The sequence below is a fragment of the Diabrotica virgifera genome, chromosome 2 (assembly GCF_917563875.1).
Source record: "Diabrotica virgifera virgifera chromosome 2, PGI_DIABVI_V3a".
Taxonomy (NCBI): Eukaryota; Metazoa; Arthropoda; class Insecta; order Coleoptera; family Chrysomelidae; genus Diabrotica; species Diabrotica virgifera.
In genome coordinates, this window is record NC_065444.1 from 241,913,055 (window position 1) to 242,057,233 (window position 144,179).

Below are 144,179 nucleotides of genomic sequence, written 5' to 3' on the forward strand. Positions count from 1 at the left end.
CCTGAAGAAATGTTTGTCATTATTTTATTTGTCATAATTTTTTTTGTCATTATTTGTCAATAGCTGTTATTTTTAAGTAATAATAATGCGCACCATACGTCCATACACCATGCACGTATTAGGCCTCCGTCAATGGGAGTGCGAGTGAGATGCCATTCCAGTAGTCCAATGATGCATCTTACTCGCAGTCACGTTTACAGCCGTGTCAATACGATCTTACCGCTCATTGTTAATATTAAAAAATAACAGTTTAGTAATAAATTAATGACACAAATTTCTTCATGATCATGTAGGGGGCTTTAAACTTTGATTTAGTCTCTTTCTGACTCTCATAATAATAATTTTTAACCGAATTTTTAAATTTTAAAAATGGCCATTTTCGCGTTTTTTATTTGTTTTTTAATTGTTTATAACTCGAAAACCATCAGTTCTAGAGAAAAATTACAAGAGACTGTTTTTCTCCAGAATGGTCCAAAAAACCTAAAACAAATTTGTCCGGACCAAAAATCTTGATTTTTGCAATTTGATTAAAGAAAATTAAAAAAAAATTTGGACCACTTTTCGCGTGGGCGATTTCTTGAACCTTATTCTGGGATATCTCACGAATGTGATTATGCAACAACATCTCATGGTAATATTTTTTCAAACGAAGCCGCTGTTTTCGCCTTCTCCAAATAGATTTACATATTTTATGTTATTTCGAATTAATACTTAAGACAAGAGAAAAATTATTGTATGTATTGTACACGTGGCGCCTGCCCAAAAACTTGTAAACAAAAACCAAATAATAATAAAGTCTGGGGTGCCGACTGTAATTGATTAACCTTCCAGAGCTAGTGCACGGAATCTCGCTCCGCACTTTTAAAGATTTGATCATAGCTCCCTAATACGCAGTAAAAAGACTAAGCACCTGCTAATAGTCTTCCAAGTTGCGTTGATTTGTATTATTACAAAGTTTGCCATCGAAACGTTTGCTTCTTCGGTCAGTATTCGTCTATGCGGACTGACAGTCCGCGTGCAAGCATTTGTGTACCAATCTTGTTGGGGCGAAGATTACTTTTATATTCGTGTTTTAGCGGACTTTCAGTCCACACGCGAGCAATTATGTCTTAAAGCTGGACGCGATCACCGGAAGATTAATAACTAATCTTTACAAGTCACCTATTAGCAGTGAATTAGATTACGGTTGCATATGTTTTATGTTAGCATACAATCTATTATAGCTTCGCGAATAGCACTGGATATCTTCAGCAACTAGTCCTCTTAGTAGCTTACAAGCAGTGTGTATAGGACGCCAACCACTATCCTTAAACTACAAATATGGTGAAAATAGCAGCACAGAATCAAAATTCAGAATTCTTCCAAAGTACCCCGCACAAACCTTACGGAAATTAGGTCCCAGTGGATTTAGTTCATACTTTGGGAAAATACTCTTTGAAGCATTATGATTAAAAGTTCTCATGGGCACAACTCAATCGTATGAAGGATTTTCAAGATAGAGGCACAAACTCGGAAAATTATAAGATTTACTGGGTATCCCAATTCCCTGAGTTACTGGTTATCTGGCAACTTGTAGAAGTTTGGATCAAGGAAAAGTGCTAGCAGTCTAGAATTTTTTCCTGGCTATTCAATGGCAACCTTTACTTTGACCTTGACCTTCATCGGACGTCATCTTCTAGAGTTTCGAGGGTTTTCGGCATTAAATTGATATAAACAGATTACTCATGGGTTTTTGGGATCGCTAAACACGAATATGCCATCAGAAGTGACCTCCTGAGGACGTGGTGGCCAGGGCCACTGCAAGGGACGTCATCTTCTAGATTCTAGAGTTTCGATGGTTTTCGGCATTTAGTTGATGTAAGTGAATTACTGGAGGGTTTTTTGAGGTCGCTAAACACAAATATGCCACCAGAATCAACTCACGAAGCACCTGGTTTCCAAGATCAATGAAAGGGGCTCCTGGAGTTTCGAGGGTCTTTGGTTCTACATTAATTCAAACGGATTAGTTATAGGTTTTTTGGGGTTGCTGATCACGGATACGTTATCAACACAGACACAGGAGCACCTGGTGCCTAAAACAGGTCATCTTCTGGAGTTTCGGAGAAATCAAATAGATTATTCTTAGGTTTTTAACTCCAGAAGATAACCTGTCTTAGGCACCAGGTGCTCCTGTGTCTGTGCTGATCACGCATTCGTATTCAACAACCCCAAAAACCTATAACTAATCCGTTTGCATTAATGTAGTACCAAACACCCTCGAAGCTCCAGGAGCGCCTTTCATTGGCCTTAGAAACCAGGTGCTCCGGGAGTAAATTCTGATGGCATATTCGTGTTTAGCGATCCCAAAAACCCAAGAGTAATCTGTTTATTTCAATGTAATGCCGAAAACCCTCGAAACTCTAGAAGATGACGTCTGTTGAAGGTCAAAGTCAAAGTAAAGGTCGCCATTGGATAGCCAGGAAAAAATCCTAGACTACTAGTACTTTTCCTTGATCCAAACTTCTACATGTTGCCAGATAACCAGTAACTCAGGGAATTGGAGTACCCAGTAAATCTTATAATTTTCCGAGTTTGTGCCTCTATGTCTTGAAAATCCTTCATACGATTGAGTTGTACCCCTGATATCTTTTTATCAGGATGCTTCAAACAGTATTTTTCCAAAGTATGAACGAAATCCACTGTGACCTAATTTCCATAAGGTTTGTGCGGGGTACTTTGCAGTCCAAGTATAGGTTCTATGAAACTAAAACTAGCACTCCTCTTGTAGTACGAATAAAATCTCCTTACTTTGATATGGATCAGAAAGTCAATCTCTACAAGCAAGTCAAAATATTCGTTCATGACAATCGAACCATTTCCCATTGACCTAACTCTCACAAAATATGATAAATTAACTACAAATCCGATTATCATCAAACACTCATACTCTGAACTTATATCACATTAAGTAGGTACTCTAATTATTTTCAAATCTTCAGTGAGGCGTAGACATTGGAAAAGCCTTTATTTTCTTCAAAACGCATAGTGAGGGTAAATGTGTCATTTATTAGGTGTAAAACAAATATACCCTATACATGCAATTTTTCGGGAAATAAAAAAAGAGTTAAATTATAAAACATACAGAAGTAAAAAACTTCATTTGTACAATGGTATAAAAAGTTTATTAAAAACTATTAAAAGTCATCCAAAAGGATCTGGAAAACGTTTTCGATCTAGATCAGATCATCTTCAGTGCGTTCTGCCTAGTACATGGAACTAGCAACCTTATGAAAATGGTAACATCGAGAAATATGGTTTACATGATAATTCTATAATATTTATAGCGACTCCAAGTCGATGTTAAAGGATTAATTTATGTGTTAGGAGTGCTCAAAGGGCAACATGGTTCCCTGCTCGATAAAAAAAATCGTGGTTCTTGCCAGTTCAATGGACACAGACCAACTGACCAACTCTACTCCATTGAACTGGCAAGAGCCACGATTTTTTTTTATCGAGCAGGGAACCATGTTGCCCTTTGAGCACTCCTAACACAAAAATTAATCCTTTAACATCGACTTAGAGTCGCTATAAATATTATAGAATTATCATGTAAACCATATTTCTCGATGTTACCATTTTCATAAGATTGCTAGCTCCTTGTACTAGGCAGAACGCACTGAAGATGATCTGATCTAGATTGAAAACGTTTTGCAGATCCATTTGGATGACTTTTAATGGTTTTTAATAAACTTTCTTATACCATTGTACAAACGAAGCTTTTTACTTCTGTATGATTTTTTAATTATGGTATACAGCGAGCTACTGGGTATTTTCCCATTGATTTAGTTAAATATAACTCAATATGCGTCTCGAAAAGAAGAAGCATTTATCTGAGTATGTACGGATAGATGGAAATGAGAAACTTAACAACCTAGCAAACAAAAGTCAAGTAAACTCACAGTGCAAAATAAAATTTAGAAATTATCGATCTTATTCTTCTTTACGTGGCATCTCCGCAACGAAGGTTGGTAATCATCATTGCTATTTTCACTTTGGCGATACAGCCCGAAAGAGTTCAGTTGAGCTACATCCAAACCATTCTCTGAGATTTCTCAGCCAGGACATTTTTCTCCTACCTATGCTGCGCCTTCCTTGAATCTTTCCCTGCATAATCAATTTTAGGAGTTCATATCTGTTACCACCTGTTATTTGACCCAAGTATTGAAGTTTTCTTATTTTCATGGAATCCAGTATCCCTCTGCTGTTCTGTATTCTCCTTATTACTTCCTCATTGGTTATTCTGTCTGGAGATTCTCAGCATTCTTCGATATGTCCACATTTCAAATGCTTCCAATCTATTGCGGTATTGTTTATTAAGAGTCCATGTCTCCACACCATACAAAAGAACAGAAAATACATAACATTTTAGTACTCGCTTTCTAAGATTTAGGCTGAGGTCTCTACTACCTAATATTTGTTTCATATTAGTGAATCTAGCCTTTCCTATTCTAATTCGTATTTCTTTGGTATAATAGTTTGTTTCACTAATGTTTGTCGATAAATAATTATAATTCTGAACTCGTTCTATCGTCTTATTATTTACGTGTAGATTGATGTTTCTAATGTTTTTCTTTGATATAATTATGAATTTTATTTTCTTTATGTTTAGTGGCAGACCAAATTCTTCACTCGTTGCAACAACCTTATCTAAAATTATTTTTATATCTGTAAAAAATTATTAATACAGCGAACTAAATGTAACTATAACCTTAAAGGGGTTTTATTATTTTTTATGTTCAAAATTCATAGTATTCGAGATATGATTTTTCACCATAAACCTGACAAACGTTTAACTAGAGTTGCACAAGTTTGACTTGAATGTTTGAACTTGACTTGAGTTTGACTTAATTTCAAGTCAAACTCAAGTCAATCCTTCTGACAAATAATTCAAGTCAAGTCAAACTGGTCAATCCTACAGGTTTGAAAATTCAAACTGTTTGTCAAACTAGTTTGAAAGAGTTTGAAAAATAATTTATTTAGTAGATATACTTTTTTGTCGAGATAGGATATGTTAGTTGCCAATTAAGATAAGAAAATTAATAATACAATGAGTGCCATATAAAAGTAACGTGATACAAGAAGCAATTATAGTTTATCGAATTATCGAAAACTAGTTCTGTGATGTAGCCCTTGATAGGGATTTTAAAAAATATACCTTTTATAAAGGATTTTAGTCGTTTTTTGTAATATATGGTATTGGGACCGTGCAAGTTCGGCAAAGCGACCTCTATTTCTACGCTCTGTACTTTTATTCGCACTTTTAATTATATTGGCCAATTATATTAGTCCTGGTTGCTGGATAATTGTCAAGGCCATAGTCCAAAAAAATAATAAAAAGAAAAAATAAGATGCAGGTTATGTTATGCAAACGTAAACAATTGTATTTAGTAAATAAAATTAGTTATTAAAATGCAGTACATACTGCAAGCAAAATACAATTAATTAAATTTGCCTTTATATAATAATTGCATATCATATCAATGTTGTGGAGCAATATATAATTTTTCTGCTTCAATGACAGAAGGTATGAAATATACGTCAATTTGACAATTTCAATTGACAATATGAATTATTTAAGATAGTTGCAATATTTCTCCGCGACTCGCGCACGGTCGTTTCTCGTTTCCCTTCCAAGTACTTGCACACCGCGAATACAGCCAACTAAAGGAAAACTTTTTCATCGTGGATATGGTATATAGTTGACTTAACAAGTTTATTTGAGCATTTATATAATTATATAGTAGCATTATGGTTATGGTTAAAATGTCTGGTTACTCGTGTGTGTTTCGCGGATGTTCATCTGCGACAGGAAGAGGAATAAGTTTATTTAGATTTCCTAAGAATAATAACAGGTAATTGTTATTGCTTTGTAATTGTTGCATATTAGCTATTAGGTATATAATAGTCTTAATTTGACTTAATTATTGACTTGATTAATATTATTGATAATAAATTATGACGAAAGTGATTCATTTCTTTGTATACATTACCCCTACATAATGCATAAAAAACTAAACATCGCTTTGCCAAGCAAGGGATATTTCAAAAATATTAAATTTGGTGTCACCCAACATAAATACATACGTATTTCATTAACAGACGCAAGTCTTGGAAGGGCCAGCCAGGTCAAAAAATCAACAGATGTTGTCCGGGTGTCATCGCACTCAAAGACATCCTATTTTTACGAAATTAAAATATGTAGGTGAAGAGTTCTATTTATACACGAGAATTTCTGATTTAAACGACACAAACAAAATAATATTCAAACTAAAAATTGTTGGAGGTTACTAGATTAACAAAGAATTCGTTGGATGGTTTTTTTATCACACAAAATGTAATTATTTAATCTACTTTAACGAAAATTTATGAAGGAACAACAAAATATTATACCTATTTTTGATAGAGTAGGTTTAATGAATTTTTTGCGACTTTGCAATGTCGTTTTAAAGAATTAGTTCACACTAGTTCAAATAAATCAGTATATTTATATTTCTTAATTAATTCTGCTTCGACTACAGATTTTTTTCTCTTACAGAGTACAGATTAGCAGAGTACAGATTCAGACCTATCCAAATCAGTCAAAACAAAAGTTGGTAATTGGAAATAAACACGTTTCGCAATATGATATTCAAACTTCAAACTGTTTGAAGAAGTGTGATCAAGTCAAACCTAAAGATATCGAAACCAAGTCAAGTCAAACTTTTTTACAAAAAAAGTTTGGTTTTCAAGTCAAGTCAAGTTTGTTGAATAAAATCAAACTAGTTTGACTTGATGCATCTCTACGTTTAACAGAAAGAAAAATCAATTTCCGATACAGAATGGTTAAGTGCTATGCATGATCCATATTGTTATACGACATGGAGACCCGGACGTTGAAAATATCTTCCATTAATGAGTTGGAGGCTCTCGAAATATGGACCTTTCGAAGAATGTTCCGCATACAATGGACAGATAAGGTGAGAAGCGATGATGCCGTAAGAAGAGCAAATAGGTACTGAGAAAGAATTGTTCAACTTGATCAAGGCACGAAAATTGGATACCTGGGCCATATCCTGAGTGGGGAAAAATATGCAATCCCTCAACTAATCATCCAATAAAAGACTGAGGGCAAGAGAGGAGGAGGTCGCAAACAAATGTCGTGGCTGCGAAATATGAAGGATTCCACAGGCAGAAATAACACTGGCGAACTTTTGAATACCGCAAAAGACAGACGTCTGGCCTTAAGATAATTCGTCAACGTACTATATATAGGAAAAATACATTGCTAAATAAAATGAAAAATATTGCTAAATAAAATAAAAGTTTAAAAAATAGTTGAAAGTTAGTAAAAATCGTTGCAAGTATCACTTTGACGAACCATAATATACCTTGGATGCTATTAGTTCTAATCTTGTTTCACGTTAAAAATAGAACGTTACGCTTACGGAGATTAGTGTTGCCAAACCTCTCCCGCACGAGTGGATACTCGACTGCCGATATACGATTCATTCTAGTCAGTACGGTGTGGCATCGGCGCGCTTCTATCGTTCGTAAGAAATACATAGGGCTATCTCCGCAATGTTCTATTCTTAAAGTGAAACGCTCTATAGCATATTTTACTATAGCTTTAAAGTGCAAAAAATAAGTTTCTTTTATTAATAATATACGTTAGTAATTAATAGTAATAATATAATAATTAGTAAGTAATAATGAGCAATTTAAAAAATAGCAGTAAAAGTTAGCAAAAATCGTTAAAAGTAGTTAAAACTTATTAAACTTTTGAAGAACCATACCTTTTAGACATAGAATGATTTTTTATTTTCTGTTAGATTAAAATTCCAAATTTCCATTGTAATTAAACAATTCTATCCCCTTTTCCACTCACCACCGTCACTGGCAGATAACTTTATCCAATTTTAGAAATACCTTTTGTCGATGTACGTTTCAAAAACTTCGTTAGATTGAGCTTTTTTGACGTTACTTGTCCACAGCAGGAGAGAGGATGTCAAATATGATTTGCAACGAATAGGAGCGAATATTAGAAATAAAAGTTAGACGAGAATGGTTCCAAAAATAAACATCGTAGACGATCAAACAAAAAATATTGACGTAAAACCTACAAACGTACTGTTTGTTGAAAACATGAATATTTTTTAATATTGGATGAAAGTTTAAGATAATTTTGACGCAGAGATTGTAAATATATCGCTTGTACAAGAAAGAGATCTCTCTGGATAGTATGAAAATAATTGAAAATGCTAATCAAAACAACAAGATGGAAGTCTGAATAGATAGAAAACTTACGAAACCTATAAATAACTATGAAGATATTGCCTACATACAGGCAATGGAATAAGACAGGGGGATTCAATAAACCCTGTACTATTCAGTCTAATTATGGATAAAGTCATAAAGAGCTTCAATAAAAGAATACGGAATTAAGAATAATGAAATTAAGATTTACTGTCACAGACGATGCAATATGGACAGTAGGGTGGGCCGAAAAAAATTTTTATTTTTTTTTCTTAATGCTATACCGAAAAAAACTTGTCTCTATTATGGGTTATCAAAATGCAAAAAAGAAAAAAAAAATACATACCTAACCCCCAGCTAGCGCAACGCATCTGAACTTTCGAAATTTCACTAAAATCTCAGGATTTTACCATTTTTTTTAAATATCCAAACAGCTAGATATTGAACTGCTATAGTGAAAATCATTTATATTATAGTTATAAAAACACAATGAGTTATTGAAATATTACTTTTTTTTTAATTTTAGGTAGCGCAAGGCCTTCAATATAGTTAATTGATACCTTTTCGAGTGCTAACCACTTTTATAGTGTAGTGCAGCAACTAATTTTTTTAAACCCACTACTCATGTGTTATTTTTAGAAATATAATGTTGGTAAATAGGCAATTTACATTTATCCAAATGAATATAGTAATGAAACACAGACTTACTCACAATCATTTAATTATACTTTGACGACCGGTTTCGATCTCTACAATATACAGATCATCTTCAGGTCGGCGTTACAAGTAGTTAAATGATGCCGTTACAAGGATTGCGTTGCAACTTAGTTGTTGTCATATTAGTACGTCCAAATTATGCTAATTGGTTTGTTGGGATAGTGATAGGGTAAACAGACATGTTACGTAGGTTAAAACACAGTAAGATTTCGAATTTGGAATGGATCCTGAAGGAAGATGCGTATGTGAAACGGGTGATGTTTTGTTAGAATGGAGAAAGACAATGCTCCAGGAGTTGCGTATTAATTGTAGCAAAGTATGAAATGTTATTCTAGGCTCTTGTACAAATGTGATGGTCTTAGCTCGTAGATGTTATACGATGCGGGCAGAGGTCAAAGCATAGGAAATGACAAATAGGAAAATGTTGTCATAAATTAATCTAATTTAAGATATGTTGTTCTCAGTAAGTTAACTGAGGGATGTCATAAGTATAATAATATCATAATATTATGAAGTAGTAAGTGCCATACACTGTGAAACTATGAAGTGTATAGAAATTAAAGGAAAGCTAGTTAGTTAAATGAAAAAATATTAATATCAAAACATCGGTTAAGAAACTTTAAATTGAAAAATTGAAAAAGGTAAGAAATTGATAAAATTAAAGATTATTTTGTTTGAGCTATTGTATAATGGGATATGTACAAAGAAAAAGAAAGAAACGAAATATTAATGGAAGGGTGTAGGCACTTACTTGAGAATAGTTTTTAACTAAATAAATAAATTAACACATAACACATAGGGTTTAAAAGCACAAAGACATAACAATTATTGGTAAAAGGTTTTTTTAAGGGAGGTAGCACTACATTTCCCCAATTACTATTTAACTTAGTTTTTACTTCCTAAATTGAAGTCAATGACTTCAATTTAGGAAGTAAAAACTAAGTTAAATAGTAATTGGGGAAATGTAGTGCTACCTCCCTTAAAAAAACCTTTTACCAATAATTGTTATGTCTTTGTGCTTTTAAACCCTATGTGTTATGTGTTAATTTATTTATTTAGTTAAAAACTATTCTCAAGTAAGTGCCTACACCCTTCCATTAATATTTCGTTTCTTTCTTTTTCTTTGTACATATCCCATTATACAATAGCTCAAACAAAATAATCTTTAATTTTATCAATTTCTTACCTTTTTCAATTTTTCAATTTAAAGTTTCTTAACCGATGTTTTGATATTAATATTTTTTCATTTAACTAACTAGCTTTCCTTTAATTTCTATACACTTCATAGTTTCACAGTGTATGGCACTTACTACTTCATAATATTATGATATTATTATACTTATGACATCCCTCAGTTAACTTACTGAGAACAACATATCTTAAATTAGATTAATTTATGACAACATTTTCCTATTTGTCATTTCCTATGCTTTGACCTCTGCCCGCATCGTATAACATCTACGAGCTAAGACCATCACATTTGTACAAGAGCCTAGAATAACATTTCATACTTTGCTACAATTAATACGCAACTCCTGGAGCATTGTCTTTCTCCATTCTAACAAAACATCACCCGTTTCACATACGCATCTTCCTTCAGGATCCATTCCAAATTCGAAATCTTACTGTGTTTTAACCTACGTAACATGTCTGTTTACCCTATCACTATCCCAACAAACCAATTAGCATAATTTGGACGTACTAATATGACAACAACTAAGTTGCAACGCAATCCTTGTAACGGCATCATTTAACTACTTGTAACGCCGACCTGAAGATGATCTGTATATTGTAGAGATCGAAACCGGTCGTCAAAGTATAATTAAATGATTGTGAGTAAGTCTGTGTTTCATTACTATATTTAATATGGACTCACATATGCAACCCATTCAATATTTATCCAAATGAGTTTATTAATTACAAAATTACAAAATTTACGAATTCTCAATTCCCAGACTCACAGAATAGTCCGTTAAATGTTTGGAACTTTAAAATCTTGCTTGCTTGAAAAAGCAGCGTTGTTCTTATGAATCCATCTCTGTTCTTGGCACCAACGAGTTTTGAGGAGGCTTCAGTTACCAATTTCACACAGCGCTCCACCGCTTGCGTGTGACACGGAAATTTATGGAAATTCCATTCTTCTGGTGTGTTGGCAGTTGAAATTTTGGCCCACATTTCTTCGTCAGATACTCTTCGCAACAACGGTGGTGGAGAAATAGCAGTAGTAGTCCAATCAATAATTTCATAATATTCGTTTGCCTGGAAGTTGAGTTTTGGGGGTTTAAAAGTTCGGACTAGCTTTTTATTGGAAGCTACGGTCCTTGATTTTATGATTCTTCTAAGCCCCAACTCTCTGATATGGGCCCTTTCATCAACAATCATACTGAGGAGCAAGTTTTCTGGATGCGCGAAAAACGCATTCCTTTCAATTACTGGATCAACCACCTTTATCAAGTTTTCTGGAAGGAATCGTGAAGATTTTATTAAATTAAAAACATGTTTTGGTCCATCTGTAAGGTACTTACTTTTTTTTATCTTAAACCATACAGGCATGTAAGATTTAAGTATAAATTGTACCAAAATAAGATGTTCTTCAGAGGGACTTTCAACGCTCATATAAAGACGAAGAATTCTGTTCGCTGTTGTCAGCCATCGGGAATGGGAGATAGGACCTGGTTCACGAATTTCGAAGTCTATTGTGCAGGTGCCTGACTTGATAGCCAAACTTACATCCAGGAGATATTGTTGGTCTTTACTTAAGATTTTGCTATCGATGTCTGGAACTCGCAATCAATGATTTGAAATTTTACTACTGGAAGTTTTTCACAATTTCTGAGTTGTGAGCCAATAGGACCACTAAAAGATTTTGGGCCAGTCGTTTCACCGTCCAAAGTTTGAAACAAGTGCCTGAACGGCAATTCGTTCAAATGCAAAAGGCAAACTCCCCACTGCAGCGGTCTTTTTATTTTTTCCTCGATTGTGCAAATTACACCGGTTTTCCAGCCTGTATTTGTGACGGTACCATCGCATCCAATTACATCAAGCTCATCGAGCGAAAAATTTGACTCATTCAAGTAGTCCAATATAGCACTAGCAATGTCCTTCGAAGTTCCAGTAGATGGCGTCACATGGCCAACATAAATCGAGCCAGGTTCTTTAATAATTGAAAAGTGTTCCTCTTTTGCACTTCTTCTGAAACACTTGATATTAACTTCATCAATTTTTAAAGTTTTATCCTTTCGACCATCAAAGTATAGCCCTTGTATCAAGTTTGGTTCTTTTTTTATCGTATCTTGGAGATTTGATCTGCATAAATTTTTTTCCCTCCTAACCTTATTCTTATCAATTATGAGGGAATCATCCTCTTTCGTTGCAAGACCAACGTCATGCATTACACTGGAGGCAATAGCAGCTGTTGCCCTGTCCGAAACACCAAATCGGTCACTGGCCAACGCGGTATTTTTTAATTGTATCCGCATTTGCCACGGTTGTTTGCTCGGAATAGGAATATAGTTGTCACCGGAACTATCAGACTCTTCCTCTTCCATTGAGCTTCCATCTGAAACTATTCTTGGTTTTGTTGCATCCTTAGAGCATGAAGGCTGCGAATTTGAAACTAGTGGGATGTTAGACGACATAACCTGATTTTTTTTTCTTTACGTTGCAGTCTTTTGGTAATTTTTTTCGACTCCTTCTTGTCTAAATTTCCAATTTTTCCTTGTCCAAGATTTCTTTGGAAATACATCAACTTAAGTTCAAGCACCGGAATTTTTTTATCTTTTTCACATTTACATGAAATTGATATAGGGCACTCACAGATCTCCGGGACCTTTTTGCAGTTGCAGGAGTATGCTATTTTACATTTACATGCAGATACATCAAAGAGTGATAAAGCCTTTTGTTTGAATTCCTCAATTTTCTCTTTGTACTTGTCTTTTTCCTTGTCACGCTTAAAGGACTTCATTAGATTACGGTAGCTAACGTGATATGAATTTATTAATTGAACAATTCTGTAGGGCGTCACTGTTGGTATTGATGCTTTGTCAAAGACGGCTTTTACTTTTGCAGCGACAATATTAGATATCTGAGAGAAACTTACAGGCTTGTTACTTTCTAATGCTAGAAGGTACTGTTCGTGGAAACAGCTCCGAAGGACATCTTGGAAAGTTGGAAGCTTACTCACAGGCAATTCCCTCGGGTAGCCAAACAATGGGCAATCAAAATCACTGCGAGTTATTTTCTTGGCAGCCATCACGCACGTGAATTTAAACTCAAATTTCACTCAAAAAATTATAAAAACAGTTTGCACGATCAACTCACAGCTAATACACGTAAGTTTAAACGAATCTGCTGACGTAAACTGCCGAGTAACAGAGAACATGAAAAAACACGATCGTTGAGGCTGCTTCCAGTGCATTGTGGGTGTAGAGAGTATAAGTGGGGGAAGCTCGGCTCAGTGCCAACCCATTCCCCGAACGCACAACTCATCTGCACTACATTTTCGTCATTTTCGTGTCCGTTGCGCTACCTCAGATTAATAAAATTATACTTATCCAATTATTTATTGTATTTTTAAAACTCTAATGTAAAGCTGGGGGTTAGGTATATATTTTTTTCTTTTTTGCATTTTGATAACCCATAATAGAGACAAGAGTTTTTTTCGGTATAGCATTAAGAAAAAAAAAATAAAAATTTTTTTCGGCCCACCCTAATGGACAGCCTAAAGCTGGTCAGTCACGGTACTGCCGTGTTGTTTCACAAAATCGTCGATGATGTCAATTCTGCACTGCTGCAGCAGACCATCTAGTCTCGCTGTATCAAAATAGGTGCGTTCGCGGGTACAGTTGACAAATTGTCGCCGAAAATTTCTAACCTCACTTAATATAAATATTACCGTTAATAGATAAATATACAAGGTATATTTACTTTTAATTAATATTAATAACCCATTATTAAATTATACTAGGCAAATATACCTTGTATATTTATCTATTCACGATATTATTTATATTATTTTAAAGTGCGCATGCGTTTTGCTGCTAATTTGTCGCCGACTAGTCGCCGACAGGCTCCCGCGAACGCACTTATTGTAACGATTTTGTTGGATGCGCGTCACGCGCGATCAGAATAAATATACCTAGAAATAAAATACCTAGAGACTGCACTCTCCAGCTATAGGGACGTTGAAAAGGAAGTAAGGGATCAATCAGGGCACAAAATATCCATGATATTTATATAAATATCAAAATATCGGATATATATGATATACATCCGATAATATATCCAAAATCTGATATTTATGATATTTTGGAAAACATTTCAATAGAGAAACTAAATTGGCCAAAATTAGACTCTAAATGTAGAATGTAACAATATAAAAGATATTAAGATTATTTTTACTTAAATAAAAAATACAAAAATATAAACGTATGGTAGTATGTTACATAAACAGAAAACAAAATGATACGAGTATCCAAGTAACAACTAAATTAACTAAAAATATTGAAAATATTAACAACCTATAGGTATTTCTATTTTTCCAAAATAACTTAAAATTCTGAACATTTAAAAAACAAAATCAAAATTTAAAAAATTAATTAAGATGACGGTTCAACATCGGAAGTGTCTGAATCAAAACCAGTAAAGCCCCAAGACTTAATTCTGCCTCTTCATTTTTCCTTCTTTCAGTTTCTTGTTCAGGCCAAAACCATTCCAAATTGTCATGTTTTTGGTACGAAAAAATGTTTAAATGTTTAAACAAGTTTAGCAGCCTTTTCGGTTTCTAAATTATTTCGTAATTTGGAATGCACCAAGTCCAAAGCTTGAAGAGCACCTTTCAATGCTTGCCGTTGACGCTACTGCTGTAAGTAATTGGTTAATTCATTCGAAAAATATGTTTTTTTCAGGTCAAGCAGATTCAGTGATTGGAACAGATTTCCACCATAATAATGGAGATTTTTTTTTGAAATTTGGACCATACATGAAAGACGGAAATTGTTTAGACTTCGAAGTTAGGGCCATTAGAAACGGAACAAAATCTGTGCTGATTGAATTTAAATATTCATAAGCCTGTTCTTTTTGTTCGGCAGTAAGTATTTCTCTCAAAAAGCGATGGTCAGCAAGTTTGCTAAAAATGAGGCGAACCTAGAGCCATATTCCTCCTTTTGTAATAAAAGTTCTTAATTTGAATTGGTTGATCTTGATTGATTTGAATTCCTGTTAGAAGGCAAGTCAACGCAGTTGCGACCTTGCCGCTTTTTAACCTTTCTATGTAAAAATTAGTACGAAATAAAATACTGATATATATCACGATATATATCGTGATATATATCAGTGGATATATATCCTCGCGCCCTGGGATCAAGTATACACAAAGAGCAAACAGATAAGCACGATGACTTAAAAACACTATATAGCGTAACTGACACATTAACAGAGAGTGCTGGAAATAGCAGAAATAATAATATTCAGAACAATCACAGGAAACAGGAATGAAGAGATTAAAACAGAATGAAGTTTTTATTCACATGATCTTCGGTAACTGATTTGTCCGTTCTATCCAAACCATTTTTCTGTTTACTGTTATGGTTCACAAAATTTCCATTTAAATGTAGTTATTGTTTGTATTGTTTGTTGAAAACAAAAAACAAAAACTAAATAAAAAACACAATACCCTCTGTTGAAATACTACTTATTCACAGTTCTGCTCTACGGAATGGAAGCGTGGACACTAACTGTTGCATCTATGAATCGGCCCGAAGCTTTCGAAATGTGGTGTTATAGGCGCATCTTACGTATATCCTGGGTTGACAGAATTACTAATGTGGAAGTCCTGCTTAGAATGGGGAAAGAGTGTGAAATTCTCATAACCATCAAAACAAAAAAATAGAATATCTACGACATGTAATCAGAAATCAAGAACGTTACGGCCTTCTCCAACTGATTCTCCAAGGGAAGGTAAATGATAAAAGAGGACCGGGAAGAAGACGCATTTCCTGGCTTCAAAATTTACGAAAGTGGTATAACACGACTACCACTGAACTGTTCTGCGCTGCGGTAAACAAAGTAAAGATAGCCATGATGATCGCCAACATCCGTAACGGATAGGCACTTTAAAAAGAAGAGATTGTTTGTATAGCAAGCATATTTTACTTTACTTCTTCTCCTTATGTAAGCGTTAATCTTCTCTTCTTTTAGTTTTATATTGAGTATCTACATTTCCATGGTTTTTTAATTTTAACTACTTTTTCCATGTTTTATTTTAGTCCAGAAAGTCACTGCGCATCCGCTAGGAAAAATATTCTAATTCGGATTTTTTGCACAATATTACTCAAAAAGGACTCCTTTTAACAAATTTGCATGTTGCCAGGACCAAAAGGTGGTCAAAAATTTTTTAAACGTTTTTTTTTTGTTTTTTTCCTAGAATTATTTTTTTTGCATGGAACAAAGTTTTTTTAGGTTTTTTGGATCATTCCAAACAGAAAAGGTCTTTAGTGATTTTTCTCTAAAGATGATAGTTTTTGACATATAAGCGATTAAAAATTGAAAAATTGCGAAATCGGCCATTTTTAACGCTCAAAAACTATGTGAAAAACTGAAAATTTTAATGTTGCCAAGGTAGGTAGATATTCTTTAAACATCGATTGATGAAATCCCGAAGACTTTGTTGCAATATAATATTCAAAACTCCTTTGTTTTTAATTTCTAATCACGCGTGCGCGACACTATTTTCCACCGTTGCATGTGTATACAGTTTGGTGCAAATGAAAGGAATAAATTCGTTATTTCGTAAACCGGCTACTTTAAGAAAAAAAAAACCGAAACAGGTCGATTTTTATTTTTAAGTTATGATATTGTGGCATGTATGGTATACTAGTGACGTCATCCGTCTGGGCGTGATGACGTAATCGATTATTTTTTTAAATCAGAATAGGGGTCGTGTGGCAGCTCATTTGAAAGATTCTTTAATTCTCTATTCAGTAATGTAAACATTTACATAATTATTTATACAGGGTGTCCAAAAAATGTTTATTAAATTAAATTATTTAACAAAAAAGAATTAGAAGGACACCCTGTATAAATAATTATATAAATGTTTATATTACTAAATAGAGAATTGAAGAACCTTTCAAATGAGCTAGCACACGACCCCTATTCTCATTTAAAAAAATCATCGATTACGTCATCACGGCCAGATGGATGACGTCACTAGTATATCATATATGCCATAATATCGTAACTTAAAAATACAAATCGACCTGTTTCGGGATTTTTCCTTAAAGTCGCCGGTTTACGAAATAACGAATTTATTCCTTTTATTTGCACCATACTGTCGGTGGAAAATAGTGTCGCGCACGCTTGATTATCAATTAAAGAACAAAGGAGTTTTGAATATTGTATTGCAAAAAACTCTTCGGGATTTCATGAAACGATGTTTAAAGAATATCTACTTACTTTGGCAACATTCAAATTTGAACTTTTTCACATAGTTTTTGAGGGTTAAAAATGGCCAATTTCGCAATTTTTCAATTTTTAATCGCTTATATGTCAAAAACTATCATTTTTAGAGAAAAGTCACCAAAGACCTTTTCTGTTTGGAATGATCCAAAAAATCTAAAAAAACTTTGTTCCATGCAAAAAAAATAATTTTAGGAAAAAAACAAAAAAAAAACGTTTGAAAAATGTTTGACCACCTTTTGGTCCTGGCAACATGCAAATTTGTTAAAAGGGGTCCTTTTTGAGTAAGATTGTGCAAAAAATCCGAATTAGAATATTTTTCCTAGCGGATGCGCAATGGCTTTCTGGACTATTTCGTAAGCATCCATGTTTTTGGTCTGTATGTTAGCACTGGTAGAATAGACGACTGATCAAATATTTTATTTAGGGATATTTTGGAATACGGCATTTGTTAGTCTTATTCGTCGTTTTATTTCGTAAGACAGTACTGTATATTTTCCTCTATGCTGTTTAACATTTAACATTTATGTAGAAAAGATCTGTCAATGTGCAGAATAGAATGAAAGAGGTATCAAAATATATTGAATTCCAAAAAATAATTTACAGACAACATAGAAGAATAACAAGAGATATAGTATTTTTACTACAAAAGCGATATTACGTAGGTCAAAATTTTTGACGTAAGAGAACTGTCAAAACATTAGAATGTGACTTTTCATTATTGCCATGTTTATTATAATTATTATAAACATGGCAAAGTCACATTCTAATGTTTTGACAGTTCTCTTACGTCAAAAATTTTGACCTACGTAATAACGCTTTTGTAGTAAAAATACTATACTAAATAATACTAATACAGTGGGAGAGCAAAATTGTTCCCAACATTAACATCACAAAAATGAAATTAATGATAATCAACAGATCATCCCACATGAAAGAACAGTTGAAAATAATAAACCAAATTATAGAGTTAAAAAATTTAAAAATCTTGGGGCTACCTTAAATACTAAGTGGTAATGCGATGAAGAAGTGAAGATACGAATAGAAGATACGCTAGAAATACTTTTTCCACCTACCTCTACCGAAAGTATACTTTTCCGGACCTGATTGTAGGGAGCAAAGTCGTACTTTTCCTCCCTAGGGAGGAAAAGTAAAAGTGACGTCATGGTACTTCATTCATGAAATATAACTTATTGACGCCCTGTACAATATCTATTTTCTATTGCGTAAGTATCTATACATTTTAACGTTTATTTAAAAACCCTGTATTTTGCAGAATGGTAAAAACAGTAAATGGTTATTCTGATTTAACAATGTTTACATTAATAATTTGACTTATATTTGACAGTTGACAGTTATATTGTACCTACTTGTTAGTTTTAGTTCTAATAAATTTTGTTGGTTACATAAATAAATTAAGTAAAAATGAAAAAATTACTTGTTATTTGAGTAAGGTGGAAAAACCATATGTATAACATGGGAGTAAAGTGCCTTTTCCTCCCTTGAATGATTACTGCTCTCCGCTACGCGTCGGGCAGTAAACTTCATTCTCGGGAGGAAAAGTAGCATTTTCCTCCCTTGTTATACAAATAGCTATTACCAGGTTCAATGTACGGTAGCGAGAGCTGGTCACCTAAAATAAGATAGCAAAACCGTAGTGATGAGCTCAAAATGTGATGTCTTAGGAAATTGCTTAAGATTCCATTAATCGACCACATTTCAAATGAAGAGGTCTTAAGAAGAGCGAATACCCAAGGAGAGCTTCTAAGCATTGTTAAACAGCGAAAGAACACATATCTTCTTTTTTCGAAACAGGAAGTAATACATTAAGTATTTATCTTCTTCTTCTTCGTCTAGCCATTCACGTCCACATCTGAACATAAGCCTCTTCAAGTCTTCGTTTCCATTTTTTTTGTTGTACGCTACTTGTAGCCAATTTTTCCAGCAGTTCGTTTCAGATCATCTGTCCATCTCATAGGAGGTCTGCCTCTGGGTCTTTTGTGTTCGTATGGTCTCCAGGTTAGAATTGTTCTCTGCCATTTGTTAAGATTGCTCCTAGCTACATGTCCAGCGTATTCCCATTTCAATTTTAGTGATTTTTGTACCACATCGGTGACTTTGGTTTTCTGTCTTATCCACGTGTTTCTTTTCCTGTCCTTAAGTGATATAAATGCCAAGTATTGCTGTTCCATCGCGTGTTGAGTGACTCTGAGTATGTTCATATTCTTTTTTGTGATTGTCCATGCTTGTGCCCCATATGTTAATATCGGAATAATGCATGCATCAAAAACTTTAGATCTAAGATGTAGATGAATTTGCTGATTTCTGAGTATATAGTTCAGTTTTCCGAATGCTGCCCATGCTAACTTTTTTCTTCTTTTTATTTCTTCAGTTTGAATTTCCCTATTTATTATTATTTTTTGTCCTAAGTATATATATTCTTCAACTTTTTCTATAACTTTGTTGTTTGATATTGTCATCGTTTCTTCGGAGTGCATGATTTTTGTTTTGTTTAAATTCATTTTCAGTCCTATTTTAGAAGATTCTGTGTGTAGTTCTGAAAGCATGGTTTGCAGTTCTTCTAGGTCAGTAGCTATCAGGATTATGTCATCCGCAAATCGTAGATTACTGAGGTAGCGGCCATTGATGTTTATTCCCTTATATTTCCAATTTAGATTTTTAAAAACGTCCTCCAAAACTAAGGTGAACAGTTGGGTGACAGAGTGTCTCCCTGTTTGACTCCCCTGTTTAATTGTACAGGGTTCGTGTATTCATTTTCATTTAGGTAGTATGTAGCTGTAGCTTGGTTCATAGTTTCTTTTATATATCAAAATTAATATATCTGCTGTCTATTCTACAATTTTGCATTGCGTTTATTACGGCCGTGTGTTCTATAATGTTGAAAGCTTTTTTGTAGTCTACAAATGCTATAAAAACTGGAAACTTGTATTCGTTACATTTTTCTATTCATATTGTTTGGTTAACAGGTGATCGGAAGTTGAATAGCCTTTTCTAAAACCTGCCTGTCTATATGGTTGGTATTCATCTAATTTTCTTGTTAGTCGGGTAGTTATGACTTTGGTGAGTATTTTAAATAGGTGTGACAATAGACTGATGGGCCTGTAGTTTTCCAACTTTCAATTATCACCTTTTTTGTGTAATAAGATTACTTTAGAGTTGCTCCAGCTCTTGGGGACTTTGACCTGCTGTAAACAACTGTCTATAAGCTTAGTTACAATTGCAGTGAGTTCCTTACCTCCTTCTAATATCATATCTCTGGTAATCCTATCTTCTCCTGCAGCTTTATTTCTCTTCATGTTTCCCAATGCTGTAGTTACCTCTGAAATTGTTATTTTTGGCATTATTTCCGATCCAACATTTTTTATTAATTTCCGTGCTGGTCTCATTTCATCGTCTTGTTGATGTGTTCTGTAGAGTTCAGTGTAAAATTCTTCTATCCGTTTCAGTATGTTTTCTCTAGTTGTGATTTCATTTTCGTCTTTTCCCATTAATGATATTATCTGACGTCGTCCTAGTGTCGGTCTGAGGCATTCCATACTCTTATTTTTTTTTAATAGTTGTTGTTATTAAATTTTCTTCTTCTTTTCTTTTTTGTTTTCTGATTCCTTTTCTAATCTGCCTATTAGGTTCTCTATATTCTGCGGTTCCCTTTTTGTTAGATTTATTTAAAATCTTCCTTTTTTCTATTTGTCGTAATATTTCTTTGTTTGTGTTGTTTTTTGGTTTTTTCAGTTGCAGAATGCTTTTGTTCACTGTTTCGGTTATAAGGTTATTCAAATCATCAATATCATTTGAGTTGATCTGCTTCATGTTAACTTGATTTAATGCATGCTTTATCTTTTTATTAAATTTACTATTTTTTATTTCTTCAGATGTCCATTTGTATCTTTTTTCATGTATTCTTTTTCTTTCTAGTTTTTTGTTTATTACTAGTTTTGTTCTTATTACTCTATGGTCGCTTCCTAGGTCAAACTGATTTAATACCGATACGTCTTTTACTAAGAATCTAACAACATCACGAGAAAAACCAAATGCAAAATATACAAAACCCTGATAAAACCGGTCATTATACATATATGGATCAGAGACATGGACACTGTCGAAAAGCGATAAAAACTTATTAGGTACGTTTGAACGAAAAATCCTCAGACAGATATATAAGGGGGTGAAAGAGAATGACGTATGGCGCAGAAGATATAATTTTGAACTATACGCAGCATACAACGAACCTGACGTCATAACATCCATAAAAATCGTTGGTTGGGCCATGTTGAACGGATGTTGGAGACCGAAACACCAAAACATATAATGAGGCAAGCACCAGTAGGGAGAAGTTCAAAGGAAAGACCCAAACTTAGATACATGGAACAAGTGGAAGAAGATCTGAAAGCACTTGAGATTACCCACTGGAAGAACAAAGCAAGGAACAGAATAGAATGGAGGAAAATCCTAGAACAAGCCAGAACCCAAAATCGGTTGTCGAGCTACCGATGATGATGATAATCTTTTTCATTCTTTGTCTTTTTATCGGGGCTCATCCATGTCCATTTTCTGCTTGGCTTTTTATTGAAATAAGTATCCTAGTAAATTATCCTAGTAATTATAGTGTCTCATTTATTACTATTTTTGTTATTTGGAGAATTTACTTTCAAACCTATATTTGAGTCTTAAGCATTCTTATAAAATCTAGAAAGTAAATTAATTAAGACATGAAACCCTCTTATTTTGGCAACACCTCCCGCTGCAAACTAAAAAGGCGTTCGTTATTATCAAAGACTCTCTCCTTATATACTCATTCTGTCCTTATCCCATACCCATATCAAAAGCGGCCAAGTTACACAAACTTGCTACCCGTTAGCAGTTTCAAGTGGCCGGTCTTCAAAACGAACGGATCCCTTTTAGCAGCCCGATACAGTTCCTGACCGTTTGGTCTAGATGTCGATGAAGGATAAGAGAGGGAACACTCAATCGTTGCGGTATAAACTTTTCCTGCCGTTAGTGCAGTCATTATAGGCGAACAATTAACTATTGGGAAATGGACATAATGGATTTATCGGTTTTAACAGGAAAACTGATAGAGAATTATGCGCTGAATAGCTATACATTAAAGGAAAGGGACTAAGCAAACTCCATGCGATTGATTACTGATAAAGTATAAGCAAAAAATTTGTTTGCTTCAAATAAAAATATGACTGCAAAATAAAACTATATACAGATAATTAGATACAAAATGTATCTGTTGTTTTTGCTTTTCACCGATATTTTGTTTTTACACGATTTGTGTTGAATTGTTTAACTAATTTTGTTCTCTTCTATTTTGTTATCAAAAGAGTCAAAAGATGAAGGGAAGTTCCGAAGTTGCTAGGGATCGATGGGAGTGGTGACTTCTCAAAACTTCTCAAGACTTTTTCTTGCAAAGTCATTATTATTATTTATTATAGTTCCAAGGTATTTATATTAAGGGGGGAAATAGGTTTAGGAACCCGATTTTTCATGTATTTTTGAAATTTTTTTTGGGTAGAAAATTTTTTTTATTTTTTTTTGCAACTTTGGGATCATTTTATACATGTTCTAAAGTATATGCCCAATTTTTTTTAAGTTATTATATTTAAAAATAGAGCAGTTGTAGACCGCAACCCGTGGACGTTCACCGCACGAACATGTCCCTTGCGTGACATGTAGAGGTCGTAATTTCCGCCTAAAATCAAAAATCCAAAAATTTTTACGTTTATTACAAGTTTCTCTTCGATATGAACCTCAAATCGGCTAAAAAAATCAAAAATTTGAAAAATAACGCAAGTTTGAAAAAAAACATCAATTTTACCGTTTTTTTTTTAGTTTTTTGCCCTTAAAACTGCACTTAAAACCCATTTTTTATTCCGATTGGAGGTTCATATCGAAGACAATTTAATAAAGAACAATAATCACTTTGGTTTTTTAAAATTGGTTCATTATTTTTGTGCTAGACGTCACGCAAGCCGAAAAAAAGTCGTTTCGGAAAAACGCGTTTGAAAAAAATTTCATAGATTGCGCTCTACGCGAGTGCGCTCCGTATAATTCTCATAACTTGGAAGGACTTCGAATTTTGCTTTGAAATTTTCAGAACACATTCTTGAATAGTAATACTATCGATTCATGCTAGTTCCAAAAATTCGAAATTTTGAAACCTCTAAACCTATTTCCCCCCTTAATATACACGTCTGACATTTTTCCATTAACAATAAGTTGGTCATTATTATTTATATCTCTTTTTTACGTATTATTTTTATAGTTATAATTACCTATTTCGTCTTCGGATAAAGTTATCAAAGATCGAAATATTTATTTCATTATTAAAAGTATTTTAGTGTTTATGTTAATGTAAAGTGAGACAAGAATGTATTTTGTGTCCTCTAATCTTGAATGTCAACTCCTAAGGAATATTTGTTCCAGCTTTGCACGAAACTGAAAAAGATATTCTACTAAACGGTTACCAGATAAATCCCATCAGTTATGCAGATGACGCCCTAGTATATGCGGACAACCTAGAAGACTTACAAGTCCCAACACACGATTAACTCTACATCAACTAGACCCCTGTAGAAATAGTGACGCACTACAACTTCCTCAGCAATATAATAAATGAAGAATGGAACAACAACCAAGAGATACGAGAGCACATCGGAAAAGCTAGATCCACTTTCAATCGGATGGGAGCCTTTTTTAAGAGCCACAACCTCTCTCTTAGCATAAAAATATGAGTACATACATGAGTACATGAAGGGCATATCCAGATATGTCCTTCTATAAGTCATCCTGCAAGATAGAAAAATATTTGGATAGCGAAGAAGTCTATGAAGAAGAAGAACATCTTGATTGAAAAACCTCAGAACCTAGTTCAACACAACATCTATGCAAAATAGAGTTTTGTTGTTTTAATGCTATTTCCTTCCTTGATTTGCTTTGAAAATATATTTTCACTAATTGATGGCTAATTAGTGGTGTTGATTCCCCGTAGAGATTATTTCTTTACTTATAGGGAACTACCATGTTCTTGGGAAATTAAAACGGTGGCTACAATGACATTTTTTATTTATACTCAGATTAGGAGACTTGTATCTTCATTCTGTTTCTGTAATAGATTTTATGTTCTTTAGATTTTATATAGACTTTAATGTTCAGTGCACTAACAGGTCAGGGATTCTGGGTTGTGTCTTCTTAGTCCCCAAAGCACTTTACTTGTACACTGTTTACTATATTCACAGCACTAAGTTCGCAGTGAAAAGTGAACAGTGAAAAAGTAAAATGATCTGATTTAATTATCCTTAGTTTGTAAATTCTTTTTTACAATTTGTAAAATAGTTATGTATTTTTAGAAAAAAGGTTTTTTTTCTTCAAGTTTTAGTGCAACTTTGGCATTAAAAACAGTCTTAGGAGACTTGACTTATCGATCAAAGACGATGTTGGTCTTCTCCTATAATTGTTTGGTAATATTTTTTAACTATTTTCAATAATTTTAAAGCAGTAATATAATTTGTGCCGTTAGCCATGCTTCATATATTTTGAAATTCAAGAAACATTGAATTATCAATTATTGTAGCATTCTAAATTTTGCATAGATCCTCAAAACCATATCAGCATATATTATAAATATAGAAAATGCAACAAAATCTCGATTATGTATCTATATAAAGTTTAAATTATCAGGTTAGTATAAAATAATATATACAGCATTTCTTGTACTATATAGGGTGAGGCAGATAACTGGCCTATTAGAAATATCTCGAGAACTAAAGGCTACAGAATCATGAAAATTGGAATAAAGGGGTTTTGAAAGATGATCTATTAAATGAAAATATTTTCATCTCTTTGCAACTTCCGGTTATACCGGAAGTTGCTTATAACTTCGTTTTTTTAAACAGGACACCCTATATATTTTTACATTTTTAGATTCTATTCGATGTCTTCTTTCTTAAAATATAAGGTTTTGTAATATTATACAGGGTATTTTAAAAGATAATTACGTTTTTTTATTAATTTCGTAGCAATATTCACACCCTGTAGAATTGTAGTAGTTGGACATCTAAAACTCTACTTACGTTCAAATGATTTTTAATATACTCTACTATTGTTAAGAATCATTAGTATAGCTAAATTTTTAATTTTAGTATACAGGGTTGGTCGAAACTCGGAATGAGTATTTTCTGAGTTTTCTTAAATGAAACACCCTGTATTTTTGTATTGTAGTGAAATAATATTTTATAGTACTTTTTTATTTCTTAAGCATTCCCTATAGGACTTACCTGCTTTAATTTGTGAGTTATTGGTGATTCAAGCTAAACATTAATTGCAAAAAAAATACGTACAAATTTTTAGGTTGGCCGTGAAAATACTCAATCCCAAATAATTTTTCAGAAATAAATACATATTAATCCAGACTGGTCCTTAAAATTACCAATAATGGTTTAGGTATCGAAATACCTACTTAGTTAAGATTGTTGGTGCGATTAACAATTAAGCACAAATTAAAGCAGTTAGGTATAGGGAATGCTTAAGAAATAAAAAAGTACCATAAAATATCATTTCATTACAATACCAAAATACAGGGTGTACCATTTAATAAAACTCAGAAAATACTCATTCCGAGTTTCGACCAACCCTGTATACTAAAATTAAAAATTTAGCTATACTAATGATTCTTCACAATAGTAGAGTATATTAAAAATCATTTGAACGTAAGTAGAGTTTTTGATGTCAAACTACTACAATTCTACAGGGTGTTAATTTTGCTACGAAATTAATAAAAAAACGTAATTATCTTTTAAAATACCCTGTATAATATTACAAAACCTCATATTTTAAGAAAGAAGACATCGAAGAGAATCCAAAAATGTAAAAGTATACAGGGTGTCCCATTAAAAAAAACGAAGTTATAAGCAACTTCCGGTATAACCGGAAGTTGCAAAGAGATGAAAATATTTTCATTTAATAGATCATCCTTCAAAACCCCTTCATTCCAATTTTCATGATTCTGTTGCCTTTAGTTCTCGATATATTTCTAATAGGCCCTTTATTTGCCTCACCCTGTATACATACAAACTAGTAAAGAAAAGGACCGAATTCTAGCAGTAAACTCTTGTTCTTACTCCTCAGACCTCTTACTTGAACTAAGACCTCCAAGTCTTCAGATTTGCAGTGTACGTGAGCAGTGCGTGGCGGTGTTAGGTATTCTCAAATTCCAGTTGTATTTATCTTTGACAAAGTAAAGGCCAAAGTCAAACAGTCGTTGAGGAGATCCATAATAAAAGGCGCTGAACGTCAGGTTGTAACAAGTTAAGGTTGGAGAGCAAGAGGCAAAATTAAAAATAAAAATATCAATATTTCTCATTTTTCTCCATTTATTGAGAATTAGTAACAACTAAAATATTTTGCTTTTTTGCTTCTAATTTAGGATTTTATGTAAAAATGTGTATTTTACAAATGTTTGGCCTGTCTTACTTAATCTAGGGTTTGTTAATGACTTCTTACTTCTTTGGGAAGCCTTTTGTAAGAAGGTATTTAGGTTATTTTGGTACGTCATGCTGTATAAAACTTAAAATACATTCATACATCTTTACTACCCTACAAAAAACGAGCTTTTAAAAAATATTCAATCCATTTATGGATGTATATACTAACGAAATGGGTAATATCGCGCGAATGGGTTTTTAATAAAACAACATGTGTTTACTATGCCATCAACCCTATTCACCAGAAAATGACTCAATATCGTAGCTCTAAAACTGACCAAATTTAGCGTAAAACGTGTGTAACAAAAACTAATTAATGTTTGTATTTCAAAATGCATCGGACGGAAATTACTGCGTCAGATGTAATAAAATAAAAATCGAAAAAAAAACTGGCTGTATCTGTAAGCATCCATTTATCTAGCAGTTTGCCAAAGGGTGTGTTTGTAACAACTAGTGGATATTTCACTCGTGGATAGATCAACTCAATATTTATATTGTTGCGTAATTAAGTTGTGATCTAAACAGAACAAAAAAATAAGCTGAGCATCCAGTTAATTTTTGCACCCCAGTGTATTACACTTCAACTGTAAAAGATTGTTAGGAACAGAATGTATAAAAAAAATAATTTCGAATAAAAAGTCGTACCAAACATCCGTCACAGCCATCATAAAAATATTATGAATAAGCCAAAAAGAAAAAAAAATGTTCAATATTAAATTTCTTTTTGAACGGCATAAAAATTTTCAAACTCTATTTTGATTCCTCGCTCGTCTGTCTGTACTGTAAAAGAAAATGCGGTATTCTCTATTATTTACGAATACGAACAACGAACATTAACCACCGGAAAAAAGTGACAGCTTTCCTCGTTTCTACCCCGTGCTTCATATATTATTTCGTCCATTGTATATGTATACACTTTGTTTTATTTACCACGGAAGATATTGATACTTTTATAAAAATATGCGGCCAATTTATCAAGGTGTCAATATAGTGTGTTTTTATGGAGTCTTAAAATATTGAATACCTTGTAGGAATGGTATACGCAGACGGGTGTTTTGCATATTTTATTATATACTTACAAGAAAAGTATCTATATATCATTTGTGCTTTCAGTGGGCCTTAAAAAAGCATCGAAAAGCTTTTAGGTTTTGTATAACCGAACAATTTCACGATGTGATGGTAGACGTGCGAAATGTTGGTATCTAAAGACAACTAAAGGGTGTCCCAGAAATTACGCATGAGTTGAATTGAATAGAAAATGTTTTGAACAATATAGTACGTATTAAGAATCAAAAGAGATTATATCATACATACATTTAAGTATAAATCACTTATATATCTACAAATTTAAATATGATGTGACGCATTATACAAAAAGAAGTATTTATTTATAGTGAAATATGTTTACAGGACATTATTGTACAAACGACGACAATACGAAGGTTAAAATCCAAGACATGGAACAATAGCTCGACTTTCGCAGGTCACAAGGGGTTATATCTACCTGTGTAGGAGATGTGTAAAACACATTAATAATAATATTTTTATAAAAATATGCGGCAAATTGATCAAGATGTTAATATGGTTTGTTTTTATGGAGTATTAAAGTATTGAATAACTAATAACTTGTAGAAATGGTATAAATACGTAGACGGGTGTTTTGCATATTTTATTATATACAGTGGAACTCCGATAAGTCGGCCTGCGATAACTCGGAAAACCGGCTAACCCGGACCGATTTTCATCAGACAAAACAAACATTTTTTCACTTTGACTGAGTTTTTTTCCAAAAAATAAACAGCAGGTACTGTATAAAACTGTACGAACATAGATATTATACTGTGCATGTGTATTTCATGTTTTTGCAATAACAATGAAGTTTATCTGTAACGGGAACGTATTTTATAACTTTTTTATCATATTTTCCGACTAACCCGGATTTTCGATAACCCGGATCGGCCGCGGTCCCGATTAATCCGACTTATCGAGGTTCCGCTGTACTTAAAAGAAAAGTATCTATATATCATTTGTGCTTTCAGTGGGCCTTAAAAAAGCATCGAAAAGCTTTTAAGTTTTGTATAACCGAACAGTTTCACGATGTGATGGTAGACGTGTGAAATGTTCATATCTAAAGACAACTAAAGGGTGTTCCAGAATTTACGGATGAGTTGAATTGAATAGAAAATGTTTTAAACAATATAAGTTACGTACGTATTAAGAATCAAAAGAGAATATATCATACATACATTTAAGTCTAAATCACTTAAATCTACAAATTTAAATATGATGTGACGTATAATACGAAAAGAAATCAACTAAAGAGTGTTCCAGAATTTACGCATGAGTTGAATTGAATAGAAAATGTTTTAAACAATATAAGTTAATAGTACGTATTAAGAATCAAAAGAGAATATATCATACATACATTTAAGTCTAAATCAGTAATATCTACAAATTTAAATATACGTATAATACAAAAAGAAATATTTATTTATAGTGGAATATGTTTACAGAAGATTATTGTCCAAACGACGACAATACGAACGTTAAAATCCAAGACATGGAACAATGGGTTCCCGGAACAATAGCTCGACTTTCGCAGGTCACAAGGGATTATATAATATCTACCTGTCTAGGAGATAGATGTGTAAAACACATTAATAATAATATTTTTATAAAAATATGCGGCAAATTGATCAAGGTGTCAATATAGTTGGTTTTATGGGGTCTTAAATATTGAATACCTACCTTGTAGGAATGGTATATGTAGACGGGTGTTTTGCATATTTTATTAATATACTTACAAAAAAAGTATCTATATATCATTTGTATTTTCAGAAGACCATATCGAAGATGAGACTCGAACAAGGAAAAATATGTTAGTTTAGAAGATGCTAAATTGAGTTCTTTCGAAACAGATCTTATAGCATAGCAGGCTGAGGCGAGTTTCTTAAGTACAATTTTTCTCGAAAATGAATACTTTTAAAGTTACAATTAAAAAACGAAGAAAAAATCGAAGGGACCATTTGAGGTTGCTGTCTAAAAAAATACCAAGAAATTTTACAGAATCAACGGTAGAGATTTGGCTGTTATTAACAAGCAGGGGTTGAAGGGCACTTTTATAGGATAATGCTACTGTCTTATCCACGTTAAAAGAGAGTAAATTAGAGTCAGACCAGGTTTTTATCTTAAGCAAATCAGAAGTTATAGTTGCATGAAGAAATGCAATAGTTGAGTTGCTCCAAGTGATACTGGTATCATCAGCAAAAAGAAAAATTTTTCCATCGATTTTTAAGTTAGTGATGTCATTTATAAAGATAAGGAACAGTAGAGGACCCAATACTGAACCTTGTGGTACTCCACATACAATGTTTTTTAGACTAGAGTCAGTATCATTTGCTCTAACTAGTTGTTTCCTATTATTCAAGTAAGATTGGAACCAATTCAAAGAAATACCTCGAATCCCATAGAAATTTAGTTTTTTAATCAAAATGTCGTGATTTACACAATCAAAAGCTTTGGCATAGTCACAGAAAACAGTGGCAGTATAAAGATTAGTGTTTAGTGCTTGGTAAACCTCATGAAGCACAGAAAACAAGGCATCAGTGGTACATTTATTAGTTAAAAAGCCGAACTGATTTTGGGATAAGATGTTGTTATCAATGAGAAAGGACATAAGACGGGTTTTTATGAGTCTCTCAATAATTTTTGAAAGTACCGGTAGTAAGGCAATAGGTCTATATTTGCAAGCATTAGATTTTTCACCACCCTTATGAAGGGGAATAATAATGGCTATCTTTAGGCACTCTGGGAATTTGCCTCTTTCAAAGGAATCATTAATTAGTGAGACGAGGATTTCCAACACATTTTCTGTGAGATTTGAGAAGATTTTTATGGATAGTCTATCAGTACTACAGGATGATTTGCTTTTGATACTATTGATAGTTTGGATCAGTTCAGATGTATCGATTGGTCTTAAAAAGAATGAATTCGAGAACACCCCTGAATTGGGGAGATAGGAAATGTGATCTTTTTGTGGCAAAATAGTAGAAGTTATATTTTTACTCACATTAACGAAATCTTCGTTTAGATTTTCCGGGTCTGGAAGGGCAAATGTTTGAACTGCGTGAGTTCTATTTCGAAGATCGTTTATTATGGACCAAGTTTCTTTTGCAACACTTTTAGAGCTTTCCATACGATTTTGATAGTAGGCTTTTTTAGCTGATTTGATGTAGACAAGGCGAAAACGGCGGGTTCGAAGGGAAAAATATTCCCATGAGATTTTTTTGCATAATCACATTCGTGAGACATCCCAGAATAAGGTTCAAGAAGTTGCCCACGTGAAAAGTGGGCCAATTTTTTTTGGCAATTTTTTTTTTTAATGAAATTGCAAGAATCAATATTTTTGGCCCGAATTTTTCTTTAATTTTTTGCACTATTCTGGACAAAAAAGGTCTCTTATAATTTTTCTCTAAAGTTAATCGTTTTCGACTTATAAGCAATTTAAAATTGAAAAAAAAACGAAAAATGGCGATTTTCAAGACTTAATAATTCGCTTAAAGTTATTATTATGAAAGTCAATATATGACTAAATCAAATTTTAAAGCCCCCCCTACAAGATCCTGAAGAAATTTTTGTCATTATTTTATTACTAAGCTGTTATTTTTAAGTGATATTAATAAGCGCCATGCACGTAAATGCTGAGTGCGAGAGAGAAGCCATTCCAGTAGTCCAATTGTGCATTTTACTCGCACTCACATTTACAGCAGCGTCAATACGATGTAACCACTCATTGTTATTAATTAAAAATAACAGCTTAGTAGTAAATTAATGACACAGATGTCTTGTAAGGGCGACTTTAAACTTTGATTTAGTCACTTTCTGACTTTGAAAATAATAATTTTTGACCGAGTTATTAAGTCTTAAAAATGGCCATTTTCGCGTTTTTCAAATTTTAACTTGCTTATAACTCGAGAAAGATCAACTTTAGAGAAAAATTATAAGAGACCTTTTTTGTCAGAATGTTCCAAAAAATCTTAAAAAAAATTGACCGGGCCAAAAATATTGATTTTTGCAATTTGATTAAAATAAATTAAAAAAAAAAAAAAAATTGGCCCACTTTTCTCGTGGGCGACTTCTTGAATCTTATTCTGGGATGTCTCACGAATGTGATTATGCAAAAATATCTCATGGGAATATTTTTCCCAACGAACCCGCCGTTTCCGCCTTGTCTAATGAGTTTTAGATAGGTTACCCTGTACTTGGTGATATATTGAGTGACAGAGATGGTAGCAAATTTCTTGATATACAATAGTGAGCGCATATTTTTGGCTAATATGCGGATACCTTTGGTAGCCCAGGGTTTGTGATGTTTTGACTTAATTGAAATTAAAGGAAATGCCTTATTGAAGATAGAGACAAGCTTTTCTATAAAATCGTTGAAATTATAGTCCACGTCCGCAGAAGGAAAATGCCACTCAGAAGTTAAGCATAAATTTTGAAATTTATGAAAATTCCGAGCGGAAAAAATGCTACCTAAACGTCGGGTTTTCGAGGAGGGTTTGCTGAAGATGTTAAACTTCGTAAATACTGCTTCATGATCTGATAATCCCGCATTAATAATTGTAGAGCAGACATCAAGGGGTGAGAAATCTGAGACAATATAGTCAATTATGGTAGATGAAGTTTTTGTAATCCTTGTAGGAGAATTAACGTGCATTGAGAGACCATATGATTCAAATATGTTGACCAAGGACATTTGGGTAGCACAAGCAGCATCATAATTAATGTTGAAGTCCCCGCATAGAATTTTTCTGCTTCTATGAGGCAAGTCATCTAACAAATTTAGCAGGTTCTGAAGAAATAGTTCCACAGGAGAGTCAGGTGATCTATAGATGCAAATAATGTAAAGATTAAGATTTTTATTATAAACTAGGGAAAACTCAAAGAAGGCTTCATTTAACAGAAAGTCATATTTTGTAATAAGAGAAAAATCATTATTTCTAGAAAGAATTAGGATGCCTCCATGAGCTGAACTTGGACGATCATACCTAGCAATTGTGGTATATTTTTCTACAAAAAAATGATGGGCTCAATTATCATTAGTTAATCTTATGATTGTATTTTATAAAAGGTCCTGGGTCCTAACGGCCTATTGTGGGTGTCAATAAAAAAATAATATATTTCGTGATACTTTTTTGATTATAATTATTATAATTTAGAATTCGTGACCTCTCTAATGAATTGTGTAGCCGGTAGCCGATGTTATAATCTTTTTGACCCCCCCCCCTCCTGCCATTCAGTGCCACTCTTGGTAGTGCTACTAGCGTTTATTTCGTTTACATTTTTTTTTAATTTCTGCAAAAACATAGAAAATGAAAAATTAATTATCCGTGTACGTGTGTACATGATTCCTTTGTATTAAAAAACAATACAGCCAAACATAACTTCAAAAAATAAATATACATGCCATAAAATAAATTAAATAAATCATTGACATAATGTAACAATATACTAAAAATACTAAAAGCGAAGCATCCTCAATAATTTATTACAGTACAACGAACAACATTTAAATCATTAGTTAATTATTTTGAAAATAATAGACACAAATTTATTCGTATTTCACAATAATTTATAATTAAATAATTAAACAAGCTATAATACGATGCTTCATATGTATATTATTAATATTACTGGATATATATGCAGATAATACTTATTTTAATTAAACAAAAAGCTTAAACTCGTTTGTCAAAAATTAATATTTACTAAAATATCAGTGACAGCAACTCCCGACTCCCGACTATTAAGTTTATTTTATGAACTGCCAAAAGGCATTTAATAAAATTACACATAAGAAGCCTAAAAATCGCGAATATACAGGGCCGGCGATAACGGGACTGCAAGGGATGCACTGCAGGCGGGCGCCGTTGTTTAGGGGGCGCCATAATATGCTTTTTTTTCTGCTAGTGTTACACAAAATACTAATTTTAAAAAACAGAAAGGCGCCTATGCTAGTTTTACAGGCGGGCACCTTATACCATAACACCGGTTCTGCGAATATGCAGTCCGTCTATTATACTTACCGTTGCACGTCATTATCTACGTTAGAGATCTGAGTTGACATAGTGGCCAAAGTATAAAAAAATCCTGAATTCATTTTATATCAAATAGATCACATAATTATTGCGAACGTGGATTATACAACAAAACAAATTAATATTCAATGTAAATAAATAAAAATATTAGAAATAGAAAACAAGAATTAAGTTATATTCTTACCTTAAAGTAAATAATAAAAACAATAAATATAATAAAACAAATACTTAGAGTAAATAATAAAAACAAATCTAAAGTGTCAATACCGCAACTGTCAAATAAATGTTACCAATTTATGCCATAATGTCACCTTCGTTCGATTACAGTTACAGTGGGTTCCGAAGAAATGTGCTTCATAAAAACGCTTTATAATCCATTTATACAAATTAAATAAAACATATTATTGTGTATTTCTTTAAGTTAACATTAAGATGATACAGTAGCGATCAACAGGTAGCAAAAACGCGTTCCAAGATTGCGTCTGTAATTTTGAATATTTTTTCAAGATTTTTGGCACACGTATTCGTAATATAATAAAGAATGGCGGTACAGAGCCCAATTTGAAAAATATATTAATATGTGGAAATTACTCTGTAATTAAATACAATATTAAGAAAACGAGCCTGTGCCGCCATTAAGAAGAACAAAAAAATACACTTTCTTCAAATAAACTTTTTTATCCGATGCCTAGATTTTTTTGTCATTTTGGAACTACTAAAATTTTTTATTTCATTAGTAGTTCCAAAATGACAAAAAATCTAGGCATCGGATAAAAAAGTTTATTTGAGAAAAGTGTATTTTTTTGTTCTTCTTAATGGCTGTACAAGCTCGTTTTTTTAATATTGTATTTAATTACAGAGTAATTTCCACATATTAATATATTTTTTAAATTGGGCTCTGTACCGCCACTTTTTACCGCCATTATATTACGAATACGTGTGCCAAATATCTCGAAAAAATATTCAAAATTACAGCCGCAATCTTGGAACGCGTTTTCGCTACCTGTTGATCGCTACTGTTTTCTCTTAATAGAAATCTAAAATATTATTTCTACACGTATATAATAAAATATGTCTAGTGGCTGTAATTCTAGTGTACTCGGCAAAATGATTCTAAAAGAACACACCTACCGCCTAAACATTTCGTGTTGGTATCATGTGACGTCACGGACTATGACGTGCAACAGTAAGTATGTTAGACGGAGTATAGGTGATAAATACTTTTAAAAACATTTAGAAATATTTATTATAATGCCACTTTTGTTTTTGTCTTTTGAGACAATGAAATGATGAAATGTTTATAATTATTAATAATTCGCATAAATTTAGAAGAACCTAAGATTTAGACATGATTTAGACAAGATATCTCCTATGCCGCTACAGCCCAAGTTGGGCCCTGGCCTCCCTAAGCAACCGCCTCCAAGTACATCTGTCCCTGGCTGCTGTCCTTCAGTTATATATCCACCATCAATATGTCTTGGGCATCGGTTGTCACTTCGTTTATCCACCTCTTCATTGGTCGTCCTAATGACCAAAGTCCCACCATAGTTCCGCTAAGCGCTCTACTGGGTGTTGTATTGTTGTCCATTCTTATCAGGTGACCTTCCCATCTTTTTATTTTTACATAATTTGCTGTAGAGTGTTTTTTATAATAATGGTATAATCCGTGGATGAACCTTATTCTCCATATACCATTGTCGCAAATGAGTACCACTAACTTCCTTAATATCTTTCTTTTAAAAGTATTAATAAGGTTCAGATAAGATACGGAAAGAGCTAAAAATTATATTTCAGACATCTCAAGAAAACCTTAAAAGAACGCAACAAAAAACCCTAAAAGACCACCATGAACAGGGTTAAACAAAAAACTAAAGGTAAAATAGAGTAGTTACATATTCTCCAATAACAAAAACCTATGCACCGACTAGTCCGTTCTTTAACGGTAAAATATTGCAAAACCTCTAAATTTTAAAGAACCGCTTGGATTGACATGAAAATTGACATACACATAGCTAACAAGTCAAAGAAAAAAAGTGATATTGTGCCGATATATGCTTTTGCCCTGGGGGTGGTTTTCATCCCCAGTGCAAAAGCACATAACGGGGTTACACCCCAGTAAAAAAATATTCGTCCAAAGAAAGTCAGGAAATGGATAAACTGGATAATTTTAAGTAACTTTTGTTCTATAGAGTTTTTCACTAACTCAATACTTTTCGAGTTATTTGGCAGTGAATATGTTCATTTTTTCAACAAAATAACCACGCTTTTAGACGGGTTTTCGCAAATAACTCAAATAGTAAGTATTTTGTCGAAAAAAACATTCTAAGAAAAAATATAGCCTGTAAAAATTTAAAAAAAATGGTATATACACCACGTCTCTACAACAAGTAGAAGCAGAGTTATAGCTAATGAAAAATAGGTTCATATTCGTCAAATTCTAAATGGAATATTTTAATGTGAAATAACCAAAAATGAAGCACATTTCGAGGAAAACTCATTACAACTTATTTAAAGTGTTTAAAAATATCTTCATTTTTGTTTTATAAAAAAAATTTCTAGCATCAAAATTAAACAAGTCACGCTCAAAATAAAGTTAGTCCCTTTTTGGTTTTGGTAAAAAAATCGAGAAAATCACCCCCTAATTAGTATCTTAAATGAACTTAATCGTTACGACCTCACAAGTTTCTTGACTCGTGTATATATTATTTATATGATCTGTAAGTTTCATCGGTTCAAAGTACTTATTATTGAAAGGGCTGTAGTTAAAAGGGGTTGAACGAGTCATTGATCACGAATGTATGCAAATTTAGAAACACCAAATCTTAATCAATTTTTGTCTAACAGAAAAACAAAAAATACATGATATTCAAAAAAGCAAATCTGACTTTTTTTGTTCTTCTAGATTTTTGGTATCTCTAACAATTTTTAAGTTATTTTGAAAAAAAGCATATTTTTCAAAATTTAAATTTTTAAAAATTTTACTTTGAAACCAAATTTTTTTAAAAATATACACTTTGAATCGATGAAACTTACAGATCATATAAACACAACATAAGTAAAATAATTTGTGGAGCGGTAACGATTAATTTCATTTAAGTTGCTAATTAGGGGTTGGTCTTCCCGATTTTTTTTTTGCAAAAACAAAAGGGACCAACTTTATTTTGAGCGTAACTTGCTTAAATTTAAGGCTAGAAACTTTTTCTAAAAACAGAAATAAAGATTTTTTAAAACACTTTAAAAAAGTTATAATGAGTTGTCCCCAAAAAGTGCTTAATTTTTTGGATATTCCACGTCGAAATATTCTATTTGAAATTTGGTGAATATGAATCTATTTTTCATTGGCTATAACTCTGGTTCTACAAGATCCAGAGACCTAACGCGTACACCATTTTTTTTACTTTTTTATAAGCTATATTTTGGCTAAGAACGTTTTTTTCGACAAAATACTTACCTTTTGAGTTATTTGCGAAAAACCGTCAAAAAATGTAGTTATTTTGTTGAAAAATGAACATATTCACTCGCAAATAACTCGAAAAGTGTTGACTTGGCGAAAAAGCTCTATAGAACATAAGTTAGTCAGTTTATCCATTTGCGGACTTATTTTGGACATATATTTTTTCACCCCCAAGAGGGGGTGAAAGTCACCCCCAGGGCAAAAGCACACATCGGCACAATATCACTTTTTTTCTTTGACATGTAAGCTATACGCATGCCAAATTTCGTGTCAATCCAAGCGGTTCTTTAAAAATTAGAGCAAAAACCGTGAAATAATGGACTAGACGGGACAGTTGATCATCCAGCCTCAAAAGTCCACTGCTGACTATAGGACTATTCCTCCTGTTTCTAACCCCGTCTCTCTTGCGCCGCTCCCAACCCGTTTTTATTTAATCGCCTTCTTAAATCGTCGGTCCATCTTGTAGGTGGTCAACCTACAAGATGGACCCAATGCTTCTCTTGTCTTCCCTTGGTCTCCATTCCAATATCCTCTTTGTCCATCGCCCATCTGCCATTCTGGCTGTATGTCCTACCCATCTCATTTAGGCTGGTTATCCTTTCAATGACGTCAGTCAGCTTGGTTCTTCTTCTAACCTATTCGTTTTTTATTGTCTCGCAGAGTTACTCCACATGGAATAACATGGTTTAACATGGACCGCTCCATTCTTCTCTGTATGATTCTCAGTTCGATAGCCGAGGATTTTGTTAAGGTAAGTGTTTCTGCTCCGTGTGTCAAGACTGGGAGGACGCACTGATCAAATACCTTTCTCTTTAGGCATACGGACGCGACAGTGCTTAACAACTTTTATACCAGGGGTGACCATAGCTTGGTTAGAGCGAATATCAAAATACAGACGAGAATTGAACGAAACGACCTTATCAAGCATGTTATAATATACAAAAAAAAAGCGAACACCAGCCTGGACTAGCCAGCCAAATGGAAGTAAACCTAACTGTTCAGTTTTTCACATGCGAAAAATAATATTACATTGTTTACTGTATCAGATCCTAAATTATTACCTAATCCAACCCTTATGAATAAATCCTACTATTGGCTCTACCCGATTCCTATGAACTATATACATTTTCTTAGACTTTCCAAATGAAAACTCTCTATGATTTTGACTCTGATTTTGACTGTCTGTTCTATCCTCTATTCTATCCTCTGTTAACCCTCGCAGGATCAACCTTTCATTAGACACAGCGAGGACTAAGGGCCAAGGAAGGTCAATAAATGTCCACAAATAAATTAATCAAAAACGTGCTTCTTTATTTAAACTAATTTAAAAATAACACTTTTATATTATTTCTAGACTTTAATGGAACAGTTAAAAGATAAGAATTTATAATTTACCCGGAGTCTTCAGCTTCAGTGGAATTGGCATCATTGTAGGATACAGAAACATTTGACTTCTTGCTGTGCTTACCACATACATATACTCCATCTAATTTACTTACCGTTGCACGTCATCCGCGTCATAGCCCGTGACGTCACATGATACCAACACGAAATATTTAGGTGGTAGGTGTGTTATTTTTTAGAATCACTTTGCCGAGTACACTGGCATTACAGCCACTAGACATATTTTATTATATACGCGTAGAAATAATATTTAAAGATTTCTATTAATGTCAACTTACTCACAGAAATACACAATAATATGTTTCATTTAATTTATATAAATGGATTATAAAGCGTTTTTATGAAGCACATTTGTTCGGAATACACTGTAAGTATAATCGAACGCAGGTGATATTTTGGCATAAATTGGTAACATTTATTTGACAGTTGCGGTGATGACACTTCATATTTGTTTATATTATTTACTATAAGTATTTGTTTCATTATATTTACTGTTTTTATTATGTACTTTAATGTAACATTATAACCTAATTATTGTTTTCTATTTCTAAAGTTTTTACTTATTTTTTTTTTTTTTTATTTAATGGCATGGACATTAGTCATTCAGCCAGTTGCAATAAACAAAATACAATCCTAATCCTAATACAAAATAAACAGAAACAATATAGTAACACAATAAATAATACAATACAATAATAATACAATAAAAACAATAATGGAACTCTGATAAAGTGATAAAACATTTATGACAAAAAAAAGATGCAAATCTGAACTTAAATCATAAAAAATCTTATAGGACTGTGCGTGTATCTGACAAGAAATCTATAATGATATTGTATATTTGTTGTGAGCCTGTAGCCAGCAAAGACTGTATATTGAATGGTGCATGCATATCAAGTTGAATTAAATTTTTATAGAGAGAGTTTGAATGCTGTTGAAACTTAGTACATTCAAAAAAGATATGATCAAGATCACCCTGCTTTCCGCAATGTTTGCAATTATTGTCTTCAATCACATTTATTTTCTTTAAATGACTTGGATAGCAAGCATGCCCAAAACGTAATCGATTTATAGTTGTTATATATTTACGTGGAGCTTTAAAACTCTTAAACCATGTATTTTGTGGAATCACTGGTTGTAAAGTGGTGTATCTTGTGGGGTTTGTTAAGCAGTAAAGATTCCATTGATCTTTCCATATCGATAGTTGGTTTCTTTTAAAAATAGTAATAACATCTGATACACATAAAGAATATGACAATAAAGTGCCTGATGTTATACTGGATTTGGCTAAGTAGTCTACATACTCATTATCTTTGAGTCCAATATGTGCCTTAACCCAAATAAATTTTATATTGAAGCCAGAGTCTTCTAACTGCTTTAACATATCCTTTATTAAAAATATGTAAGGATTACTAAATGTTTTGGGCAAAAAAGTATTTTTGATATTCTGTAAAACTGATAGGCAGTCTGAAAGAATTAACGTTTTTTTAGTATAAGAGTTTTTAATATATTTCAACGCTTCGAGTATGGCCAATGATTCCGCAGAGAAAATTGAAAACTCATTGGGAAGTTTGTACTTGAATTCGGAACCTCCTGAGGGTAAAAAATACGCACAGCCAGACCCTTCTCCTGATTTAGATGCATCTGTGTATATAACTGTTGCATCACTGTAGCAGTTCAAAATAGATTTCAGGATATTGTTGCTGATTATGTTGTTTTCGTTGTATGTGGGTATTATTACATCAGTTTTATGGAAGAGAGCAAAGTAGTCTAAGTTTTTGTCTACTGTGTTTAATTCCTTTGAAAAAATAGGATTGTTCTGTAATGCAGTACATAAAGGCGGAGATGGTTTTTTAATCCAATACTTGTGAGTAAGATCTGATTCGTTAAGATGACTTTTACTTATTTAAATTGAATATTAATTTGTTTTGCTGTATAATCCACTTCCGCAAAAATTGTGTGATGTATTTGATTTAAAATGAATTGAAGAATTTTTTGTAATTCGGCAACAATGTCAACTTAGATCTCTAACGTAGATAATGACGTGCAACGGTAAGTAAATTAGATGGACTGTACTTGCATCTTGAACAAACTATGGTTGTTTTTGCCCACTTATTGGCCTGTTTTTTTTTTAGATTTTGCTAATTTGACACATGAATGACATCGTCCCTTTCCATTTTGGGATGGTGTTGAAGGGATTCAAGGGAATTATTTATAGTAAACTGTCTAGTTTTTATAAAAGTATGAGGAAATACATTAAATTATAGAAATGCTAATTATGCCATCTAGTAGGGCAGTAGTACGCCGACAACTACTAATTATTTGAGATTTTTAGGAACAAAGTTATTTAGAAAATCGTATATATTGCAATTTTGTGGATACTTTTTAACCCTCCTTGGTTCTTCTAGGGTTAATGGTAACCACTATTAACCACGTGGTAAATAGTATCGCGAATCTGTCTGACTTCTGGTCTTAAAGTGAAAAGACGCCTTTTTCGCTCTTGTATATTCTCTTCGTATTTGCTAAAATACGGCGAATCTATCTGACATCCTCTCTCTTATAGAATAGATGTGCTTTTTCAGTCTCTTCAATGAAATATTATTCAAACAGAAATAATATAATGAAAAATTTCCGCCAATGCTTTATAGAAAACCTCGTACGAGAAACAACCGCGTGTGGTCCCTGCATATGTGACGATTATCGATGCGCGAGTGAAATAGCAGTTATAAAGATAATCTATTTTATGAACTTAATTAATTACATCCCCTCCCATGATTTTTAGCCACCCCTTATACAGTCCACAAACTCTAAATCTAAATTTTATACTTTTAATTATATTTTTCCTATCCTCAGAAAATAAAGAATATTTGTATGTTTGATTTCAACAGTAACTGTATCAAAAAACAGATTATCATGAATATAAAGAGATATTTAGGACTTTATCATAATTAGAGTTCGCATTTAAAAGCACAAAGAAACGCAAAAAAGCGCTTAAAAAGCATTACAATTTTACGAAAAAAAGCATTTTATTATACAAAAAAAGCATGAAAATAAGCATATAAATTTTGACAAACCATTTTTTTTTTAAAGAAAATATAAATATATACCTAATTATCTCCAAGCTTAACTTAGCAACTAGTCAAGACCTATTATAAATTTAATAATAAAATAGAATAAACAAAAAAAAAAATAGATAACTGAATCAAAATTGCTTAAACTTAATTTTTATCGACACGCTTTAGATGAAGGAAAATATATCATTTTTGTTTAAAGAATGAAATAACTAATTACTTATTTAAATGTTCCATCGTAAAGTTTCGGCACCTATTACTCAAAACATTTTTGTATATCTAAAAGCTTTTTTCAACGTCCACACTGGTTATCGGTGCTTACTACTTATACTTTGCCACAACTGCCGGATCCATATTTATATCTTCAGCGTGTTCTCAATTTAATATTGAAAATATTTTCTTCACCTTTTGAAATCCTTCGTTTTTTGTTAATACATCTTTGAATTTTGTTAATACTATGTGACCAATTTTTCCAGGGATACCTTCCATCTTTTTTTCAAAACTGTTTATTTTTTGGATCGACTCAACTAATGATATTTGCTGTTTCTTCAAATATTTTATTGTTTCACTCACAGAACAAAAGGAACAAAAGTTGCTTGTGATAAATGCAAGATTGTTTTGTAATTCTGTTTCACCTAAAACATCCTGACAATATTTTAGGTATCGATTTGCTAGCCGTCTCTTTAAGTTCCAATACGAAGCTTTTAAAATTTTCGAAATATTTGGCGTAGTATAAAGCTGCATCTAACCGTCTACCCCACCAAGTTAACACTGGTTCCGGTGGTAATGGAGTGTTAGGGAATCGGTCTCTAAAAATTTGCACCCTTAAAGGAGCTTTAATGAAGTTTTTTTTTATTATTTTTTATCAACTCATCAACAAGTGGAAATTCGTATAGTCTCAGCAACGCGATTCAGGCCGTGTGCTAGACACGTACAGTGAATTAGAATTGGGATGAAACACTTTAAGATTTGATGCTGTTTTGATCATAATATATGGTGCAGCGTCGAAAAGCATTAGTACTATTTTGTTGATGGGCACACCCTCGGGAAGATTCAAATTTGTTAAAGCGTCATTTACGAATCTTGGAACTGTATTGTTATTTATTGCTTCTAGTTCTTTTGAGCACACTAAATAACCCTTCGTCAAGATTTCTTCATGAAGTACGCCTATGATTAAATTAACGACGTATCTTCCATAAATATACGCAGTCTCGTCCACAGCAAACCAGATGTAATTATTTCCCACTAGTGTTTTTACTTTTTTTCTGGTTTTATTGTAAATGCAATTAACATATTTTTTCGCAAAGTACTTTCATCCGGCACATGTCTTCAATAGTAGGTACTTTTTTAAAAATGATTTAAAGCTTTCATTTTGCAACTTATTTAAAAAAGGCATAATAATTTTAACAAAAGCAAAAAAGCATAAAAAGGGGCTGTTAAAATGACTTATTTTTGCATGTTTGGTTCATATTTAAAAAGAAAATGTATTATTTCCACCTACCTCTACCGAAAGTATACTTTTCCGGACCTGATTGTAGGGAGCAAAGTTGTACTTTTCCTCCCTAGGGAGGAAAATATTTTTCCTCCCTAGGGAGGAAAAGTAAAAGTGACGTCATGGTATTTCATTCATGAAATATAACTTATTGACGCCCTGTACAATATCTATTTTCTATTACGTAAGTATCTATACATTTTAACGTTTATTTAAAAACACTCTGTATTTTGCAGAACGGTAAAAAACAGTAAATTGTTATTCTGATTTGACAATGTTTACATTAATAATTTGACTTATATTTGACAGTTGACAGTTATATTGTACCTACTTGTTAGTTTTAGTTCTAATAAATTTTGTTGGTTAGTTACATAAATAAATTACGTAAAAATGAAAAAATGACTTGTTATTTGAGGAAGGTGGAAAAACCATATGTATAACATGGGAGTAAAGTGCCTTTTCCTCCCTTGAATGATTACTGCCCTCCGCTACGCGTCGGGCAGTAAACTTCATTCTCGGGAGGAAAAATAGCACTTTCCTCCCTCGTTATACAAATAGCTATTTACCATAAGAATTAAGCTTAGAAATCCGGACTCTAATCATAATAATTGATACATAATAAAACAGTTTAAGGAAATTCCTTAGAGATCAGTTTAACTTATTACTTTTTTCAGAAAACACCGCATAATTTATATTCTTAGACAACAAAGTCAACCTTTTCGCCAAATTCAAATTCTAACATGTCGTGTAAACACTATCTGACATCAGCTATTTTGTTGCAGATCGGTTCTCTGGAAGGCTTCTACGTGTTTGAGCACGAACACGTCCGCAAGAGGTCCCTGCAGGCATCCGATCATCACCACCGCAAGTTGAACGACGAGCCCCAGGTCAGTTGAATACACAATACCACACTTATTTCTTTATCTTACCTGCTTAAGCGGACCATTCTGAATACTAATCGGCTCATTCGGCACGGTCTTTTATCCTGCTGAATGGGCTGGTTTTAAGGTGTTTCAGATGGAGCCCCTATGCTTGGACCGCTATTTTATTATGTGTACTATTTTCATTACAATGTGGTTAATATAAAGAAAAAAAATTGTAACGGTTTGAACCATTTCAAGATAAATTTTTCCAACTATATTATTATCAATAGGGTTATTCATAAAGATGTTATTTTTATTTTTTATGTTTAACGATGTTAAATGTCATACCGACACCAAATAGATTATCAAACAATAACAGTACGTGTTAAGCTGGGATCCAACGATACCTGGCGTTGCAAACATAGAGAAGTAGAAGATATTATGTAATAGAAAACGCGCCCACTCAATTGAATTATTGCATCCCTTACATCTTGGTAGGTAGGTTGGTCATGGACAGTGTCTTTTTTCTAGATATAATAGGTAACCGCGATGCATCTTGGAGTTTCAATGCTTTGCCAGGAGCTGGTAGTTGGCATTGAAGTTCTGCAACTCGACCAAACTTCCTTCGAAAGGCAGATGACAACCCTCTTGCGTCTTTGATACTGGCCGGGATGGTATGGGCCAGTGAATAGTCATCGGGAAGTGCGAGTAGATCTCGCTTTTCTTTAGTGGTAACACCATGTCTCGCTTTACCGGTACCTCCATAGGCCCCCATGAACTCCTCAAACGTGAGGTTAAGTATTTCTCGAACTTGGTTTACTTCCACTTCTTCATCTATGTTGTGCGGACCATTCTGAATACTAATCGGCTTATTCGGCACGGTCTTTTATCCTGCTGAATGGGCTGATTTTAAGGTGTTTCTAATGGAGCACCTATGCTTGGATCGCTATTTTAATATGTGTACTATTTTCATTACAATGTGGTTAATATAAAGAAAAAATGTTTGTGACGCTTTTGAACCATTTCAAGATAAATTTTTCCAACTATATTATTATCAATAGGGTTATTCATAAATATGTTACTTTTATTTTTTATGTTTAACAATGTTAAATGTCATACCGACGCCAAATAGGTTGTCAAACCATAACAGTACGTATTAAGATGGGATCCAACGATACGTGGCGTTGCAAACATAGAGAAGTAGAAGATATTATGTAATATAAAACGCGCCCACTCAATTGAATTAATGCATCCCATACATCTTGGTAGGTAGGTTGGTCATGGACAGTGTCTTTTTTCTAGATATAATAGGTAACCGCGATGCATCTTGGAGTTTCAATGCTTTGCCAGGAGCTGGTAGTTGGCATTGAAGTTCTGCAACTCGACCAAACTTCCTTCGAAAGGCAGATAACAACCCTCGTGCGTCTTTGATACTAGCCGGGATGGTATGGGCCAGTGAATAGTCATCGGGAAATGCGAGTAGATCTCGCTTTTCTTTAGTGATAACACCATGTCTCGCTTTGCCGGTACCTCCATAGGTCCCCATGAACTCCTCAAACGTGAGGTTAGGTATTTCTCGAACTTGGTTTACGTCCACTTCTTCATCTATATCGTGGTCTCCCTCGTACGGAGCCAACCGGTTATGGTGGACTATCATCGGCTTTCCCCTAGGAATCTTGCTTATTCGGTAGATAACGTCATTAATTTTCTTGACAGTGAGGTACGGACCTTCCCAGAACTGCTGCAACTTGGGAGAACAACCGGTCCGCCTTTTGGATTATAAAGCCAGACTTTGTCGTTCTCCTCGAAACATCCCTTCTCGGCTTGAGTATCCTATCGTTTCTTTATTCGGTCGCTAGCGATCTGAAGATGGGAACGGATCAACTTATGTATATCGTCCATTCTTCTTCGCACTTCATTCACATAATCCTCACTAGCCACATCTTCTCCAGGTCGACATCCAAACTCTAGATCACAGGGTAGACGCATCTTACGTCCAAATAGGACATTTGCTGGTGTTTTGCCCGTTGATTCATTAACAGCAGATCTATAGGCCATTGCGAAGAACGGAAGGTACTGGTCCCAGTCTCGCTGATGATTGGACACCATCTTTGTCAAATACTTGCCGACTGTCTTATTCATACGCTCCACCATTCCATCCGATTGCAGGTGATAGGCCGTGGTTCTTGTCTTCTTCATGCCTAGTCTATCACAAATTCCCTGAAATAGATCGCTATCAAAGTTCCTTCCTTGGTCACTATGGATCTCCAGAGGCACTCCAATTCGGCTGATGCAGTCTTTGATTAACACATCTGCAATAGTGGCGGCATTCTGGTCTGGAATTGCATAGACGTTAACCCATTTCGTGAAGTAATCCATTACCACCAACATGTATTTGCATCCATTTTCACTTTCTGGAAATGGCCCGGCAATATCCAAAGCTATTCTTTCAAACGGACTTTCAACGTTGTACTGTCTCATAGGAGCCTTTCTTTTCCGGTAGGGTCCGTTACTTGTAGCACAGGTGGTACATTTCTTACACCAGTCCTTCACATCGTCGGAACTTTTCATACAATAAAATCGTTCCCGAATTCTCTGAAGCATTTTCTTTACACCAAAGTGCCCTCCTGATGGACTGTCGTGTAACTGACGAAGTACTTCGGCTACTCTGCTCTTTGGAATCACCAACAGTGTTCTCCTCGCTGAACCATCATCATTTTCCATTACTCGTTTAAGCAAGCTGTCCTCCAAGATAAATGAGTCCCACTGGGCCCAATACGTCTTAACTACTGAGCCTAGGCTTGATATTTCTTGCCAAGATGGTCGACGATATTCTTCTTTTCGAAGATTCTTGGCGTTACCAGAGAATACAATTCCTTTCCACGCATTCAGAACGAGCGCTACCGAAGTATACAAGGATGGGAGATTCATCAGCAGGCCAGTCAGTTATCGACGCATAATAATTATTGTATCCGAATCGAGTTGTTCACCGTGTATTTTGAAATGTATTAGTTATCAGAATTATTATGTTTTAGTTAGTAAAATCATAAATTTGAATTTGTCAATAAATTAGATGTGTTAGTTTGAGTTATTTGTAACTATTAAATAAATTAAATAAGTGACGTAAATAAAATAATATATAAGTAAGTCTTCCTTTATTTAAATTAAACTTAGTACCTAAAAATATAAATAATACAATAGTAAAGACAGTTTCATAACAGTATTATGCTAGGCTTGCGTCAATCACCCTACACATTTAACTGATGTTTAAAAATCGAACATTGCTATATAAAAATTGACGGATCTCATCGTATTTTATAATTTTTTGAAGCAAGAATAGAAATAATTTTATCTCGTACCAAAGTGATTTCCAACTTATACAGTGAGCACGTAAAGCTTTGAATTAATTCATTTTCTCGAGAAAGGACGATTTTGGAAAAAAAATCCCGAAGTAGGTCAATTTTTATTTTTAAATTACGTCTCTTTGAAATATATATCATAATAGTGACGTCATCTATCTGGGCGCGATGACGTCATCGATGATTTTCTTAAATGAGAATAGGGATTGTGTGATAGTTCATTTGAATGGTTATTAAACATTATGAAACATTAACATAATTATTTATACAAGGTGTCCAAAAAAATTTTTTTTATTAAATTTATTGATATAAAAAGGAGAACGTATGTAATTTATTTAATTCAAAATACGTTTTAGTGCTCTCAGAAAACAAAAAAAAATGTCTATTTGAAAAATAATCATCGCTTTTCGCTTAAATTAAATATATTCAAACTGTCCAGAGGCAGGTGTGGCTGCTATAATATTGAATTTAAGCATAAACAATATTTATTTGTTAAATAAACATTTTTTTCTGTTTTCTGAGAGCAGTAAAATGTATTTTGTATTAAATAATTTACATGCATTCTTCTTTTTATGTCAATAAGTTTAATTAAAATTTTTTTTGGACACTCTGTATAAATAATTATGTTAATGAAAAATAAAACGGGATAATACCCGAAGGTTGGCTGTATACCATCTAGTACATGAAGTAAAACTCCCTAGTGTAGTTGGTATATTTCGTTTACGTTCATAACGTTTTCGGACTTATCAGTCCATCATCACTGAACTCTCTGTGCTTGCTAAATAGCCACAATGCCAAACACTGGTTAAGATGTATGTTCTAACTACATAGTGAAATTTGTAAGTTAATTTGGCTTACATTGGATGCCAACGGATTAATACTAGCAACATGATGCTCTACTCCATTAATTAAGAGATTTTTTTTATATATGATATTTTATATATGATTTTTAATATATAAAAAATCTCTTAATTAATGGAGTAGAGCATCATGTTGCTAGTATCAATCCATTGGCATCCAATGTAAGCCAAATTATTTTACAAATTTCACTATGTAGTTAGATCATACATCTTAACCAGTGTTTGGCATTGTGGCTATTTAGCAAGGACAGAGAGTTCACTGATGATGGACTGATAAGTCCAAAAACATTATGAACGTAATCCGTTTGAATTTTTAAAAAAATTTATAATTTTTATTAAATATACCAACTACACTAGGGAGTTTTACTTCATGTTAATTTTAATTATGTCAATGTTTATAGTACTGAATTGTTGTATTTTCATTTAAATTTGAATTAACTTATTTACACGAGGAAGGCAAATAGTCCCAACTCTAGTTATTTTGCCTTTTATCGCGATAGAAAAGAGGTTTGCTTTAATGAGTGCAAAAACTGGAGCCTAGTAGTGTTCGTCAAAAAGTAAGAGAAGCTAGTGCCTCTACAATCAATGGCTCGCAAGTTGTTCTACAATCAACAGCTCGCAAGTTGCCACTCAACCAACGGCTCGCTCGTTTGCCGGTGTAAAAGCCTAGCTGGTAAGGCTTTTTTCGTGTATGGACTTGGTGCAGTGTTAAATGCAGCTGAGGGCCCTCTTGAAGACCAAATGCAGGGATTGAATTGGTAAGTGGACCTCTTTGCGCCTCATTTAATTATTCTATTCCTTTTTTGCTCATGTTTAAGTTTTTTATTGAATCGGTGTCAGAGCTCCTTTAGAAAACAAAGAATCAGCCCCTATTTGAGATCCTAACATCAAAGATCGCACATTTTGGTCACTTCGAACGTGGATATTGTTTTTTGAGGTGTTTTGATAGTCGGTTTTTTAAAGAATTTAAACTTTATTGCTTTTATAATTAATTGTTCAATTATTGTTGGGGTGGCTTGTTTTTCCTCGCTTGTATACAAAATTGCTTGTTAACAATTAATTTTGAATAAGATAATAAAATTTGCATTTTGAAATAACGCCCGAAAAACATTGCGTACAGTTTTTGCTTCTTTTCTTGTCTAGCAGGTAATGTCAATTGGTTGACCTTGAATGGTTTTCAGGTATTCAATACACAGAATTTTGTGAGTTTTCAAATTTTAAAGTCCTCGCCTTTACGGCAGCTTGATAAGGATTCTTGTTTTTTGATAAATTTATTAAGTTTAATTGTTTAGGTCATTAAACTTGAAAATATTAGCTATTTGAATTTATTTATAGTTAAAATTGCGTTCTCTTTATGCCAGTGGCAGCTTGACCAGGGGATCGTTGATTATTTGTATTTTTAATTTTATCGTTGATTACGTTAAACAAATTTTTATTCTTTTTTCTCCATAATGGCTGATTAATTGAAAAAATATACGTTTCAAAGGAGAATGGATGAACGATTTAGAAACGTTATTGCGTTTATCCAATTCTTCTCTTACAGAGGTTCATAAGCAGTCGCTTTTTCGTGTTCGGTACTCAGAGTTAGACGATGTTTTGGAGAGTTTTAACAAAAATCATCAAAACATCGTTACAAATCTTTTGAACTCTGAACCTACGGATGCTCAATTAGATTCTGAGGACATTATTCGTTCCCAATTTTTAAATGATTATTATCAGATCAAGGCTAATTTCGCGGATCTCTTTGAAAATGATGATAATAGTCAAAAAAATGAGCAAAATATCGCCGCTTCGAATGCAGTACAACCTCCTAGTAATGTTCGCTTGCCGCAGTTAGAATTAGTTAAATTTTCCGGTGAGTTTACGTCAGCAATTACTTTTTTTGACTTGTTCGATGCGCTTGTGCACCGTAGACCTAACGTTGATGATACGGAAAAATTAACGTATTTGATTCAAAGTTTAGAAGGGCCTCCTTTAAGGTTAGCTAAATCCTTGCCTTTAGCTAGAGAAAATTATGTTAGGATTTATGATAAATTAAAAAATAGGTATTTAAATAAACGTTTGCGTGCAATGGCACATTGGTGCAAAATTGAAGAAGCTCCCGCAACTATGTTTAAGAATTCTGATAGTTATAGTAATTTAATTGATACCTTTTCGGAAAATTTATCAGCTTTAGAAAATTTGGGTTATAAAATTTCGGATTTTGTGTTAGCTTACAAAATTCTCACCAAGCTTGACGAGGAGACTCACCAACGGTTTGAATTATTACATGGGTCTAGTGAAATGCCTACTTTTATTCAATTATCTGATTTCTTAGAAAGTCAATGCATTTCGTTTGACTCATCCTTGTTGTCGCCTTGTTCTCCCAAGGATTCTAATAGAAAAAATAAATCGCCTTCTAAACACAATGCAAATAAAAATGGTTCTAAAGTCAATAATCGCTATAGTTTTTTTTCGAAGCCTAATACGACGACTTGTTTGTTATGTTCTGCCGATCACCATTTAAAAGATTGTTCTTTATTTTTAAATAAATCTTCTTATGAACGGTACAACGCTTGTAAAAGAATGCGTCTTTGTTTTAAATGTTTAGAAAAACACGATTCTCGTAGTTGTAGTGTCACCTCTCATTGTGGTCATTGTAATTCATCCCACCATAGTCTTTTACATTTTAAAAAGTCTGAAAGTGCCACTCACGGCGCTACTTCTGTTGCTGCCGCTCCGACTACTGCTTCTTCTGATGCTCAGGTTAATACTGGAACATTGAGCTCACATGCTGCATCATTAGGTAGTGTTACCTCAAAAAACTCGAGCGTTTTGTTAGCTACTGCTGTGGTAGAAATTATGGATGGTTGTGGATTGTATCAACCTGTTCGAGCTTTAATTGATGGGGGCAGCATGACCTCTTTTGTATCTCAGTCTTGTATTCGTCAGTTAGGTATTAGACATTCTTCTGCTACCTTATCGGTACAAGGTATTGGTGCTATAAAAAGTACAGTGGTTGGTCGAGTTGATCTTCAGATAAAACCTGTGGATAGAGTGGATCCTATTTTTAATTGTGAGGCGTTTGTGTTGCCAAAAATTTGTGAGGACCTACCCGTTGTTAGTTTGGATGTTGGGCATTGGTCTTATATTGCTAATTTAAAGTTGGCAGATCCTCGGTTTCATCTATCTGGTAAGGTGGACTTATTGCTTGGAGCTGATATCTTTTCTCAGTTATTATTAGAAGGTAAAGTTCAAACTCCTAGAGGTATGCCTGATGCTCTTAATACCGTTTTTGGCTATGTCCTTATGGGTCCCTGTAGTTCGGTTCCTATGACATCTGCCACCTCGTTGTTTTGTCACGTGGATCAAATGTTTTCGTTGGAGGAGTCTGTAAAGCAGTTTTGGAGTTTAGAAACTGTTCCTGAAGTAGAATGTTCAGCTCCTGAAGATATTCTTTGTGAGAAAAATTTTGTTGAGAATGTTTGTCGAGACGGCTCTGGTCGTTATACCGTTGCTCTACCTTTCAGGGAATTATCTCCTGTTTTTCCAGGAATGTTTGAGTTAGCTGTAAATCGTTTTCTTTCCTTAGAAAAAAGGCTTTTGAAAAATCCTAGTGTTTATCAGGAATATTGTACCTTTATGAAAGATTATTTGGATTTGCATCATATGGAGCTTGTGTCAGAAACTTCTCGTCCATTATCTTGTTACTATATTCCTCACCATGCTGTATTAAAACCTGATAGTTTGACTACCAAGTTGCGAGTTGTATTTAATGCTTCTGCTCGAATTGGAAATCAGAATTCTCTTAATCAGTGCTTGTTTACTGGAAAGAAACTACAACAAGATATTTTAACTATTTTATTGGGTTTTCGACTTCATAAATATGTCTTATCCACGGATATTAAGCAGATGTATAGGCAGATACGAGTTGAGAAAAGTCATTGTGATTATCAGAGGATTGTTTTTAGATTCTCTCCTGATGAAGAGTTACAGGAATTTCGGTTATTAACAGTTACTTATGGTGTATCATCAGCTCCTTTTCTTGCTTTAAGGACTTTGTTGCAGCTGAGTGAAGATGAAGGTAGAGAGTTTCCCCTTGCCGCTGAAGTTTTGCGTACGAGTACTTATGTTGACGATATAGTTTGTGGTGGTGATACCTTAGAAATTGCGCTAGATCTTCGGAATGAGTTGATATCCTTGTTATCTCGAGGTCAGTTTGAATTGCGTAAGTGGTCGAGCAATGATATGCGATTATTAGAAGGTTTACCGGAGTCGCATATTGGTAAGAAACCTATTTCTTTTGATGATACTAGTTGTTCGTCACCTCTAAAAATCCTTGGACTTGTATGGAATGCACAGTTGGATTGTTTTTCTTTTGAAGTGACAGCTCTGGACAAATCTTGTACTAAGAGAAGTATGTTGTCTGAATTGGCCCGAGTGTTTGATCCTGTAGGGTTTCTAGCTCCCATGACTTTGTTCACGAAGCACCTTATCCAACGTTTATGGTTGTCCGGAATCGACTGGGATGACTCTCCTCCAGACTCAATTTGTAAAGTTTGGAACCAGTATAAGGAACAACTGTTATCCCTTGCACAGCTTGAAATACCTAGGTGCATGTTCGTGTCCAGGTATATTTGTTGTGAGGTACATGGGTTTTGTGACAGTAGTGAAAAGGGTTATGCCGCTGTTATTTATTTGCGTTTTGTTCTACCAGATGGTCAGGTTTGTGTCTTTTTTGTTTGCGCGAAGTCAAAAGTGGCTCCCATAAGAACTGTAAGCATTCCACGTTTGGAGCTGTCCGCTGCAGTTCTACTATCTAAACTCATGCAGTTTGTAGTTAGAGTATTAGATCCTAAACTTAAAATCGCAAAATTTGTAGCTTGGTCCGATTCTCAGGTAGCTCTAAGTTGGATAAAATCCTCTCCTCATCGTTGGAAAACTTTTGTTTCTAACCGGGTTTCATATATACAGGAACGCCTTTCTCCTAATAGTTGGTTTTATGTTCCTTCTGCTCAGAATCCCGCTGATTTGGCTTCCAGAGGTGTTTTACCTGCTCTAATGTTGGAGCAATCTCATTGGTTTGCAGGTCCTGAGTTTTTGTATAACACCGATCCCATTCCAGACGCTTCCTGTTGCTTTTCTGAGTGTGCTGAAATGTTTGATGAGGAGCGTACGGTAACTTTGGCTTGTGTTAATGATGATAATTTTCTTGAGAATCTATTGAATGACATTTCCGATTTCTCGTTTATACGACGACTTATAGCTTGGATCTTGAGGTTTGCTTGGAATTCAAAATTCCCCAATGATAAGAGAGAAGGTCCCTTAAGTTCAAAGGAACTTTATGAGTCATTGATTATGCTAGTTAAATATACTCAACATCGATATTTTGAAAGGGAGTTCGATGGAAATGTTTTTTCCAAACCTTTGCGAAAGTTGTCCTGCTTTATCGATGATCAAGGAATATTACGGGTTGGAAGTCGTCTTAGATATTTGTCTGTTTCGATTGATAAGAAATTTCCTTGCATCCTACCTCGCGAAAGTCGATTAACTTATTTGCTGATTGATTATTACCATAAACGATACTGTCATGCTGGGCTGCGTACAGTTAGTTTTTTGCTTGCCCAGTCATTTTGAATTTTGTCTCCTAAGCGTGCTATACGCTCGGTTTTGTCAAAATGTATACAGTGTTGGAGGCCCAATCCTAGAAATTACCAACCTCCAATGGGTAACTTACCCCTAGTTAGAATTTCCCAGGTTAAACCCTTCCTGAATTCAGGTATGGATTTTGGTGGACCGTTTTATGTTGTGATGAATCGCTATCGAGGAGCTAAATCTTGTAAGGTGTATCTTTGCCTCTTTGTTTGCATGGCCACCAAAGCTCTTCATTTAGAGTTAGCTAGTGATTTATAGAGTGAGACTTTTCTCTCTGCTTTGCAGCGTTTCATAGCTCGTCGTGGTAGGGTTGATAATTTATATTCTGATCGTGGCAGTAATTTTGTTGGCGCTGCTAAATACCTTAACCTCATGAAAAATGCTGCTTCAAATGAAAATATTTCCTTCCATTTTAATGCTGCATCTGCTGCCCACTTTGGCGGTTTATGGGAGGCGGGAATAAAGTCAGTAAAGACGCACCTAGCTCGCGTTATAGGCGATCAGATCTTGTCATATGAGGAACTAAACACGGTCGTAATTCAGATTGAATCGTATCTTAATTCTAGGCCCTTGACCCCTATAAGTTCTGATCCTAATGATTTGTCAGTTCTAACGCCGGGTCATTTTTTAAATCTAGAACCTCTTTCGGCTGTGTTTGAACCTCTTGATGGAGCGTATATTCCTGCATCTCATTTGATGAGATGGAAGTTAATAAATCAAATGCATAAAACTTTTTTGGAACGCTGGAGCAAAGAATATTTGCATACTTTGCATCAGCGCAGTAAATGGACTTCATCCGATAATTTAAAACCTATCGAACTAGGAACGATGGTCCTTATAAAGGATGATAATATCCCTCCGTCGCAATGGCGTTTGGGACGAATATCCCAAGTATTTCCGGGACAGGATGGAATTATAAGTGTTGCGGATGTTAAGACCACAAAGGGAATTCTTCGACGCCCCCTGGTCAAGCTGTGTCCTCTGCCTATCTAAATAATTCCTTAGTTTTTTTGGTGATCTTGTTATTAGTATGATATTGTTTAATTTTTTTTGGGATTTATTCCAAAGTGCCATGATTTAAGTTATTTTTTTTTTGTTTATTAGCTTGTAATAGTTTTAAAATGCACCATTCAAAGCTGCATTTTGGTGGGGGAGAATGTTGTATTTTCATTTAAATTTGAATTAACTTATTTACACGAGGAAGGCAAATAGTCCCAACTCTAGTTATTTTGCCTTTTATCGCGATAGAAAAGAGGTTTGCTTTAATGAGTGCAAAAACTGGAGCCTAGTAGTGTTCGTCAAAAAGTAAGAGAAGCTAGTGCCTCTACAATCAATGGCTCGCAAGTTGTTCTACAATCAACAGCTCGCAAGTTGCCACTCAACCAACGGCTCGCTCGTTTGCCGGTGTAAAAGCCTAGCTGGTAAGGCTTTTTTCGTGTATGGACTTGGTGCAGTGTTAAATGCAGCTGAGGGCCCTCTTGAAGACCAAATGCAGGGATTGAATTGGTAAGTGGACCTCTTTGCGCCTCATTTAATTATTCTATTCCTTTTTTGCTCATGTTTAAGTTTTTTATTGAATCGGTGTCAGAGCTCCTTTAGAAAACAAAGAATCAGCCCCTATTTGAGATCCTAACATCAAAGATCGCACATTTTGATAATTTAGATAATTTAGATAATTGAATTACCTTTCAAGTGAGCTATCACATAACCTCTATTCTTATTTTCAAAAAAATCATCGATGGCGTCATCACGCCCAGATGGGTGACGTCACTAGTATGATATATATGCCAAAAAGTCGTAATTTAAAAATAAAAATTGACCTGTTTCGGGATTTTTTTCCAGAATTGTCCATTCTCGAGAAAATGAATTAATTCCAACCTTTACGTGCTCACTGTATATTAACTTACAGTGTTTCGAATTTGTTATATTTACCTTATTCCTTAAGTTTTGCGACAATGTTCTGGGAACGTGAGTTGTTGACGTGTTGACGTGACACTACACTACTACTCCAACACAGGTGACACATTGGAAAATAACAACAAATAACAACATCATTTTGTTTTACGCTTATATACCTGCCTGCAACTTTTCTGTTTAAAAACATGCCATGAACTTTTCCACTCACGTTGTCCTCGCAATTATGTCTAAAAGGATTTGTCTTCCACACCGTTATCTCTTAGACACCGGCTTAGAATAAAACATCCAATAGCCATCACTCACCCATCGCCCTCCATACATTTTTCCGGCATAACGGTTATCGTTACCGCCTCAGCTTTAGCTCCGGCATCGCTAACCCTTAAATTTTATCGAAACAACGTCTAAGGCGATGTGATAATTTTCGGTTCGAAGGTGCGAAGCAAGGAGCGATACGGGGCGCGCCTACCGGTCGTTCGGGGGCGGTCAGGGTTAATAGATCCGCTGAATCGTTTTGTCGAGGGCTCCTTGTCGATTTATCAGCAGGTGAAATTTATCTGCCGTTATGTGATACTGGCGAGAAACAGAGGGTCGGGTAATAGGTTTCGGTTTTGGCTTTCGATTTTAAGGGAAAAAGTATTAGGTTCAGGGTAGCGAGATACCATTTTAAACATTCTAAAAAAATCTCGTTAATATAGCAAGTATAAATATTGATTCTTTCTTGTCTAAGTTTTGTACGAATTTCGTTAGAATTTTTAAAAATCTCATCATCATTTCGACAAACTTCTAAAATAATACAACATAAATTATAAATAAGCTAGCCGTGAGCTTTTACCAGTTTTAAATTTTAACGAATTAGAAAAAGTTTTAGCAAAGCGTCTGGAACAGCGTCAAAAATCAGACTGCTATTTATCACCAAATGGGAGTTTTAATGAGTGGAACATGTAGAATATGTGAAATGACAGGAATTATGACAGGTGATAAATAGCAGTATGATTTTGGCATGAGAGTTTAATCTCTGTTCGGAGAGTTTAAGTCTATTCTGTCGGACAAGATAAATGTGCCGTTTTCGTGGTCTGACCGTTCCAAATTTTAACCTGTTCCACAATTAAAACTGCCCATGTTCCAGTGTTCCCATATATCAAAGTTTATCCGACTAGATACCCTTAAGCTATTAACAAATTTTCAGTTTGCTATTAATCAACTTTTTTTTCATACGCGGGATCCAGACCTAATATATCTGACCACGGAAAGCAAAAAAAATAAGGGCTGCAAGACAAGAGAAATAAAAGTATTAAGATCAATAGCGAGGCATACAAAACAACAGAAGTAAACGCGAACAATGCAAAAGTCAAAATATTAACAGGTTGATAAAAGCAAGAAAAAAAAAACTGGAACGAACGTTTCTTCTTAACGTGCCCCATCAAGTTCCCTTGACGTTGGCGATTAACTTGGCAAAACTGTCTCTGTCTCCAGCTATTCTAAATAGTTGTTCTGCTTTCTTGATTCCTGTCCACTCCCTGATATTCTTCAACCAAGAGGCCTGCTTTCTACCAATTCCTCTGCGTCCTTCGATTTTACCCATCACAGTAAGTTGAGGAATATTATACCGACATCCCTTACTACGTGTCCAAAATAGGCCATCTTTCTATATTTGATGTTATCAAGCAGCTCGCGGGCAGCATTTGCTCTGTTAAGGACGGCCACATTTGTCAGCATAGCCGTCCATGGTATTTTCAGTGTACGTCTGTGCAGCCATATTTCAAAGGCCTCCAAACGAATAATCGTGGATATTTTTATTGTCCATGCTTCGACACCATACAAGAGGACTGACCAAATGTGACATTTAATCATGCGCTTTCGAAGTTGAAGTTGCAAGTTATCATTACAGAAGAATGACCTCATTTTTAAAAATGTCGTGCGGGCTATCTCGATTCTATATTTTATGTCTTTATCTGGATCTATTTGTTCAGTAATATGGCAACCAAGATATTTAAAACAGGGTACTCGCATGCGACCAGATAGATAAACTAGCAAACATCAGTAAAAACAATAAGCTGTATTGGGACCGTGCAAGTTCGAAAGAGCGACACCTTGTTTCATAGCTCAGCAACATTTTTAGCACTTTTAATTATATTGGCCAATTATATTAGTCCTCGTTGCTGGATAATTGTTAAGGCCGTAGCCCAAAAAAATTATAAGAACAAAAAGTAAGACTGAGTAAGACTGTTTATGGTAGGGGAGCAAAGTATGCTAAATGTGCAGTCACTCGAGCGCTTTGGGGACCTATTGGGTTGTGAAGAGTAGGTCCTAAAACCAAAAAAAGTTAAGTAAAGTTTTCCATTTTAGGGGGCGCTTGCCATTTTTTATTTTAATTTTTCATTTCCAACAATCGTTTTTTCCGACTATAACGCCATCTATCCATAATTCGAAAAAATGTTTTGAATAAAAGTTACTTATTTTTACGTAAGGAATCCAAATCTGCAAGAAAAAATGGGGGCTCCTATTTAAGATTTTAAAGTAACCGCCCACCCCACTCCCGTGGGGGGTTGTGTTTGATGCCATCCGATAGATTTTTCAAAAATATTAAATAAGTGTACTTTACAGTTTTTCGATCTGATGTTCATTTCGCGAAATATCGCGGGATTCGTATTTAAAATATTAAATTTGCCCCCCACCCCTCTCCGTGGGAAGTCGTGTTTGGTATCATTCGATAGATTTTTAAAAAATATTGAGCACATATTTTTTAGTTTTTCGATCTGTCATTCATTTCGCGAAATATTCGCTTTTTTCTTGTGAAACTTTGGGGCTCACCCATTTCCTTACGCCCTGTCCAAATCGTCAGATTTTTTAAATATACACTCTCTTGCATGTACTTAACTTACCTTATCTTAATCTGACAATTTCGAGTTTTTTTAAGGATAGATTTTTTTTTTCGGGCCCCCCTTAACGAACTCCCCTGTGTTAAGACCCAATATATGGTAGAGGTACATCTGCAGTGTACCAGGTTTCTCCCCATATGATAATCTGACGCGCTCGAGTAACTGCAAAAATCCCCGCTTGGGCTCCCCTACCATTATGTTATTAAAAGGTAAACAATTGTTTGTAGTAAATAAAATTAATTAATAAAATGCCGTACTACAAGCAAAATTCAATTAAATAAATTTACTTTTATATAATAATTGCATATAATATCAATATTGTGAAGCAACATATATAATTTTTCTAACAATAAAACACTGAAAACGTTTGTCTTCTATACTTCCACAAAATGTGTTATAACTATGTGACTACAGCTGTTTCGGCAGAGTGCCTTTCTCAAGTGATTTAGTTTACTATAGGTTTGCCTTTTTAAAGTCTTTAACTGAAGAGGTTGAGGAGTGGGAGCTATTTGTTGGGTTGAGGTATTCATCATCCCATCCTACACAACACAAATTAGCAGCCTACCATTGCATGATACACAGACTGACAGAAATTCCCATGTCAAAAAATAACTTTGAAATAGAACTGAACATCATTAACAAATAGCAGTAAACAATGGCTATAACAAACAAACAATTAATAAAATTTTAAAGCAAAACTCCATAAGAAAGCCCTGAAATTAGTCTATCCACCAGCACAGAAAAAACCCAGTACCTTCTGCTCTATCACATATACTGGCAAGATGACAACAAAAATAGCCAGATACATAAAAAAGAAAGGAATAACACTAGCTTTCAGAACTAACAACAACTTAAGTAAATATATTAAGAACAATAAGAACCGAAAGTGAAAACAACTACAGGTAGTGTCTACAAACTAACTTGTGGTGACTGTCCGAAAACTTACATTAGTCAAACGGGCAGAACCTCTGACAAACGAATGGCAGAACACAAAAGGGCTTTCAATAATAGAAAAACAGGCACTTCTACGTACGCACTTCACCTTCTAGATCATAATCATTCTTTTAATGAAAAGTTTGAGTTTCAAATTCTGTATATTCAAAAGAAAGGTCTTAAGCTATCTTTATTAGAATCTATGGAAATTAATAAATAAAAAAACAAACAGATAGAATTCTGAATAACCAACTCGAGACAAAGAGCTCCCCACTTTTCAGTTAAAAACTTTAAAAAGGCAAACCCATAGTAAACTAAATCACTTGAGAAAGGCACTCTGCCGAAACAGCTGTAGTCACATATTTATAATAAATTTTGTGGAAGTATATAAAACAAACGTTTTCAGTGTTTTATTGTTAGATAAAATGAACTTCCATCATGTAACGGTCAAATCCATCAATTATATATTTTTCTTCTTCAATGACAGTAGATATGAAATATACGTCAATTTGACAATATCAATTGATAACATGGATTATTTAAGAGAGTTGCAATATTTCTACGCTATTCGCGTACGATCGTTTCTCGTTATCCACTCCTAGTACTTGCACACGGCGAATAGCAGAAGACCCGTTGGAAGGACGCCGAAAAGGTGGAAAGAAAATGTACAGTCATCAACAACTGAAACAGAATAAGAGGCAAACAGGAGTAATCCTAGTCGCGCGAAGAAGAAGAAGAAAAAGTATTATATTGCTTACTTTTTCTTACGTAAAATTTCATTAGGTGGCCCCGAAAATATCCAATCAAAAAAATTTTGCAAAGAATATTATTATTATGACGTATGTATTTGTATTGAAAATGGTGGATGTTTTAGTATAAAAAATGGCGAATGCATTATACTTATTTACAATTGGGTGGGCCGAAAAAAACTTTTTATTCTATTTCGTGTTGCTATACCGCGGAAAAGTTGCTACTAGGATAGAGTTTTAAATTACAAAAATAATTTTTCAAATTGGATGATATCTTCCAGTCGCGCATTGGTCGTAAAATTTAAAAAAAAATTGGTTGTTTTTGAAATTTTTATTGCATTTTTATTCCAATTCAGTTGTTTTTTTTTATTTAAGTCTTATGCCTGGCATATGAAAAGTACGGCCGTTAAATTGGTTTTATATTATTAAAAGCGTTGTGTTTTCAAAGATAAAAATAGCAAAAAACAATATTTTTTAATATTTCATGGACGATGCGCGACCGGAATATGTCAATATATCTTTTTCTCTTTGCTTTATTTTAATCCTGACCCCTTAAGGAAAAATGTACGCGGTATAGCAAAACGGGATAAAATATTTTTGTGTTTTTAAAAAAATTTCAAAAACAACCAGTTTTTCAAATTTTACGACCAATGCGCGACCGGAAGATATCAATCAATTTAAAAAATTCTATTTGTAATTTAAACTTTATCCTAGTAGCAACTTTTCCACGGTATAGTACCACGAAATAAAAAAAAAAAGTTTTTTTCGGCCCACCCTAGTGTACAATATTTCGAAATGAGACAAAAATATAATTGATATGAAATGATGTTAATCTAAACTGACAAAATCCTATTAGAAAGACTTGTGGTCAATCAACGATACAAACCAAACCGTATTATTTAGTACTTAATATAAAAGCTTTTACTATACATTAGTTGTCTTTTATCCGAAACCATTATTTGCACATCCGGTCAACCTCACCATTCCATCCTGTTTTTAGCTAATGGACGCTGCATTACCTGTTAAAAATAATAAACCAACTCTGACTATCAAACATTATCATTTATGTAACAAGAGATAATTTATGTACATTTATGCAACATTTTAGTTTGGTAAATTGCGATAATCGTCGCTAGTATCGAGATTTATTTCAAAAGTGCATTTTGATGAACGTTTTAATGGAAAATCTCTATGAAAATCTCTATTTACTATTGATGGGTGTGCGTTTAGCTATGTCTATCCTCTGCATGATATTTCAGTAAATTGCTTTTGTTGTTTGCGTTGTTTTAAATAACAGATGAGGGAGTACTACGGTGAAAAATAGAAGTGCATAAATATTTTTGTTAAAATGCAATTAAACAAACATGTAAAAGATACATTGCAATGAAACTAAAGCGTGTATAACGCATTCACTGTTCTTCCGTTCTTTGTATACATGGTGGGGCATTAGTGTGACAAAGTCCAGTTACTCGTTTGTCGTAAGAGATATGAAAAAAAGTTATTTAGGTAAAAGTTGGGGCACATACAGTACCATAACTCAAAAATATTTTCAAATACACAGGGGCGTCCGTATTGACAGGGTGACACAAACTTATGTTTTTTTAATGGATCACCATGTATATTTTTACATTTTTGGATTCTCCTCAATATTTACTTTCTTAAAATATAGGGTTTTGTAATATTATATGAGGTAGTTTAAAGGTATTTACGTTTTTTTATCAATTTCGTAGCAACATTTACACCCTGTAGAATTGTAGTGATTTGACATCAAATTTTCTGTATATGTTCAAACCATTTTTAATATAGTCTACTATTGTTAAACATTAACAGTATAGCGAAATGTTTAATTTTAGTATACAGGGTGGGTCGAAGCGTGGAATGAGTATTTTCAGAGTTTTCTTAAATGGAACACCCTGTATTTAAGTATTGTAATGAAACGGTATTCTATGGTACTTTATTATTTTTTAAGCATTTCTTATATTAAGTGCTTTAGTTTGTAAGTTATTCGTGACTGTTTAAGCCAAACATTAATTGCATTAAAGATTACCTAAAATTTCATTAGGTGGCCCCGAAAATATCCAATCAAAAAAATTTTGCAAAAAAATACATAATAATCGAACCTGATCCTTAATTTATTAAAATTGGATGAGATATCCAAATACATTCGTAGTTAAGGTTGTTAGTGCCTAAAATATTAATCAAACATACAAAATTTACAAAATTCTCCCTAGTGGGCTATGACATAAATTTTGCTTAAACATTTGACATTATTCTATTTATATAGTTCCAGTTGATTTGTTATTATTAATAATATTAATTTTTCTAATGTGAAACTGATTAGAATGGCTTTGTGTTGGGAGAGTATAACAAAAATAAGCTACGTGCAATAAAAATGTATCATCAACAATTCCCTGATAGACGACAACCAAGAAGAGAAACTTTTGAAAATATACTAAAATGGTCTTAACAGACCAGATACTTAGATTGTAAGAACGGTTGTACTAATATGCAGATCCTCAGTGACACTGACGATTACATTTAATTCCTGTTTTCTTCATTTACAATAGTTTTTTTTCTATCAGATTTATCATAATCTAAGTGTCCAGTCCGTTGAAACCGTTCTAGTATATTTTAAAACGTTTCTCTTCTTGGTTGTTGTCTGTCAGAGAATTTCTGATGCAAAATTCCTATTGCTAGAGCACATTTTTGTTATACTCCACTAGCACAAAAATCTTATTAATCAGTTCCTCATTAGAAAAATTCATATTAGTAATGGTAACAAAGCAACTGGAACTATAAAAATAGTATAATATCAAACGTTTAAGCAAATTTAGTGTCACAGCCGACCAGGTTGAATATTGTATGTTTTTATTAATATTTTGTGTACCAACAAACTTAACAACGAATTTACTTGGATATTTTACTAATTGGAATTTACTTCCAATACTAATAAATTAAGGATCAGGCTAGATTATAACTAATGTTTGGCTTAAAGAATCACGAATAACTTACAAATTGAGGCACTTAGGTATAGGGAATGCGTAAGAAATATAAAAGTACCATAGAATATAATTTCAGTACAATACTAAAATACAGGGTGTTCTATTTAAAAAAACTTAGAAAATACTCATTCCGAGTTTCGACCAACCCTATATACTAAAATTAAATATTTCGCTATACTGTTAATGTTTAACAATAGTAGACTATATTAAAAATCGTTTGAACATAAAATAAAAAATTGGTGTCAAATCACTACAATTCTACAGGGTGTAAATATTGTTAAGAAATTAAACAAAAAAACGTAATTATCTTTTAAAGCACCTCGTATAGTATTACAAGACCCTATATTTTAAGACAGTAAACATTGAGGAGAATCCAAAAATGTAAAAATATACAGGGTTTTCAATATGTGAGGTTCATTCCTTACATATCACATCCACGTGGGTTAGAGTCCTGTGTTGCCCTGGGTTATATCCAAGAATATTTGCAACATCCTTCTGTTTTATTAAAAATATGTAGTATCATTTAAGATCTTGAAACTTTTAAAGGGTTCTTACACATAAATTTTTGGTGGCTCACGCATGCATGCTATTGTAAGTATGGCCTCTGTGAATTCTTAAACTTAGTCAACTTTTATAACATTATCTATTATTAATTAGGTTATACTTACTATTTTAGGGCTTAACACTGATGATGGATTACCTATTAATCCGAAAACGTTTTGCTTTGTGACGTAATCCTTATTAGGGTCTTTTAAATATTCCTTTTACAAAGAATCTTGTATTTTTTTTTAATTTATTTGAGTTTTTCTTTAGAACCGAGTAATTAAACCACAATTTAGTTAATTGAAAAATTAAGGGGCAGAACAAATACCGGTTCTGTTTTTCTGGTAAACCCTCGACAGCGTACCGTCGCTTAATTATTATTTCACCCAAGTAGATGTGTAATCTATTAGTATTCGATTAAAATGGATTGTTTATACATAGAGGCGCATTTGAAATGGGAATCGTTTGTTTGTCTATGACAGAGCTATAATTAGATTGTAGAGTTGTGCATTAATTGCATTAATATTCACTATTTGCTCATCATTTCGTCGGGTAACATGCGACATGCGATTTTATTATTTATTAGTATTGTATGAATTTTATTTAGTACTATGATTAACAAACTGAGAGGAAGAACTCCTGACGAAATCAGGAATGAATACGAAGCGACGAGAAGAAAGGCGAAAAAAGTATGTAGGATGAAGAAAAGGGGGCGCACATGGATAAAAAGCTTCAAGGGATTGAACAGCATTACATTAATAAAAATGTAAGAAACTTCTACCACAGGGAAAAAGAAGCAGTGACCAATGAGCAAGAAAACCGAATTACTGCAAGAGTAAGGAAGGGCACCTAATAGGAGCTAAGCAGGGGACGCTAGGCAGATAGCAGGAAGATTTTAGAGAGCTTCTTCATGATGAACCGGATGGAAGTGATGAGGGGTAAGTGGAAATGGCAGAGGAAATTAATGACCTGGTGGAAACAATGGAGACTCCAACCGTGGAAGAAATAAGAGAAATCATACATAGCATGAAAAGCAATAAAAGTGTAAGCATAATCAATGGAATTACTGCAGTATTAATCAAGCATGGAGGAGAAGCCATTATAAAGCGGATAATTAGTCTGCTGACGAAAATCTGGGAGCAAGAGGAAATGCCGGAAGTATGAAAAGAGGCAATAGTATGTCTTATTTTTAATAAGGGAGATGGAACAGTGTTCGAAAACTAAAGTGGTATAACTCTCCTAGACAGATGGATCATAATATAAGATATTCGCCAGTGTCATAAAAAGCAAAATCAAAAGGCACTTAAACGAGCAGTTTGGTGAATACCAGGGAGAATCCAAAAAGGGCAATTCTACCATAGATCAAATATTAGTGTTGAAAATATTTCACGGCAGTACGTACGAGCAAATAACTTACTTATTCCTCTTCACTCCATGCGGAGCATAGGGCGTCAACTGTCGGCCTCCATTCTGTCCTATCCTTTGCACTAATCTATATTTCTGTCCAGGTTTTCCCAATAGCATTAATTTCTTTGTTCACACTTCTTGTCCACGTTTCTATGGGTCTACCTGGTCTTCTCTTGCCATATGGTGTGTATTCTAGGGCTTGCCTCGCTATGTCTGTAGCAGGTCTTCTTAATGTGTGCCCCATCCAACTCCATGTCCTTTTGAATATTGTTTTAGATATATGTACCTGGTTAGTTCTTGTCCATAATTCTTGGTTTGATATGCGGTTTGGCCAGTAAATGTTAAGAATCTTCCTTAGGCATTTATTTATAAACACTTGCATCTGTCCGATACATTTTCTTGACACTTTCCAAGTTTCTGCTCCGTATAATAACACAGTCTTCACGTTGCTGTTGAATAATCTTATCTTGGTTTTACTTGTCATCTGACGTGAACACAACATTTTCCTTAGCATATTGAATGCGTTTTGAGCTATTTCTATTCTCCGTTTTATGTCATCCTCCGTCCCTAATTTATATTGGGGACGAAGGTCGTTGTTCAAAATACTGCCCAAGTAGTTGAATTTCTCTACCGTTTTTAATTCCGTGCCTTTCAGTGATATTCCCATTTCTCTTGGTGTATTTATTTTTATTATTTTAGTTTTTCTGACGTTTATGTTAAGTCCCACCTTCTTCCCTGCCTCTGCTGCTTCTTCAGTTTTGCGTTGCATGTGTTGTCTTTTTCTGTTAAAAGGCATATGTCATCTGCAAATTTCAAGTCCTCAAGTTGGTTAAAAACAATACATCTTATTCCAGTCTTATTACTAGTAGCCTTAGACATGATCCAGTCGATTACTATCAGGAATAAGGTTGGAGACAGCACACAGCCTTGCCTTACTCCTGTACCAATATCTATTTGTTCTGTTAACTTGCCTTCGTGGACTATGCGTGCTGTGGACCCTTCGTAGAACAGCTTTATAATTCTGATATACTTGGGAGGCATTCCGTACGAGCAACAGTTAAAGCTAAACCTCCTCTTTATGGATTTAAAACAAGCTTACGATTCTGTGATAAGAAGGCGTTTTTACTAGGCCCTAAGAGTACATGGAATTCCAGAAAAACAATCAGACTAAAAATGACCTTAACGAAGACCCACCATAGAGTAAGGATAGAACGAAGCATAACAGGAAAATTTGAAGTTAAAAAGGAATTAAAGCAGGAAGATCTGCTGTCCACAGTACTCTTCAATTTCTGTTAGAGGCAATATTGAGAGAGCCTTTGTTCTGGCCTATGCGGATGGTGTAGTGCTAATGGCAAGAACTGGAAGGGAACTGCTGAGGATTTTCAAACTCTTTGAAGTAAGGGCTAAGCAGTATGGACAGGGCATTAATGAGCAAAGAAACAGAGCATTAATGAGCAAACATTAAAGTACATGGAGATGGGACAGACCACTTATGAAGACACACAACTGAAGATTACCACAAAAAACGAGAGCAAAGAGTATTGTTTCAAAAAGGTGATGGAGTTTGGGTATCTACGAGTGACTCTAACAAGTAAAGGAGAGGACAGCCAATAAGTTGAAAGGCAAAATTTTGACTATACCGAAAAGTGAATCCACCCCACAGTCCTTAACGGGAACGAAACGTGGGCCATGAACAAAAATCAAGAAAATATGCTGAACATCTGAGAGCGGCGTGTCCTAAGGCAGATATTCAGCGGAGCAAAAGAAGATGAAGACGTTTGGAGGAGACAAACCAATGCAGAGATCTGAGAGCTGTACCGGAAACTGGAAATTAGCCAAATTTTTGTTTGGTAACGTTAGGCGTAGAAATGGAAACCATGTGGGACGAAGGGTAGAGCTGTTTGAAGTTGATCAATGGAGAGGTAGAGGTAAACCGAGAAGAACATGGAAGGTCTGTATGGCAAGGGACTTGATAGAGGCAGTTTTAGGTGAAAAGGACATGATGGACAGAACTGACTGACAAAGAAAATTAAGGAAGAGTAACCCCTGAAAAAGGAAATGCTGAGAAAGAAGAAGAATATTACAACATATGTCCATTGACTTTTCTTTGGCAAGCCTACATCATTTAAAGGATATTTTTGAAAAAATTCTGTTCGAATAAAAAATTGTCATTAAATATATAACTATTTATCAAAAATCTCCCTTTTCCAATTTGAATTGAAATATTTATTGCATCAATATTTCTGTTTCGCAATCCGATCCAGATTACTGCCGCGTTATTTTGTCAAACAAAAAAAAACCATCAAAATTTTTTCAGTGAACCGCAGTTTAAAATGTAGTTTAATTTAAAAATTGCCAAAAATTTTGGTATGGCTTTTTTACAAAAATAATTGGGTTATAAATGGTTGAATGTTACCAGTTTCTGTTTGTGACAGAGTATTGAAATTTTCAATCGGGCGTGAATGGTTTAGCCGTTGCGGTCAGTTTTTAATTACAAGCTGTGAATCGGTTAAAAATGTTTAATTATTAGTTTCTGTATGTATAACGAGTATTTTATATATTTTATTATTGTATATAAAGGAGACTTTATATTTTTTGTATATTGCTTGTTAGTTTTTTTTAAAAAAAGTTATAGATTAAAAATCTTTGAAAAACCCAAACAATTTTCTTTTTAGGTACGCTTGGGACTTGGGATTAGGGTTTGGGTTAATATTTTGGACTGAAATTTAAAATTTAGGTTTTATAGGCTACCCATCACCAAAAAACATGTCGAAGATAAAAAAGGGAAGAGAAACATAATTAAAAATCTTTTAAATCCTAGAAAAAAATAATTGGGGGATTGTTGCAAGGATTAGGGTTAACATTTTGAGATGAAGCTTGAAATTGAGGGTTTATACGCTACCCATCACCAGAAGACAGCTACGGAGATCAACATTATCAGATACACTAGTCGTTACTCCCTCCTACCTATCTCTCACAATCTTTACATATTGCCCATGGACTCCTTTTTATTGAGTGCAAACCACAGAATCTCTGGAGGAACTCTATCATATCGAGATGGTTATATTTATTTTAAATATATTTCTCTCTTTGTTATAAAATGCCCAAAATTTTAACAACTTTACAAATTTTATTTATTTATCGTTTAATTACTGCACCAAAACCCTCATTTATTACCAAATCCGGATATAAATCTCGATATACTTGTCCTGTACGATATTTACGCCAATTTTAAATTTTGTTACTCCCATAAACATATCCTAACGGCTCAATAAACACGCCAATAGAATCATAACTTTTATTAGAATTTTACGGCGGCTCTATCGTAAGATATTACTTTGTTACCAATTTTTACTACCTATAAATCATTCTTCCTGAAACTATATGTAAAAATGAAACTTTAAAATCTTTGTAAGGATTGCGGTATGCACAAACTAAACATCGAGCTTTTTGAATTTGCCACAATAAGATCGGAGTTCGGTACTCTGTGTATATGATCATGAATGTGTGCTTGTGTGTATTCGAAAGACGATAGAGCATAAAAAACCTATTTTCCATATATTTATATTAAACTACAACTTATTTGTAATAATAGTTCCATTATCTAATCTTAGTTTCTTATAATAATACATAGTATTTTTAAGGTTGCTGCCTATTATCATGCACGTAGAGTTTCCAGCAAGTAGTGTTTAGTCTTCGAAAAATATAATTTTACTGAAAGGTGTCTGATACAATACCTTCCAGACTGTGTGCATTGTTCATAGTTAAAACCATTAAATCATATTTTTCGGAAATTAAGCGCTACGTGCTGGAAACGGTACGTCCATGATAATGAACTATGTTCAGAGAATGGTCCCATGGTTCAGACTATAGGTCCATAAAAGATTGGTTCAGACAATGCAACCATATTTTTCTTTGCAGCTTTATTTTTCTCTCCCAACGGAATATCATCTCTTGGGGTTTTTTTTATTGTGAAACATGTTTTAAAGGCATAGTACATAATTCGCCTGATAAGGCCTTGTAGTTAGTTTTGTTCTTCAAGATATATTTTTGCTTATTAATAACCTATTCAACCTACTGAGATCATTAGATCAATTTAGCACAATTCAGATATGCTAAAGAACGTAGTAGGAAGTTTCATAGAAAAGGAAATGGTCGTTAAAGTAAAAGTGAATCTGAGAAATGAAACATATGTCTAGTAGAACTGGATAACAAACACAAAAAAACAAAACTCAAACAAAGCTTAACCAACTAAAAGAAAAAATACATGTAAAAGTTGATCTAACAAAGGACGAAAGGAAAATTAGACTAACGGGTAGAGGGCAGGAAATCAAAGGAATAACTAAAAAATAAGGTATGAAAGATTAACAGTAAATAATAAAATATGGAAATAGGTCAAAGAAAAATGGCAATTTAAAGATATAATGGAAGACGTCACAAAAAACTGGAATCATAGTGCAGTCAAAGGTTAATTAACAAAGACGTCATGAGAACGGACACGAAAAAGGGACAGCAAAAACAAATATACAATAAAAATAAAATAACAAAGATAAAAGAACTAATGAAACCGCCAACTTGGAATATAAGAAGATCCTTTTGTGCCATTCTATGCATTGTGTCATTAGTATCATCACAAAAAAATTATAATCTAATAAGTACTTGACAAGACAAGGGAATCAGACAAGTTATTTTATTTATTTATTAGCTATAAACATTGTTTATAATTTTAAAAAATTTCATAAGCTCTTCTAGTTGATGGATTATAGTTTTTCAAAATGCATGCAAATTTTCAATTTCTAGCTAGTAAAATATTTTGTAAAATTGAAAAACGAAACTTTTATCTTCTATAATTTTTTTCTAGGAGAAACAGATTTGCAAATAGTTTTTGCAAAAAGCAAAAATTTTCGATTAATTCACATTTTGTTAAATAAAAAATTAAACTCAAGGTTTGTGACTAGCGTATATCGTTATTATAGTCTAAGAGCTAGAGGAAAAATCATCATCATAAGTAATATGGAGTTTGGCATGTGAAATGTGTCTATTGTATATTGATAATTATGACCCCTTTCAGGCTGACACCTCAGTGGATACAGGAAGTAGCAATAAGGGATGAAAGGGGAAAGTTAGTGTAGTCTTTAAAGGTTTTCACCTCCTATTTTTTTAAACCTCCATTGATTTGCATAAAAATTGGTGACTAGTTAGAACATACCTCAGGAAATAAAACTGATTTGGTGCCAACTTGCACTTTTACCATGAGGGTTGATACCACCCCTTCTTGGGGGTGAAAACGATTTTATTAAAAATAACCCCACAAATCGATAGAGGGACAAATTATAAGTAAAATTTGTAATGTCGTGTTATTAAAATAAATCAATACTTTTTGAGTTATTAAAGATCAAAGATTTGTCTGTTTAAGAGCACATGCGTGAAGTTACGGATGATAAAAAGAACATATTAATTAATTGTATGTTACTAAAATATTATTTTTATATTATTTCGATAATATAAATTTAGCAAAAGTTTATTCGAGTAATATGTCAAATGTACCCATTATTGGACACTCCTAGTTTCTGGACATATTCAGTTTATAATGAAAAAAAAATCAATTAAATATCAAAATAATATAAAAAAAATATTTTACTAACATACAATTAATTAACATGTTCTTTTTATCATCCGTAACTTCATTGATATGTTCTTAAATAGACAAATCTTTGATCTTTAATAACTCAAAAAGTATTGGTTTATTTTAATAACTTGATATAACAAATTTTACTTAAAATATGTCCCTCTATCGATTTATGGGGTTATTGTTAATAAAATAGTTTTCACCTGCGGGAAGGGGTGGTATTCACCACCAGGGTAAAAGTGCAAGTGGCACCAAATCAGTTTTGTTTCTTGAGTTATGCTCTAACTAGTCACCAATTTTCATACAAATCGATGAATGTTTAACAAAATAGAAGGTGAAAACCTTTAATGACTGCACTAACTTTCCCCTTTCATCCCTTATTGCTACTTCCTGTATTCACTGAAGTGTCAGCCTGAAAGGGGTCATAGTTGTCAATATACAATGGACATATTTCACAGGAAAATCTCCATATTACTTATGACGATGATTCTTCGGCTCTAGCTCTTCGTCTATTATTGTTACAAGTTACATCCTGCACTGAATTCAACAAAAAAGAAGATTTCTATGGAAATGTCCATTTTGCCTGTACTAATTCTAAAATAGAAAGACATGTTACAAAGTGTACTTTATCTTTCCCCTTCAAAACATTATACATTCATCTCCTATCTTTGGTAGTGTGTACCAGTGTTTTCCTTTACGTCTTAAGACATAAACCTTAAAATTTGTGCACTTACTTTTTGATTGAAAATTTTCCCCACTCGTTAGCATCGTACAAAGTTTCTCGTAAACTCCTATTTTAGAATCGTTTGGCAAAACATAGTAAAGTTTTAGAGAGGAACTTTGGGATGCGTTTTGGCTTTATATCTAGGACGTATAGATACAAACGAACCAAAAACTATTGCTAGGTATTAGGCTCTAAAAAGGAAAAATACCTAAGAATCGTCGTAATAAGAAACTTGAAGTGAAAGTCACAATCATTCGTAAAACGTTTAACTTTTTAAGTCCAAAAACCGAAAAATAAAAATGAGACGTGACTCTAATTTGTAATTTTAAAAACACTCGTAAGAAATTAAACCCGTGATTTACCTGTAATCTACAAAGAGCATATACTACGCGAATATTTTTCGAAATATACAGGGTGTTTCATTAACAATTGTCCATACCGTAACTGGAGAAACCTTAGCACAAAATACGAAGATTTAACCCAAAACAATTAAATAAAATATTCTTCCCTACCGAGATAGAGTGTTATATTACACATGTTCTAAAAAGATTTTAGCCCATTGTTAAAGCACCTTTTAACATATTTTGTTCAAACTTGACACACAGTTTACACATGTTAGTACTTTAACTAGTGTTAAGAGATAGTTTTCCGCTGTTACCAGATGCGTGCTGTAGGGATATACAGGGTGTCCCAGACTAATTTAGCCACGCTAAATCTCTTAAACGAATAAAGATTTTCGAATGGGACAAAAAGTGGTCTATTCTACTTGTAATACACTTTAATATGGCGTAGAAAAAAATCATCCCCTAAATATTCATCCCTTAGTTACAACCCCTATCTTTAATTTTTTTAATAGCACCCTGTATATTTTTTTATAGTTTTGGATGTGGTCTTCTATCGTCTATTCAACACATTTTTTGAAAATTAAATCGGTTCGTAAATAACCAAGAAAATATCAGTTTATGATTAATTATTTATATGGGAAATAAGCCACAATTAAAATGAAAAAAATAATTTTATTAACGTTTCGACGCCCAAATCGGGTGCCGTTGTCAAAATACAAAATATTACTATAATAAACAAAAGAGTTGTTGTTAAGCAAAAAAAAAATTCTTCTAATAATTTATTTAATCTCACTCATTTATATTGGCAATTCAGACATATATTATACATTTTAAAGTAGAAGACTTTAAAATGATATTGCCAATATTTATGAGTTGCGTTCCTGGGACGACTTACTGAAAGATAGTTCATTCGATTACATGAAATCAACCCCAACTCAAGAATATCCATATATATAAATATAATAAATATCAAAAAATGCCACAAGGAAATAGCTTCAGAACAAAATATCAGTTTAGTTTTGTTAATTATGTGTCCCAGACTAATTTATCCAGGCTATATTTCTTAAACGAATAGATTTTCGAATGGGACAAAAACTGATCTATTACATTTGTAATACACTTTAATATGGCGTAGAAAAAAAATTATCCCCTAAATATTCATCCCTTAGTTACAACATCTAACTTTATTTTTTTTTAATAGCACCCTGTAAGTTAGGGATGAATATTTAGGGGATGAATTTTTCTACGCCTTATGAAAGTGTATTACATACAAATGAAATAGATCAGTTTTTGTCCCATTCGAAAATCTCTATTCGTTTAAGAAATATAGCCTGGAAAAAATTAGTCTGGGACACATAATTAACAAAAATTAACTGATAGTTTCTTGGTTATTTACGAACCGATTTTATTTTCAAAAAATGTGTTGAATAGACGATAAAAGACCACATCAAAAACTATAAAAAATATAGAGGTGCCATTAAAAAAATTAAAGTTAGGGGTTGTAACTAATGAATGCATATTTAGGGGATGATTTTTTTGTACGCCATATTAAAGTGTATTACAAGTAGAATATACCACTTTTTGTCCCATTCGAAAATCTCTATTCGTTTAAGAGATATAGCGTGGCTAAATTAGTCTGGGACACCCTGTATACTTCCTTTTCGCTCCTTTCCCCCCTTACAATCTACGCCACTGTCGTAATAGTCATTTCAGTATGTTTTTTTGATTCGTCGTTACTTTCTACGTAAATATCATCCTTTTATCCCAATGCGATAGAGTAAGTAGTTTTCAAGTTATTTGCATTTTAATGTCATGGATTCAATAAAATTATGTATTTTAGACACATAATCTTATTGAATGTAGTTTAAAAAATATTGTCTTCTGGAAACCATTATCTTTAAACGCAAATAACTTGAAAACTACTTACTTTATCCCAATGAGACAAAAGGATGATATTTATGTAGAAAGTAACAAGGAATCAAAAAAACATGCTGAAATGATTATTACGACTGTGGCGTAGACTGTGAGGGAAAAAAAGGGGCGAAAATAAAGTATATATCCCTACGGCACGTCTCTGGTAACAGCGGAAAAGTATCTTTTAACACTAGTTAAAGTATCCTAACATGTGTAAACTGTGTGTCAAGTTTGAACAAAAAATATTAAAAGGTGCTTTAACAATGGGCTAAAATCATTTTAGAACATTTGTAATAAAATACTATGTATCTCGGTAAAGAAGAATAATTTTTTTAAGTGTTTTGGCAATTTTCAGGGGCAACTCCGAATTGCAGAAAAATTTGGATTTAGGTTCTACTTACCCTCCACTTCAAAGTTGAAATTGTACCGTTGGTTGCTTTTACTTGGGGGGTGACAGTCACCCCTTCTCGGGGATGAAAAAACATACGTTCAAGGTAAGACCGGAGATCGATAAATCGATTGATTTTAAGCAACTTTTGATCTATAGAGTTTTTTACGTAAGTCAATACTTTTCGAGTTATTTGCCTTTGAAAATGTTGATTTTTCGACAAAAAAACTACTTTTTCAGACGGTTTTTCGCAAATAACTTAAAAAGTAAATATTTTATCGAAAAAAATATCCTTAGCAAAATTATAGCTTATAAAAAACCAAAAAAAATGGTGTATTAGTAAAGTCTACCAATCAAATAAAAACAAAGTTGTAGCTCATGAAAAATACGTTCTTATTCGTATAATTCCAAATCGAATATTTCAAGGTGAAATCACCGAAAAATTAAGCACTTTTCGGGAAAAACTCGTTGAAACTTTTTTTAAAGTGTTTATAAAAAGCTTTGATTTAATTGATAACAAAAGTTTTAGCACTAAAAATAAGCGAGTTATGCTCAAAATAAAGTTGGCCCCTTTTTTTTGTAGAAAATCATGAAAATCTCGCTGTGTTTAGCTCCCCAAATGAAATTAATCGCTGCCGCTTTACAAACAATTTACTTACCTATCTATTTTTATATGATCTGTCAGTCTCACCGGTCTAAAGTGTTTATTTTTAAAAGGGTTATAATCGGGAAAGTTTGAATGGGTCACTAATCACGAGTGTATGCAAATTTTGAACAGCCATATCTTAACCAATTTTTGTCTTACGGAGAAACAAGATAAACTATCATATTTATAATAGCAAATCCTACATTTTTTTTACTCTTTAAGATTTTTCTTATCACTAATACTTTTTAAGTTATTTTGAAAAAATTAAATTTTTAAAAAATTTTTAGAAAATTTTTTTTACTATAAAACCAAATGTTTTCAAAAATAAGCACCTCAAACCAATCAAACTTACATATCATATAAACAATACACGTACAGTTAAAATAGATGGTATAGCCAAGCGGTTTATTTCATTTAGGTTGCAAAATAGAGGGAGGTTTTCACGATTGTTTTTACCAAAAAAAAGGGGTCAACGTTTTTTTCAGAGTAACTCGTTTATTTTTGATACTGTAAACTTTTGTAAAAAACAAATAATAAGCTTTTTTCGATACTTTAGAAATGTTAATAAGGTTTTCGCGAAAAACGCTTCTTTCTTCGGTGATGTCGCGTTGAATTATTCGATTTGGAATTAGACGAATAAGAACGTATTTTTCATGAGCTACAACTTTGTTCTACTCAATTTGTAGACTTAACTGGTACACCATTTTTTTCGTTTTTTTATAGGCTACACTTTTGCTAAAAATATTGTTTTCGATAAAATATTTACTTTTTGAGTTATTTAGGAAAAACGGTCTGAAAACGTAGTTTTTTGGTCGAAAAATCAACATTTTAAATCGCGAATAACTCGAAAAATATTGACTTACGTAAAAAACTTTATCGAACAAAAGGTGCTTCAAATAAGTCAATTTATCCATTTCCGACCTTATTTTAAACACGCGTTTTTCACCCCCCGAGAAGGGGTAAATGTCACCCCCCAAGTAAAAGCAACCAACGGCACAAATTCAACTTTGAAGTGGAGGGTAAGTAGAACCTAAATTAAAATTTTCATGCAATTCGGAGTTGCCCCTGGAAATTACACTCCAAAACGGTCATTTATTGGGCTACTAACAATAATTATCAATTTAGTTCGTTTAAAATAATTTTTTATTTTGTTTTAAATTTATAAAATGTTATCATAGAAAATTTTTCTTTTACCATCGCATCGTTAGTAGAGTTTGTTTTATTAAACCATAACACAATTTGATATTGTTATACAGTATGTCCCTCTAAGTTGTATCCATATGGAAAACTTTTTTATTATTAATTTTACGAAAAAAAGTTATTCTTCATAAAAAGCTCTGCATGGTCCAAAACCCAAGATTCAACCATCAGATATCAAATTTTATGAATATTATACGAGGTATGTCAAAAAGATTGAATTTCACTCAAGAGTAAAGTAGCTTTATTTTTCACAATATTGAAAATTGCTATTATGAAAAGTTGTTTGGAATTAAAAACTATATTCTAATATGCAATTACACTATTCTAATTGAAAAAAATTTTTTTTTGAAAAATTATGGATAAATAACATTATTTTCAGTAATTTTAATTCTAATAACTCTTTTATTATTAATTTTACGAAAAAAGTGATTCGTAATAAAAAGTTCTGCATGGTTTTAAATACTATAAAACCTAAAATACAACCATCTGATGTCAATTTTATACGAGGTGTGTCAAAAAAGATAAATTTAGAACAAAAGTAAAGTACCTTTATAGTTCAAAATATTTCAATAAGAAGGATGTAATTACATACTGAAACATGGTTTTTAATTCTTAATAACTTTTCATAATAACAATTTTCGATATTGTAAAAAATAAAGGTATTTTACTCTTGAGCCAAATTCATATTTTTTGACATACCTTGTATAAAATTGATAAAATTTGACATAAGATGGTTGTATTTTAGGTTTCAGACCATGCAGAACTTTTTATTAAGAATCACTTTTTTTCGTAAAATTAATAATAAAAGAGTTATCAGAATTAAAATAACTGAAAATAATGTTAGTTATCCATAATTTTTCAAAAAAAAAATTTCAATTAGAAGGATGTAATTGCATATTAGAATATAGTTTTTAATTCCAAACAACTTTTCATAATAGAAATTTTCAATATTGTGAAAAATAAAGCTACTGTACTCTTCAGTGAAATTCAAACTTTTTGACGTACTTCGTATAATATTCATAAAATTTTATATCTGATGGTTGAATCTTAGGTTTTGGACCATACAGAGCTTTTTATAAAGAATGACTTTTTTTCGTAAAATTAATAATAAAAAAGTTTTCCATATGGATACAACTTACAGGGACATACTGTATAAATAATGTATATCCAGCATGTTCAAAAAACGTGTTGTTTAAAAAAACCAATATGTTATACACAAAGAACAAAGATCAAACCACATGACAATACAATTTTTGCCTCTGTAGTGTCATTAGCAATTAAAAACGTATCCGCGCTAATATCCCGCAAACCGTATAACAGTTTCATATTTCCACATAAGCAAAGTTCAGCCCTAAGCTTTGTTCCGCACATTCCCTGACATTTGATGTGTGACTAGGCTTACGCTGAAAACGTTTACATGCCTAGCTTAATCGCCCGCCAGGCATATAAACAAAATTGCCCTGTTGGAGGGATTGCCGTTAGTGGGATTTTAACAGTTTAAAATTTAGGAGGGAACAAAGAAGAACGGTGAAGTTGACTGAGATCCACGTTTGAGGCTGTCAACTATTTTGAAAGTGCTCTCTAATTCGCTGCTGAGAACAGTTGACCCATTATTATATCAGCGAAACATTTATGATGTTTTATAAAAGTTCATTTGACTGATTATTTGTCAGTATTTTAAAGTTCCTCCGAAAAATTATTGAATTTTGACGATTTTAAATCAGTAATAATCGATAAAAATATAATTATAGTATAAAGAACGAAGTGAAAGTGACAGCATTAAACAGACAAATTCGAATGTACATACATTTGTCATTTGTCAACCCCCTCCCATTCACTTTCCCCACCCCATATTTTTAAATAGGGAATAGGGGTCTTGTGTTAGCTCATTTAAAAGGATATTCAATTCTTTATTCAGTAATATAAACATTAACATAATTATTTATACAGGCTGTCCAAGAAGAAAATATTTTAATTAAATTAATTGACACAAAAAGAAGAATTTTTGTAATTTATTTAATTTAAAATACATTCTACTGTTGTCACAAAAGAAATGTTTTTCTGAAGCTATTTCCTTGTGGCATTTTTATAATAAACTATTTTAAATGGGAAATAAGCCACAATTTTACCAAAAAAATTAATTTATTAACGTTTCGACGCCCAAGTCGGGTGTCGTTGTCAAAATACAAAATAATACTATATAAACAAAAATGTTGTTGCTTAGTAAAAAAATCTTCTAATAATTTATTTAATCTGACTCATTTATATTGGCAATTCAGGCATATATTATACATTTTAAAGTAGAAGACTTTAAAATGATATTGCCAATATTGATGAGTTGTGTTCCTGGGACGACTTTACTAAAAGATAGTTCATTCGATTACGTGAAATCAACCTCAACTCAAGAATATCCGCCACAAAAAATCATAGCATGTGATCTGTCTTTAAAAATACAACAAATGCAACGATGGTAGTAAAATCCTCGCGCTAGAGAATCCATAGTAAATCACGAGGGAAAACCAGGAAAAAACCTCGTGATACTATTCCGACATCGTAAGTATTTGGGCTTACATTTAGATTACTCTCAAAACTAATACCAAATTCTGACTTTAATGTATGTATGCTGCTTATTTCCCATTTAAAATAGTTCATTACAAAAAAGAAAAAATGGTTTTTGATAAATAAACATTGCTTTTCGCTTAATATCAATGTTCAAGCTACCAACCATCTGTCTCTTGGTAGGTTGAATATTGAATTTAAGCAAAAAGCAATATTTATTTGTCAAATAAACATTTTTTTCTGTTTTCTGTCAGTAGTAGAATGTATTTTGAGTTCAATGAATTGCATACATTCTTCTTTTTGTGTCAATTAATTTAATCCAAAATAATCTTTCTTGGACACCCTGTATAAATAATTATGTCAATTAAAATTAACATGAAGTGAAACTCCGTAGTGTAGTTGGTATATTTAATAAAATTTTAAAAATTTTAAAGATCCAAACGTATTACGTTCATAATGTTTTTGGACTTATCAGTCCATCATCAGTGAAGTCTCTGTCCTTGCTAAATAGCCACAATGCCTAACACTGGTTAAGATGTATGTTCTAACTACATAGTGAAATGGTACCCCCCGTTAGGCAAAATGCCCTCACTCTCAGAATTCAATTTTTTTTTAATTTTTTTACGTTCTGTGCAATTAAAAAATGAGATAACGCGGATTTTTAGCTCGCCACCCCCCTTACCCCTCCCCCCACAGCCAAAAACGTAGATTTTTAGATTTAATTTTTTTTAGTTGGGTTGCAATTGATTTAAAAATTTCAAAAAATTGACACGTGTAGCTTAGGCTTTTACAAAGCATGTCTATTTTTTATGGATCCTTAGGTCGAGTGTACATAACCTCAATTTTTTTTTAACTATTTTAAAACCTATAACTTTATTTTGGAGGGGGCTGCAGGTCCAATTTTTTTTGGAATTTGGTGTATTTTATCAAAAGCTATCTCTCTGATTTTTTTTCAGATTTTTCCGTCAGGTGCGCCATCTTGAAAAATCCGGAAAACTTCTTTTTTTAGGGGATTTATAGGGATTTTCTCCATTTTATTGACTGCAACATAGATCAACTCAAGGTTTTGTTAATAGATTATGTATAATTTGAGATAATTGAGTATTTTACGATTATCAAAATTTGGCAAAACACCTTGTAACCCCCCCAAAAACCATGTTTTTTAAGTTATATAAGGGTTTTTGCGGGCTTAATGATATTTTTTGAGATCGATACAGCCTGAATATTTTTTTTTTCATTTTTTTACGTTATATGTGATTAAAAAATAAGACTAAACGCAAAAACGTCAATTTTTCTATTTTTTTTTTTTTTTTGTTTGAGGTTGCAATTAATTTAAAATTTTTATGAGGCTTCTACAAAACATATCTATTTTTTATAGACCCGTGTAGGTCGAGTGTACAATACATATAACCTCAAAATTCCTTTTTTATTTTTTTAAAACGTACCTACTTTTGACTTCCAATCGATATTTTTTTAAACGTCCAACGAATATTGTACATATCTCTCTCGCGGACGGCCGCTTCAATACATGCTTAGCGCTCATTTTTAATTATTAAAAATAATAGTAATAAAATAATGACAAAAATTTCTTTAGGCTATTGCAGGGGGCTTTAAACTTTGAGTTGGTCACTTTATGACTTTCATAATAATAATTTTTAATCGAGTTATTAAGCCTAGAAAGTGGCCATTTTCGCGTTTTTTAAATTTGAAATTGCATGTAAGTCGACAACAGTCAATTTTGTAGAAAAATCACAAGATACCTTTTTTGCTCAGCTTGATCCACAGAATCTAAAACAAATTTTTCCGAAGTGAAAAAATTGATTTTTTGAATTCGTTTAAAAAAAATGTTTAAACAATTTTCCGACCGCGGTACTGCCTGATGATACCTTGTGGATTTGTTATAAGGACCAGTTTTTGAGTAAGTTTGTACAAAAAATTAATCGGAATAATTTACCTAACGGGACAAGCATACAGCGTGGACTATTTGCATTATGAGCCAAACGTAGATGGTTTGTAAAATACACAAAACACAAAAAAAATTAGCAGCCATCGCCAAAAAAAGTTATACGTACCTATTAAAAAACAAAAAAAAAATGAGGTTATAATATGTACACTCGACCTTCGGGTCCATAAAAATAGATGTTCTGTAAAAGCCTCAGCTCTGCGTGTGAATTTTTTGTAATTTATAATTTAATAATTACTAACTATTCTAAATGCGAAATAAGCCCCAATTTAACTAAAAAATGATTTTATTAACGTTTCGACGTCCACCACGGACGTCGTTGTCAAAATAAAAAGTATTAATTAATTAAACAAAAATGTTGCTTGGTAAAAAAATCTTCTAATAATTTAATTTAATCTGACTTATTTATATAGATCGTCCCAAACCATTTTTTCAGTGCGTCACAGATTATCGAATTCTTTCTATCGCATTACAGATGGAAAATTTTTATTTTTCAAATGGAAAATTATTTTCCATTTAGAATAGTTAATTACAAAAATTCCACAAAGAAATATCTTCAGAACAACATTTATAATTTAATTGCAAACCAACTTAAAAAGAAAATCGAAAAATTGACAATTTTGGCTGTGGGGGAGGGGGAATAGGGGAAGTGGGCTAAAATTTGCGGTGAGTTATAATTTTTTTAAATCATTTAGAACGTAAAAAAATAAAAAAAAATTTCAGGCTGTATCGACCTCAAAACATATAATTAGACCCGCAAAAATCCTTACAAAACTTTAAACAAACATGGTTTGGGGGGTTTAAAAATGTTTCGCCCAATTTTTGAATAACCTAATATACTCAGTTATTTCAAATTATACATAATCTATTAAAAAAACCTTGAGTTGATCTATGTAGCAGTCTATAAAATGGAGAAAATCCCCAAAACCCCCTAAAAAACAGTTTTCCGGATTTTTCAAGATGGCGCACCTGATGGAAAAATCTGAAAAAAATCAGAGAGATAGCTTTTGATAAAATACACAAAATGCAAAAAAAATTGGACCTGCAGCCCCCTCGAAAAAAAAGTTATAGGTTTTAAAATGTTAAAAAAAAATTTGAGGCTATGTACACTCGACCTAAGGGTCCATAAAAAATGGACATATTTTGTAAAAGCCTCAGCTACATGTGTGAATTTTTTGAAATTTTTAAATCAATTGCAACCCAACTAAAAAAAATCAAATCTAAAAATCTACGTTTTTGGCTGTGGGGGGAGAGGTAAGTGGGATGGCGAGCTAAAAGTTCGAGTTATCTCATTTTTGAATTCCACAGCACGTAAAAAAATTTAAAAAATTGAATTCTGAGAGTGAGGGCATTTTGCCTATCTTAACGGGGAGTACCCTTTGTAAAATAATTTGGCTTACATTGGATGCCAACGGATTACTACTAGGAACATGATGTTCTACTCCATTAATTAAGAGATTTTTATATGAATAGGTCTACATTGAATTACGTTTAGTCTGTCAATGAACATGAAATATTTAGTCTGTCATTGACAGATTTAACGTAGTTCAATGTAGACCTATTCATATAAAAAAAATATCTTAATTAATGGAGTAGAGCATCATGATCCTAGTAGTAATCCGTTGGCATCCAATGTAAGCCAAATTATTTTACAAATTTCACTATGTATTTAGAACATACATCTTAACCATTGTTTGGCTCTACATGCGTAGAGCTTGTTTAGAACACTAATGATGCTCTCTTTAGAGCGAAAACGTTCTGTATTTTAATGTAGCCCTTTACTGGGGTTTTCAAACTAATATACCTTTTACACAGAAGATCTTTTTCTTCAATTTTTTGTAATTAATGGTATACAGCCAGCTACAGGAAAATTTTTCCTTATGGATTTTTACAATAACTCCGTTCATTTTAAAGATATCGTATCCCATCAAAAACCATTTGAAAGAAAATTTGAAGGACTATAAACCCACATTGATCACATCAAATCTTTAGTTTTTAAAAGGTAAAGGACTAAAGGACGTTAGTGCATTTTATACCAGTCCAACTTTTTAAGCATAAAAATAACATAAAAATAAAAGGTAAGGTAGAAAGGAAAACGATGTTCTTAAATTCTGGTGGATGCGGGTTTAATGAACATACTGCTTATTTTTTCTTGAAACATATGAGTGATAGATCTTTCTTGTACCGTACCTGGCTTAGTTTGAATGCAATCGACATTTAACAGTGCTATTTTAGAGGACTTTTCAAGCACTACAAAATTGTTGCATTATACCCGTAAAATTGATCACTTTCCTGTTGTTTCAAATTGAATGTACCGATTCGAGAATTCACAAAAAAAGCCTTGTACCTTCCATATCTCGCTTTGTATTGTAAGTAGAAAATTTTTCTGAAAAAACGAGTTCATCTGTTTTTTTATAGGCTACAATAACGTTTCTTGCACTTTTTTTGGTTAGATGCACAGTTTTTAAGTTATTCACGAAAAACCGTCCCAAAAGGTGTAATTTTTTAGTGAAATTGGATATTTTCAATCACGAATATTGAGTTTTCAAAAAAGTTATAGAATATATATTGCTTAGATTAAACGACCCCTGGGGTTATTTTGACCAAAAAATTTTTAACTCCGAGAAGGCATGCACCCCTAAATTAATATAGGAGCAAATTTTGCCGTAGGATAGAATTTGTTTCTTAAGCTGTTATTTACTTTCTGTGAAAACTAATATCAAATACCCTCATTGATTTAACTAATGGTAGGGGAGCCCAAGCGGGGAGTTTTCAGTTACTCGAGCGCGTCAGATTATTACCTTGTACCCTGAAAATGTGCCTCTACCATATTGGCTCTTAATGCAGGGGAGTTCGTTAAGGGGGGCCGAAAAAAAAAATATCCTTAGAAAAACTCGAAATCGTCAGATTAAGATAATAGCCCGGGAGGTAGTGTCAAATTTAACCGGAGCATTTTAGCATGACTGTTTTCTTTTTATTTAGTTAGATGATCAAAAGCTTATCAACAAATGATGTGTCAGCGGCCCAAAACCGGGGATTTTAGGTAAGAAAAGGTAAAATGTGCAACTAAATCAAAATGATAAGAGTAAGAAAATGTAGGTTTTGCTATTATAAATATGCTAGTTTATTTTATTTCTCCGTAAGACAAAAATTGGTTAAGATATGGCTGTTCAAAATTTGCATACACCCGTGATTAGTGACCCATTCAAGTTTTCTCAATTATAACCCTTTCAAAAATAAACACTTTAATCCGGTGAGACTGACAGATCATATAAAAAATAGATAGGTAAGTAAATTGTTTGTAAAGCGGTAGCGATTAATTTCATTTGGGGAGCTAAACACGGCGAGATTTTCATGATTTTTTACAAAAAAAAAGAGGGCCAACTTTATTTTGAGCGTAACTCGCATTTTTTTAATGCTACAACTTTTATTAAAAATTAAAACAAAACTTTTTATAAACACTTTAAAAAGTTTAAATGGGTTTTTCCCGAAAAGTGCTTAATTTTCGGTGATTTCACCTTGGTGATTCGATTTGGAATTAGACGAATAAGATCTTAGTTTTCATGAGCTACAACTTTGTTTTTATTTCATTGATAGACTTTACTTATACACCATTTTTTTGGGTTTTTATAAGCTAAATTTCTTCTAGGGATATTTTTTTCGATAAAATATTTACTTTTTGAGTTATTTGCGAAAAACCGTCTGAAGACGTAGTTTTTTTTGTCGAAAAATCAACATTTTCAATGGCAAATAACTCGAAAAGTATTGACTTACGTAAAAAACTCTACCGAACAAAAGTTGCTTAAAATCAGTCAATTTATCCATTTTCGGTTTTATCTTAAACGTATGTTTTTTCACCCCCAAGAAGGGGTGACTGTCACCCCCCAAGTAAAAGTAACCAACGGCACAATTTCAACTTTGAAGTGGAGGGTAAGTAGAACCTAAATCAAATTTTCATGTAATTCGGAGTTTCCCCTGAAAATTACACGGTATCGTCGTATTTCCCGATACTGGGCTAATAATCCGAGCTTTAGTTATAATTTTAAATTCAATTTACGACACTGAAAAATATCTACCTGTTAAAAACAAAAAAAAAAATGAATTTTTTATAGTTTTCGTAGAAAATCTACAAAACATTCCTTCTTAGTTTCTTAATAAAAACTTTTCGAAAGATATAACGCAATTACGAATCTAACGACATCATTTATAGGGACATTTGCTTTGTAGCTTTTTTACAACTTGTAAAAGTTTCATCTTTCACACTCGAGTTATCTAAGCTGCAAGTATTATTGACGAACTCAGTTGTAAAACCGTATCGCAAGTCTACAGTTAATGATCTTTACGAGCCTGTAACTATAAATTAAAATGAAGAACTTAGTCGGAATGACTCTCAGATGAGCGGTTGTTTTACATTGTACACAAAGATGTATCAGGTGGGGAAATTATATAATACATTGTGGCTTATTTCGCAATAACGCCTCATATATACACCAACTCTTATTACTTATTACTAGTATTCTGGGCTAATTAGTAAAATACAAGGAAAAGTTATTTACCAGCAATTTTGTTACTGGAATCGAAAAATGATTCTATATATTAATAATATAGGTATGCAAAGTTTTTCCCCATTTATTTCGACGAAAATTTTCCCCGGAAAATGCGGGTTTTTCTAACAAAATCTTTAATTTTCAACTAAAATTTTAGATGAGTAATTTTTATGCATAATTAAATAACTTGGTAATATAAAAGCCCTTTTCGTATAGATTACAATTCCAGAAGCCGACGGAAACCGAATGAACAGTTTAGCAACAATTGAATTGTTAATTAAAAATTTACGGTCGCTATAATAACTACAATAATTATGATACATATAGTCCTGTCGCCAGGGGGGGTACAACGGCCTTCTTAATTCAGATGGACTTACCCAAGTTTTTTTTATGTATTTTGACCCGTAGAACACGAATTTTTTGGGTAACAGTTGATCCGGATGTCGATAAGATTGTTATAAACAAAGAAGTTGAGGAATTACATAACAGCGATTTCTCGCAAAACAAAACATTTTTTTGTATTTTTTGGATCATTCTAACCAAAAAATGTTCCTACAAGTTTTTTCGTAGGATGCACAGTTTTCGAGATAAACGCGGTTGAACTTTCAAAAAATGGAAAAATTGCAATTTTTGAACCCGAAGAACGTTTGAATAAAAAATAAAATAGCAATTCTGCTTACCGCCTTTAAAAGTTTAAGTCAAATTATATCTGTTTTGAATATTTGTATTGCTACAAATTTATTTTTTGATTGTTAAAAAAAGCTATAAACACATACTGTTTCCCGTGCCTAATACATGCGTTTTATTGCATGCTACTTAGAAATAGCCCCGCTTGCACTTTTACCTCCTCTACGTACTCGTTCGATTTTAAATGAGAAATCATTGAAACATCACTCAAGCACTAGGTGTTTATAGCTTTGTTTTAACAATAAAATAATACATTTTTGGCAATACAAATAATTAAAACCGATATAATTTGACTTGAACTTTCAAATGCGGTAAGCAGAATTGCTATTTTATTTTTTAATCAAAAGTTTTTCGGGTTCAAAAATTCCAATTTTTCGATTTTTTGAAAGTTCAACCTCGTTTATCTCGAAAACTATGCATCCTACGAAAAAATTTGTAGGAACATTTTTTGGTTAAAATGGCCCAAAAAATCCAAAAAAATGTTTTGTTTTGCGAGAAATCGCTGTTATGTGATTCCTCAACTTCTTGGTTTATAACAATCTTATCGACATCCGGATCAACTGTTACCCAAAAAATTCGTGTTCTACAGGTCAAAATACATAAAAAAAACTTGGGTAAGTCCATCTGAATACAGGAGGCCGTTGTACCCCCCCTGGCGACAGGACTAATAAGAATAACTATGATTTTTGTATAAAAAGACACTGTACCTGTCTAATATACTTTACAGAATTGAAACTGGACTATTTAAGCGGCCTCAGGAATATTTTAAAATTATAAACAATTTTTTGGCTTATAAACAAATAGAATATCTCGGGAAATATTAAATTAAATTATGAAAACGGTATTGAAAAAAAAGCGGCAGTAAGCTTCTTTTAAAAGAAAAAACATTTAATTGTGATCACTAGTTCCTGAGATACAACCGGTCAAATTTTACCGGCATTTACGGCAAAGATGGATCGACAAGAGGATACGACAATAGGATCATAATTTTCGAACCATCATCTTTTTAATTTTGTCCTCTTTCTCCACACCAGTTTTCATATCTTTAAAATACTCATAGCATATAATATTATAATAAAACCTATCGATATCACGAGTAAAAATTGCCAAAAATAGCAAAATTCCAATCAAAAATTAGGTTGGAGGAAATGTAACCCTCAAAGTTCAAAATCGGTATACGTTAAAAAATTCATTTTCTCGGCTTCCCATGGAGAAATTTCCTTCATTCTTTTTTTGTTCCCAAGTAACTCGAGTAAAGCCATCTAGCTAACGCATTATTAAATGTCAAACTTGCTTTTGTTGTGTTATAATAGATTAATTTATTTATAAGAAAAGAAAACTAGATATTTTTCCAGTTGTAAACTTTTTTTAGATAAACTTACTACAAGTGTACCTTTTAACTTTAAAAACACAAATATACTAATTTGAAAGCTGTGTAATTATTTAAACAATATTTATTTAAACAAATTAAAAATTTTTGTTATAATAAATAAATTAATTTATTATAACAAAACAAAAGCAACTTCGACATTTAACAATGTGTTAGTTAGATGACTCTACTCGAGTTACTTGGGAACAAGAAAAGAATAAAGAAAATTGCTCAATGGGAAGCCGAGAAAATGCATTTTTTTAACGTACACCGATTTTAAACTTTGAGATTATATTTATTTTCTCTAACCTACTTTTTGATGGAAATTTTGCTATTTTTAGCAATTTTCACTCGTAATATCGATAGTTTTTATTATAATAATATATGTTATGAGTATTTTAAAGATATGAACATTGGTGTGAAGAAAGAGGACCGAAATAAAAAGGTGATGGTTAAAAAATTATGATCCTATTGTTTATATCTTTACCGTAAATGCCGGTCAAATTTGACTGGTTGTATCTCAGGAAACACTCATCACAATTCAATGTTTTTTTCTTTTAAAAGAAGTGCCCTGCCGCTATTTTTCCAATACCGTTTTCATAATTTAATTTAATTTAATATTTCCCGAGATATTCTATTTGTTTATAACCCAAAAAATTGTTTATAATTTTAAAATATTCGTGAGGCCGCATAAATAGTCCAATTTCAATTATGTAAAGTACTTTAGATGGGTACATTGTCTTTTTATACAAAAATTATAGTTATTCCTGTGTATCATAATTATTATGGTTATTATAGCGACCGTAAATTTGTAATTAACAGTTCAATTGTTGCTAAACTGTTCATTCAATTTCCACCGGCTTCTGGAATTATAGTTTATACGAAAAGAGCTTTTATATTACCAAGTTATTTAAATATTGATAAACAATTACTCATCTAAAATTTTAGTTGAGAATGAAATATTTTGTTGGGAAACCCGCATTTTCTATTCAGAATTTAATTGCGGTGAATTTTTATTTGGGTGTTTTTGGTGTAAAATTAAAATCTTTGGAGTTATAGAGCAAAAATTGCAAAAAACACGATTTTCGGGCGCCATTTTCTTTATAAAAAAAGTAGCACACTATCTGCGGACTTTGCATACCTATACTATTAATATATACAATCATAAGATTCGATTCAAGCAATAAAAGTGCTAGTAAATACCTTTTCCCAAAAATGGCCTATTCTCCGATAATCTCCCCAAATTACTAGAGACTGGACATATAAACACTAAAATTTTTCATTGTTGCAAACATATGCATAATTTTCATTTAAATATCCAATATTAGTATATATACATTAATTATATAAATATCAAACAAACAATAATCGATGCCAGTCAGTAGTTGCAAAATATTTTCATAAAACATTTTATTTCAGTGATAATTCTATTTACATTAATATTTTCTAACAAACATTACGTATACACTCGTGAAATTAATAACAATAATACATATACATAACATACATTTACTAATTAAGATTGCCTTGAACTTTCCTCCATAGGTCGCTGTTTCATATCCGGCTCGAAGGACCAAGAACAGGTTCTTTATACAGGAACGTAATGAAGTTCGGGTTGTTAGTAAAACTACAAATCCCAATAATGACCGTTTGATGGAAGTTTATGGAATATTTTTGTGGATTGCTCAGTATCCGCTTTTATTAGGTCAATGGGTAGATCGTCGATTCCTGATGCTTTGCCATTTTTAGAAGTTTTAGTGCGTTTTCTATGACTTGCATTATTTCATGTTTAGCATATATTTCTTCGAACTGTTTATTTCTTTTTTGGTATTGTTTTGCTCATTTTTTATTGTGTTTCCTTGTTTATCCTTTACTTATCGTATAATTTTTTATTGTTGTTGTTCCTGTTAAGTTTCATATGATTGTAAATTTTATTCATAGGCTGTTTTCTTGCGCTGTTTTCTCTGATGTATTTAGCACTTCATTTATTAATATCTAAATTTTTTTTACCTTTTCTCGCTAGTTTTTTTACTTCTTCGTTTTTTGCTTTGTATTTCCTTTCAAGTGCCTCACCTTTCGATCCTTCCTTTTGTAGAAATTCTTCTTTGATTGTTTTTCTTCCTTCTATCAGCTGTATACTATCCCTAGTTATCCATGTTTTATTTTATCTTCTTTTAAATTTGATTGTTTCTTTTGCTGTATTTATCATCACTTCTTTAAAATACTTCTATGACTCTCCAGTTCGTTGTGACACAGTTCGTTAAATTGCCAGTTTTGGAGGGAACTTGTTTCTTCTTTCTTGTTTTAAAGCATCGTGTGGGATATATTGTATGTAATAAACTGAGAGAATCGGTAGTTATCACAGTTTCGATACAGAAATGACACTCGAACAAAAAATCTTTAAATATATTCCAACTAATGTAAATACCATCGATAGAATCGCATATTATATTGGCAAATTTACATAATTCACCCCAATCGATTGTCAACAATAATAAACCTAATTGCAAAATTGCCGAGTCTATTTGCTCAGGTCTGAGTTAGGTGTATATGGAAACACGTAGGAGCGCCGTTCGAATAATATATATAGACGTACACGAACGTACATACATGCCGACTGGCATTCTGCGCTAAATCTGCAGCTTATATCAAAGGTACACATTAAAGTCAAGCAAATTAGTTAAGACGGATTGGAGGTAATTTCATGTATAATACATCAACTTGGAGATAACTTATGCATACGATTGCTCTGCGAAAGACCTATAATTATGGTTGATTTTGTGCGACGAGAAAGCACATGATATGAACTAATCGCATAACAAGTGAAATTAAAAACGAATTAAATAAATTAGACCGTAGTAAGCGCGTTATCTTCAGGGATAAAGTTTGGGCAACTATAGTACAGTAGAGTTTTAAAAATGGAGAATAATTTGCAGTTATCCCGCATTTTTTGAGGGAAGCTTTTATAATGACGTTGTTTTAATTTCTCTTAAACTCTTATCTGTAAAATAGATAGAAGAATCAATTTACGCAACAAGGGGAGTCCGTTATACAAGTGAAAACATTTCATTAACTTGTAAAACAAAACTATACATGTATGTATATTAATATTTTTAACATTATTGAATAAATTACTTTCAAATCACTTTCAAATAATATCCAACTTTTTATTTATTATACAGGGTGTTTCATTGGGAAACGGAAATACTTTAACGGTGAATAGTCACCGAGCCGGTTCTAGATATACTACATTTTGTACCCTACCGACTTTTATAACCGAGTTACAGGGTGTTTTATCGATATTGCCTATTTCTTTCCTAAGCCATAACTTTAGAACCACTCTGTATATTTTTTTGATATATTTGGTACACATATGTCTCATTCAGAACCCAAACGACCGGCATACTAACCATAAGAAAAATCCAGGTCCGGATTAACAAAAAATCATAAAGTAATTGTGACCTTAAAACAACACCCTGTATATTCAAATTTTGAAAATATGTTTGCACATTTGAAAAGAGCATAAAAAACTAAGTTTAACGGTTCGCTTCAGTTTTTCGGCCAGACAATTTTATGACTTTAATTTTGAAATTATATTGAATTTTTTAAGAACACGGACATTAAAAAGCAGGTATTATTAACTTTTAGTTATAAATTATTAAAGTTAATGAATAAATACTCATTTTAAAAATAATCAATACTTATTTACCACATTGGAACAACCCAATTACTAATGAAAGAAAAATCCAGGTCCGGATGAACAAAAAAATATGAAGTAATTGTGACCTTGAACCAACACCCTGTATATTGAAATTTTGAAAATTTGTCTGCGCATTTTAAAAGACCCAAAAAAACTGTGATTAAAGGTTCATTTTAATTTTTTGCGCCGTTGATTTAATTACATCAATTTTGAAATTATATTGAAATTTTAAAAAACTCTGAGATGAAAAACCAGGTATTAACCAGGTATAACTTTTAATAATTTAATGTTAATGAATCAATACTTATCTTAAAAATACTTAATACTTATTTACTACGCTAGCCTCATGGATTCTCTGTATTTGTAGCTGTATGCACATCATTAAAAATTAGAATTGCGAGAATTGAGATATTTTATTGATTTAGTAAAGAATTAAAAAAACACCTATAACAAATAAAAAAAAATCGTTTAAACAATTCAACAACTTAACATAAATTAAAAATATTTGAACTATAACAGTTGCTCAAAATGTCCGCCATTTTGTTTGAGGCGTTTCCTTGCTCGTTTTAAAAGATTTCGAATCGATTTTCTAATTACATTGGGATTCTTCTTAATTTTTCTGGCAGCTTCGTGTCACCATGACAGAATAATTCAATATGATTTCAAAATTGCCGTAATTAAATTATCTGCTCAAAAATTTGACATGCACCTTTTGCCGCAGTTCTTTATGCTCTTTTAAAATACGTAAACAAATTTTCAAAATTTCAATATACAGGGTGTTGTTTCAAGGTCACAATTACTTTATTTGTTTTTTGTTAATCCGGACCTGGATTTTTCTTGTGATTAGTAATTGGGTTGTTCCAATGTGGTAAATAAGTATTGATTATTTTTAAAATAATTACTTATTCATTAACTTTAATGATTTATAACTAAAAGTTAATAATATCTGCTTTTTAATGTCAGAGTTCTTAAAAAATTCAGTATAATTTCAAAATTAAAGTCATAAAATTGTCTGGCCGAAAAATTGAAGCGAACCATTGAACTTACTTTTTTGTGGTCTTTTCAAATATGCAAACAGATTTTCAAACTTTGAATATACAGGTTGTTGTTTTAAGGTCACAATTACTTTATAATTTTTTGTTAATCCGGACCTGGATTTTTCTTATGGTTAGTATGTCGGTCGTTTGGATTTTGAATGAGACATATGTGTACCAAATATAAAAAAAATATACAGAGTGGTTCTAAAGTTATGGCTTAGGAAAGAAATGGGCAAAATCGATAAAACACCCTGTAACTAGGTTATAAAAGTCGGTAGGGCAAAAAATGTAGTATATCTAGAACCGGCTCGGTAACCTTTATTTACCATTAAAGTATTTCCGTTTTCCAATGAAACACCCTGTATATGTTACCGGCCAAACCCGATTTCAGGACAAACTAGTTTGGCCTAGGCCAAACTAGTTTGTCCTAAGCGCGTTATAATAAACTAGTATCGCCTAGGCCAAACTAGTTTGTCCTATCGCGTGTAGGCCAAACTAGTTTATCCTGATATAAAAACCCACACTTCAGGCCAAACTAGTTTATCCTGAAGTGTATGTTTTTATATCAGGATAAACTAATTTAGCCTAGTCTAAACCAATTCAATCTAGTCGAAAATAATTGATTACAGATTGGTTGCTGACTTAAACGTAAGTTTAGAAAACACTATTAAGAGTTGTAAGACTTTTAAGTATTTAGGTAAATGACAAACCGAGATGGCACTTTTATCGAAGATATAGAAATGAAAATAGTAAGGAGGAAACAAGCCACCAAAGCACTCCATGGAGTGATATGGAAGAACACTCTAACTAAAGAAAACAAAAAAGGATTTTTCAGGGCATAGTGCTGAAAATTACCCTACAATAGCGGAAGAATGGCCAGTGACAACAATAATACGAAATAAAATACGAACAGTTGAATTGGAGTTTATGAGAAGATGTCTACAAATTACCAGGTAGGATAGAATAAGAACAGAGGAAATATGAAAGAGAATAGAAGTAGAATGCTCAATTACAAAAAAGTTGTGGTAGTAAAAGTAGAGCCCTGAAATGGTACGGGCATATACAAAGAATGACGGAGCACAGGTGGCCGAAAAGATTACTGGACTGGGACCCGCGGGGAGGAAGACGGAGAGGAAAACCTGCTGTGAGATGGAAAACTCACATAGGACATGCTGTGATATATAGAGACCTCAGAGATGGCGACTGTGAGAATAGAGTGCTACGGAAGACGAAAACGGCAAACTCATAATGGGAAAAAGCCAAGAAGGAGAAAGTAATTCAGCGAACTAGTACGGCTTATTATAAATAATTAATTGAATATAATACTTTGTTCTTAGAAAAATAATCATTTTTATTAAAATTATAATCATTCGTAACAAACAAACAATAATATTGAGTTACATTCGCGGTCGGACGGACAGACAGCCTAGGTCAAATTTCTCACCTTTAGTACCATCCTTGGATTATAAGCTTTCATTTGATATCTCATTTGTCATTCTACCTGGTATAATGACGGAGGAGTTGAGTTCACGGACAGACAGACAGACCAACAGACGGGCGGACAGACAGACGTGGATAATTTCAGCATTTTTACATTTTTTCAAAATTGGTGAAAACAATATTATTTCGTACTCGATTTTATTCGTAAGTGTATCTTTTCTTTTAATTTTTGGAGAAAACCTCATCCTTTTATTTATTATTTTATATATTAATTAATTATACAAGAATATATTTATTTATAGCATGTACCAATATCTTCATTCGATGTAGGTATCATATGATACAATATATCGATGTATAATTTTTTCGCCATGCTTGTTGGAACCTGATTTGGGAATTTTCCGCATGTAAAAGTCCTTACATGTTCGCTAAATTACTTTCGACGCTGCTAAATTAGTTTAGACTAGGCCGTACTAGTTTATCCTGAACTGTGAGTCTTTATTATATCAGGATAAACTAGAGTGGCCTAGGCCAAACTAGTTTGGCCTGAAGTGTGTGTATTTATATCAGGATAAACTAGTTTGGCCTAGGACAAACTAGTTAGGTCTACGCGCGATAGGACAAACTGGTTTGGCCTAGGCCATACTAGTTTATTATAACACGCTTAGGACAAACTAGTTTGGCCTATGCCAAACTAGTTTATCCTGAAGTGTGAGTCTTTATTATATCAGGATAAACTAGTTTTGCCTGAAGTGTGTGTATTTATATCAGGATAAACTAGTTTGGCCTAGAACAAACTAGTTTGGCCTACGCGCGATAGGACAAACTAGTTTGGCCTAGGCCATACTAGTTTATCCTAACGCGCTTAGGATAAACTGGTTTGGCCTAGGCCAAACTAGTGTCTGCCATATACGTACATCGTTTTTTAAACACGACGATATATTTTAATGTTTGAAAAGTGTATGACTAAAAAGTAAAAAATAAAACCATATGAAAATATTTTTTTTAAGAAACGCTTTTATTTAGTTATGAGCGACAAAGTTGAAATATAAAAAAATCAACTAAAAAGCAAAAAATAAAAAAAAATCAAGCTCGACAGATTATTCGAAAAAAACGTTCGTTAAAAAAAATGAAAAAATCTAACACAATTGTTAAAGAAAAGCGTGGGACGCGTCTTCATCGAATAAACGGTTTTCACCCCACGCTTTTCTTTAACAATTGAAGACCTTGGGACCGGAAGGGGACATGCCACCAAACAATATTTTGGAGAAAACATCATTTTAAACTTATTTTCAAATCCTGAAATCCAATTTTTAAAAATTTCTTGGTAGTAAGGCCCATAATCGTTTTGAAATATGATATTAAATGCACAATAAAAGTAACACCAATGTTTATTTAACGGTTTTTGAATTTTTGAACATTTTTTGAAAAAATTTGAGGCTTATCCCCTTTTGTATAAAAAATTATATTCTAAAATGTAAACATAAAATGAAACAATAAAATAATTCAGTTGTCAATATTTTCAATATCAGAAAAGTCGTCCAAATGTTCAATATCTTTCAGTGGTTCATTATTTTCAGTATCTGGTAGAATCTGTTGGCAAGCACCAATTTCTGCCTACACTGTTTTTTGCAACCTCAAGATGCACCTAATTTTTTTGGTTCTATTTTCTTCCCTTTTGTATTTATATACATATTCGTAAACTAGATTTTTTTAGTGTTGCGCTTAATTTTTTATGTCGTTGGGTATCCTTGTGTCTCCATCTAGAAGGCGCCTCCTTTTCTGGAGTTGGCAAAAGAACTCGAGAAGTCTGTGGGGTATAAACCTATTCATTTTCCTACAATAAAGTTGGTATTTTACTAAGAAGGTATAAGCCACAAAAAACCTTTAGAACAATCCTAATATTTTTAGGTTCGAAAAATATAACATAAGGGGACAAGCCACACAGTAATAAACTTACTGTTCCTGAGTTTATATTTTCCCAATCGCTGCTACTTCCGGATACTGTATAGTCTTTGTCATCTTCGCTTTTATTTAAAAACGGATCTTGGTCACTGTGTTCAGAATCAAACTCAGAAAAGTCTATTTTCCGTTTACATGCACGGGAATGTTCCGCCGCCATGTTGATTACTACTGTGGCTTGTCTCCTTCTGTTGCAATATAAAGTAATGGTGACACAACGGGACTTAACTACAGCGGCGCCATCTATGAGAAAACTGCTGAAATTTTCTGTTTGGGACATTAATATGGTCTTAAAGTGTGTGATTTCTACTTTAACTCATTTTTGACGAATTTGTGGCTTGTCCCCTTCTGGTCCCAAGGTCTTCAATTGTGTTAGATTTTTTCATTTTTTTAACGAACGTATTTTTTTGAATAATCCGTCGAGTTTGATTTTTCTAATTATTAATTGCAAAATGGAATCAACAACCTGTGTAAAAAGGACGAAAAACGTGACAAAACGGACAAAAACCTTAAATATACGAAAAAAAAACAATGAAATAGACAGGGTGTGAAACAAATGTGTAGAATAAGATTGCTTTAGGTTCTGGATGAAAAAATATTGAAAATATTAGATTTTATGTAAACATTTTAATAAATATTTTGGAAAATGATATAAAATAATAGACTTGCTCACAATCACTTAATTTTACCACGGACGATCGGTTACGCTTTCTAAAATTTATAAAGATACCTGATGATGCTTTGTAAATTATAAAAAGCGAATCCGGTCTTCTGTGGTAACATTAAAGTGATTGTAGGTAAGTCAATTCATTTATTGTATTTTCCAAAATTTAAAATAGACAGGCAATTTACAGGGTGTAACAAAAATACAGGTCATAAATTTAATCACATATTCTGGGACCAAAAATAGTTTGATTGAACCTAAGTTACCTTATTCCAAATGTGCACATAAAAAAAGTTACAGCCCTTGCCCTTTGAAGTTACAAAATGAAAATCGATTTTTTCCAATATATCCAAAGCTATTGTAAATTTTTTATTGAAAATGAACATGTGGTATTCTTATGGAGTAGTATCTTAAGAAAAAATTATAGTGAAATTTGGACACCCCATAAAAATTGTATGGGGGTTTTGTTCCTTTAAACCCACCAAACTTTTGTGTACGTTCAAATAATAATAATATTATATATAATAAATAATAGTAATATTTGTCAAATCCACTACATATTTGTATAATATGGTCAAGTACGATTATGGAGACTTGGTAATAATATGAGACTTTGTTTATGATTTACATGTTTAGGTAGATTTTGAACCGTATTAAAAAAGAAGCCATATCTCGATAAAATGTGCCTTATAAAAAAAATACAAAGAGGCAAAAAAGTTTTAAAAATACTGTGTTTAACTAATGGTAACACAGTAATAGTTTAATTGGAACGTACACAAACATTTGGGGGTTTAAAGGAACAAAACCCTCATAAAATTTTTATGTAAACATATTAAAAAAGAAGCCGCAACTCGATAAAAACTGCCTTATCGAAAAAATACTAAGAGGAAAAAAAGTTTTAGTAATATTGAATATAACTAATTAATGGTACCATAATAATAATTTAATTGGAACGTACACAAAAGTTTGGGGGGGGTTTAAGGGAACAAAACCCCAATAAAAATTTTATGGGGTGCACAAATTTCACTATAATTTTCCTTTAAGATGTTCCGGTCATAAGAATGCCACATGTCCATTTTCAATAAAAAATCTCCAATAGTTTTCGATATATTCGAAAAAATCGATTTTCATTTTGTAACTTTAAAGGGCTGTAACTTTTTGTATGTGCATATTTGTACCAAGGTAAGTTAGGTTTATTCGAACTATTTTTGGTCTCAGAATATGTGATTTACTTTATGACCTGTATTTTTGTCACACCCTGTATATATTCAGCATTTTAATAAAAAATTGTTTACTCGTAGTTTCCTATTAAAGATATACGGATACTTTCTGCGTTAAAATGTAAAATGATCAAATATACAGATACTAATCTTGCTGATCGCATGGCCAACATCTATATTGCCTGTTTCTTGCTTTACCTAATTATTCCTATAAACATAACGGAAATGCTTCGTCGTTGGTGAGTTTCATAATTGCTCTACAACTATTATTTGCATTCGTCTTCGAATTAGAAGGGCAAACATGTAAATGATGTCGACTCAGGCGAAATCGTTGTCTATACCATCAAACTGCCGAAAAGCTAACGCTAAATTTACTAGTCTATCTATTCGCAATTGTTTTAATTAAATAACCCAATAATAAAATAAAGAAATCGTTGAACATTAGAATATTTAATTATATCTGTCTAAATAATGAAGCCGTCGTAAAGGAAAATGTCGTTAAATGATTAATGGTTTGGAAAACGTGTATTATATTGTGACAGTGCACTGTTCATTGACTAACAAATTTATTTCTATTGATGATTGACCTTTTTTTCATATAAATTTATTTCTATTTGTGAAATATGGCTGTGAAAAAGAAACAAAATAATAACTTTGATAATGTCATAATTTCCATAGTAGACCAGACGGTATCTGTTGGATTTGGTAAGTCGTATCGTAAAATATGATCATATTTTTTACTTTAATAGCTTAGAAGTATTAGTATAAATTATGATTTCACTATGCGGAGACTTCAAAACGTGGGCTAAATTCTTTATCAAACAATTTTGTAAAACATAATGTGAGAACATAACAGTTTTGTAATATTCCTACAAGATAGAATTAATTGCAAATAAAAAAGATAATAAATATTTCAGAATCAGTAAAAACCGTTAAAAAGAAAGGCCAAATCAACGTTTTGCAATAATCTTTTTCGCGTATTTAAAAGCCATATGAAACCTTCAAAATTTACCCAAAAAAACCTTTTTAATATAAAAAAAGCACTAAAATCATGTCAGTTTAATCGATCAAGTAGTTTTCCAAAATAATTTTGCAATGTAAACATTTTATATACTTGAGCACTCACATAATTACAGACATATTATTACTATATTATTTTTTTTATAGTACTTTTATAGTACTTTTTTATATAGTACTTTTTTACATATAAAATGTATTCAAGCTTTTAAATAAAATACGAATCAGTAAAATCCATTGAATACGAGAGCATTTGGAATTTTTTAATCAAGTGTACAATTTTTAAACTAATAATAAACAAATAGAATAACTTTTATTTAATATTGAAAACAATATTGAAACAACTAAAGATTTATTATTTTATGTATTTACTTTAATTGATAAAAAATACTACATAGGTACATTTAACAATGATATTGTAACTTTAACGAAAGAAAAAAAGTTAAAAGATGACGTAATTTTTCAAGTGAACAATCGGGATCGCCATTTAAATATTTGCTGTCAAATAGTTCTCTAAAAGTTTTCCCCCACCCCTTCTTACATTTATGGGTTTGGATAAACTATCTCCTAGTACAGATAATAATAGCCTTTATTCCTCAACAGTTTCCCATTTACAGAGGAATACAAATAATAAGAAGTTATAACAGCACTGCATGCTTAACCCTTAACTACAGACATCCGGTATTTTTTACCGGCGGGCATTCCCAAAATGTGGATTTCGTGGTAACCTCACAACTTACAAGTTCGTGTGTCTCTGTACCTCTCGGGCAGTTTGTATAACAATGCTAGTCAAAGCGTGTATTGTGTATTGTCAATATTTTCTACTCTGGTACACATCAAAAATCTTAACCGGTAAAAATTACCGGATGTCTGTGTTAAGGGAGTATTTTTATATGGGTACTATATTTGTAAATCTGAAATGTTTACATTATTTTTTTGTCTTTTTGGGGAAAAAGTAAAGAAATGGACTGTGGAAGACATCCTGGACCTTCAATGAAGGTTAAATTTGAAGATAAAAATTTTGAGGCCACTTTGCAAAAATGGAATTGCCATTTAATTTTATTACAATTTTACCCCTTGCAGATTTTTTTTCATGGATGTAAAAATTTTCGTGGATGCTATTTTATATTTCCTTTGTGATTCTATGTTACGTTTATTTGTTAAAAAAAAGTTTAAATTTTTGTCCATAGCATTTATGGCCGTTTGTTTCAATAGACCAAAAATGTTACCAAAATTCTGGTTTAATAGATTATTCTTCAAAAATCTTGTATTATATTATTAAAATCACTCATTTTACCATTTTTCCCATATCTAGAGACTCCATAAAAACACATAATGCAAAACGTTTTTTATTATTAACTTTATATTTTGACTCTATTTTATAATGACCGGTAAAAAATACCGGGAGTCTGCAGTTACGTGATAATATTGGGATGTCTGTAGTTAAGGGTTAATACAAATAATAGAACTTAATATCTAAGGTTGCGCAACTTAAAATAGAACAATAAAACAAAAAGAAAAAGAATAAAATATAGGTAAATATTACAGAGATAATAAAACAGAAAATTTATATGCTTATATATATTATTATTATACTACACTACAATTATTATTAAAATTATACCAGAAGCTGATATAATTGAACATTTTTAAGCGCGTCACTATTTTAAACGCGTGATTTCATTTTTGAGGCGAATGAAATTACTATCCTCGCCACTGATTCTCGTTGATTTTTCTGTAGTTTTAAATCAAAATTTTAACCAAGTTGTACAAAAGAAAATAAGATTGAGAATTGAAAATTGATATCTACTAATTGCCTACTCGTACTTGGCATAAGAAAGGTGTTTGTTTAAGAAAGAGAGCTCAAATCCTCGTATTATTGTTGTAAATGTCTATCAACTTTGATCTATCATAATTTCGGAAAAAATTGACAACTTTCGAAATAAATTTAGATTTTTTCCTATTCAACAGAAAGTCTGAATATCCTTTAATGTAAAAACATTTTTTCAAAAATTATAACGTTCTTATGGGTTCTGCATAATTTTAAAAATTAATCACTTTTCTTAACTTTTAGAAACTAACTTTAAAGGTGGAGTTTAAATTTACATACAAGAAAATAAAAGTCATTCATCGAGATAAAAAATATTCCTATCTTTTAAGTAATTTAATTTCACAAAATGTTATTGGAATCAGTTCAGTGGTTTCACTAATTGTTAGCGTCAACAAACGTCGTGTTACGAAATTTTTAGACAAATTGTAAATAGTAAACAAACAGTAAGATAAAAAGTATGTCAAACAAAGGTTATAACGGATATAAAAAAATAAATTAAAACATACTCATAACTTCTACAAAAATATTAACAATAAAATATTGCCAAAAATATTGAAATTTTGTTGAGAATAGTTGAAAAGTTGGAAATGTCATGCATTTTAGTTGCTAGTCTGTGCTTTTCAATTTCTTAATAGCTCTTTTGTGTCATTTGTGCTTTGCTTCATCTAATACCTGAAATGAGGGAGAGGAAGGCATTAATTTCTTTTTCTATTTTAACATTATTTTAATTTAATAAGAAAAACCATTTTCAATTTCGTTGCAACATGAAACTACAGCCGCATCTACCGGTTTCGAAACTTATTAGTCTCTCATCAGGAGGCACATATCAGTTGGCTCTCTCTGACCCAACTAGGACAAACCCCGGCGTGCAGTCACGGATTGCAACGAACGAAATGGCAGGGATGCCCTAGCGGCAACTGCTAGCAAAAACTAAGTTTTCAATCTAATAGCACATAAAACAACATCAAAAGATGTTACTCTACATCCTACCAGATTGAAAACAATGGGAACCTTCATTTTTCCCATTCCATGGGAATTTGCAAGCTATAACGGATGTTGAGACTAAGGAAAATGAGGAAATTTTACAATTTATAATTCACGTCTCATCTGCTCAGTGCGGTAAAGTTCCAACGAGAATGGTTCCCTTCGTACCCCAACCAGAGTAAACATATAAATAAAAAATGAATAACCATTTTCAATTTCGTTGCAACATGAAACTTCAGCCGCATCATTATTCCAGTCCAATCAGAGAGTGCAGCAAGCAACTCTACCGGTTTCGAGACTTATTAGTCTCTCATCAGGAGGCACATATCAGTTGGCTCTCTCTCAAACCCCGGCGTGCAGTCACGGATTTCAACGAACAAAATGGCAGGGATGCCCTAGCGGCAACAGCTAGCAAAAACTAAGTTTTCAATCTAATAGCGCATAAAACAACATCAAAAGATGTTACTCTACATCCTACCAGATTGAAAACAATGGGAACCTTCATTTTTCCCATTCCATGGGAATTTGCAAGCTATAACGGATGTTGAGACTAAGGAAGATGAGGAAATTTTACAATTTATAATTCACGTCTCATCTGCTCAGCGCGGTAAAGTTCCAACGAGAATGGTTCCCTTCGTACCCCAACCAGAGTAAACATATAAATAAAAAATGAATAACCATTTTCAATTTCGTTGCAACATGAAACTTTAGCCGCATCATTATTCCAGTCCAATCAGAGAGTGCAGCAAGCACCTCTACCGGTTTCGAAACTTATTAGTCTCTCATCAGGAGGCACATATGCTGCTCTCTCTGACCCAACTAGGACAAACCCCGGCGTGCAGTCATGGATTGCAACGAACGAAATGGCAGGGATGCCCTAGCGGAAACTGCTAGCAATAACTATGTTTTCAATCTAGTAGCACATAAAACAACATTAAAAGATGTTATATAGTCGATTCGCTAATCTGAGACACAACGAGTGCTCCTCGAACATTCAACGCATCTTGGTTTGTTTATTTCCATATAGTGCATTTTTATTGTGATTGTAATGTAGACAGTTGTGTCTCAGATTAGCGAATCGACATCTTTATGTCATATTATATTTATCAAATACACTCAAAATGGTCAAAAAGCGACAAATTGCTCCAACTGTTTTAGAGTTGTCAAACACTCTTCTCATAACAACCAAAACTTTGTTACTTTTGCATTTGAATAATTGATGGATTCGACCGTTACCTGATGGAAGTTCATTTTATCTAACAATAAAACACTGAAAACGTTTGTTTTCTGTACTTCCACAAAATTTATTATAACTATGTGACTACAGCGGTTTCGGCAGGGTGCCTTTCTCAAGTGATTTAGTTTACTATGGGTTTGCCTTTTTAAAGTCTTTAACTGAAGAGGTTGAGGAGTGGGGAGCTGTTTGTCTCGAGTTGTTCATTCAGAATTATATCTGTATTTTTTAATTTATTAATTTCCATATATTCTAATAATCATAGCTTAAGGCCTTTATTTTGAATATGCAGAATTTGGAACTCTTCATTAAAAGAATGATTATGATCTAGAAGGTGAAGTGCGTATGTAGAAGTGTCTGTTTTTCTATTGTTGAAAGCTCTTTTGTGTTCTGCTATCCGTTTGTCAAAGGTTCTGCCAGTTTGGCCGATGTAAGTTTTCGGACAGTCACCACAAGTTAGTTTGCAGACATTTGTAGACTTTTGCATTTTCATATTAAATATTTATTTTGTAAATTATTTTACATAATTCGCATTTTAAATTTAATCCAGGTGTATTGATCGTTTGACCTTACTGGCCGAATACGCTTCTGTAGTCCGTCAGCTTCACGTAAATTAGCGAAACGTTGATTTATGCAATATTTGCCTGTTTAAAAAGCCATTATCGTGTTTCTGGAAACTAGTGTTGCAGTTCGAACGTGTACACCTGTTCGGGAGATTATGATTGATGAAGATTAATCCGTTTAAATAAAAAATATTGAATTTTAGTTATAATACACGACTAGTTGTTGAATATAATAAACAGTTATAATTTAATGTGCTTATAATAAACTTCGCTCGCTTTATTTTTCATTATAAGTTATTAATGCCATATAAAATTGGTATATTAGGGAAGTGCATATAGATTTTCACTTCAGAAAAAATCAAGCAAGATAGAACTTTTTTTAATTTCATTAAGAAATATTTAGTAAACAACATATCAAAAAGTTCTACTCGAGAAGTGGATGCTTCATTTTTTATTAAACAAATGAACTACGAAATTAGATGTTTTTTTAAAATAACTCCGAAAATATAAATCTTAGAAAAAAACTGACTTAACCATTGAAAAACTCAGAAAATTTTACAAAAAAATTTATATAAACAATTTTCTAAAATTAAATCTGTATCTTCTATAATTTTTTATTTATAACGCTAAAGTCACCCTTCTCACAAACATTGGCGCACTGTAAACTAGCGTACGGCGAAGAGTTATTTTAATGTAATTCTTTAACTAATGGATCAAATGAAATTTTACAAATTGAACATGAAAGAAGAATAATTAAGCTATCTTATGGTTATAATAGAAAGAAATAAAATGTATGGTCATAAGTACGGTGTGGGCTGAAAATGAGCCTTACATGAATTTTGTTTAAAAATGATTTAAAAATGTGTAACTAATACAATTTGTTTTATAAAACTCTCAATTTTGCACATCTTACCTTTTAAGTATCTTACTAAATGATGTTTCATTCAAAAAAAATCTCAAAAATTTAATTCAAATGATATGACGTCTCAAAAAATGTAATTTTTGGAATCTTCGTAGTTTTATAGAATTACCACCATTTTAAGACAGTATTACTCAAGTTTAAACAGATCTATTACAGTTTTATGAGTACTTTTTTAAAGCTTAGGATATAGTCTTTGAAATACACTAAATTATTTTACTTTAGAAATGAAATAGGCTATTTCTTGAGAAAATTAAAAAGATAACAAAAATGTAATACAAAAACCCAAAATTACCAGCTAAAAAAATGTTTATACAAAGTGATCAAAACTTTTTTCTGTAAAACTTACCTAAAATACATTGAATAATAAGCTTCAACAATAATAAATGTCATGTAATCATCCGGTCCGGCGATTTTTATACGGCAAGTGTTCATGTAATCAAAAAAAAATTGAAGTCAACGGACAAACAAACAAAACTATAATATAAAAATTTAAATAATAGGGGAGTGCATATAGATTTTCACTTCGGAAAAAATCAAACAAGATATAACTTTTTGTAATTTCATTAAGAAATGTTTAATAAACAACATATCAAAAAGTTCTACTCAAGAAGTGGGTGTTTAATTATTTATTAAGCAAATGAACTACGAAGTTTGATGTTTTTTTAAATAACTCCGAAAGTATAAATTTTAGAAAAAAACTGACTTGACCATTGAAAAATTCAGAAAATTTTACAAAAAAAAAACAGTTTTATGAGTACTTTTTTAAAGCTTAGGATATAGTCTTTAAAATACACTAAATTATTTTACTTTAGAGATGAAATAGACTATTTCTTTTTGAGAAAATTTAGAAAGATAACAAAAATGTAATACAAAAACCGAAAATTAAAAGCTAAAAAAATGTTTATACAAAGTGATCAAAACTTTTTTCTGTAAAACTTACCTAAAATACATTAAATAATAAGCTTCGACAACAATAAATGTTCAGTAAAAAAATTTTTTTAGCTCTTATACAATATGTCTGCGTAACTTGGAACCTATTGATAACTTTTTTATTATCAGTTTTACGAAAAAATCTTATTCTTTATAAAATACTCTGCATAGTATATAATCTAAGATGCAATCAATCAAATAAATTTTAATTAATTTTATACGAGGTATGTCAAAAAATATGAATTTCACTCAAGAGTAAAGTACCTTTACATTTCACAATATCGAAAAGTGTTATTAAGAAAAGTTGTTTGGAATTAAAAAATTTGTTTTAGTGTTCAATTACATCATTCTAATTAAAATATTGTGAATAATAAAGACACAACTCTTAAGAAAAATTCATATTTTTTACATACCTCGTATAAAATTTAAAAAAGTTAGATATCTGATGGTTGTATCTTAGATTTTAGACCAGGTACAGCATTTTATGAAGAATAACTTTTTTTGTAAAAGTGATAATAAAATAGTTATCATAATTGTAATAAAATGATGATGAGTATCCGTAAATTGAGAAAAAATTGAATTTTTTTTTAATTAGAATGATGTAATTGTATATTTAAACATAGTTTTTAATTTCAAACAACTTTTCATAATATCATTTTTTTGATATTCTGGAATATAAAGGTAATTTATTACTCTTTAACGTAATTCATATTTTTGACATAACTCGTATAAAATTGATAAAATTTAATATCTGATGGTAAAGTTATAGATTTTTGACTATCCAGAGCATTTTATGAAGAATAACTTTTTTTCGTAAAATTGATAATAAAAAAGTTTTCCATGTGGTTCCTAGCTACGCCTACATACTGTATAAGAGCTTCTGTATAAGAATTTTCAAATTGCAATGCCATAGTCGGATTCAGCATTATCAAAAACAAAAGAGAAACATATTTGATCAAAGTAAAATGATGAATTTAACGATATTTTTAAAATTATTTATACAAAACAATTGTTATTGTTTAAACAATTAATAAATAATTAGCGGCCAAATCTGCGAGTAGAACTTTTTATTTTAACAAGTATATAAACTAACAACAAAAGTTTTAGAAAAATATAAGCTTGTTTGAATTTTTCCGAAACAATGCATGTTTTCGTTCTAATTGCACTCCCCTATATATGTTACCGGCCAACCCGATTTCAGGACAAACTAGTTTGGCCTAGGCAAACTAGCCTATAAAGTGAAACGTACGCCGATGTGTGTAGTATATAGTATGCAGTATACAAAATGTATATAGACATCGACGTTCGTTTCACTTTATGTTTTGAATTAATTTGTTTGAAAATGAATCGTGACGCTTGGGAAAAGTTATAGCGGACGAACAATAATATGGCATTCTAATAGAAATTATGAAATTTTCCGCACTAGTATAAAATATATAAAGGGTTAGTAGAAATATATAGTTTTGTTTTATAATTAAATGAAATGTTTACATTTGTATAACGGACTCCCCTTGTTAAGTAAATTGACTCTTTGATTTATTGCTCGTGACAATTTTTCATTTTACTGTAAAAAAAATGAACAATTCACTATACAAGCTTCGCTTTCAAAAAATCATATTATAATCTTACTCAACTGTATCTAATGTAACTAGTGATAGTATTATAGAAATATTTTACTTCGGGGTTTGTTCCGTTTTTTTGAATGCTTAATTTATTTTTGTATATACCTCTTTGTAATGGGTTCAAATTGCTCATAATTATGTTTTCTTTTCAGGTAAGTTTTTTAACACAACTTTAAGTCAACGACCATTCACATGTAAGTTATTTTAACCTTATTTTAAAAGCCCACAAAAGAGAAAAAAGCCTACATTTTGCCTTTTTTACTCTTTTTATAAACATTTTTTATTAGTAATACACAATTTATTAGCAAAAAACTTAATTAAAGTCTTTAAAAAAATAGAGATGTTATTAAAAACTCTATTAATAAATACGCGGAACTCACACACAAACTTGAAAATTAGAAAAAGCTGAAACTTGTGTACTATATTGCTGAATGTCGTTATGATTTTTAAAAAACTCGCATGGTTTTCAGTGGTGTACTGGCAACTTTACGACTTTGTATTTAAGATTCGCACTTAGATTTTTTCCTGAAAATCTTGGTATCATATCATATGACCATTGCTTTGTTGGTCGACTTATCGAGAAACTCCAATTGAAACAATGAAGCAACTACAAAATAACTTGGATTTTATGAGATAAATTAAGTAACACTTCCATGACTAGTAACAATACCTGAAAAAATATTTATTTTACTTTTAGTTTTTATTGGTGTTTAGTTTATTGACTAAGTACTTAAATTTGGTGAATAAACAAAATCGATTTTAACAATTATTGGAACCCCAGGTGTTTGTTTCGCGCGAAAACAATGTCCACTGTCCATATTTTCCCGCGTCATTCCATCTCATTTATCTCCATAGTACAACCAGTCGTAATGTTTATCCAATACGCCTCTGCCACTGCTCTGTTTTCATACCACAGAAAGAATTTAATTTTCAGTTTGCGGTTGGCGCGAATTGCTAGTTTAACACATTCGGTGTAACGCCAGATACTGCCTTTCGGCCCTTCCAGCTCTCACAATGTCAACTCAACTAAAAGCTGATTATGATTTGAACTATTACTCTAATTTTTGTTGTTTTTTGTCGGCTTTTATAGCACGCAGACTGTTTTAAAATACCCTATAGTCCGCTTTTATTAAATATCGTCACTCCTGAGGGCGATTTTAACTAAAAAATTGTTTCTTTTTAATTCCTACTTATTTCCTAGTACTACGTGAGATTTTATTTATTTTGCTTAACAGGCCATGTTGGCCTTGGGCGTGGAAAACACAATTACATTTTTTTACTATACATATCTACAATATACAATATTATTTTTGTCTATTAAAAAATACATCATATAAATATATACATATATATATATATATATATATATATATATATATATATATATATATATATATATATATATATATATACGATTTGCTGTATATATATATATATACTGTTTGATTTCGTACGAGTGGTCGTCAAACCATTAACCTTGGATCTTTTGATCACTGAGTGTGTTTCAAGGATCTACATCTCATGTTTTTAAACATATATTTTACTTACTTTAAGTAATTAGGGAATTAAAACTTGAGACTGTCATTGTCGGACTTGCCGTAGATTTACGCACCTTCTATGTCTAGGTCTCGAATGTTGTTTTTTGATTGGAATGTGTCTAAAGATATTCAACCTCTCATCTTTATTGATAAGCCCAGAGAGGTTGAAGAGGGCGAAACACATTTCTAAGAACTGGTGTTTGGATCTTTGATTCTATTCAAAAAATTTTTCCCAACCCGAAATGGTGGATGTGTGAATTGTTCGTAAGGGGATTTTTCCACATTCTCTATTTCATCTGTTTATATATATATATATATATATATAGCTCTCATGTTACAATTCATGGCACATTCTTCTGTTACAATTTCTCTTGCGCTCTTCTTACCACTCCTCTCCATTCTCTTCTGTCTAATACCTTGTTTCTCCAGTTATCTATTTTTAATTCTCGTAAATCTGCTTGGACGCTGTCAAACCATCTTTAACGGGGTCTCCTTTTCCTTTTTTCCCAACTAATTTCCTGTTCAATATCATCCTGGTCATTCTATGGTTTTCCAATCTTTGCACATGTCCCAGCCATCTTATTCTATGCGCCTTTATTATTGCGGTGCTTTTTGGTTCCGTATGCAGCTCTTCCAACTCTTTATTTGTCCTTCTTCTCCATCCCATTTATGTATTTATGCCTCCGTAAATTGATCGGAGAATTTTCCTCTCCCATCTTTCTAATCTTTCTTCATCTGCCTTTCTTAAAACCCATAATTCAGCTCCATATACAACCGTTGCTCTAACCACTGTCTTGTAAATTCTTTCTTTTGTTTTTCTTGAAACAAACTTAGACTTCATTAAGGATCTCAACATTCCGTATTTCTGGTTGCCTTTTGTAATTCTGGATTCTATTTCTTTATCTTCATGCCCATTTTGCTTTACTTTCACACCAAGGTAAGTAAACTCTTCCACTCTGTCAAAACTGTATATGTAATCTTTCTCCCCTTGTATTTTTATAAACTCTTCATTGTCTTGATGTGTATCACCCATTATCATGTGTTTAGTTTTCTTTTCATTTATCTTTAGACCAAACCTATTTGCTTCTTTTTCTACCTTTTTCACAATTCTTTTCAATTTTTTCTTTGATTTTGCTAATATTGCTAGATCATCCGCAAAAGCAATGGCTGAATTTCCATCCGATTGCCATAAATTGGCAATCTATAAATCGCGCTAAATTGCCAATTTAATTTTTCATTAATGGTTTTAAAGCATATTTTATGTTGAAACAAAGTAAAGGACCCGCTCTTTGGCGCTCGGCGCCCCCAACATGCCGGCGCCCGTGTTCACCGCACACCCTGCACAATAGGTAAAGCCGCGTCTGTCTAGAATACACCAAGGATATTTCTTCTTGGGAAGCGAAGAAAAGGCTGAGAATTTCGAGAGCAGGAGTCGAAAAGATATAATTATAAAAATTTGATACTTCACAAAAAAATGAACCAGAAAATTATTCAGATTTGTATTGTTCTTAAATTTAAATCTAATTTGCTATACAAAAAAACCTTTAACAACGATAAACCTTTTTAAAATGAAACTTAACTTCAAACATAGTCACACAAAGATCAAAAATATTGATATACACAACTCTAACCAAGCCCGTCGTCACTTACGCGTCAAAAACGTGGACGATAACAAAAAGTTATGAAGAACAGTTAGGTTGTTTTGAACGTGAAATCATCATACATATTTATAAAGGCGTAAAGTAAAACGGATTATGGCGTAGTATAGTGAGCCTAGTGTTGGTAGGTCTGTCAAATTTAACAGGCTGTGGTGGCTAGGCCACTTAGGGAAAATGAATTAGATGGAGCCGTCGAAAGAGATTTACAACCAAAGGCTGAATGGATTTAAGGACCAGGTGGCAGACGACATACGAGTATTAAGAGTACAAAATTGGAAAACCAAGCCGGCGGATAGGAAGGAATGGAAGCTGATTCTGGAACATGCCTAGACCCACCATGGGTTGAAGAGCCAATGATGATCATACAAAAAAACGTTGCCTCAGTTTATTTTTTGGTTCAACTAACTTCTGAAAGAGTATCATTTTTGTGCGTACTCTTATGCTTTCCCCTTTTATTGTAAAACGATAGACACATGTCCTAGTATCTGTCTAGACTATTGGCAATCTTATCAATTTTTTTTATGGCATAGACTTGGGTGTCAATTAGCCAGTCACAACTTTTTTGTTTTATTTTCATACATAAAGAAGGCAATGAGGTCCTTAGAGTTCCATAGCAAACTCTTCCACAGCTCTCTACTTAGTTCAAAAGCTGCAGCTGGCCGCTATGGACTATTCAAGTTGCTCACCACATTTGTCCATTATACATCTTCGTCTTCTTCTTTTTTCATATGTACATAATATATCAAATTATCAGAATCAATAAATTTAGAGGTTAATTTTAGTTTCACAGATAAATTTCATTAAACAATCATATATATTTTTGCTGTTCAGAGACAATAGATAGGATATATTGAAAGGTGGAAAAAGATTACATTTTATTAAATTTTCGATTAAATTATAGGTGTATGGAATGTATTTTGTGCACTCAAAGAAAGTGTGATTCAAATCACCCACCTTCTGACATTCAGTACAAAGATTTGAATCAAAAACTTTAATTCTTGCTAGATGTAGAGGGAAACATGCATGTCCAAACTTCATTCTGATTATATATCTTCGAGGTACTACATAATTTTTAAACCAATATATATTTGTAACAGAAGGTTGAATCAGTGAATACTGAGATTTGGATTGTTTACAATGATCTCGCCATGATTGATTCCACTGATTTTTAACTCGATGCTTAAGGTGATACAGTAGCGATCAACAGGTAGCCAAAACGCGTTCCAAGATTGCGGCTGTAATTTTGAATATTTTTTTCGAGATATTTGGCACACTTATTCGTAATAAGAATGGCGGTACAGAGCCCAATTTGAAAAATATATTAATATGTGGAAATTACTCTGTAATTAAATATAATATTAAAAACACGAGCCTGTACCGCCATTAAGAAGAACAAAAAAATACACTTTCTTCAAATAAAATTTTTTATCCGATGCCTAGATTTTGTGTCATTTTGGAACTACTAATGAAATAAAAAATTTTAGTAGTTCCAAAATGACACAAAATCTAGGTATCGGATAAAAAAGTTTATTTGAAGAAAGTGTATTTTTTGTTCTTCTTAATGGCGGTACAGGCTCGTTTTTTTAATATTTTTCAATTTGGGCTCTGTACCGCCATTCTTTATTATATTACGAATACGTGTGCCAAATATCTCGAAAAAATATTCAAAATTACAGCCGCAATCTTGGAACGCGTTTTCGCTACCTGTTGATCGCTACTGTTTCCTCTTAATAGTATTAACTAAATCAGATATGCAATACTTACGATTATTTGAAGTACCATTCTCAATAGCTTTTTTAGCCAAACTATCAACATATTCATTATGCGTTAGTCTTATATGAGCCTTAACCCATAAAAAGTTCACTCTTCCTTAATTTTTATAAATTTCAAAAAGAATATTTTAATTAGTAGGATATAAATATTTTAATTATTATTGGGAAAATCTATAGTTTGAATAGCAAGAAGAACAGAGAGTGAATCGGAAATAATTGTTGCAGATATATCTTCTGATTCTTTAAAAGATTGCAGGGCCTCATAAATTGCTATGGCTTCAGCACTGAAGATAGAAAAATCATAGCCTAACTTAAACATTTTTTCTGTTTTAGTATCAGGTATGTCAAAGGCACATCCAGTGCCAACTAACGTCTCAGATGCATCTGTGTATATATTTAAAGAGTCTGGCCAATTCTCTAAGAATATTCTTAATATGTTAAGCTAATATCACTGTTTTCATGGTAACAGTCTTTTAGCTTCCAGTATTTATTAGTTAAATTCGCTACATTAAACTTGTTAACACTTTGGTAAAGACCGATATTTAGGTAACGAATTTCATTAAAAATTTCTGGCTAAGATATTTCCTTCTATAATTGAGTGGAATTTTTAAAGCTTCTACATGTAAAGGTTTATTTGGAGTTGATTTCATGGCTCCCAAACAGATACGGAGTCCTAAGTTCTGTACAACGTCTACTTTGTTTAAAATATGGTTAGAAGCTAAGCCATATAGAATACATCCATAATCAGTTATAGATCTAATATATGATCGATAGAAAAGCAAGGAAGTTTCAATATCAGCTCCCCACCAAGTCCTTGAAATTGCTTTAAGAAAATTTAGACCCTTATTACATCGATTTATCATAAAATCACTATGTAATTTCAAAGACAATTTACGATCCAAAATCCAAAATCCAAAAGCAAGGAAGTTTCAACATCAGCTCCCCACCAAGTCCTTGAAATTGCTTTAAGAAAATTTAGACCCTTATTACATCGATTTATCATAAAGTCACTATGTAATTTCGAAGACAATTTACGATCCAAAATCATTCCCAAATATTTAATGGAAGAAGAAAATGCGTAGTCGTAGCCATTAAGTTTTAAAAAACTCATACAGAACTAAAAACTTCGAGATGTATTCTGGTATAAAATCGTTTATTTAAAAACTATTTAAAATGTCATGGATTGCAAAACGTTTTCGTTCTATACAGAACATCTTCAGTGCATCCTGTCGAGTAGTTTGAAACTAGCACACTATATATAGTGTTAACCCCATCATATATGGTTTACATAATATAATATATTAAAATTTTCTGACTACAAGGCAATGTTAATAGATATAGTGGAACACATGCTAAAAGGGTGCCATGGTTCCCTGCTCGAAGATGCTAGGTACTTGCCAATTCAATGGGCACAGACCAACTCATTGCCCATTGAATTGGCAAGTACCTAGCATCTTCGAGCAGGGAACCATGGCACCCTTTTAGCATATGTTCCACTATATCTATTAACATCGACTTGTAGTCATAAAATTTTAATATATTATATTATGTAAACCATATATGATGGAGTTAACACTATATACAGTGTGCTAGTTTCAAACTACTCGGCAGAATGCACTGAAGATGTTCTGTATAGAACGAAAATGTTTTGCAATCCATGGCATTTTAAATAGTTTTTAAATAAACGATTTTATACCAGAATACATCTCGAAGTTTTTACTTCTGTATGAGTTTTTTAAACTATGGTATATAGCCAACTATTGGGATTTTCCCATTGATTTTTTATTAAGTTTTAAATTCTCTATTTTTAAGAGATTATGTCGAGTGAAAATGCAGACAGTAGATTAATTTTATTTATCTTATCAAATTTAAACTTATTAAATGATTGATTTTGATGTTATAAAAACTCCACAATTTAAGACCCTCTAATAGAACTGACATCTTTATTTTTAGTTGCAAAGTTTTCCCGAATAAAAACTTTTTAATCTGCTAATAGCCACGTTGGCGCGGCAAAAATTTGAATGAATGTCCCGTAATTGTAATTTGATGATTATGGCGAATTTAATTAAGAAAAATGACTAATAAATTTTCGATGAAAGGCTGAGGAAAGTTTCCAACGACGAGGTATCGAAGTTGCGAACGAACCAGAGGAAGTTCTATAAAAGGAGAAAACTTTTTGTTGAATTTTTGCAAAAGGCCATAATTACTTATATCAATAAAATTATGAAGCTCGCCCAGAACTTCGGCGGGGGCTTATTTTAGCGTATTTGAATTTAATTAAGACGAAGTTGATTCAATTTTAGATAAAAATAATGTTTTTGAGGTACTAAAGGTGTATAGATTGTCCCAAAATTATTCAAAAGGAAAACGGCTGGTTTTAGAATTTTTTTGTGGTTTTGAAGTATAAATGTATTGCAAACCTTTATGCTCTTGTCATCCAGTATTCATAAGATTTTACAATAAATCTCATCTGGCCCTATTACTTTGCTACTATTTTCTATTTTTATGGTTTGTTTTACCTCATCAGTTCACTCAACGAAAGAGGTACATAATATCAATAAAAATGTTAATTGAGACAACCAACGCAATACTTAAAATTTGTCCAATTCTTGGTTTTATTGGAACAACAAAGAGATGTTCATCAATTCATTATTTTCGTTAGTTGAGCCAATGTATTACGTTTATTGAATGGACGAACATTCATTATGTATACCATAATATCACTTTATTGGTATTACGAACCCTGTTCATTAGTGTTCATTGAGTCAACGAACACTATTCATTGAAACGACAACGTCGTTAATTGACCGACAAAGACTAATCGTTGTGTCAACAACAGTGTTATTTTTCCTAACGTAGGTATTTCGTTTATTTCTACAATTATTTTCATTTATTCTTACAATTATTTTCGTTTATTCTTACAATTAATTCCGTTCATTCCCACAATAAATACGGTTATTCTTACAAGCAATTCTATTCATTCTTACAATCGGTTTCGTTCATTCCTACTATGAACCTATTTTATATTAATAATTACTGAATGCATTAGCCCAATGTATGATATTGATTAATAATAATTTTTTAAATCCCCCTTTTTTTGTCCTAAACCTAATGGAAAAGGTACGAATTTGTGCATTGCAAAGTTTAATCGCCAAAGTTGAGTGACGAAATTTAAAACTTAGCCCTTTAGTCTCGTTTATGTTAAAATAGAGAGTACAAATAAGTTTTATGGAGAATTCTAGATCAAAATGTTTTATAGCAAAAAAAATAGCGCAACTTTTATTATCGGAATTACAAATTCCCAATATAACGGTTATTTTTCGAGATACTGACCATGATCGGTGAATAGCTAATTTTGTCTTAGATTATGTTTTTGATGCTGACGAAAACGAAAATGAAATTTATTTTAAATTTTTGGTGAGGAAATATTGTCAAAATCGCAATTGTACCCTAAAAATAAAAAAAAAATAAAATCACGTTTTTTTTACGTTTTACTCGCTACAACTGATTCATTTTAATATTTTTTCTAAGGTTTGTACCCTATATGTAGCTCACTTTTTTGAAGACAATGCTTTATTTTAAGCTTTTATTATTATTCTGGTAAAAAAATATGAATTTTTTAAAGTACAAGGTGCAGATTCGTGAATTGCAGACATAAATCACAAAAGTTGAGTGGCAAAATTTGAAATTTATCTTATTAATCACGTTTATGTTAAAACAGAGTACAAAAAAGTTTTCTGGAAAGTTTTAGTTACAAACGTTTTATAGAAAAAAATGGCGCAACTTTTAATATAGACGTTATACATCCCCAAAATAACGCTTATTTTTCGAGATACTGACCATGGGCGGTAAATGGCTAATTTTGGCCTTATTTTATGTTATTTTATGTTTTCGATGGTGCTGACAATGAAAAAGAGGTTTATTTTGAATTTTATGTAAGGAAACATTGTCAATATCGCAATTCTAACCTAAAAATGAAAAAAATATTGAAGTCACGAATTTTTACGTTTAACTCGCTACAACTCTGTTCTATTTTAATATTTTTTTCTGAAATTTCTACAGCACATATTTCTCACGTTTGTGAAGACTATGAAAGCAACTGTAGTCTCTTTGTCTTTTTTTCATAAAAGTTAGGAATTTAAAAAAATCAAAGGTGCAGATTCGTGAATTGTAAAGTTAAATTGCAAAAATTAAGTGACAAAATTTAAAATGTATCTATTTGATTACGTTTATGTTAAACCATAGAGTTCAAAAACATTTTATGGGGAGTTTTAGATCTAGATGTGTTATAGAAAAAATATGGTGCAACTTTTAATTAAAGAAAAAACGTGGTTTAATTTTTTTTATTTTTAGGGCAAAATTACGATTTTGACAATGTTCTCCCTCATAAAAATTCAAAAAAAACTTGATTTTCGTTTTCAGCACCATCAGAAACATAAAGTAAGATCAAAATTAGCCATTCACCACCAACGATCAGTATCTCGAAAAATTAGCGTTATTTTGGGGATTTATAACGTCGATGTTAAAAGTTGCATCATTTGTTTTCTATAAAACATTTTGATTCAAAACTTTCCAGAAAAGTTTTTTGTACTCATGCTTTAAAAATAATTTAATTTAAGATCTATATTTCAAATTGTGTCAGTCAAGCTTTGCGATTAAACTTGTCAATTCACGAATCTGCTCCTTGTAGGAACTTTAAAAAATTCATAACTTTTACTAGAATTAGACTAAAAACTTGAATCAGAAACCATTGTCTTCAAAAAAGTGAGCGATATATCGAGTACAAACTTTAGAAAAAAAATATTAAAACGGACCAGAATTGTAGCGAGCTAAACGCAAAAAAACGTGGTTTCTTTTTTTTAATTTTAGGATACAACTGCAATTTTGACAATATTCCCCCACCTAAAATTTAGAATAAATTTTATTTTTATTTTCATCAGGGTCAAAAACATAATCTAAGGCCAAAATTAGCCATTCACCACCCATTGTCAGTATCTCGAAAAATAAGTGGTATATTGGGGATTTCTAATGTCGACATTAAAAGTTGCACTATTTTCTATAAAACATTTTGATCTAAAACATACCAGAAAACTTCTTTGTATTCTCTATTTTAACATAAACGTAATTAAGAAGCTAAATTTTAAACTTCGTCACACAACTTTTGCGATTAAACTTTGCAATGCACAAATCCTCACCTTTTCCTTTGAAAAATTCATAACCTTTATCAGAATAAGAATAAAAACTTGAAACAGGTACCTTTGTCTTCAGCAGAGTTGTAGCGAAGTAAACGCAAAAAATCGTGAATTTATTTTTTTCGTTTTGGGGTAAAACTGCGATTTTGACAATGTTCCCCCACATGAAATTCAAAATAAACCTCATTTTCGTTTGCAGCACCCTCGAAAATATAAAGTATGGATAAAATTAGCCATTCACCCCTCCGTGGCCAGTATCTCGAAAACTAAGCGCTTTTTTGAGGGTGTGCCGCTCGTGTATTAATCTTTACTGATTAAACAAAGCGAAAACATCACATGTGGTTTTTTCGACTTATACAAACAAGCCAAAGTCCGACAAAATCCATCCAGTATCCAGTTCCATCATATTTTAGAAACGAATTATACACATTACTTTCGGAGATGAACAATCTGTCAACGTCAGTGCTCGTCGCTCCGATTCGGTTCGCCTCTATTAAACTTCTTGCAGCCATAATAAAGTATTTTTTTCTTTGGCGAATTCCACTCGACTCCATAGGCCGATATTAATGTTGCGGAAAATAAATTAATTATTTCAACTCCTCCTCCCCTCCGTCCGTAATCCTATAAAACGGCCCGTTTCGGGCTGAATTAATGGACCAGTTAGTCGTATTTTCGAAATCGCGTCCATTATTCTACAGATACGTCAGATATTCGACGCGATCTTGTTTTTCTCGATCGAGGTCAAATTTGAAGGGGTAAGTAAAGGATGTTTTTGTTTATTAGTCCAAGTAATGAACCTTAAAATAGGACAAAACCTCGTAATTTTTACAGAATGGATCGATTTGCTTGAAAATTTGAGAATAAGTAGTGAATACTCTTAAGGATAAAAATATATATGATGCCGAAAGGCGCTTTTACCATGGGGGTGGTTGCCACCCCATATTGGGGGTGGAATTTTTTTATTATATTTTGACGGCAAAAGTTGGTAAAAACATTCATTCTAAGCAAAAAACATTATATACATTTTTTGGTAAAATTAATAGTTTTCGATTTATTCGCTATCGAAAGTGAAGAAAAAATGTTTTTATTAAGTTTTCTGCTAATAACTCCAAAAGTTTTCTTTTTATCAAAACAACTTTACTTAACAAAAATGTACCTTTTAAAAATATATACAAAACCCTGTTTTTAAATTTTCTGTAAGTCTAATAGTAGTCGAGCTACACTTTTATTATATTTAGCTTTTCTTCGTCAAATGCTAAATATTGTAGTTTTAAAGTCAAAAGACGGGAAAACTATGCATTTTTTTGAGAATAACTTGTTCAAACTAATTTAAAGTATTTAAAAACATCTATCTCCAGAAATAAAAAAAGTCTCTAGCTCAAAAATTAAGTGACTTATAATGAAAAGAATGTCATTCCCTATTTTTTTTTCAGCGAAAAAGTGATCGGAAGCAACCTCCTAATCACCACCCTACTTAAAATTACTTATTGGCATTATTTGGTCTTCTTTAATTTTTTATTATTAATAGGTTCTAGATGTTTGACCGGCTTAGAATGGTTAGTTAAAAAATCGGAGTTAAAAGCGAATAACGAATTTTTGGAAAAAAAACGACCTTTTCTTCAGAACAGAAAGATTAGCATCAGAGATACGAAAAAATGTAAAATAAAATTGTAGCCCATTTAATTCCCAAGAACTAGGTTTGCAAACATTTTTTCTACGGCAAAAATTGGGTGAGCTATTCACAATTAAAACTTGTAATAAAATGCAAAAACCACTTTTACCAACCCTTTCAAAGTCACCTCTTTTTGCGACTGAGGATTTTAAAACGATTTAATATTAACAGACCTTGTAAAAACCTACAAAATTCTTTTTTAACCAAACTTTCTAAGATAAGAAATAAAAAGGTTACGGTTAAAAAATCTATATATTTTTTTGAAAAAAAAAAGGAGAAATCCAAGTGGAAGGATAATACATAATGTAAGTTAGCGATGTTTTAGTCATTAGCCTTATTCATTCTTCTTTATTTATGCATTATTAATGGATTCCAGAAGTTTGACTGGCTTAGAATGATTAGTTTTTAAAAAACTGGAGTTAAAAGCGAATAACGAATTTTTGTAGTTTGGTAAAAAATGCCATTTTCTTCAGAATAGAAAGATTAGCATCAGAGATGCGAAAAAATATTTAAATATGAAATTGTAGGTTACTTAATTCTAAAGAAATTGGTTTGAAAAATTTTTTTCTACGGCAAAAATTGAGTTAATTATAAATGAGTAAGTATATCGAAAAACATTGATTTTTTCTATACAAAACTGACACTTTCGATAGCGAATAAATCGAAGACTATTAATTTTATCAAAAAAATGTGTAGAACATTTTTTGCTTAAAATGAATGATTTTATCAACTTTTGCGGTCAAATATAATAAAAAATTTCCACCCCCGAGATGAAGTGGTAACCACCCCCATGGTAAAAGCGAGTTTCGGCATCATATAGATTTTGATCGTTGGACTATCCACTACTTATTCTCAAATTCTCAAGCAAATCAAGCAAATCGATCCATTATGTAAAAATTGCGAGGTGAAATGCTTCGGTTCGTGGCCTATAGGTTGACTTTGAATATATAGTTAAATTTTTTTTTTTTTTGTTTGAAACCCCATCTTTTTATTTCAAACCATAAACATTAAGCATTTTTGTTGAATACGATTTTAACATTATGGTAGGGGAGCCCAAACGAGGATTTTTGCAGTTACTCGAGCACATCAGAAAATCACATGGGGAGAAACCTTGCAACCTGTAAATGCATCACTACCATATATGGGCTCTTAATACAGGGGAGTTCGTTAAGGGGTCCAAAATAAAAATTATCCTTAGAAATAACTAAAAATCTTCAGATTAAATAAGTTAAGTACATACAGAACAGTGTATATTTAAAAAATCTGACGATGTGAGCGGGGCATAAGGAAATGGGCGAGTCACAAAGTTTCACAGAAAAAGCGAATATTTTGCGAAATGAACGTCAGATGGAAAAACTGAAAAATAGGTGATCAATATGGAAAACTTAACTTTATTTGGTATCAGGACCTAATATTCACAACTCAATAGGTCCCCATAACGCTTGACTAACTTCAAATTTAGCACACTTGCCTCCCCCACTATTAAGAGTGATCAATTTTTTGTTTATTTTTCTAATTAGATATATATACATTGGTACGACTTATACAGTGCGCTGGAATAAGTGTTCCCCCTCCCTATTAACTTATTTATTTGTAGCACATAAGCAAAACGGACGAACAGGTCGATTTTTAAAATAATCATAGTATATTATATCATCAATGTTTCGAACTTTGCGCGATGCCTCTTCAGGCGACAGGCGTAACTTTGATTTTTTTAATGGCAAATTACATCATGTGATACCTCATTTAAAAGCTTCTGAAACACTCATTACAAAAATGTATAACACTTTTTGATAACGTAGGCGCAAAATTTGAAGCAAATTGTTTTTAAATGCATTTATTTTTTCGAATCTTGAGAAAACTAATATTTTTCAAAAATTTAAACGCAGAGTGAAAGATTATATTATAACCAACAGCTAAAAGTCCCTTATAATAAACAAAAGGTTCCTTTTGAATAATATATTTGAAATTAAAAATCACACTCAATTTTCTCTTTTGTTCACCTCTGTGAAGGGGTGTGAACTTATTAAAATAAACATTAGAGAAGTTCTCAGGAACATTCGATCCTTGGTAATACTGTGTTCTTTCATTCTGCGTTTAAATTTTTCAAAAATACTTATTGGTTTTCTCAGGATTCGAAAAAAATGACCGCATTTAAAAATAATTCGACTGAAATTTTGCGCTCATGCTCTCAAAAAGGATTAAAGTATTACACATTTTTGTAATCAGTATTTCAAAAGCTTTTAAATAAGGTGTCACATGATTTACTTTCCCATTAAAAAAAGTTAAAGTTATGGCTGTCATCTGAAGAGGGATTACGTAAAGTTCGAAACATTGATGCTATAATATACTATGATTGTTTTAAAAATCGACCTGTACAAGCGTTTTGCTTATATGTATGCTAAAAATAAATAAGTTAATGGCAACTAAGTCGTTTCTATAATCTAAGAAGGCGACCGATTATAAGATTGTTGGGGTGCACTTCAAGACACTTTATATATTTTTTACTACACTGCGCGATCACTTGGTTAACTGTAGAGATTTTTCTTCTTCTTTTTCTTAAAGCGTCCACCGTACTGTCTTGTCAGCTTTAGTCAGGATTAAATTATTCTGTTTTTAGCAGCGTTGCGACACATTTCATATCTGTGGATTCATGACCATTTGCGAATATTACGCAGCCATGACATTTTTTACGTATGCATTTTACGTAGGGTTTTTTAAATCCCTATAAATGACCTGATTTCAGATAAACCAAGGGACTGTCGCTATACTTCTTTGTCCATAATGTCGCTAAGGTCTTGGACTGGAATCGTTTTAGGATCGCTATATTTCTGTCAGATGATGTACCCCTAGTTGTACGCCGTATGTCCGTATGTAACTCTAGACCAGAATTTTATTTTTTAATACAAGTGTTGTGAGTTACTTCCAGTAGTGGTTTTTAAGTATTACTCCATAGCTGTTTATGTTTATTCCATATATCGCACCTCGACTTCGTTACTACCTTATCCTTGAAACCCAAACTTATTAGGAGACGAAAAACAATATTTTATGTTAACTCTTTACTTTTTTTTTATCTGCAAGCTCCCTATCTAAGTTAACCAAATTCTGCACTCATGTTGACTACGTGTGTATATATCTAATGCTAGTATTTATTTTTAATTATTGATATTACTATACCCTGAAATTAACCCTGAAATAATATGATAAGGCATTCTTCCTAAGGCACCCATGTTCAAAATTCGAGGCTTAGGTTTTCTAGTGCCATAATTTGAGTAATTTTTCTAGACTCACAAATAATGTATTATCACATGTTATCACGGTAATGCAAACTATCTTATGGCGCTCTTGCTAATGCTGAGAGAGCCAAAATTTAATAAGCATTTAAATTGAGGGGACCAGATGCTAAGGGGTACAAGTTATAAAATGGTTCAATTGAGAAAAACGAAGTCAAAGTTAAATTTATATAGAAAATTCTACAGCAAATTAATCACTTATAAACTTATGTAGAATTAATTTTATAACTTTTATATCTAATTGTAAAAGCTTTTGCAAACTGTATTTATTTTCATTCAAAATATTTGAAATTTGGAAAAAAAAAACGTTCGCACGTGTACCCCATGCTTCACATTTTGAACTTGTTTCTCTTTGCCACTTAAGTACTTTACGAATTTCTTAAATTCTTAAACTAAAATAAAAGAAAAAATATGCAAAAATTAAACATTTTTATTTATGAAAACTTACTTGGTACATTTTGTGTTATTATTTCATTTATTTTGAATACTTTTTTAAGGGCTTGATTTCCAAAGATACTAAATAAACCACAGAAAACAGTATCCAACACTTTACAGGCAAAGGGATACAAATGAAGTTATACCTGTTTGCCGCAAACTATTTTTAAATATTTCGTAAGTAGTAAACTAGAACCTGCGATATGTCACCACCAGTAGTTTAATTCACCTTTATTTCTTTCCCACTTAATTTTTAATATTATCTAGTATTATTTTATGCACTTAACTCAGTTTACAATATTTCATCACTTGTACCCCTTAGCATCTAATCCCGTCAATTACCTGTATTATATTTTACAAAAAATTTTCACCTCTATTGTGTCATTCATAATAATTAATTATAGGAATTGGTCGCTAGAATCAGACTTGCACATTAAGGTTAATAAAAAAGCAAAACCTAAAAAGATCGTCGAGGTTTTCGTATAAAACGACATAAGTCAGTATGTGCTCTAAGCCTGATATATTCCTTTATCTGACCCCTTCGTCATTATTCTCATGTCACAATAAATCGCAGCCCTCATGATTCATTTTTATGACAATTTCATTAAAATACCGCTCAGAAATAAGCCACGGTGTAATAATAGACGTTCACCCTTAAAATACTTCTGTAATCTTCCATACTTAATAGGCGAGTTTATCATGCTGAATCACCTCACTAGATGTTATTTTATTGGATATGATGTGTAATAATCTTTGTAAGCGTTCTGGCAAATTTCGGATTACATTTTTATCTAAAGTCAATGACAGAGCTTTTCACATTTTTCTCGCAGGTGAATAATGTTCAATGTGCTTTGTAGAATCTGGAAAGTTTTTGTTTTTTGTGGCCACAGAATCACAAATTATTAAAATTTGGGAAATATCAATGGTCAGATGGCCCTTGAGACTGGATCAGTTAAAAATTATGAGTGACTCTTAATTGAGGCGCTTAGTGCAAGAGTGGCCTAACTCGTAAAAACTGATATTGAGAAAAAGACGATTTAGTTTTTATTAAATATGACCACTCTCTTTTCTGTAGATAGATAGATAGATAGATACATTTATTTCCTTTTAAAATTTTATGTAAGGATTATTATCCTTAGTTTTAAATTTCAACACCTTAAATTAAGTTAATAAATTTCATTTTAGATTAATATCACAAAAAAGATAAATTTTCAAAACATTTTTGGAAAAAAAATTGTAGGCCACTTTTGCACTAACATTATATAAATAAAAAAAATAAAGTGCGTTTTTGCATAAAATATATTTTTACAATACTTGTATACAAAAAATGAACAAAAGTCAAAACAATGCCCGTAACTAATTTTTTTTATAAACATTTATTCCACTATTTGTTCGGAATCTTCTATAGCGTAAAACACATTATCTTCATCATTATTTTGTATACGTTGACCTGAGTTTTTAACATTTAGGTTGTTATAAAAGTTATGTAAATAGGGTGGTACATACACCAACAAATCTTGTAAATTGCTAAATTTAGCTGCTTCAATGTCTCTGCCCTTTGGGTGTAAAAGTGGAAGTTTTCCAATAAACGTAGATATATTGCGCTTCGTAATATCTATATGTTTAAAAATAACATCCGGATTGTTAGATTCTTTATAATGTAATTGTAATGGTTCAGTTAAAGATTATCGCAACCATTGCATTTTTAACCAGTTGACCGATTCACCCTCGACAGTCTTTTTACGATTAGTAATGGTTTTCTCTAATGGAACACTACTCACGAAATCGTTGCTGGTCATTTCTACTACTGTGAATGGTTTTTGTTTTTTGGCTGTCCTAATCACTCTGGTCCAATCTCCAGGTACATAGATACCATTGAAAGTTTTTTTGTTCTTCTCTATGATCCCAAAGTCACGGTCACAGGCTAGATATGAATGCCCCGACACCAAAATATGGTCAATTTGCTGGACTTTTGATATCTTGTTTTGTATGATATAATTACAGAATAGAGACATTTTGATATTCCTATTCTGCCCTCCGCATTGGTCACTATACATAATTAATTTTGACGTGTTAACATAGTTTTTAATATAATGCTGTGTGCAAGATCCAATCTCTTGAGGTCCTCTAGATGCTATGGCTTCATGCCAAACGTACATGTGGGCCTGATTGCTTAACAAGTTGTGGATACCTAAACAGTATGTCCACAACTGTCTTTTGTAGTAACATACCCCAGTTGAAAGATGAGGAGTAGGTAATGTAGACATGAGATCAAACGCTATTATAGTGACATCGTTTTCAGCTATTTTACCCAACTCCGAATCCAATGCCATCCCAGCACGTGCGCTTTCTGCCTTTCGAAGATGCAATACTTTCTCTAACTTTAAACTTGCTAAAGTAACTTCAGAAGTTTCTGTTTTTATTTTTTGTTCAAATTCGTCACATCTTCTACAACTGTCAGATATAGGTGCATGAAAAGTTAAATTAATTTTTTTCTGAAAACATCTCTAAAAACAAATTGTGACGAAGGATCATTTGTTTCTTGTTTGTATAAGGAATACATAGTTGACAGATTTAAAGTGGGAGCCAAATAACAAAGATTGGGATTTTTTGTTCTAAAATAGCGTGACTGATATTTTGGGAATCTCGAAATAAAATTAAAAATATTGTCAAGTTTCTCCTGACTTGTTTTATTATGAGGCTCCTTTTTTCCTCGTTTATCCTTAGAAGGTGTACCACCTTGCTCCTTATTATTCAAAGCACGTGTAAGCCGACCATCTGAAACTCTCAGGACTTTTTTAAAAAACTCCTTGCAAACTGGAATCTCTATGCCTCTTTCTCTTGTGTATTTTCTGGAGTCACTTTGAGCAGTATTGGCTAATTTTGAAGTAAGTTTGATTTGGCCACATAAATAAGACGTCTGTAAATCATAATTGGTGAGTTTATAGAAATCTTTAAAAATAGTTTCACGCTGTTGAAGAGTAATAAGTTTATGGCATTCTTTAAAGCAACGGCAGTCGGATGGATCAAATTGTTTGGCAGCAACTACCTTACCCTTAATGGTTGTATACTCACGTCCACTGTTTCGTAATTTTTTTCTTATATTACGTTGCCATTGACTTTTATTTGCAAATTTGCGCCGAGGACCACGTTTCTTACTTCTTGGAATTTCTCCAGGATTTGCAATATCGGTAGACTGAAAATTGCTTTGTAAATTCTCATCAGCCACCAGCACCTTTTCATTTTCAGCTAAAACAAAGTTTATTAGTTTCTCGCAAATGATTATAATAATAATAAAATACCTGTACTTTTTTCACTTGACGATTCTTCTATATCAGAAGGATTGTAGGTGGAACCTGAATCTGCAAATGGATCATCAATACTAGAGATATCACTGTCATCAAAGATATTATTGCTTTTGCCTGAAAGAGATAAGTTACAGTAATTCAGCCGTGTATTAAAATATACTTTTTAACACCTTATTCCAAAATGTCTGCTTTTACTTTTAATAATATTACTACTTAAGAAAATGATCTGGATAATATATTTACCTGATGTGGATGGAATATCCATGATGAAACTTCCAAATAACTAGTTAAACAATTAAAGTATGCACGAGCTGTTAAAAAACAAATAATAATTTTAAGGTTAAAAGATAGGCCACTAGTGCACACGAGAAATTGAAACACAAGCACGAACGTTGGGCTATTACTGCACAACCGTTTGTCAACAAATCGTAATACGCCAAAGTGACCTTCACCATTCCTCTACCCTCATTTTAATCAAATCGATGTGGGCCACTATTGCACACGATAGATTAATAAAAATACTAACGCTCGGTGTTATTAACTCAAATATCATTTTTTTTAGTTAGGCCACTTTTGCACTATGCGCCTCAATTGTCTCTCACTCTCTCTCTTATATTCCTTCATCTGCAGTCAGAATTGTTCTATTATCAGTAAACTTATATTATTTTCTGCAAAATAAAACTTGGATTTCTGTTAAGACTCCTTATCGATTGCTAGATATTTTTCAAAATCGATATTTTCTGGCATGTTATTTTTATGGGTTGAATATCATCATCTTTTCAAGATACTCATCTTCTTGCATCGTTTCCATAAAACCAGCCTTCGAAAAAAGTTTTTATACTCGCAGGTGAAACGTTTTTAATAATAATAATAATAATAATAATATCGTCTTTATTATTTCTTCAATATAGAAATGTACATTTTTATATAAAACATAATATATTATTTTCAGAAATAAAGGGCGAAGTTCATTTTCTGAAATGTCGCCATTTACAGAAAATGTTCTTCCACTTAACCCGAAAAGAAGAAAAAAAAAACTTATCTATATAGTGCCATTATAAAAACAACAATAATTTCGTTTCATTTACCAATTTATTCGAGCTCGAGCATTATGTTCGTCCAGAACCAAAATTATGATTGAGAAATAAACAAATAGTCTCTAGATTTGGATTTAAACTGCCCAATGTTTAATACTTTTATTGTTGATGGTAATGAATTATACAAATGACATACCTGATACCTAAAAGACCTTCTAAATATCTCTGTTTTAAATTTCGGTATTGCCAGCAAACCTTTATATCTAATATTTAAGTTGTGTATGTCCGTTCGATACGTGATTTTACGATGAAGATAAGACGGTTTTTTTGTTAGAATTATTTTATGATAAAGACAGACTGTATGATGTACCCTTCTATTTTCCATATTCAGCCACTCAATTTCCTTAATTTTATGTGAAACTCTCTGTCTTCTGCGAATGCCAAATATGAGTCTTAGACAGGAATTTTGAACTTTTTGAATTTTATTCTTGTAGTGAGTGGCTAAATTAGGACCGTAAAGAGCGTCAGCATAATTAAAATTTGAAAGTACAAGAGATTCACACAAAACTTTCTTAATATTAAATGGTAGAAAATGTCGATTACCGTATATAATCTTAATTGAAGCGTAGGCACGCTGTATCAATTTATTTATATGTTTTTCGAATCTTAACTCTGAATCCATTAATACACCCAAATTCTTTGCCACATCAACAACATCAAGAATTGAATCCTGAATTTGGATTTGGATTGATGGTAAAACTAATTCCCTTTGATTTCTTGGCCCAAATATTAATATGTTTGATTTACTGGAATTGATGCATAGGCAATGGTTTAAAGCAGCTTCTACAAATCTTTTTAAATCGGCATTAATCAGATCATTAGCGTTTTTTAAATTTTCGATTGGGAAACTGTAGTAGAGCTGAGTGTCATCAGCATATAAATGAGCTTGGCATGACTGAAGCTTAGAGAGAAGATTAGAAGTATATAGAGAAAATAATAAAGGACCCAATATTGAGCCTTGTGGAACTCCTGAATTAATATTCAAAGAGTTTGAATTTTGACCTTCTATATTAACATGCTGTTGTCGCCCTTCCAAATAGCTTATTATAAGTAACAACGCATCATAGGAAAATCCTAAATACTTTAAAATGCTTATCATTAATTCATGGTTAATAGTGTCAAAAGCTCTGCTAAAATCTAATAAAATCAATATAGTACATTTTCTGTCATCTATAGCCGTAAGTATGTCATCGACAATATGCAAAAGTGCAGTTGTGCAACTAAAGCCTTTGCGAAATCCAGATTGAACATCAGGTAAAAGAGAAAATTTTTGTATATATTCCTTTATTTGAATTTCCATAGCTCTTTCCAATACTTTGGATAAAGTAGGTAAAATACTGATACCTCGCAAGTCTTTCATTTCTTTTGGATTTTGTTTCTTCGGCAATACCCTCACAACTGCCCTCTTCCACATCGCCGGACAGACATTCTCTGTTAAACAATAATTTATAATATGTGTAATGTAAGGTACGATATGAGGACAACAAAGTTTAATTAATTTAATATTTATACCATCACACCCTCTCGCATTCGTTTTTATATCTGATATGGTCTTAAAAACAAACAAGTCATTAATTTCCTTAAATTTAAAGTTTTCATTGAGTAATCTATTATTATTATAAAAATTTAAAAGATGTTGGGGTGGTTTTTTATTAGGAACAGATTTTATAAAAAAATTATTTAGATCGTTAGGCTTTTTTAAGTCCTCTGGAATATTTTTATTTTTATCGGGAAGAAATTTATTTAACTTTAGTGTCCATACTGTAGTTTTCCATACTGTAATGACTTGAAAGGTCTGTTTGTTCTGAACTTTCAAACTTATCCTTGTTGATTGTAAAAGACAGGGATCTTGTAATCAAAGTTTCCTTTATCTCATTTAAAAATTGTGTAGGGGTCTTGTCATTTGGGAAGGAAAACCAGAAAAGAGAGAACAGAGGAAAGAATTCTGAAAGGCAAAATACATATGGAATGAATAGAAATCTGCTAAGAAGCAATACTCTAAATAAGAGAACAAAGATGAACCTATATAAGACCTTATTAAGACCTGTTGTTAGATATGAAACGGAAACAACAACGATTAACTAGAAAGAGGAAGATAGTCTTCTGAAATTTGAAAGAAAAATAATGAGATCAGTACTGGGCCACAATGTAACAAGAGAGGGAGAAATACGAATAAAAACAAATGCCGAAATTACAGAAGAATTAAAGAGAGAAAATTTGGTCAGATACATAAAATCGCTTCGCTTAGAATGGATAGGACATATAGAGAGACGGCCACAATCAGGTATGTTGAGAAGGATAACTAACTGGACACCACTAATGGCCCAGGTATAGGAGGAAGACCCAGGAGATGATGGCGGGATGATGTAGAAGAAGACATAAGAGAAATGAATGTGAAAGACTGGAAAGTTCAGTGCAAGGACAGGGAGAAATAGAAAAGAGTCAGGAGAACAGCAAAGACTCACAGCAAGCTATAAATGAGAGAGGAGTAATCCACCTTACCGAAGAATAGGATTTAGAACGCCATCTCTCTCGATTGTCTTCAGCAATCTTGACATTTACATATATCACCCATAATTGAATCCTTTGTGGGAAGGCTTTTTAAGGTTTTGGATAATTCATTATAGAATGCTTGACTTGTGTCGTCTGGTTTGCAAGCTGTTGATAACTGGATAATGTTAGTTGTAATTGAGTAGTTATTAAGCTGAAAGAGAAGCATTATTTTCGATTTGGGTTTAAAGTTTTTAAAATATGTAAAAATGTGTGATAAATCTTAATTTATCGCACCTCGTATACGATTGTTAAACAATACGGCGTAGCACTCATAGAGAACTTTTTTACTGTTAAATTTTAATAGTTATTTCAATATTTGATTACCGCTGCCGTGCCTAGCATTAAAATTGTAGGGTTGTTAAAACATATAAAGATTAATAATAAAATTGCAGAATGAAGTACATAATTGTGTTATAGAAGTATGGCTACAATATTAAAACTGGAAATACTGCAGAGTTTTGTTAAATAAATATATGGACGTGCAACTAACAAAAAACGCATCTAAATGTAGTTAACTTTAATGCATTTTCTTGTGGGCGGGGTGATTCTTATAGGTTTTTTTTGTCTCGTGTGTAATACAAAATCTATAGAATCTGAGAAACACGAATGGGGTCCAGACTTTGTAGTGTTCGAATACACAAATGGGGTATTGATGCCAAAATATGGGAGAAATATTACGTAAGAGTTATTTATTAGTAGAGAAAGTACTCGCAAATGCGCAGACGAAACATACCTTGATGATAAAAACGAAATCGAAAATCCGTCATATTAGGATATTTTACTTGTGATCAGAAATCTAAAACAAAAGAAAGCAAAAGGTCAAGACGAAATCACAAACCAGCTAATAAAGCGAGGCGGAGAAAAACTGTCTATCTATAAGCCAGGTTCCTACAGCCTTTGCCGCTTCTCGATTTTCAACCGCCATCGTTTTCTGTCCATTCATTCGTCTTCTTTGATGGCTCCATCTCTCATGATGTGCCGTACATTTTCTTTCCAGGCAACTGAAGGCCTACCCCTTCTTCGTCTTTGTTGTGGTATGTAATTTAGAGCTTTCTCTGGCCAACTATCTTCATGAATTCGTTTCACGTGACCATACCACAATAGTGGGCTCGTTTTAATTCTATCTACACTGGAATATACAGTTTTTGCGCTCCTTTAAATATCTTTATTCCTAATGTGATCTTTTTTGAATATACCACACGATCTCCTTAGATAATCGATTTCTACTACTTCTAATATTTTCTATATTTTTTCGTCGTCTGCCAAACTTCTGCCCCAAAAGTAATAATAGGCTCTACCAAGGTACGATAGATTGTCAATTTCGTTTTTTGTCTTATATATTTAGATCACATTAGAGAGTTTAGAATATTTACCGCTTTTTGCCCTGCTGCGGTCTGTTTTCGATGTTTCTTTTGGTAGTGCCTTCTTTAGATATTATAGATCCGAGATATTTATACTCAGTGACATTAGAAATGTTACACCTAGAAGGAATTATTTCTTGAACTTATTTTTTTGGCAGCATATTTAAAGCATGCTATGATAACAATATCAATGTTTTATCTTTTGTAGTTTTTGTAAAAATAAAGTTTTATCTTTAAATTTTTTTGTGAAAACACCAATTTATGAAGACCGGTTGGTACATAAATTTTTAGTTATTATTCCTCAGTCTAATTGTATTCAGTGCAAGAATATGTCTCGAGTTCGAGGACACCAAAATTACCCCCATTTTTATAACTATTGCCTATAGAGATATGGGCCGTCGTGTTAATTGTACGGCAATGACAGTTATGCGAGTGTGTCGTGTGTGGAAAAACAAAGATAGGGGAACACGAAAAAGACCAACTGGTCAACCGAGGCGTACCACAGGGCGTCAAGATAGGCGCTTTAGACTCCTGGCTCTGCGAGACCGTTTTGCTACTACTCGTCAAATCGCTGACCACGGTTTGGAGCAGAAGGTAGACTTTTTACTATACGTACCCTATACCGTAACATTCGAGCCTTTGGACTGGTTTCATTCTGCCCACGCGACCGGTGCTTCCTTTGACTGCGGACCACTGTCATCAAAGTTTGAATTTGTGCAGAAAACGGCAGCATTAGGTGGCAGAATGGCATAATGCAAAATTCAGCGATGAATCGCGATTTTGCTTAGGTATGCATGATAGTCGTAAGATGATAAGACGCCGCCGTGGAGAGCGACGAGATATCGGGTTTATGTTGAGAAGCATCTACAAAGGACAGTTGGAGTAATGGTTTGGAGGGTTATCGGCTATGGTAGCAGATCACCACTTTTGTTTATTCGAGGCAGCATGACAGATGTGCGTTATGTTGATGGCATCTAAGCCAAGCCGCACACCAAAGAAACATGAAACGACAAACATGAAACATGAAACGAAAAACATGTTTTATGAAAAGAAAACACTGCTAAACAAATCTCAAAGTCCGCCTACCAATGAAACGAGTGTGATTCATGCTCATGACACATTTTTATTTTCGGAGAGTTTCATAAATGGCCGGACATATATTTGTTTAGCAGTGGTTTATTTCCATGAAACGTAATTTACGTTTCATGTTTCTTTGATGTGCGGCCTGCCTAAGAGACCACTTAATAAGCGACGGCCTTATCTAGACGGCCGTCGAAACTCCCTTTTTCAGGTAGACAACGCGCGTCCCCATATTGCTCGTCGAAATATGGATTTTCTCCAAGAAGCTGACGTTAATTTTTTGCCGTGGCTACCCCGTTCACCGGATTTAAATCCTATCGAATATGTGTGGTATATAATGGGGAGGAACGTGGTGCCACAAGCAGACATCGATCATCTCATTTTGTCAATGCCTAGATGTGTACAGAAATGTATTCAGCTAGGGGGTCGCCAAACACATTATTATTTTTTTATTACATGTCAACAAAAAGTCCTGCCAATGATATCGTTCCATTCTTGATGAAAATGTACCATGTTGCCAAAAAATTAAGTTCCAGAAATGATTCCTTCTGGGTGTAACACTTCTAATGTCACTGAGTATATTATATTCTTTACATCTATTTGTGGTTCTAATTTCTAACTCTATTTCTTCTTCATCATCCCCTATTTTAAGATACTCTGTCTTTGACATATTCATATTCATAATATATGAATATGTCAAAGAGAAAAACTACAACGAAAAATATACGACCTAATAATCAGTAATTAGTTTTTCTCTTTTTTTTTGCTTTTTCTTTTCTTTTTATCTTTTGATTTTAATTTTGATTTTTGATTTTGATTTTGATCGAATTACTTTTAGTTTACAAATAATTTATCAAAATTCATACCAAAAACAAAGAAATATACATTTAAATAAATTTAATATTCTTTTAGAACAAAATAGTTTACATGCTTTTGATAACCTAAATAGAAATAATGACATATTAGCGACAGTTGTCAATCTATCAAATAGAAATTTAACTGCAACTGAAAATTTAGTATTGTCAAAAGGTTTAAACTATGCTGTTACTCATCCGTCTATTCCAAAATTAGACATAATTAGCTCAGTGGAAAAAATATCCCAGTGTTTACCAAATCATGAAAAAGAACAATATAGGGTACTATGTAAACTTGAATTGGAAAAATCTAATAAAATTGAACAGAACATCAGCAAAGAGGAAATGAAAGCTTTAAAAACTTTAAAAAATGATGACTCCATAACAATCCTACCAGCAGATAAAGGAAATGCAACTGTAATAATGGATAAAATACAATATGAGGACAAAATTACAGATCTAATTACAAATGGACCTTATACCAAATTAACGAAGGATCCAACGAAGACACTGGAAAACAAAATTTATAAAACTTTATTCAAATTTAAAAAAGATCTAACGTACTATCAAAGAAAATTAATGACACCTCATTACAGTAAGACACCACATTTTTATGGAGTACCGAAAATTCATAAAGCGAATATTCCACTTAGACCCATTTGTAGTACCATCAATTCTCCTTGTAGTGAGCTCTCAAAATTTTTATTAAATATTATAAAACCATTTGCAAATAATAATGACACATTTATAAAAAATACGCAACATTTTTTAAACAAATTAACAAATATTGAATTTAATCCAAATAATATTTTAGTAAGTTTTGACATAAACAGTTTATTTACAAATGTGCCATTAGATAAAACTTTAAACATAATTAAAACCAAGTTAGAAAATGATAATACATTGACAACTAGGACAAAACTAAATGTATCAGCTATAATGGAGTTATTGACATTATGTACTAATAATACCTATTTTCAACTAAATAATGAATTCTATAAACAAAATTTTGGTCTAGCAATGGGCTCTCCTTTATCTCCATTATTGGCTAATATATTTATGGAGGATTTCGAAACTAATATCATTTCTAAACAAAATTTAAAACCCACAGTATGGTGGAGATATATAGATGATGTGTTTTCAATATGGCCTCATAGATCAGAATTGTTGGATACATTCCTGAATATTATAGACGATCAAGAAGAGACAATAAAATTTACAATGGAAAAGGAATACAATAACACTTTGCCTTTCCTCGATGTTTTAGTCTCAAAGAAGGATACTGGATATGAGACTCAAGTGTATAGAAAACCAACACACACCAACAGATATCTCAATTACAAATCAAATCACAGCATCAACGTTAAAAAGGGAATCATTAAATCCTTATATGATAGAGCCAAAATTACTTGTTCTAACGAAAATTCATTTTTAGAAGAAAAACAATTGTTAACATCTGTTTTATTAAAAAATGATTATCCTTTATCGTTTATAAATAAGGAATTGACAAGATTAGATCGAATGGAACAGAACAACTTAGAACGGGATCCTACAACATTCACAAGAAATAATACGAGGAAAATAACAATACCATATATAAAAGGACTATCCGAGAAACTTAAAACGATAGGAAATAAATTCAACATTTCAACAACATTCAAAACAACAAACACATTGAGATCTATTCTATCTAAAACTAAACCTAACAATGAACAAGAAAGAACAAAGAATTGCATTTATAGAATACCTTGTGAATGCGAACAATTCTATTTAGGTGAAACATCAAGACCATTAAACGTTAGAATAAGTGAACATCAGTCTTATATTAAAAACAGAGAATTTGATAGATCTCAGATATGTCAACACGCATGGGATAATGAACATAGAGTTCAGTGGAGAGATTCAAGTATAGTCCTGAAAGAGTCAGATAGTAAAAAGAGAAAAATCAAAGAAGCGGCTCTAATTATGCTAAATGAAACCAATTGTGTCGCAAATTCCTCGGTAGAATTCAGTAGGATGTGGTTACCCATATTGAAAGAGGAAGTCAATAGAAAGAAAATACCACGATTAGTAAGTCAATAACATATCGAGTTAGTACAAATTTTATATTTTAGTATTACTTATTGTATATCTATGTAATATTAATATTATTTATAATTTAAACATATTAAAGTCAGAATTTGGTATTAGTTTTTTGAAGGTAGATTAAATGTAAGACCAAATACTTACGATGTCGGGATAGTATCACGAGATTTTTTCCTGTTTTTCCCTCGTGATTTACTATGGAATCTCTAACGCGAGAATTTTACTGTCATCGTTGCATTTGGTTGTCTTTTTAAAGACAGATCACATGCTATGATTTTTTTGCGACGGATATTCTTGAGTTGGGATTGATTTCATGTAATCGAATGAACTATCTTTTAGTAAAGTCGTCCCAGGAACGCAACTCATAAATATTGGCGATATCATTTTAAAGTTTTCTACTTTAAAATGTATAATATACATCTGAATTGCCAATATAAATGAGTCAGATTAAATAAATTATTAGAAGAATTTTTTTACTTAGCAACAACATGTTTGTTTTATTTTACTAGTATTTTGTATTTTGACAACGAAACCCGATTTGGGCTTCGAAACGTTAATAAATTCATTTTTTTAGTAAAATTGTGGCTTATTTCCCATAAAAAATACGTAATTTTCTTTTCTCTTTTTATTTTTTTCTTGTTCTTTTCTTTTTAAATTATAATATACAATAATTACTAAAATCTACAGGGTTTAAAAAAATAAAATAACAACAAAAATTGATTTATATCTTGGTCTATTGTGTTAAGCCATCTGATGTTCCCTGTGGTAACGCTAATCTGGTTTTTGGATATTTTTCTCTTGTCTTTATGTCTTGCTGCGGTCTTTTGTCAATCTGGTTCCGACGCGAGGCTCCAGATTGTTTCTTTGAGTAGGTATTTGTTTTTAACATTGGGTTGCTAACGTTGCCAATCACAACTGGATCATTGGGTCCGGTTGTGGTAAGCCCAAAACTATTCGATCCACCCCGCAATTATCCTATTTTGAGTTTCGTGGTGGTATTTAACAAGTTGATACCTCTACAGTTTTCTGGCAGATTTTTATCGTATTTTTTAAGTAGCAGAATCAGTTCGATAGTCCTCCGTTCTTTCGGTATTAATAATGGTAGGGGAGCCCAAGCGGGGATTTTTGCAGTTACTCGAGCGCGTCAGATTATCATATGGGGAGAAACGTGGTACCCTGCAGATGTACCTCTGCCATATATTGGCTCTTAACACAGGGGAGTTCGTTTAGGGGGCCCGAAAAAAAAAATCTATCCTTAAAAATACTCGAAATTGTCAGATTAAGATAAGGTAAGTTAAGTACATGCAAAACAGTGTATATTTAAAAAATCTGACGATTTGAGCGGGGCGTAAGGGAATTGGTGAGTCACAAAATTTCACAAGGAAAAGGCGAATATTTCGAGAAATGAACGTCAGATCGAAAAACTAAAAACTACACGTTCAATATTTTTCAAAAATCTATCGATGGATACCAAACACGACCCTCGCAGAGAGGGGTGGGGGGTAAATTTTAAATTTTAAATACAAATCCCGCGATATTTAGCAAAATAAATATCAGATCGAAAAACTGCAAAATACACTTATTTAATATTTTTGAAAAATATATCGAATGGTATAAAACGCGACCCCCCACGGAGGTGGGGTGGGGGGTTACTTTAAAATCTTAAATGGGAGCCCCCATTTTTTATATCAGATTTGAATTCTCTGCATAAAAATAAGCAACTTTGATTCGGAACATTTTTTCGAATTATGGATAGATGGCGCTATATTCGGAAAAAACGATTAATGGAAATGGAAAATTAAATTAAAAAATGGCAAGCGCCCGCTAAAATGGAAAATTTTACTTAACTTTTTTTGGTTTTAGGACCTAATAATCACAACCCAATAGGTCCCCAAAGCGCTCGAGTGACTGCACATTTAGCATACTTTGCTCCCCTACCATAATTAAAAATATTAGGAGAGTAAGATTGTGTTTTTTAGCCCTAGGCCTACAAGGCCTGTTGCGCTTAATAAATAAATAAAGATTGTATTTATTTTGTTCCATAAAATTTATTTTATTGAGTTTGAACAAACATTCCATAAAGCTCTACTAAAATATGATACCACGATACAAAAAAAAGCTAGTAATTATAGGCGATAAAATATTTCAGTGAGTTTTTAGCAGGATTAGTAGGAATTACCTGGTTTATTTTACTATTAATCCTGTATATCCAGCTATATACGTTATATTTTATTTAAATTACTAAAATAAAACATGTCACCAATAATATAATATTACCAAAGAGAAATAATATACTATATTACTTTTTCATGAAAACCCAAAAATTGTACGTGCTTTATGTATGATACTCTGGATATATAACTCCACATTGGAGTTGTTAAATACATAATATTGTTGACCAGGTATTGGTGTGTTTGTATTTATGTTTAATAAAAATTACCAAATATAAACACTAAAGGATCTATCCATATATTTGTGTTGAATAATATTAAGGTAATAAATGAAAATAGTTTCTGTCCTTGTGGGATCGGTACTCACCGGAGGGATCGCAGACGTTCGGATACAATTAGCGTTTCTTTGTAAAGTCAATGACGTCGACTTTGCAAAGTAACAAGACACTTACTTAACACACACACACACTACACATACACATGACACTAGGTACCTAACTGCAAAAATTCACCGTACCTACCATGCCAATGGTCATTAGTTGCCGAACTATTAGCTAAATAAAAAAAGTATTAAGGGAACTGACTACACATAAAAATATTAATAAATCAAATAATAATATCCCTTTTTTTTAATAATAAATATTCGGTAATACCTACTGCCTTATAACTGAGTTCAGGTTCAGTTAACCATTCAATTTTCTTCGAATTAATCAATGAAAGGAAAGGTACTAACAACTGCCTTCATTATTTAGCCAGTCGCGTTCTCTGCTGGACATAGGCCTCCATCAGTTGCTTCCAGTGTTCTCTACTGGGATTATTGTAGCCAGTTTCCCGTTAAGTACTATTTTTCCACATAATTAAAAGCTTTCTCGTAGTCGATTAATGCAAGGACCATTGGTATGTTGATGAATTAGGTGTTAGTCTATTAGTTAAGATTTAATAGTTTATAAATATTATAGTGTCAAGAGGCTGATAATTTTCTAATTTAATAATATCATTTGTTTTATGTAACTAGACTACGACTATATTGTTCCAGTCTTTGGAATGGTACCCTCATCTAATCATTTAGTAAACAGTTCGCTTGCTGATTTTAGTAGGATTTTTTCTGCATTTATTGCTTCAATATCGAGTCCATCATCACCAGACAGTCGATGGTTTATCATTTTCTTTAAAGGTGGTATTACGTCTGATATGTAATGGGTAAATGGGTTATGTCTGAGTAATGGGTAAAATACTTCAGATTCCTGATTTATGAGAGTTGTTACTCTCGTGTTCCCTGTTAGGAAATTGTCTTGTGAATTGAAAACTCTAGTCATTTTCGGAATGTCATAATACCTGTGGTTGCCTTTCTGATTTTGGTATTTGTCTCTCAGCTTGTACCTATATTTCTTTGTTACTGTGTGAGTTCCTTTTCATTACCTTTAAACGTTTGTTCTATTCTTCTCTTTGAATAATTACATTATTATTATACTTACTTATATATTTTTAAATATTTTCTAATTTCTTTTTAAATTCTTTTATTTTAGTTTTCTATCTTATTCTTTGTTCCTCTTTTCTTTTTCGGTTAGGTTTCGTCATATTTCTATTGGAGCTTTTGTCTCCTTGCTAATCTTTTCGTTTTTAGTGTCACGTTTCTTGTAAAATTTTAGTCACCTATGCCTTTTAATCTGTTAAGTTTCGACTATAGTTTTTACTTATGCTTCTGGCTGCTTTGGTCGATTGCAAACTATGCTTTTGCATCTATTATCATCTTTGCTCTTTTTTTTGGTACGTTCATCGTTAGTCTTGCTCTTACTGGTGTTTTTTGTCTGTTATTAGGTATACAGGGTGCGCCAAACCTCTGGTTTTCTTTGATTACGGCTAAAATATGGGATATACAAAAAATGTTTTTAAAAAACTAATGTATATCAAAACCGTCTATAATTATTTAAAATTATTTTCGATTATACAGCGTGAGTCAGAACGACGGTATGAACCCAAGTTGTATTTTTTAAATGGAACACCCTATATTTTAAATAATTTTTGAATATAGTTTTTAAAAATATAAAAATTTGTATGTTCTTATTATAGGCCTAAAGTTAATAATTTTCGAAATATTTACATTTTTATTGAAAAAATGGTAATATTTATAGGGCTGTGGATTATGTTTCCAAGGTAATAAAAATTTAAGTGGTTGGTCAAAGTTTTTATAATATAGTGTCATTTTTAAATAATTTAATATCTTTTACTTATAGCCATAAAATATACAGTGTGATCACTATTTGCAAATTCAAAATTTTCTCATTTTTTTTTAAATTGAACACCCTGTATATTGGTATTGCATTTTGTAGTAAATATTACAACCTTTCTTTTGGTATAAGGTTGTATGTACATAGCATGATTTGTTTTGTAAATATTTAAAAAAAAAAACTATAGATTTTACGTTTCGCAAATATTTTATATCCGCGATTAATTCATTCATAGGAGATTCTGACCAATAGAAAGCTGCAGAAATCTAAATTAAACTGATAATTTTTGATAATTTCGCGTCGTCAAGTATATTACGTCAGATGCCCTTCGTTGCTACGAAAAAATACATTCAGTGACATTAATGACAATTAATGTTTTAAAAATTGATGAGTGTCTACCGTCAAATATTTATAACAACTGTGTGTTTAATTGTACTAATTTGTACTTACATAAATAAATTACAATAAAATTTTGGTTTTGAACAGTTTTATTCATGAAATAATCGCAACAGATTGCACTCGATTCTAAAATTAATATAGAATTTTAGAGCTCTTGTGAAATTACTACTGATAATTGTAGTTAAATTTTTTTGCAAAAAAAATTATAGTCTTATCTTAGAAACATACACTAAAATATCAAAGATGAAAATAAAATCGTAATTAAAGATTAAAATAAAACGTATGCAACTGCAACTTAATTGAATTTAATAACTTTAAAATTATGTTACAAACAATTTTTACCATACTAATAAGTAATTAATATGGATAAATTAATTATTAAATTAAACAACCAATTTTAAAATCTACCCTAGTAACTTTATTGTTAATTTTGTTAGTTAAATTGTATTTACCAGTAAGATCAGTTAATAACTTTTTAATTTACCTACATCTTGAGAACGTATAATGTATGCTTTGAAACAAATGAACGTTATAAAAGTATATGATGAAGCAAATAGTATCTACGTAGTCGTGTCACAAAAGCTGGTAATACTTTCTAATGGTTTCGCCCAAAACAAATGTCATATCCATCAATTGTTCTGTTGAAAAATTAAAATTTAAATTTAAAATATAAAAAATTGTTACAAAAATTTCATCTACAAATGTATTACCAGCTTTTTTGACACTAGTTAATACTATTTATATTAATAAATAATTTGGCTAATACATCTAACATTCATTTGTTTCAAAGCATACTTTATAATTATATTCTCAAGATGTAAGTAAATCTAACAGGTAAATTAAAAGTTTAACTGAATTTACTCGTAAATACAATATAACTAACAATTACTTTGGTACAGGAAAGTTGCTGTGGTTGAAAAATTACTAGGGTAGATATCAAATTTAGTTGTTTATTTAATTTAGTAACTAATTTATTATTCATTAGCATTCATTAGTAGGGTAAAATAATTTTAAGTTATTAAATTCAATTGAACTGTACTAGTATACGATTTGTTTTAATCTTTAATTACGTTTATATCTTCATATTTAATATTTTGATGTATGTTTCTAAAACCATATTACAATTATATTTTTTGCAAAAAATTTTTTTAATAAAAAATCAGCAATAACGTAAAATCTATAGTTTTTTTTAAATATCTACAAAACAAAACATGCTAAGTACATACGACCTGATACCAAAAGAAAGGTTGTAATATTTACTACAAAAGGCAATACTAATATACAGGATGTCCCATTAAAAAAAATGAGAAAATTTTGTATTTCCAAATAGTGATCACACTGTATAGTTTATGGCTATATGTCAAATATGTTAATTTATTTAAAAATAACAGTATACTAAAAAAACTTCGGCATGTCATTTAAATTTTTATTACCTTCAAAGCCTAATTCACAGCCCTTTGAATATTACCATATTGCCATACTTTGAATATTACCATTTTACCATATTACCATATTACCAAAATGCTTAACTTTAGGCCTATAATACCTTATATAAATTCTTAATATTTTTAAAAAATATATTCAAAAATGATTTAATATATAGGGTGTTCCATTTAAAAAAACACAACTTTGGTTCGTACCGTCGTTCTGACTCACCCTGTATAATCGAAAATAATTTGAAATTATAGACATTTTTGATATACATTAATTTTGTTAAAAACATTTTTTGTAAGTATATCCCATAATTTAGTCATAATCAAAGAAAACCAGAGGTTTGGCGCACCCTGTATTATGATCATATTTGTCCATTTCTTATTCTCTTTCTTTAAAAAAAGTGTTGATTATCTTTATCAAATTAAAGATTGAAGTAACAATTTATTCTCATGCCAACAAAAATGAAAATTCACAGTTTATAAACCTTTCTCTTCTTCCACCCGGTATAAGCTCGAAAAAAAGTATGAGTAAACCTTTACCCAACAATGTAAATACTATAGTCCAAGTAATGAAGCTTAAAATAGGACAAAACCTCGCAATTTTTACGGAATGGATCGATTTGCTTGAAAATTTGAGAATAAGTAGTGGATAGTCCAAGTAGCAAAATCTAGATGATGCCGAAAGGCGCTTTTACCATGGGGGTGGTTGCCACCTCATCCCGGGGGTGGAAATTTTTTATTATATTTTGACCGCAAAAATTGGTAAAAACGTTCATTCTAAGGAAAAAACATTCTATATATTTTTTTGATAAAATTAACAGTTTTCGATTTATTGGCTATCGAAAGAGTTGGTTTTATATCGAAAAAAACAATGTTTTTAATCATTTTTCTGCTAATAACTCCAAAAGTTTTCATTTTATCAAAACAACTTCACTTAACAAAATGTAGCTTTTGAAAAAAATAAACAAAACCGTTTTTTTTTTAATTTTTTTTAAGACCAACAGTAATCTAGCTATACTTTATTATAGGTTAGCTCTTCTTCGTCAAATATTGTAGTTTTAAAGTCAAAAGACGGGGAAACTGTGCATTTTTTGAGGATAACTTTTTCAGACTAATTTAAAGTATTTAAAAGTATCTATCTTCAGAGATTAAAAAAGTCTCTAGCTCAAAAATTAAGTGACTTATAATAAAAAGAATCATCATCGTCATCAGTGGCGTTACAGCTCTTTATGAGCCAACGCCTTCTTCAGAACAATCCTCCATTCGCCCCTGTCTCTGGCAACTCTTCTCCATGCTCTAATTCCAATAGATTTCAAATCATTTTCTAGGTTTTCTTGGTACCTAAGTCTCTGTCTTCCTCTTGTTCTTTGTCCTATCGGCCCTCTTCGGTCAAAAACTTTTCTGACTATGGCATCTTCCTCTCGTCTGATTACAGAAAATAATGTCGGTTCCTATTTTTTTCAGCGAAAAAGTTATCGGAAGCAACCCCCTAATCACCACCCTAATTAAAATTAGTCATTGACCTTATTTGGTCTTCTTTAATTATGTATTATTAATAGGTTTTAGAAGTTTGACTGGCTTCGAATAATTAGTTTTTAAAAAAATGGAGTTAAAAGCGAATAAAGAACTTTTGTAGTTTGGAAAAAATGGAATTTTCTTCAGAATAGAAAGATTGGCATCAGAGATACAAAAAAATGTTTTAATATGAAATTGTAGCTTATTTAATTCCTAAGAAACTGGTTTGCATAAATTTTTTCTACGGTAAAAATTAAGTTAGCTATTGACAATTAAAACTTGTAATAACATGCAAAAACCACCTTTACCAACCTTTTCAAGTCACCTCCTTTTGCGACTGAGGATTTTAAAACGATTTAATATTAACAGGCTTATAGATCTTGTAAAAACCTACAAAATTATTTTTCACCAAACTTTTAAAGATAAAAAATAAAAAAGTTACGGTTAAAAAATCAATATATTTCTTTTGAAAAAAAAAGGAGACATTCAAATGGAAGCAGAATAATGCAAGTTAGCGATGTTTTTAATCATTAGCCCTATTTATTCTTCTTTATTTATGTATTATTAATAGATTCTAGAAGTTTGACTGGCTTAGTATAATTAGTTTTTAAAAACTGGAGTTAAAAGCGAATAACGAATTTTTGTAGTTTGGAAAAAAATGCCATTTTCTTCAGAATAGAAAGATTAGCATCAGAGATACGAAAAAATGATGTTTAAATACGAAATTATAGGTTATATAATTCCCAAGAACTTGGTTTAAAAAAAATTTTCTACTGCAAAAATTGAGTGAATCGTAAACGAGTATATCGAAAAACATTGATTTTTTCGATATATGTAAAACTAACACTTTCGATAGCGCATAAATCGAAAACTATTAATTTTATCGAAAAAATTTATAGAACGTTTTATGCTTAGAATGAATGTTTTTATCAATTTTGTAGTCAAAATATAATAAACGGTTTCCATCCCCAAGATGGGGTGGCAACCATCCCCATGGTAAAAGCGCCTTTCGGCGTCATATAGATTTTAATCCTTGGACTATTCACTACTTAATCTCAAATTTTCAAGCAAATCGTTCCATTCTGTAAAAATTGTGAGGTGAAAAGCTTCGGTTTCTGGACTACTAATAAAAAATCGAAGTTAAAAAAAATAGCCGAATCAGTTAATCCGTTCACGAGAAAATCAACTATGAAAATGAGCATAATTTTTGAAAATTTGCGGTTTATTTTTTTTCAATTAATATAGCTTTTAAACAAGTTTCATTATTATTATTTTAAAGATAAAGGCACCAGACAACTACATCTGTCTGTAATCAATTACGAATGCTCAAACATTCTGTCATCACTACAGCCACATAGTTGCAATATTTGTTGGGAAATGCAGTTCCTCTCCGATTCAAAATGACGTTCACAACGAATGTCTTGAATTTAATCAACAATACGTCGAGATCTTGTAGGTCATTCGGTGGTAGAATTTAATTAGGTAACATTCTAAGCATCGATCTAGTGCCATTTATTTCGGGAGAGGAGCGTGAGAGTACGACTGATAGGGCTTGTCTAAGGGTGTAATGAAACTGAAGGTACTAAATAATTACGCATGGAATTGTTCCATGAATAATACACTTCTCCAAGAATTCTAACGCACCATCTTAAAAATGTGTCATAACCTGTTGTCCGATTTAAGTGGTTTTTTAATATGTTGTAGCCTTATCCTTTAACAATATCGCTGTAATAATATTGTTGCTAGACAGGTAAATTGTCATTGTATAACGGGCCTACCAATCAAACTGTGATTTTTTCTTAAAGTTCGCGTCACCCT

General features: G+C 32.2%; 1 protein-coding gene across 1 annotated transcript; it reads left to right on the top strand.

Moving 5' to 3' along the window:
* The first annotated feature begins 44,215 nt into the window (after positions 1 to 44,215).
* Positions 44,216 to 112,131, top strand: LOC126880952 (uncharacterized). Its single transcript, XM_050645033.1, has 5 exons — positions 44,216 to 44,362; positions 50,103 to 52,216; positions 52,508 to 53,183; positions 53,511 to 53,856; positions 112,019 to 112,131. The coding sequence occupies exons 1-5, from the start codon at positions 44,216 to 44,218 to the stop codon at positions 112,129 to 112,131; spliced, it is 3,396 nt and encodes a 1,131-aa protein (XP_050500990.1).
* Positions 112,132 to 144,179: the final 32,048 nt, after the last annotated feature.

What these genes read in the sequence shown, in the direction of transcription:
- LOC126880952 (XM_050645033.1), top strand. Translation starts at nt 44,216, where the DNA reads ATGTCGTGTAAACACTATCTGACATCAGCTATTTTGTTGCAGATCGGT. An exon ending in AGTTGAACGACGAGCCCCAG is followed by an intron (nt 44,363 to 50,102) that starts GTCAGTTGAATA and finishes TCTCTTACAGAG; the next exon opens with GTTCATAAGCAGTCGCTTTT. An exon ending in CCAGGTATATTTGTTGTGAG is followed by an intron (nt 53,184 to 53,510) that starts GTACATGGGTTT and finishes TCATATATACAG; the next exon opens with GAACGCCTTTCTCCTAATAG.